The 139,421-nt window shown below is 56.7% G+C and overlaps 5 protein-coding genes across 5 annotated transcripts in view; 3 read left to right on the top strand and 2 right to left on the bottom strand.

Annotated features, from left to right (window-relative positions):
- The window catches only part of CHRNA5 (cholinergic receptor nicotinic alpha 5 subunit), an 18,547-nt gene extending 13,319 nt beyond the window's left edge, over positions 1 to 5,228 (top strand). The window contains exons 4-6 of the mRNA XM_054713313.1: positions 669 to 778; positions 2,555 to 3,386; positions 5,048 to 5,228. Coding sequence (XP_054569288.1) covers positions 669 to 778; positions 2,555 to 3,386; positions 5,048 to 5,209 — 1,104 coding nt within the window. The 3' untranslated portion in view covers positions 5,210 to 5,228. The remainder of the gene's footprint in view (positions 1 to 668; positions 779 to 2,554; positions 3,387 to 5,047) is intronic.
- A 5,024-nt stretch (positions 5,229 to 10,252) lies between these two features.
- CHRNA3 (cholinergic receptor nicotinic alpha 3 subunit) lies at positions 10,253 to 26,670 on the bottom strand. Its single transcript, XM_054713271.1, has 6 exons — positions 26,464 to 26,670; positions 24,317 to 24,456; positions 24,180 to 24,224; positions 20,306 to 20,415; positions 14,377 to 15,433; positions 10,253 to 10,396 (listed from the first exon to the last, which is right to left on the bottom strand). Exons 1-6 carry the CDS (start codon positions 26,522 to 26,524, stop codon positions 10,268 to 10,270), a joined length of 1,542 nt encoding a protein of 513 aa, XP_054569246.1. The 5' UTR covers positions 26,525 to 26,670; the 3' UTR covers positions 10,253 to 10,267.
- A 3,976-nt stretch (positions 26,671 to 30,646) lies between these two features.
- Positions 30,647 to 44,737, bottom strand: CHRNB4 (cholinergic receptor nicotinic beta 4 subunit). The gene is made up of 6 exons (XM_054713341.1): positions 44,683 to 44,737; positions 40,325 to 40,473; positions 38,425 to 38,469; positions 38,222 to 38,331; positions 35,322 to 36,261; positions 30,647 to 30,787 (listed from the first exon to the last, which is right to left on the bottom strand). The coding sequence occupies exons 1-6, from the start codon at positions 44,735 to 44,737 to the stop codon at positions 30,647 to 30,649; spliced, it is 1,440 nt and encodes a 479-aa protein (XP_054569316.1).
- A 23,788-nt stretch (positions 44,738 to 68,525) lies between these two features.
- Positions 68,526 to 102,119, top strand: UBE2Q2 (ubiquitin conjugating enzyme E2 Q2). Its single transcript, XM_054713304.1, has 13 exons — positions 68,526 to 68,859; positions 77,829 to 77,930; positions 81,114 to 81,218; positions 85,154 to 85,210; positions 86,393 to 86,533; positions 87,915 to 87,999; positions 89,276 to 89,336; positions 90,911 to 91,001; positions 94,063 to 94,121; positions 96,337 to 96,385; positions 96,924 to 97,019; positions 98,737 to 98,803; positions 100,606 to 102,119. The coding sequence occupies exons 1-13, from the start codon at positions 68,689 to 68,691 to the stop codon at positions 100,635 to 100,637; spliced, it is 1,116 nt and encodes a 371-aa protein (XP_054569279.1). The 5' UTR covers positions 68,526 to 68,688; the 3' UTR covers positions 100,638 to 102,119.
- A 2,537-nt stretch (positions 102,120 to 104,656) lies between these two features.
- FBXO22 (F-box protein 22) lies at positions 104,657 to 115,776 on the top strand. The gene is made up of 7 exons (XM_054713272.1): positions 104,657 to 104,878; positions 104,975 to 105,113; positions 107,384 to 107,471; positions 109,234 to 109,329; positions 111,021 to 111,185; positions 113,138 to 113,303; positions 115,344 to 115,776. The coding sequence occupies exons 1-7, from the start codon at positions 104,736 to 104,738 to the stop codon at positions 115,774 to 115,776; spliced, it is 1,230 nt and encodes a 409-aa protein (XP_054569247.1). The 5' UTR covers positions 104,657 to 104,735.
- The last annotated feature ends 23,645 nt before the right edge of the window (positions 115,777 to 139,421 follow it).

Here is a 139,421-nt window from a genome sequence, read left to right as displayed (position 1 = left end):
TCATAGCTTGACGCTCACTGAGCCACGCCGGCCGGGCTGTCCCTACTTTTTTTTTTTTTTATTATTGTCTAAAGTTTTCCATATGTCTCCTTTTTCCCCAGTTGATCCCCCCCACAAGCCATTCCCACCCCGGGCAAGCCCCCACCACCCCAGTGTCCCTACTTTTTAATACCGACCACCACTTCCCCAACCCTTAACTCCTAAAAGGCACGGGTGATTTCCTTGGGGTGCGAGTATTAACTTGACATGATCCCAGCATCGTTCCCGCGTGGAGGTTGGGCAAGGTGTTCACGTATGTGGCATGTGGAATACGTCCAGCTGCGCTTTGCGTGGAGCAGTCCGGCCGGTCCGTGTCCACACAGCTGGAAAAGGGATGTTTCCCTCGAACCCGGAGCCTAGAACCCGAGGCTGCACCTCCTGGGCCCGGCTCGTGGTTGGAGAAGGGGCGCCAAGCAGAACCGTGAGCACACACACAGCCTGGCGCTCCCTGTCCCCAAGGACCAAGCTCAGAGCCGCGCCGGCCGCAGGGACCAGGCTGCCCAGCGGCCGCGGGGCAGGCGCGCCCGGCGCTCTCTCTGTCGGGAGTGGACAAGGCTTCCTGATGACCGTGACCAGTCCCTTTGAGGATGAAGTCCATCGAAACCGACGCCGTTTTCTTTGTTTCAAAGGAGTGGAGAGACGTGAAGCTCCAGTGGAACCCCGAGGACTACGGGGGGATCAGAGCGATCCGGGTCCCGTCAGACTCGCTCTGGACCCCAGACATCGTCCTGTTTGATAAGTAAGTCATAGTCCAACTTCCATTGTGTGTTTACAAAGCGAACACTTGCGTTGCGATTGGGCACCTGAGTAACGTAAATCCTTCCTTCCTTTTTTTTTTAAAATATATTTTATTGATTGTTTACAGAGAGGAAGGGAGAGATAGAGAGTTAGAAACATCGATGAGAGAGAAACATCGATCAGCTGACTCCTGCACACCCCCCACTGGGGATGTGCCCGCAACCAAGGTACATGCCCTTGACCGGAATCAAACCTGGGACCCTTGAGTCCACAGGCCGATGCTCTATCCACTGAGCCAAACCGGTTAGGGCAAATCCTTCCTTCTGAGAAGTGTGTGGCTGTCCAGTCGCATGACCCGATTTCACATTCTTTGGTTTCAGATCGGTTCTGTGGGTCCCCTCCTTTTGCGTGTGTGCGTGTTGTTTTCTGATCATACAAGTGTTCTTTGATTTCTGTCATTTGTGACATGCCAGAAGCCAGTTCCAGTATGTCATAATTGCAAGAGTTTCATCAAAAGGTTGATGGAACTGGGGCACTCAACAAGGGCTGAGTCACATATGTAATCACCTGTTGGAATGGCTGAAAGGCACTTCCCCCAAACCTGAATAGGATGACTGTTTGCTGCTAGACAGCTCAGGGCATCTCAATCTGCATGTTAGTGCCTCCTGTTGGCCAAACACCTGAGCAGCCAATCTGACAATGGATTCTGTACGAAACCCTACCCTCTGAAGTGTATTATCGCCACCTTGCCTTAGGACAAATTGTGTTAATAAAAAGCAAGGGTCCTGAGACAAGGAGAACTTAGCTCCTTTAGCTGAAGCTCCTCTGACCCCCAATGCCTTTCAAAATTATCTTTCTTCTCTGGACTCTTAAGTTGCACACAGCCTTTCTCCAGATTGCTGAACCCTTCTTAATGCTGGAACAAGAACCCCGGCAGTGACATATTGGGGAAGCCCAGCAAGGTGTGAGGAAGTAGGGGGGTCACCAGTGGTCAGTCCCACTGTCCAGCACGTGGAGCAGGGGAGGGCGACGGCTGGCCCTGCCAAGGCAGTAGGGTGAGTTAATTAAATGTTCGACCAGCCCTGGCCGGTGTTGCTCAGTGGATGGAGTGTCGGCCTGCGGATGGAAGGGTCCCGGGTTCGATTTCAGTCAAGGGCACATGCCTGGGTTGCAGGCTCGGTCTAACGTGCAGGAGGCAGCCAATCCACGATTCCCTCTCTTCGTTGATGTTTCTGCCTCTCTCTCCCTCCCTCTCTGAAATCAATAAAAATATATATTTTTAAAAAATGTTCGGCCCTAACCAGTTTGGCTCAGTGGATAGAGCGCCGCCCTGCGGTCTGAGGGGGTCGCAGATTCGATTCCGGTCAAGGGCATGTACCTTGGCTGTGGGCACATCCCCAGTAGGGGGTGTGCAGGACGCAGCTGATCGATGTTTCTCTCTCATTGATTTTTCTGGCTCTCTGTCCCTCTTCCTTCCTCTCTGTAAAATATCAATAAAATATATTTTTAAAAAAATGTTCGACCAAATAGAGCAGGCTAATATTTTATATATATATGTCTCAGAGAAGAAGGGGGAGGGAGAGACAGAAACATCCATGATGAGAGAGAATCATGGGTCGGCTGCCTCCTGCACGCCCCCAACTGGGGACCGAGCCCGCAACCCGGGCCTGTGCCCTGACCAGGAATCAAACCTTGACCTCCAGGTTCCTTGGTCGACGCTCAACCACTGAGCCACGCCGGTGACGTTCCTGTGCGTGTGCATGTGTGTGTGTTTCAGTGCCGACGGGCGGTTCGAAGGGGCCCGCACGAAGGCCGTGGTCAGGTTCGACGGCACGGTCGCCTGGACGCCCCCGGCCAACTACAAAAGCTCCTGCACCATCGACGTCACGTTCTTCCCCTTCGACCTCCAGAACTGCTCCATGAAGTTCGGCTCCTGGACGTACGACGGCTCCCAGGTGGACCTCCTGCTGGAGGGCCGGGACGTGGACAGGAGGGACTTCTTCGACAACGGCGAGTGGGAGATCGTGAGCGCGACGGGGAGCCGGGGCAACCGGACGGACGGCCGCCGCTGGTACCCGCACGTCACCTACGCCTTCGTCCTCCGGCGCCTGCCCCTCTTCTACACCCTGTTCCTGATCGTGCCCTGCATCGGGCTCTCGCTCCTCACGGCGCTGGTCTTCTACCTCCCGTCCCACGAGGGCGAGAAGATCTCGCTCTGCACCTCGGTGCTCGTGTCCCTGACCGTGTTCCTGCTGGTCATTGAGGAGATCATCCCCTCGTCCTCCAAGGTCATCCCCCTCATCGGCGAGTACCTGGTGTTCACCATGATCTTCGTGACGCTGTCCATCACCGTCACCGTCTTCGCCATCAACATCCACCACCGCGCGCCCTCCACGCACCACGCCATGGCGCCGTGGGTCCGCCGCGTGTTCCTGCACAGGCTCCCCAGGCTGCTGTGCATGCGGGGCCACGCCGACAGGTACTCCGCCCAGAGGGAGGAGGCCGGGGGCCGCGGGGGACCGAGCCCCCCCCGGGACCCGCTGGGAGCCGCGCTCGACGCCATCCGCTACATCGCGAGGCACACCGTGAAGGAGAACGCCGTCCGAGAGGTCTGTGCCCGGGGGGCGTCCCGCGGGCAGGTCACGGCCCTCCGTAGGCCAAGCGCAGGGCGAGGGCCGGACGTGTGCACGCGCGTCCTCGAAAAGGTCTTTAGGAGATCTGCTCTGGCCCTGGCCCGTGTGGCTCAGTGGATAGAGCGCCGGCCTGCAGACGGAAGGGTCCCGGGTTTGATTCCAATCAGGGCACGTGCCCAGGTTGCAGGCTCGATCCCCAGCGTGGGGCGTGCAGGAGGCAGCCGATCCATGCTTCTCTCTCATCATGGATGCTTCTAGCTCTCTTTCTCTCTCCCTTCCTCTCTGAAATCAATAAAAAATTCTATCTAATAAAAGAGTAATATGCAAATTGACCATCACTCCAACACACAAGTTGGCCGCCCCCATGTGGTCAAAGATGGCCGCCCCCATGTGGACAAAAGATGGCAGCCACAAGATGGCCTGCAGGGGAGAGCAGTTGGAGACGATCAGGCTTGCAGGGGAGGGCAGTTAGGAGTGACCAGTCTGGCAGAGGAGGGCAGTTGTGGGGATCCAGGCCTGCAGGGGAGGGCAGTTGGGGGGGACCAGGCCTGCAGGGAGGTAGTTGGGGGGGGACCAGGCCTGCAGGGGAGGACAATAGGGGGTGACCAGGCCAGCAGGGGAGAGCAGTTAGGGGCGACCAGGCCAGGAGGGGAGGGCAGTTAGGGGTGACCAGGCTGGCAGGGGAGAGCAGTTAGAGGCAACCAGGCTGGCAAGGGAGGGAAGTTAGGGGTGACCGGGCCATCAGGGGAGGGCAGTTAGGGGTGACCAGGCCTGCAGGGGAGGGCAGTTGGGGGTGACTAGGCTGGCAGGGGAGGGCAGTTATGAGGCAAACGGGCCAGCCAGGGAGCAGTTAGGCATCGATCAGGCTGACAGGGGAGTGGTTAAGGGATGATCAGGCTGGCAGGCAGAAGCAGTTAGGGGCAATCAGGCAGGCAGGCAGGCGACCCACTCAGTGTATATATTGACCTGCACATGCCCAGGTCAATTTGCATATTGCCTCTTTATTATATAGGATTGATTTCAGAGAGGAAGGGAGAGGGAGAGAGAGAAACATCCATGATGAGAGAGAATCATGGACCAGCTGCCTCCTGCATGCCCCCTACTGGGGATCGAGCCCACAACCCAGGCACACGCCCTTGACTGGGAATTGAACCCGGGATCCTTCAGTCCGCAGGCCGACGCTCTACCCACTGAGCCACACCGGCCAGGGCAGCAGATTGTATATACATTAATAAAAGAGCAACATGCAAATTGACCATCACTCCACTATGCCCACCAGCCAATCAGGAGGGAATATGCAAATTAGGACAAGGATGGCAGCCGCCCAGCTGTTCCAGGCGCGGAGTGGCCAGGAGGGGCAGGATGCCTGGTATGAGAGGGAGGGTGGGAGGGGGCACGAAGGGATCTACAGGAGCGGCACTCCGGCCACAGGGAAGACAAAGGCGGCAGACTCCGGCTGGAGCAAAGGCCTGGGTCCCGGGTGCTGGAGAAAAACCAGTGCAGGAAGCCAGGGGAAGGAAGGCCTATTTAATGCACGAATCTCTTGGTGCACCGGGCCTCTAGTCTTAAAATAAGTAGACAGTGTTAAATTCTGTATTTAATGTGAGCCTTTTTTTTTTTTTTTTTTTTGGCAACAGGTGGTTGAAGATTGGAAGTTCATAGCCCAGGTCCTCGACCGGCTCTTCCTCTGGACGTTTCTTCTGGTCTCGGTGGTCGGCTCCCTGGGGCTCTTCGCTCCTGTTATTTATAAATGGGCAACTGTGCTCGCGCCAGTTCACATCGGAACGGCAGACACGTGACGCGTCCCTAGGGCGGTAGCGGGAGGTTCAGGCATGTACAGTGAGTGGAACCTCGTTTCTCGAACTTAATGCCTTCTAAAAGGCTGTCTGAACACCGAATCACCCCCCCCCCCAATTAGAAATCATGTAAGTTGAGCCCTAACCGGTGTGGCTCAGTGGATAGAGCGTCGGCCTGCGGACTGAAAGGTCCCAGGTTCGATTCCGGTCAAGGGCATGTACCTTGGTTGTGGGCACATCCCCAGTGGGGGGTGTGCAGGAGGCAGCTGATCGATGTTTCTCTCTCATCGATGTTTCTAACTCTCTCTCCCTCTCCCTTCCTCTCTGTAAAAAGTCAATAAAATCTATTTAAAAAAAAGAAGTCATGTAAGTTGAATTAATCCGTTCCAGACTCCCAAATGATTCCCTGTTTTAAATTTTTTAAAAGATACTTGTATTGATTTCAGAGAGGAAGGGAGAGGGAGAGAGAGATAGAGACATCCAAGATGAGAGAGAATCATCGATCGGCTGACTCCTGCACACACACACCCCCAGCCACTGGGAATCGAGCCCGCCACCCGGGCATGTGCCCTTGACCAGGAATCGAACCCGGGACCCTTCAGTCCACAGGCCCACGCCCTATCCACTGAGCCAAACCGGCCAGGGTTTAACCTTTCTTATGGACAGTACATGTCTCTTGTACTGTTTCATCTAGAAATAAAGATTTTAACAACAAAAAGGGCATGAAAGGTAAATGGAAGCTTAACGAAAAGGAAAGGAAACGTACAGTAAAAAATGAAAATGTATGCCCTGACCAGTTAGGCTCAGTGGACAGAGCGTCAGCCTGCGGACTGAAGGGTCCCGGGTTCGATTCCAGTCAAGGGCATATACCTTGGTTGCGGGCACGTCCCCAGTGGGGGGTGTGCAGGAGGCAGCTGATCGATGTTTCTCTCCCATCGATGTTTCTAACTCTCTACCCTCTCCCTTCCTCTCTGTAAAATATCAATAAAATATATTTTTTAAAAGAAAATATATAAGAAATGAAATAAGTATAAGCAGCCACAAAAGCAAAAAAACAAACAAAATAACCCCATGAAATATACACAGCACAGTATCTTGAGCTTGTAACAGTGGGAAACGGACTCATATTCGTACAGTCTCGCCTTTGTCACCTGAGAGATTGTGACTGATCCTACAGGTATCGGCCTGAAAGGGTGGTCAGGGTGAGAAGCGAATTGTCGAGAAACGAGGTTCCGCTGTGTATGCCTGATGGCACCCGTATAATGGTGAAAATGCCCGCTGTGTTTCAAATGTCCCGCAAACTCGAACAGACGAACAGTTGCTAGCGTCCGCTTAGCGTAATAGACCTGCCCTTCAGAACAATATATCTGCATGACTAACGCGGTAACGGACTAACTCTTCATCTCCTCAAAACAGCAGCACAATGTTTTCTGGCCCGTCCTAGCAAAAATGTGATGTTTGGCCCTAGCTGGTGTGGCTCAGTGGATAGAGCATCGGCCTGTGGACTCTAGGGCCCCGGGTTCGATTTTGGTCAAAGGCACATGCCTGGGTTGTGGGTTTGATCCCCAGTAGGGGGCGTGCAGGAGGCAACCAATCAATGATTCTCTCTCATTATGGATGTTTCTCTCTCTCTCTCCCTCTCCCTACCTCTCTGAAATCAACAAAAATATATTTTTTTAAAAATGTGACGTTTGTATCCTGGCTGATAACAGTTTGTAACTCGTAACAGTCTGTAATCAACAGGGACGTCCCTATTGTGATGCGCTGGGAAGTTCCCATGGTATTCGAAGACGGACTTCAGGACTGGTTCTGCGTTTGGTAAAGGTCCACGTCTTTGATTCTTTCCGTCCCGGGTCTCCTGCGCCAGCAGCTAGTCGTCAGCGCGGCATCACACGACTATCTACACTAATAAAAGAGTAACATGCTAACTGGTCGTACCTTCGCAACACCCACCAGCCAATCAGGAGTGAGTATGCAAATCAACCCAACAAAGATGGCGGGTTAATTTGCATACACAGGCATTGAGCAGCAGGGGGCGGGGCGGGATGCTTGTGTTGTCGCCATGGTGACGACGCAGGCATTCCATACCACCCCGGCCACTCCAGGCCTCTGGGCAGCGTGGGAAGGCGGAAAGGCGGCTCCGGCCCGGAGCAAAGGCAGTGCCAGCTGGTAAGGGAAGGAAGGCCCATTCTTGCATGAATTTTCGTGCATCAGGCCTCTAGTCCTACGTAATAAAAGCCTAATACGCAAATGGACCGACCGGTGGGACGACCAGTTGCTATGATGCCCACTGACCACAGGGGGCAGACGCTCAATGCGGGAGCTGCTCCCAGCCCGCAGGCGCAAGGCCAGTCAAGGCGGGCGCCAGTGGGGGCCCCTGATCGCCCGCCAGACCTAGGGACCGTACCCGTGCATGAATTTCGTGCACCGGGCCTCTAGTACTTAATAAGCTGGCTACTCAGTATGATGATGATGGAGTACGACGCAGAGTTTCTATAACCAAGATTTAAAAAAAAATAAAAAATGGGAGTTGGGACCTCCCTGAAGGCTTACGTTATTCTTTAGATGCTTAAACTGAACAATTGTTATGTTCCTAGAGGCCCGGTGCATGAAATTCATGCACTCGTGGAGGGGGGGTTGCCTCAAGCCTGGATTACGAGAGGGTGCAGGCCAGGCCGAGGGACCCCACTGGTGCACGATCAGGGGCCAGGGAGAGACGCGGGAGGTTGGCCAGCCAGGGAGGGTCCGCGGGAGGGCTCCAGGGCATGTCCGGCCCATCTTGCTCAGTCCCGATCGGCCAGACCCCAGCAGCAAGCTAACCTACCAGTTGGAGCATCTGCCCCCTGGTGGTCAGTGCACGTCATAGCGACTGGTCAGCCAGTTGACTGTCTGCCCCCTGGTGGTCAATGCACATCATAGCGAGCGATTGAGTGGCCTTAGCATCTCATTAGCATATTACGCTTTGATTGAACAGACGACCGGACACTTAGCATATTAGGCTTTTATTGTATAGGATTTTTATAGCTTACCTTCGATTGTGAAATCATACAAGACAACTATTCATTTCAGTCCCCTTGGCCACGTGTTCTACCACCAGTGGAACCATCTTCTATATAAATTGTAGTAGCATCTCTATCTTTTTTTTTTTTTTTTAATATATTTTATTGATTTTTTACAGAGAGGAAGGAAGAGGGATAGAGAGCTAGAAACATCGATGAGAGAGAAACATCGACCAGCTGCCTCCTGCACACCCCCTACTGGGGATGTGCCCGCAACCAATGTACATGCCCTTGACCGGAATTGAACCTGGGACCCTTCAGTCCGCAGGCCAATGCTCTATCCACTGAGCCACACCGGTCTTGGCAGCATCTCTATCTTTTTTAAAAAATATGTTTTTATTGATTTCAGTGAGGAAGGGAGAGGGAAAGAGACATAGAAACATCCATGAAGAGCCGAAACCGGTTTAGCTCAGTGGATAGAGCGTCGGCCTGCGGACTCAGGGGTCCCAGGTCCAATTCTGGTCAAGGGCATGTACCTTGGTTTCGGGCACATCCCCAGTAGGGGGTGTGCAAGAGGCTGCTGATCGATGTTTCTCTCTCATCGATGTTTCTAGCTCTCTATCCCTCTCCCTTCCTCTCTGTAAAAAATCAATAAAATATATTTAAAAAAAAAAAGAAACATCCATGATGAGAGAGACTCATGGATCGGCTGCCTCCTGCACGCCCCCTACTGGGGATCGAGCCTGCAACCCAGGCATGTGCCCTGACCAGGAATCGAACCGTAACCTCCTGGTTCACAGGTCAACGCTCAACCCCTGGGCTTCATCTCTTTATCCTTGACCTTAGATGCATCCGTGGCAATGAAGTGAATCCCATTAAAAAAAAACACCAAAAAACACATGTCGGTGGGTACTCCTGAGTTGTTCTGTGAGAAAACCATCTTCTGAAATGAAAGGCGGCAGTCTGATTCGGTCTGAGCACATCGTACATTTTACACCCACGTGCTGTTTCAGTTTTCTCTCTCTCATTCCAATTAGAATCTGAGAGTTGCAAGGACCCTGGGATTAGCCTAGTCTTAGCCGATGACTACTTCGTACAGCCGAGCAGGATGTATCACAGGTCAGCAAGTTGGAGTTCACCTCTGAAGGTCCCTGAGTCAGCCGTGCCCAGGAAGAAAACCCCGATAGAACTCTCGTCCTCGATCAAGCGCGCTTAGCTCCCGAAAGAACCAACGCCTTATTTGTTCACAGTACGTAACCCACCTGGGTTCAAGTCCATGCGCCTTGGGAGGCAGTGGGGACCTGTCTGATTTTTTGTGTTTTATCGCCGGCTGCAGTCTCGTGGCATTTAGCGAGGGGCAGTCTGGTTCGGCTCATTTGAACACCCTGCTGCCTATCTTAGCGTGTACAAGTCCCCGATCCCTCTTCTGTTACTAATTTTTAAAAATAAATATATTTTATTGATTTTTTTACAGATAGAGGAAGGGAGAGGGATAGAGAGTTAGAACCAAACCGGTTAGGGCCGATACTCTCTTCTTATGAAAACTGCTCTCACCCTAGCTGGTGTGGCTCAGTGGATAGAGCGTCGGTCTCGGGTTCAATTCCGGTCAAGGGCATGTACCTTGGTTGCGGGCACACCCCCAGTAGGGGGTGTGCAGGAGGCAGCTGATCGATGTTTCTCTCTCATCGATGTTTCTAACTCTCTCCCTCTCCCTTCCTCTCTGTAAAAAAATCAATAAAATATATTTAAAAAAAAGAAAGAAAGAAAGCAGAATGGTGGTTGGCAGGGGCCGGGGGAGGGGGAACAGGGAGCCGCTGGGTAATGGGTATGTGGTTCCAGTCTCACAGGATGGAAAATGTCATGGGGATCGAGAGTGATGGCGATTGCACAGTCATGTGACTCTCGGATGCCACTGAGCTGTGCACGTAAAAAGGTTACGACGGTAAATTGTACGTTCAGTGTATTTTATCACAATAAAAAAAAAAAAAGCTTCTCCCCCAACTCCCGTCCCCCCCCCACCCCCCCCACCCAGTACACCTCAGGCAGGTGCACAGGGCGGCGCTCAGGGGTCGTCCCGGGCCATCAAGGGCTGCAGGAACAGCCCGGCTGTCCCCAGGATGCACACCAGGATGAAAACCCACAGGAAAATGCGGTCGATCACCATGGCCACGTACTTCCAGTCGTCTTGAATCTGAAAAAAAAAAGAACCATAATCATCGAAAGAGGCAAAAAAGCCCTCTGGAGAAGACAGCGTGAATACATTTTCAGTCCTGAGCACATGATAGATTCACCGAGTGGCCCGATGAGGATGATCTCTGAACGCTTAATAATCTGGCCACTCAGTGTATATCCTATAGAATAAAAGGCTAATATGCAAATTGTCCCCTCGACCAGGAGTTCGACCAGCAGGCAGGCCGGCCAACCGCCCACGTCCCCTCCCCCTGGCCAGGCTGGCCGGACCCCACCCATGCATGAATTCACGCACCGGGCCTCTAATATATATATAGATAGATAGATAGATAGATAGATAGATAGATAGATATATACACACACACTGAGTGGCCACATTATGATGATTTCTGAACACATAATAATCTGGCCACTCCGTGTATATCCTATAGAATAAAAGGCTAATATGCAAAATGTCCACTAGACCAGGAGTTCGACCAGCAGGCAGGCCGGCCAACCGCCCATGTCCTCTCCCCCTGGCCAGGCTGGCCGGACCCCACCCATGCACCAATTCATGCACCGGGCCTCTAATATATATATATACTGAGTGACCAGATTATTATGCATTCAGAGATCATCATAATCTGGCCATTCAGTGTACATTGCAGCAGCGGAAGCCGCTGTTCCGACCGAAATGCAGGAACCTTTCCCCCCAGAGCAAGGGAGAGCGGGAGAGAGAGAGAAACATCAATGACAAGAGAGAATCACTGATCGGCAGTCTGAGGAAGTATACCATTCTCACATGTCTCTTTAGGCCCCAGAAAAGTCATTCAAAACATTTTTCATGTTAAATCTTCTTTAAATGAGAAGTTTCTCAATGTGTACATAACCTATTTTTTCTTCCTTTTTTTTAAAAAAAAAACACTCATTTTTTTATTGATTTCAGAGAGAAAGGAAGACGGAGAGAGAGAAACATCCATGATGAGAGAGAATCATGGATCGGCTGCCTCCTGCATGCCCCCTACCAGGGCGTCGAGCCCGCAACCCGGGCATGTGCCCTTGACTGGAATCGAACCGTGACCTCCTGGTTCATTGGTGGATGCTCAACCACTGAGCCACACCGGCCGGGCCGTAACCTATTTCTTCTAAGTTGAATTCCAGTTTATAGTTTGTAAAGCCAGTTAATCGACTTCAGCCTCCGTGGAAGATTCCGGGCCTCGGTTAGAATAGCAAATACAATCCAACATCATCTCCCTTTTCTCTCAGCACTAGTTCTTGCCCAGCTTTAGATGTAATTTCCTTTTAACATCCAAAAGTGAGATCAGCCTATCAGGGCAAGTCCCTCATCCCTCTTCCTCTCCCTCGCCCGCCACCCCCCAGCAATACCCGAATAACCAAATACCATCTTCTTCAGTCCTAAGTCCCACGTATCATGGCATTCTGTCTGTACGGTCACAGGACAGGCTGGCAATCCAAAATAACCGCCTGAGAATCAAGTAAAAAGATGGAAGACGGCCCTGGCCGGTGTGGCTCAGTGGATAGAGCGTCGGCCTGCGGACTGAAGGGTCCCAGGTTCGATTCCGGTCAAGGGCATGGACCTTGGTTGCGGGCACATCCCCAGTGGGGGGCGTGCAGGAGGCAGCTGATCAATGTTTCTCTCTCATGGGGGCGTGCAGGAGGCAGCTGATCAATGTTTCTCTCTCATTGATGTTTCTAACTCTATCCCTCTCCCTTCCTCTCTGTAAAATATCAATAAAATACATTAAAAAAAAAAAAGATGGAAGACAGAGCAAGGCTCCTTGTGTACGAGGAGGCTGGAACGAGGAAGGGGGGGTCTGTACGTCCGTTAAGCACCCAGACGACTCTGAATACAAAGAAACCATAATCGAATTGGAAGAACAGAGTCCATGAATCAACTAATTTGGAAGAAATAATCACATAACGAGGAGGCCGCCTGGAGGCGGTAATCTCATTACGGGGCCGCAATGGGGCTGGGAGACGGGATTTATTTCACCGCGGCGAGCTGCAAGGAACGGTGTCCTGCTGGTGACACCGAGGAGTCCTGGGTAAGGCCGGAATGGCGCCGCATTCACCACCAGGGGCTTTGTTTGAGGGCCGAAGCGTTGGGTGGGTATGTGCTGCCAGGACCAAACAGACCCAGGGACTCCCTCCGCTCTGCTGGCTGAGCCCCTCAGGCCGGGAGGACGGGGATGGGAGGCAGGGGCGTGGAGGCAGCCTTCGGTTACGATCCCAGCTCTGTTCCTTCCCGGTCCTGAGAGTCTGAGTGAGATATGTGACCTTTCTTTCTTTTATTGTTATATATTTTTTAATGTATTTTTACTAACCCTGACCAGTGTGGCTCAGTGGATAGAGCGTCGGCCTGCGGACTGAAGGGACCCTGGTTCGACTCCGGTCAAGGGCATGTACCTTGATTGCGGGCACATCCCCAGTGGGGGGCATGCAGGAGACAGCTGATCGATGTTTCTCTCTCATCGATGTTTCTAACTTTCTATCCCTCTCCCTTCCTCTCTGTAAAAGATCAATAAAATGTATTTAAAAATATATAAACATATATATTTTTACTAGAGGCCCGGTGCATGAAGACTCCTGCCAGAATGGGCCTTCCTTCCCCTGGCTGCTGGCACCGCCTTCGCTCTGGCCCGGAGCCACCTTCCCACGCTGCCCAGAGGCCCCGAGTGGCTTGGGTGTTGTGGAACGCCCCCGGCTGCTCAGTGCCTGAGTATGCAAATTAACCTGGCATCGTTGTTGGGTTAATTTGCATACTCACTCCTGATTGGCTGGTGGGCGTCACAAATGTACGGTCAATTAGCATGTTACTCTTTTATTAGATTGATCTCAGAGAGGAAGGGAGAGGGGAGAGAGAGATAGAAACATCAATGATGAGAGAGAATCATTGATTGGCTACCCCCTGCATGCCCCCTACTGGGGATCAAGCTCACAACCCCGGGCATGTGCCCTCAACCAGAATCGAACCTGGGACCCTTTGGTCCACAGGCCGACGCTCTATCCACTGATCCAAATCAGCTAGGCCTCTTTTATTATTTTTAAAAATATGTTTTCATTGATTTTTAGAGAGAGGGGAAGGCAGAGGGCTAGAGATAGAACTATCGATGAGAGAGGAACATCATCGATCGGCTGCCTCCTGCATGACCCCTACTGGGAATAGGGCCTGAAACCCAGGCATGTGCCCTAACCAGGAATTGAACCATGACCTCCTGGTTTAGAGGTTGATGCTCAACCACTGAGCCACACCAGCCAGGCCAAAACCTAATTTCTTTTCTTTTTTTCTTTTTTTTTTTTTTAGTATATATTTTTATTGATTTTGGAGAAGGGAGAGGGAGTGAGAGAAACATCCATAATGAGAGAGAATCCTGGATCGGCTGCCTCCTGCACGCCCCACACTGGGGATGGAGCCTGCAACCCGGGCCTGTGCCCTGACCGGGAATCGAACCTCGACTTCCTGGTTCATAGGTCGATGCTCAACCACTGAACCATGCCAGCTGGGCCAGAGTCTAATTTCTTAACCCAGCCCTACGCCTTGCCCCACAGGAACCAATATACACTGAGTGGCCAGATGATGATGATCTCTGAATGCATAATAATCTGGCCACTCAGTGTGTGTGTGTGTGTGTGTGTGTGTGTGTGTGTATGCACGAATTCATGCACCATGCCTCTAATACACACACACACACACACACACACACACACACACATATACTAGAGGCCCGGTGCATGAATTCGTGCATGGGTGGGGTCCGGCCAGCCTGGCCAGGGGGAGGGGACATGGGTGGTTGGCCGGCCTGCCTGCTGGTCGAACTCCTGGTCGAGGGGACAATGTGCATATTAGCCTTTTATTATAAAGGACTTACACTGAGTGGCCAGAGTATTGTGCGTTCAGAGATCGCCATCACCCGGCCACTCAGGGTGTGTCTGTTGAGCGAATGACCGTCCGCCGTCGTACGATCCCGAACAGGCCCTTACCTCTTTGGCTTCATTCTGCGCCTTCATGTTTTCCGCGATGTACTTGACGCTCCGGATGGCCTCCTTGATTTCCGGCGACAGCGCCGACAGCGAGAGGACGGCGTCGACGGAATCGGTGCTGGAGCTCCGCGTGAGGTTGGCGGTGAAGTTGGAGACCTTCACCGAGCGGTGGCGGTGGTGGTGGTGGTGGCGGCCGGCGCCGCACAGCCCCTCCTGGCAGGGGCCGCCTTCCTTGCCGTCCTTGGACCCCACGCGGCGGAAGCAGTTCAGGTTGGCTCGCTCGGCAACGTTGTCGGCAGGCCTCGGCCCCGGGCCGCCGCCGCCCTCGCCGCCCTCGCCGCCCTCGCCGCCCGCCGCCGGCCTGGCCATGAACATGACCCGGGGCAGCACGTGCAGGAACACGGTCTTCACCCAGGCGGGCATGGTGTGCGTGGTGGGCGTCCGGTAGTGCACGTTGAGCACGAAGACCGTGATGACGATGGACAGCGTGACGAAGATCATGGTGAAGAGCAGGTACTCGCCGATGAGCGGGATGACGAGCGAGGTGGACGGGATGGTCTCGGTGATCACCAGCAGGAAGACGGTGAGCGACAGCAGCACGGAGATGCAGAGCGTGACCTTCTCGCCGCAGTCGGACGGCAGGTAGAACACCAGCACGGTGAGGAAGGAGATGAGCAGGCAGGGGATGATGAGGTTGATGGTGTAGAAGAGGGGCAGGCGCCGGATGTACAGCGAGTAGGTGATGTCGGGGTAGATCTCGTCGCAGCAGTTGTACTTGATGTCGTGCTTGTAGCCCGGGGCGCGGACGATGGCCCACTCGCCGCTCTCCCAGTAGTCCTTGAGGTTCATGGCGGAGCCCACGAGGACCAGGTCGATCTTGGCCTTGTCGTAGGACCAGGAGCCGAACTTCATGGTGCAGTTCTGGTAGTCGAAGGGGAAGTAGGTGACGTCGATCTTGCAGGAGCTCTTGAAGATGGCGGGCGGGATCCAGGTCACCTCGCCCGTGTACCTGAGCAGCGCCTTGGTCTTGTCGTCCACCTGGAAGTCGCCCACGGCGCTGCGGAGACAGGGGCGGGGCCGGTCACGGCACGCGCGGCCGTGGAGCGTGAGCGCCGAGTGCCGGGGTGTCCGCCCTCTTCCCCCCGACCACCCCCGCCACACACACACACCATCGGACACCCCCGTCACTCCTCGAGGAGGTCGCTGCTCATGCCCCTGCACACAACACCTGTTGCATTGAGACGCCCCAAGTGCCCCTTTCCCTTGAAGGGGAGAAACGGGGTGAAAGTTGTCGGCCCAGAGGCAGGTTCGCAAGTGCACGCTCAACCCCTGAGCCGCACCAGCCGGGTCTGTAAATTCTTACACAGCCATCCCCCCTCGTCTATGGTCTGCGGCTACTTGTTTGTTAATCCTCATCCGAGGATATTTTTCCGTTGATTTTCAGAGAGAGAGGAAGGGAGGGGGAGAGACACAGGGAGAGACACATCGATGGGTTGCCTCCCCCACACGCCCCCGACCGTGGCCGGGGATGGAGCCTGGCACCGAGGTACGTGCCCTGGACAGGAATCGAACCCGGGACCCTTCAGTCCGTGGGCCGACGCTCTGTCTACTGAGCCATGCTGGCTAGGGCTGTCTATGGCTACTTTTAAAAATATACACTGAGTGGCCAGATGATGATGATCTCTGAACACATAATAATCTGGCCACTCAGTGTGTATCTATCTATATATATATATATTAGAGGCCCAGTGCATGAATTCGTGCATGGGTGGGGTCCGGCCAGCCTGGCCAGGGGGAGGGGACATGGGCGGTTGGCTGGCCTGCCTGCTGGTCGAACTCCTGGTCGAGGGGACAATTTGCATATTAGCCTTTTATTCTATAGGATATACACTGAGTGGCCAGATTATTATATGTTCAGAGATCATCATCATCTGGCCACTCGGTGTATATATTTTTATTGGTTTCAGAGAGGAAGGGAGAGGGGGAGAGAGAGAAACATCCATGATGAGAGAGAATCACGGATCAGCTACCTCCTGCAAGCCCCCTACTGGGGATGAAGCCCACCACCCGGGCATGTGCCCTTGACCGGGAATTGAACCCTGACCTCCTGGTTCCTAGGTCGACACTCAACCACTGAGCCACGTGGGCCGGGCTCCATTGATTTCTTAGACAGAGTGGAAGGGAGGGAGGAGAGAGAGAGAGAGAGACATGGACATGAAAGAAATACATTGATTGTTGCCTCCTGTTGGAGCCCCAGCTGGGGCCAGGGTTCGAACCTGCAACCAACGTACGCCCCCTTGACCAGAAATCGAACCCGGGACCCTCTGGTCCGAGGTCCGGCGCTCTAACCACTGAGCCACACCAGCCACGGCAGCATCCGTGTTTCAATTCCTCCAGATTCCCTCAGAAACGCAGGGCAACTGGGCCCGCAAAAGGCCACACCTCCTGGCCACGTGGTCCACGAAGGTGACACGGAACCCCGTGAACCTCAGCACAGGATGAGCGCGTGGGGTCGAACCCCCACCGCCATCAGGAGCTGCGGGTGGAGGTCGCAGAGGGCAGAGAAAGGGGGGTTCTCCTGTCCTGGGAGCCCCAGGTGGAAATCACCAAGAAGTATCTACCCCTCAAAAAAGTAGACCCTACTCTGCAATGAATCCGCAGCCGGGAGGCAGAGAGGGCAGGCTGTGGGAGGGGACAGAGACGGCGGGGCCCGGCGGGGTGTGGCTCCGTGGTCAAGCATCAACCTATGAACCAGGAGGTCAGGGTTCGATTCCCGGTCAGGGCACATGCCTGTAGTTGTGGGCTCCATCCCCAGGAGGGGGCGTGCAGGAGGCAGCCGATCCATGATTCTCTCTCCCATGGATGTTTCTCGCTCTCTCCCTGTTCCTTCCTTTTGAAATCAATAGAAATATATTAAAAACAAATGAACAAAGAACGGCAGAGGAGGAGCCTCAGAGGCTCCTGACGCGGGTGGGGAGGTCCTGGGGAGAGGGTCAGGCAGCAGGGCTGGCTCATCAGGAGAGCGGGCACCTCCTCCTGAGGTCCAACCTCACGGCCACGGGGACCTGCCCTGCAGGAACAGTCCGTCCCAGGAGGGGCGGTGGTGGCAGGTGCCCCCCATGCAGTTCCCTCCCTGCCCTTGCTCTAATCCGAAGTCCTCTCCATGCCCTCGCTCTAATCTGCAGTTCCCTCCCTGCCCTCGCTCTAATCCGAAGTCCCCTCCCTGCCCTCGCTCTAATCCGCAGTTCCCTCCCTGCCCTCTCTCTAATCTGCAGTTCCCTGCCCTCGCTCTAATCCGCAGTCCCCTCTCTGCCCTCGCTCTAATCCGCAGTTCCCTCCCTGCCCTCGCTCTAATCCGCAGTTCCCTGCCCTCGCTCTAATCCGCAGTCCCCTCTCTGCCCTCGCTCTAATCCGCAGTTCCCTCCCTGCCCTCGCTCTAATCCGCAGTTCCCTGCCCTCGCTCTAATCCGCAGTTCCCTCCCTGCCCTCGCTCTAATCCGCAGTCCCCTCCCTGCCCTCGCTCTCATCAGCAGTCCCCTCCCTGCCCTCGCTCTAATCCGCAGTTCCCTGCCCTCGCTCTAATCCGCAGTCCCCTCCCTGCCCTCGCTCTAATCCGCAGTTCCCTCCCTGCCCTCGCTCTAATCTGCAGTCCCCTCCCTGCCCTCGCTCTAATCCGCAGTTCCCTCCCTGCCCTCTCTCTAATCTGCAGTTCCCTGCCCTCGCTCTAATCCGCAGTCCCCTCTCTGCCCTCGCTCTAATCCGCAGTCCCCTCCCTGCCCTCGCTCTAATCCGCAGTTCCCTGCCCTCGCTCTAATCCGCAGTCCCCTCCCTGCCCTCGCTCTAATCCGCAGTTCCCTCCCTGCCCTCGCTCTAATCCGCAGTCCCCTCCCTGCCCTCGCTCTAATCCGCAGTCCCCTCCCTGCCCTCGCTCTCATCTGCAGTCCCCTCCCTGCCCTCGCTCTAATCCGCAGTTCCCTGCCCTCGCTCTAATCCGCAGTCCCCTCCCTGCCCTCGCTCTCATCTGCAGTCCCCTCCCTGCCCTCGCTCTAATCCGCAGTTCCCTGCCCTCGCTCTAATCCGCAGTCCCCTCCCTGCCCTCGCTCTAATCCGCAGTTCCCTCCCTGCCCTCGCTCTAATCCGCAGTCCCCTCCCTGCCCTCGCTCTCATCTGCAGTCCCCTCCCTGCCCTCGCTCTAATCCGCAGTTCCCTGCCCTCGCTCTAATCCGCAGTCCCCTCCCTGCCCTCGCTCTAATCCGCAGTTCCCTCCCTGCCCTCGCTCTAATCCGCAGTCCCCTCCCTGCCCTCGCTCTAATCTGCAGTTCCCTCCCTGCCCTCGCTCTAATCCGCAGTTCCCTCCCTGCCCTCGCTCTAATCCGCAGTCCCCTCCCTGCCCTCGCTCTCATCTGCAGTCCCCTCCCTGCCCTCGCTCTAATCCGCAGTTCCCTGCCCTCGCTCTAATCCGCAGTTCCCTCCCTGCCCTCGCTCTAATCCGCAGTTCCCTCCCTGCCCTCGCTCTAATCCGCAGTCCCCTCCCTGCCCTCGCTCTAATCCGCAGTTCCCTCCCTGCCCTCGCTCTAATCTGCAGTCCCCTCCCTGCCCTCGCTCTAATCCGCAGTTCCCTCCCTGCCCTCGCTCTAATCCGCAGTCCCCTCCCTGCCCTCGCTCTAATCTGCAGTTCCCTGCCCTCGCTCTAATCCGCAGTCCCCTCCCTGCCCTCGCTCTAATCCGCAGTTCCCTCCCTGCCCTCGCTCTAATCTGCAGTCCCCTCCCTGCCCTCGCTCTAATCCACAGTTCCCTCCCTGCCCTCGCTCTAATCCGCAGTCCCCTCCCTGCCCTCGCTCTAATCTGCAGTTCCCTGCCCTCGCTCTAATCCGCAGTTCCCTCCCTGCCCTCGCTCTAATCCGCAGTTCCCTCCCTGCCCTCGCTCTAATCCGCAGTTCCCTCCCTGCCCTCGCTCTAATCTGCAGTCCCCTCCCTGCCCTCGCTCTAATCCACAGTTCCCTCCCGGCCCTCGCTCTAATCCGCAGTCCCCTCCCTGCCCTCGCTCTAATCCGTAGTTCCCTCCCTGCCCTCGCTCTCATCAGCAGTACCCTCCCTGCCCTCGCTCTAATCCACAGTTCCCTCCCTGCCCTCGCTCTAATCCGCAGTTCCCTCCCTGCCCTCGCTCTAATCCACAGTTCCCTCCCTGCCCTCGCTCTAATCCGCAGTCCCCTCCCTGCCCTCGCTCTAATCCGCAGTTCCCTCCCTGCCCTCGCTCTAATCCACAGTTCCCTCCCTGCCCTCGCTCTAATCCGCAGTCCCCTCCCTGCCCTCGCTCTAATCCACAGTTCCCTCCCTGCCCTCGCTCTAATCCGCAGTCCCCTCCCTGCCCTCGCTCTAATCCGTAGTTCCCTCCCTGCCCTCGCTCTCATCTGCAGTCCCCTCCCTGCCCTCGCTCTAATCCGCAGTTCCCTCCCTGCCCTCGCTCTAATCCACAGTTCCCTCCCTGCCCTCGCTCTAATCCGCAGTCCCCTCCCTGCCCTCGCTCTAATCCGCAGTTCCCTCCCTGCCCTCGCTCTAATCCACAGTTCCCTCCCTGCCCTCGCTCTAATCCGCAGTCCCCTCCCTGCCCTCGCTCTAATCCGCAGTCCCCTCCCTGCCCTCGCTCTAATCCGCAGTTCCCTCCCTGCCCTCGCTCTAATCCACAGTTCCCTCCCTGCCCTCGCTCTAATCCGCAGTCCCCTCCCTGCCCTCGCTCTCATCTGCAGTTGCACATTTGGCTATTACAGCCCCGCCTGTCTGCCCTGATGCACAGCGCCTCCTGGAGGCGGGGCATTCTGCTCTGGGCACGCTGTCCCAGCAGCTGGTATGCAGCAGGTGCTCAGTAACCGCCTGTGGGGGGAGCCGGTGGGCGGAGCCCCGGGGGAAAGGGGAAGGCCCGGAACCTTACTTGTTGTAGAGCACGATGTCGGGCTTCCAGATCTTCTGGGCCGGGACGCGCAGGAACTCCGCCCCGTCGTAGTCCGAGGGGTCCCACTTCAGCTTGTAGTCGTTCCAGATCTGGGGGGGGGGGGGGGTTTGGGGGAGGCAGCAAGGAGACCGCGTGGCTTACTTCTCTCGCACTCCCCGCCCTGGCGACTCCCCACCCCTGCCCCGGGGCACAGAGCCGCCTCCACGCCGCAGTCCACACGGGCCCAATGCTGCGTGTGGGTGACAGTGGGGAGAGCACTGGGCTGTGGGCGTGGGCCACCCCCTTGTCAATCATGTAAGGGCCTCCAGTGTTTACTCGGACAGGTCTGGTCCGTGTGTGCTGTTTGTTTTTTTTTAAATATACTAGAGGCCCGGTGCATGAAATTCGTGCATGTGGGGGAGATCCCCTCTGCCCAGCCTGGACCCTCTCCAATCTGGGACCCCTGGCTCCTAACTGCTCACCTGCCTGCCTGCCTGATCGCCCCTAACTGCCCTCCCGCTGCCAGCCTGGTCACCCCCAACTACCCCCCTGCTGCCAGCCTGGTTTCCCCCAACTGCCCCCCTCCCCGCTGGCCTGGTCACCCCCAACTACCCCCCTGCTGCCAGCCTGGTTTCCCCCAACTGCCCCCCTCCCCGCTGGCCTGGTTGCCCCTCACTGCCCCCCTGCTGCCAGCCTGGTCGGTTATTACTATGAGGGCATCATGATCAATTTGCATATTACCCTTTTATTAGTATAGATTTTTATTTATTTCAGAGAGGAAGGGAGAGGGAGAGAGACAGACACATCCATGATGAGAGAGGATCATGGATCAGCTGCCTCCTGCACGCCCCACATTGAGGACCGAGCCCGCAACCCGGGCCTGTGCCCTGACCGGGAATCGAACCGTGACCTCCTGGTTCCTAGGTCGACGCTCAGCCACGGAGCCACGCCGGCCGGGCTGAGCTCGTGCTGTTGACGTCCTTCCCCACCAGGTCCCCCAAACAGGGTGCCCATCACACACAGCACCCCCGGTGAGCGGGGCTGGTCTCTGCAGGGTTTGGGGAGAGGACCCACGCCCCCCTCGGGGCCCAAGAAGCGCTGGGTGCAGAGGCTGGGAGCCCTGGTCCTGAGCCCCTGAGGGGAGAGGGGCGTGTGGCCTGAGGGAGCGTGTGCCAGGGGACCGCGTGGGCACTGGGCCCTCCCGGCTTTCCAGGCTCCTGGAGGCGGCTCGCGACCCGGGCGGGTGGCAGGTCACGGTCAGGCCAGAGAGTTATCTGTCCCCAGGTCTCGGCCGGGCCTCCCTGGGGAGGCCACGCAGGAGACGAGGTCTTTGGCCTCCATCTGAACAGGGGGCCCCCACCCTGCCAACAGCGACCGCAGCATCTGACTCTGACGTCAGGAGGAGTTTTCGGCAAGAGGAAGGGAAGCGGTGGTCCCACAGCCCACCCTAGAGGTGGGGGCCAGGCCTCCAGGCCCGGATCTGTCCCATCTGGGCTTGCGGGACCAGGCCCTGCAGTCCTTGGGGGGAACCTTGGGCCCCAGGACCCCCACTCAATGGGCCCAGGCCCCCCACTCAATGGGCCCAGGCCCCCCACTCAATGGGCTCCAGGATCCCCACTCAATGGACCCCAGGACCCCCCACTCAATGGCCCCAGGCCCCCCCACTCAATGGACCCCAGGACCCCCCACTCAATGGGCCCCAGGCCCCCACTCAATGGGCCCCAGGCCCCCCACTCAATGGGCCCCAGGCCCCCCCACTCAATGGGCCCAGGCCCCCCAGGACCCCCACTCAATGGGCCCAGGCCCCCCACTCAATGGGCCCCAGGACCCCCCACTCAATGGGCCCCAGGCCCCCCACTCAATGGGCCCCAGGCCCCCCCACTCAATGGCCCCAGGCCCCCACTCAATGGCCCCAGGCCCCGCCACTCAATGGGCCCCAGGCCCCCACTCAATGGGCCACAGGACCCCCCACTCAATGGCTCCAGGCCCCCCACTCAATGGGCCCCAGGCCCCCCCACGCAATGGGCCCCAGGCCCCCACTCAGTGGACCCCAGGCCCCCACTCAATGGGCCCCAGGCCCCCACTCAATGGGCCACAGGACCCCCCACTCAATGGCCCCAGGCCCCCACTCAATGGGCCCCAGGCCCCCCACTCAATGGGCCCCAGGCCCCCCCACTCAATGGCCCCAGGCCCCCACTCAATGGCCCCAGGCCCCGCCACTCAATGGGCCCCAGGCCCCGCCACTCAATGGGCCCCAGGCCCCGCCACTCAATGGGCCCCAGGCCCCCACTCAATGGCCCCAGGCCCCGCCACTCAATGGGCCCCAGGCCCCCCACTCAATGGGCCCCAGGCCCCCACTCAATGGGCCCCAGGCCCCCACTCAATGGGCCCCAGGATCCCCCACTCAATGGGCCCCAGGCCCCCACTCAATGGGCCCCAGGCCCCCACTCAATGGGCCCCAGGCCCCCACTCAATGGGCCCCAGGCCCCCACTCAATGGGCCCCAGGATCCCCCACTCAATGGGCCACAGGACCCCCCACTCAATGGCCCCAGGCCCCCCCACTCAATGGGCCCCAGGCCCCCCACTCAATGTCCCCAGGTCCCCCCACTCAATGGGCCCCAGGCTCCCCACTCAATGGGCCCAGGCCCCCCACTCAATGGGCCCCAGGCCCCCCACTCAATGGGCCCCAGGCCCCCCAGTCCCCCCACTCAATGGGCCCCAGGCCCCCCAGGTCCCCCACTCAATGGGCTCCAGGCCCCCCCACTCATTGGACCCCAGGCCCCCCCCACTCAATGGACCCCAGGCCCCCCCACTCAATGGGCCCCAGGCCCCCCCACTCAATGGGCCCCAGGCCCCCACTCAATGGCCCCAGGCCCCCCCACTCAATGGGCCCCAGGCCCCCACTCAATGGGCCCCAGGCCCCCCACTCAATGGGCCCCAGGCCCCCCACTCAATGGGCCCCAGGCCCCCCCCACTCAATGGACCCCAGGCCCCCCCACTCAATGGCCCCAGGCCCCCCCACTCAATGGGCCCCAGGCCCCCCACTCAATGGGCCCAGGCCCCCCCACTCAATGGGCCCCAGGCCCCCCACTCAATGGGCCCCAGGCCCCCCCCACTCAATGGGCCCCAGGCCCCCCCCACTCATTGGACCCCAGGCCCCCCCCACTCAATGGACCCCAGGCCCCCCCACTCAATGGGCCCCAGGCCCCCCACTCAATGGGCCCCAGGCCCCCACTCAATGGGCCCCAGGACCCCCCACTCAATGGACCCCAGGACCCCCCACTCAATGGACCCCAGGCCCCCACTCAATGGGCCCCAGGCCCCCCACTCAATGGGCCCCAGGCCCCCACTCAATGGACCCCAGGCCCCCCACTCAATGGGCCCCAGGCCCCCCACTCAATGGGCCCCAGGCCCCCACTCAATGGACCCCAGGCCCCCCACTCAATGGGCCCAGGCCCCCCACTCAATGGGCCCCAGGCCCCCACTCAATGGACCCCAGGCCCCCCACTCAATGGGCCCCAGGCCCCCCACTCAATGGGCCCCAGGCCCCCCACTCAATGGGCCCAGGCCCCGCCACTCAATGGGCCCCAGGCCCCCCCACGCAATGGGCCCAGGCCCCGCCACTCAATGGGCCCAGGGCCCCACTCAATGGCCCCGGCCCCCCCACTCAATGGGCCCCAGGCCCCCCACTCAATGGGCCCCAGGCCCCCCCACTCAATGGGCCCCAGGCCCCGCCACTCAATGGGCCCCAGGCCCCCCCACGCAATGGGCCCCAGGCCCCCACTCAGTGGACCCCAGGCTGGGTCTACAGAAAGGAAGCCAGCAGAGCAGTCACCACCAGGGGGCAGCAGTGTGCAGGGTCTGGCCACTTACTTGCTTGAGCCACAGGTTGGTCTCCATGATCTGGTTGACCTCGTCCTGGAAAGGGAGAATTAGGGGGGATGCGTGAAGGACCACAGCCAGGCCCCGCACCCCACGGCCACGGCCTGGCCCCCTTGCCCGGCACTCACCACCTTCACCAGCTGGGACATGGACACCTCGAACTGGACGATGACGGCATCCGACACGTTGGCCACGGGCCGGATGATCTCGTTGTAGTCCTCGAACAGCCGCTCGAACAGGCGGTGCTCGGCCTCAGAGCCGTGGGCCCCTGAGGGAAGGAGCCCCATTAGGCCCATGTCCCATCACCAGGGACCCCGCCCGGGACAGCCTCCTCTGCACCCCCAGGGCGGGGGGGTGGGCGGGGACGGACTCTGGAGCTTTCGGGAAAGCCTGGGTTGTGGGTGTGGATACTCCCTGGGAGCTGTGTGACCTTAGGCAAGTGGCTTCACCTCTCTGAACCTCAGCTTCTTTATCCATGAAAACAAAGACTGTACACGTGTCCCCGTCGTAGGGTTGTTACAAGGGAGGGGCTTGCCGGGGTTCTTGTCCCAGCGTTAAGGAGGGTTCAGCAATCTGGAGAAAGGCTGTGCGTAGATTAAATAAGAGTCCGGAGACGAAAGATAATTTTGAAAGGCACTGGGGGTCAGAGGAGCTTCAGCTAAAGGAGCTAAAGACTCTCTCCTTGTCTCAGGACCCTTGCTTTTTATTAACACAATTTGTCCTAAGGTCACTTCAGAGGGTAGGGTTTACAGAAGCATTGTCAGATTGGGGAATAGCCTACAGCTGTTCAGGTGTTTGGCCAACAGGAGACACTAACATGCAGATTACGATGCCCTGAGCTGTCTGGCAGCAGACAATCAGGTTTGGGGGGAGTGGCCTTTAGCCGTTCCAACAGGTGACTACATATGTGACTCAGCCCTTGTTGAGCCCCCAAGTTCCATCAACCTTTTGATGAAACTCTTGTAACGATGACATGCTGGACCTGGCTCCCGGCAGGGGCTCAGCTCGGTGCCGGCATATGGTCAGAGCCCAGGTGTACCCCTTCTCCTCGCTGTTGCGATGGGGCAGGTGCGCGGTCCACAGGGGTACAGCCCCTGGCGGCTTCCGGGATGGAGGTGACCCAGGGCCACCCAGGGCCAGGTGTGCCGCCTCCCAGCCTCCGGGCGGGGGGGAGGCTGCAGCCCAGGCCTGGGGCTCCCCTCCATCCCACGCGGGACCCTGTCAGGGTCTGGCTGCCAACCCTCTTACGGGAGAAGTTGGGCGCCTACATGGCTCCGTGGGTCTTAGAGGGTGAGCCAGGGCTCCTGCGGAGGCCCCCTTCACATCCTGATGGGAGACCCTAAACTCTCTGAAACCTTTGAGGACCCCTTTACATCCCAGGATATTTCCCCATTGCTTTTTAGAGAGAGAGGAAGGGAGAGGGGGAGAGGAGAGAGAGAGAGAGAGAAACATCACATCGATGTGAGAGTGATTGGTTGCCTCTGACATGCATCCAGAGTGCCGGTGACCGGAATTGAACCAGGACCCTTTGGTCCACGGCCTGATGCTCTGTCCACTGGGCCACACCGGCCAGGGCCACCCCAGGCATTAGAATTTGGGGTGGGGGGGGGGGAATGAGGGGAAGTTTCTCCAGGTCTAGAAATGCGATCGTGCCTGCTCCCTTCCCGTCCCTCCCCCCAATGAAGGAGGGGCTACAGGAGCGGGCAAGGGGGACGGGGGTGTGCAAGGCGCTCTGAGCTGAGGGGGCCTCAGCATGGAGGCGGCTCTGAGCGCACGGCCACACCGTGTGTCCCCCCCGCCCCCCCAAACCCTCGCCCCTTTCCACAACCGGCCTTCCCAGGCCAGAGACCTCTGGCGAGGGGTCGGGGCCGTTCCTCCGTGACCGGGCAGAGGCGGGGCGCGCGCTCCTGGCGGAGCGGAGAGAAGGCAGGAGGGGGGGCTGGTGCGCAAGCTTCCCCCCCATCGCCCCCCACACCCGGCCCGGACCGACTGCCCCCTCCCCGAGGGAGCCGTCCAGTCTTTGCCTCTCTGGCCTCAGTCTCTCCCGTCTACGTGCAACGATGCACACAGTGGGGCCGACGCCACTCCCGGGCCAGCGCTCGGGGCAGAGGCCGAGGAGGCAGCGCCCACGGGAAGGGCGCGGCCCCACCCCGCGCGCCGCCGGCCGCGGGAGTGCGCGCGGGGCCGACCCCCTCCTCGCCCCGCTCCCCCGCTCGGACTCCGCGTCGCCTCTCGGGGCGCCCGTCCCGCGCCCCCCCCCCCTCCCCGCGCTTACCGGGGAGCAGCAGCAGCAGCAGCAGCAGCAGTGGGTGCGCCCCGCGCGAGGGTGCGCCCATGGCCGTTCGTCTGGCTGCCCGGAGGCCCCGAGCGACCCGGAGCGGACTCAGGGGGGGACGAGGCAGCCTCGGCCCGTGGGGCTCCCCGCGCGCGGCCGCTCGGAGACAAAGCGGGCGGGGAACGCGGGGCTCGGGTCTCTCCCAGCCTCCCGCCCGCCCCGCCCGCCGCGCGCCGGGGAGTCGGGTCGGGCGCTCGCTCCGGGGATGCGCGGGGTCTGGCGCGGGGTGCGGCCGCGCCGGCCAATCCGAGCGGGGACCCGCCGGCCCCGCCCCGCCCGCCCCGCCCGCCCGTCGGGAGCTGGGCCGCGGGTCTGCGAGGCGCACCACGTGGGAGCCCGTGCCCTGGCGCGCCCCGCGCGTCCCCGCATCTGGGGGCTGGCCCACCCAGGGCCTCGCACGCACCTCAGGAGGAGGCCGCAGGATGTGGACGCGATGAAGTAAGTGTGAGATATCCGAGGTGAGATCCTGCTACTTGTTTTTTTTTGTTTATTTTTAAATATATTTTGATTTTTTTATGGAGAGGAAGGGATAGAGTTAGAAACATCGATCAGCTGCCTCCTGCACACCTCCTACTGGGGATGTGCCCACAGCCAAGGTGCATGCCCTTGACCGGAATCGAACCCGGGACCCTTCAGTCCGCAGGCCTACGCTCTATCCACTGAGCCACACCGGCCAGGGCTCGCTACTTGGTTTGTGAGATCCATGTGCATGGGGGAGGAGGGGGGTCGGAGGCAGCTGGGGTCGGGTTGGTCAGGAGCCGAATTGTTGCAGGTCCGTGAGGGGTGGCCGGAGGGTTACTGTGCTGTTTAGAGCGTTTGAAATGCCTGCTAATAGAGAGTGAATGGAAAGAAAGAAAAAGTACGCCCAGCCTGCGTTGCTCATTGGTTGAGCTTGGACGGATGAACAAGGTTGGATTCCTGGTGGGGGCACAGGCCCGGGTTGCGGGCTGGATCCCCAGTAGGGGGCGTGCAGGAGGCAACTGATCAATGCTTCACTCTCTCTGTCTCTCTCTCTCCTTCTCCCTTCCTCTCTGAAATCAACAAAAGTGTATTTAAAAAATAATAATTAAATGACCAAAGCAGTCAAACAGATACTCCACCCAAGAGGATATTCAGAAGGCAAAAAATAATAATAATAATAATCGCCCTAAGCTGTGTGGCTCAGTGGTTAGAGCGTCGGCCTGCAGACTGAAAGGTCCCAGGTTCGGTTCCGGTCAAGGGCATGTACCTTGGGTTGCAGGCACATCCCCAGTGGGGGGTGTGCAGGAGGCAGCTGATCGATGTTTCTCTCTCATCGATGTTTCTAACTCTCTATCCCTCTCCCTTTCCCTCTGTAAAAAATCAATAAAAATATATATTTTTAGAAAAGTCACAGCTCTGTGCATAATTGCCCCAAACTGGTCACAACCTCAACGTGTTGGACATTCACATGGCCAAGGAACAAAATGGTGGTGGCCTCAGCGACTTGGACGAGTCTCAAAGGCATGGCGTGAGCGAGCGGAGGTCTCGTACCGTGCGATGCGTGTAAATAGCATTGCTGACTAGACTAGACCAAGTGATGGAGAGGGATGGGTGGCTGCCGGGGCTGGGGGTGGAGGGGGGCCGGACCACAGGGTTCACACAAAGGAGTGATCCTATAGAATAAAAGCCTCGTATGCTAAGTGTCCAGGCGTCTGGTTGTCTGTTCAACCAATCAAAGCGTAATCCTACCTAATAAAGAGGGAATATGCTAATTGACCCTCATGCAGTTGCAAAGATGGTGGCGCCCTCAGCCAATAAGGAGGGAATATGCTAATTGACTGCCCCGCCCTCAAAGATGGCAGCACCCACAGCCAATAAGGAGGGAATATGCTAATTGACTGCCATGCCCTCAAAGATGGTGGCGCCCAGTCCCCTCAGCCCTGTGGGGTGGCAGGCGTGCAGCAAGGCCAGGCCTGCCTGCCTCCAGAGTCCCCCAGTCCCCTCAGCCCCCCCAGCCACCCAGGGCCTCCCGAGGCTCAGGTAACCAGGGCCGGCTGAGGCTCAGATAACCACAGCTGGCCAAGGCTTGCACTGTAGGCCGTGGCAGCAGCAGAGGTGTGATGGGGCGTCGCCTTCACCTGATCGCTGGGTCACCTCCCGCCCCTGAGGGCTCCCGGACTGTGAGAGGGGGCAGGCCGGGCTGAGGGACCCCCCTCCAGTGAGTGAATTTTCATGCACCGGGCCTCTAGTCCTATATAATAAAAGTCTAATATGCTAATGATATGCTAAGGCTGCTCAACTGCTTGCTATGACGTGCACTGACCACCAGGAGGCAGATGCTCCAACCGGTAGGTTAGCTTGCTGCTGGGGTCTGGCTGATTGGGACTGAGCGAGATGGACCAGACACACCCTGGAGCCCTCCCGCGGTCCCTCCCCGGCTGGCCAACCTCCCGCGTCCCTCCCCAGCCCCGATCATGCACCAGTGGGGTCCCTCGGCCTGGCCCGCACCCTCTTGCAATCCGGGACCCTTTGGGGGATGTCAGAGAGCCGGTTTTGGCCCAATCCCGCAGGTCAGGCCAAGGGACCCCACTGGTGCACGAATTTGTGCACCAGGCCTCTAGTTTTTTATAATGAGTTTCATATATTCTGATTACATGAACCTAGACATGTGTCAAAAATGTACTTAACTGGCCAAGAGGAGATTTTTGTGTGTGTGTGTGTGTCTAAAACTGTGTCATTTTTATTTTTTGATTCAGAGAGGAAGGGAGAGGGAGAGAGAGATAGAAACATCAATGATGAGAATCATGGATCGGCTGCCTCCTGCACGCCCCATACTGGGGATGGAGCCTGTAACCCAGGCATGTGCCCTGACTGGGAATCGAACCAGTGACCTCCTGGTTCAGAGGTCGACCACTGATCCACATTGACTGGGCTAGAACTGTATCATTTAAAAAAAAAAAAGAATTTAGCCCTGGCCAGTGTGGCTCAGTGGATAGAGCGCCGGCCTGCGGACTCAAGGGTCCCAGGTTCGATTCCGGTCAAGCGCATGTACCTGGGTTGCCGGCACATCCCCAGTGGGAGGTGTGCAGGAGGCAGCTGATCGATGTTTCTCTCTCATCGATGTTTCTAGCTCTCTATCCTTCTCCCTTCCTCTCTGCAAAAAAATCAATAAAATATATATTTTTTAAAAATAGAATTTTAAAAAAGTTATCCTTCCTTCTACAAATATTTTGAGCTCCTACTGTGTGCATCAGGTACTGGGAAAAAGATAGCATGTGGCGGGCGACAGAGCGTCCGTGAGGGAGACGGCCGAACCCGGCGACGATAAAACGCGGAGGGACCTGGGCTGTGGAGGGCGAGGGAGGAGGGGTGGCCTGAAGGAGGAACAGGAGCCTTTCATTCATTCATTCATTCATTCAACACGCGTTTATTGTGCCGAGCTCTGTCCGGGGCCCGGGGGTACCGCCGGGAACACCAAGGGCCAGGTCTCTGCTCTCATGGAGCTGCCCCTCTAGCGGGTGGTCGTGGGCCATACACACGCCCGCAAATAAGACCCTCAGGAGCTGAGGGGCACTCGAGGCAGGTGGCGGGTACCGTGGCCCCCGGGGGGAGAAGGCTCCGGAGTGGGGGACCAGGCAAGGCCTCTCAGGGAGGGGACAGTGAAACACGGGGTGGATTGGAGTCCTGGATACAGCCGGGGAAGAGCCTGCGGGCGCCCTGGGGCGGGAGGGTTGGGTCGAAGGTCCTGTAAATGCACAGGCTCGGAGCTGGGAAGGACCCCGAAGTGTGTGAGGGACAGAGAGGGCCAGTGGGCCTCGGGGACCGGGGGGCGTGGAGGGAGCCCGGGGCAGGGAGGTAAGGTGACCGGCACATAGTAGGTGTTAGGCGACCGGCACATAGTAGGTGCTGCTATGGTGCCCGTCCTTGTCCTGATGCAGGGAAGACTGGCCAGAACGTAACATCGCAAAGCGCCCCCAGCTGGGCTTTCCTGGGTCCCAGCTCGGCCTTCGGAGAGGCCAGCACAGGCCTCAGTCCCGGTCCCTCCCACGCCAGGTGATGGTGTCATATTCCTTTCGGGCCTCGATCACTGGGCCGCTCCCATCATCTCCCCCAACAAACCGGGGGACGGGGGTGGGGGAGGCCCCGGGACACGCAGGGCAGCCTAGGGCCCCCCCGGGGGCGTGTGGTTCTGGAAGAGGGGGGGCAGGAAGAGGCCCACCGTGCCCAGCACGCACACGACCACAAACACCCACAGGAACAGCCGGTCGACCACCATGGCCACGTACTTCCAGTCCTCCACCACCTGCGGGCAGACAGAGGCAGGTCACGCGGGCGGGCGGGCGCTGGCGTCCTCCCCGCCCTCCCCTGCTCCCCAGGCTGGGCCCTCACTATCCCGTCGGGACCCCACAGACCCCTTGGGACCCGGGGTGGCACCTTCTGAGCAGGAGGCTGGGCCCCCAGCTGGTCTGCCCACCCTGCCTGCCCCCGTGGCATGGCAGTCACCGGGCCCTCGGAAAACCAGACCTGAGTGTACATGAGGGGACAAGGCCTTTCTCTTATCGTCACCCCAAGCCTCGCGAGCTGGCGCCACCCACAGCTGGCTTTGGGGGCCCCCTTGTGGAGTGGGGTGCGCACGGGGGACTGCGGGACACTTGGAAATGCTGGCGTTGAATTTGCTCGGTTCTGGTAACAGCAGCGTCAGTGCGTTCTTGTAACGGAGACCCAGCCTCCTCTATTGCATCATCTGGGCCTCTCTCTCTCTCTCTCTCTCTCTCTCTCTCTCTCTCTCTCTGAGCCAGGTGTGGAGTCAGCAGGCACCTGGCTGGCCCCCATAAATGTGCCTGCCTCCTTTGCCGGGGGTGGGGGGTGGGGTGGGATGCCCCAGAGAGCCCCCGCCTCCCGGCCTCCCTCCTGCACGCCCCGGCCCCTCTGAGTCCCTCTGCAACCTTTCCCCGGGGGAGGTGGAGCGAGGCTGAACCGAGCTGGAGGTTCGGGCAGCGGTGGGCCAGCTGGCGTCAGTGACCCAGTTTGTCAGGCCCCCCCATCCACGGCGTGTGTCCACCCTGGATGATCCCATGGCAGCCAGCCCTTCAGCCCAGCCCCCGGGACCAGGAGGCACCCCGCGGCTCTCCACGCGCACCCTCCTCGGCTTTCTGGGGTGGCTTTTGGGCAGCTCTAATTTCAGACGGCTTTTTCGTGGTGCGTGCACGCCTTTCCCTCTTTAAAAGATAAAAAGCGTTGCACTGTTATAGCGGCCAGTTAACCACAAGGAGGGTGAGAGCTGAGGACTGGAAACAGCCCGGCTGCTTAGGGGCCGGCAGGTGCCGAAGGGAAGACAGCCGGACGCGGGAACGCGGACCAACCAAACCTATCAGCGCCGGGCAAGCAAGGTGAGGGACATCCTGCCGGGAACCGATTCCAGCATGTCATCATTACAAGATTTCATCAAAAGGTTGGTGAGGCTTGGGGGGCTCAACAAGGGCTGAGCCACATGTGTAATCACCTGTTGGAACGGCTACGGCACTTCCCCCAAACCTGATTGTCTGCTGCCAGACAGCTCAGGGCATCTCAATCTACATATTACTGCCTCCTGTTGGCCAAACACCTGAACAGCTGTAGGCTATTCCCCAATCTGACAATGCTTCTGTGTACCCTACCCTCTGAAGTGTATTATCGCCACCTTGCCTTAGGACAAATTGTGTTAATAAAAAGCAAGGGTCCTGAGACAAGGAGAGAGTCTTTAGCTCCTTTAGCGGAAGCTCCTCTGACCCCCAGTGCCTTTCAAAACTATCTTTCCTGCCGAAACCGGTTTGGCTCAGTGGATAGAGCGTCGGCCTGCGGACTCGAGGGTCCCAGGTTCGATTCCGGTCAAGGGCATGTACCTTGGTTGCGGGCACATCCCCGGTGGGGGGTGTGCGGGAGGCAGCTGGTCGATGTTTCTGTCTCATCGATGTTTCTAACTCTCTATCCCTCTCTCTTCCTCTGTGTAAAAAATCAATAAAATATATATTTTTTAAAAATATATATATATATATGTTTTAAAAACACCTATCTTTCCTCTTTGGACTCCTTCTTGAATCTACGCACAGCCCCTTTCTCCAGATTGCTGAACCCTTTGTAAAGCTGGGACAAGAACCCTGGCATTAATGGCCGCCCACGCAGGGGCACCAATAACGTCCGGAAGCCCTGGGGATGGAGCTTGCTCTGCTCTGGGCCGGCTGTGTGACCCTGAGCCAGTCGCCGACCCTCTCTGGGCCTTAGCCTTCCCATTGGAAAAGGAGGCTTTGAGGAAACGCCACGTCACAGGCTCCTGGGAGGGTCAGTGGTGATGCCCGCCAGGCCCGGCAGAGACCCCACGCGTGTGGCTGGAGCCCGGTGAGCACGGGTGGGCGTAACAGCCGGGGGTCCGCCTGCGTTCTTGCCTAAAGAGACTCTCGACGAATGGGCTTAGAACAGCAGGAGGCCTGGGCGTGCCACGCGGGCGGGGAGCCCGTTAGCAGAGTGCTCAGGATGGGTGCCAGCTCGGGCAGGGCAATGGGAGACGGAGCTGCTCAGCCTGCACGGGCCCAGGGACCACCAAGATCCCAAACGTGGCTCCCTGCCCGGCCGGCGTGGCTCAGTGGTTGAGCATCGACTCATGAACCCAGGGGTCACCGTGTTCGATTCACGGTCAGGGCACATGCCCGGGTTGCGGGCCGGATCTCCAGTGCAGGAGGCAGCCTGCCGGTGTTCTCACTCATTGATGTTTCTATCGCTCCCTCCCACTCTCTTTAAAACGAATAAAAACATATTTTGTAAAAAAAAAAAAAGGAGCCTCGGCAGCTTTGCTCAGTGGTTAGAGCGTCGGCCCGTAGACCAAAGGCTGGCGGGTTTCATTCCTGGTCATGGGGGCACGTACCTCGGTGGCAGGTTCCCCAGCTCCGGTGGGGGCATGTGCCGGAGGAAACCCAGCAATGTGTTGTCTCTCCCATCTCTCTCTCTCTCTCTCCCCGCCTCCCTTCCACTACCTCTAAAAAAATAATCAATGGGAAAATGTCCTCAGTTGAGGATTAAAAAAGAAGAAAAAAAAGAAAGCACGAAGTATAAAAAGCGAGGCCTAGACCTAGCTGGTTGGCTCAGTGGATAGAGCGTCGGCCTGCGGACTGAAGGGCCCCAGGTTCGATTCCGGTCAAGGGCACAGGCCCGGGATGCAGGCTCAGTCCCCAGTGGGGGGTGTGCAGGAGGCAGCTGATCCATGATTCTCTCCCATCATGGATGTTTCTAACTCTCTCTCCTTTCCCTTCAATCTTAATATATAAAAATCCAGAGGCTGTCATGGCTGAAACAACCAGAGGGAAGACCAAATGACTGAACAGCAGGCTGCGTGGGGCGACCAGGCCGGCAGGGGGGGCAGTTAGAGGTGACCAGGCTGGGGGGGGTGGGGAGGTAGTGAGGGGCGACCAGGCCAGCAGGGTGGAGCAGTTAGGGGCAACCAGGCCAGTGGAGGGAGCAGTTGGGGGCGACCAGGCTGGCAGGGGGGGCAGTTGGAGGCAACCAGGCTGGTAGGGGAGCAGTTGGGGGCGACCAGGCCGGCAGAGGGGGTCAGTAAGGGGTGACCAGGCAGGCGGGGATCCATTAGGGGCAACCAGGCCGGCTGGGGTGCGGGGGGGCAGTTTGGGGTGACCAGTCTGGCAGGCAGAGGCAGTTAGGGGTGATCAGGCTGGCAGGGGGGGGCACTTAGGGGTGATCAGGCAGGCAGGCAGGTGAGCAGTTAGGAGCCAGTGGTCCTGGATTGTGAGAGGGATGTCCCGGGCCTAAACCAGCAGTCCGACATCCCCCGAGGGGTCCCAGAGCTCTGGGTGTGTTTTTTTCCACGTGTAAAAAGAGAGTAGCCCTGACCGGTGTGGCTCAGTGGATAGAGCGTCAGCCTGCAGCCTGAAGGGTCCCAGGTTCGATTCCGGTCAAGGGCATGTACCTTGGTTGCGGGCACATCCCCAGGAGGAGGTGTGCAGGAGGCAGCTGATCGATGTTTCTCTCTCATCGATGTTTCTACTCTCTCTCCCTCTCCCTTCCTCTCTGTAAAAAATCAGTAAAAATATATATTAAGCCCTAGCTGGTTTGGCTCAGTGGATAGAGCATCGGCCTGCGGACTGAAAGGTCCCAGGTTTGATTCCGGTCAAGGGCACATGCCCGGGTTGTGGGCTCAATCTCCAGTAGGGGGCATGCAAGAGGCAGCCGATCAATGATTCCCTCTCATCATTGATGTTTCTATCTCTCTCTCCCTCTCCCTTCCTCTCTGAAATCAATAAAAATATATTAAAATATCTATATATCTATATATATCTATCTACCTATCTATCTATCTATATATATATATATATATATATATATATATATATAAAAAGACACAAAACACTAAAAAATCCTGTAACTGGAGCCCTCGCCAGTTTGCTCAGTGGTTAGCGTGTCGGCGCCTCAAATTGAAAGACAGAGAGAGAGAGAGAGAGAAACATTGATGGGAGCGAGACACATCGATGGGTTGCCTGACCAGGGCCAGGGATCGAGCCTGCCACCGAGGTCCATGCCCTTGACCAGAATTGAACCCGGGACCCTTCCGTCCACGGGCCGACACTCCATCCACTGAGCCACCCTGGCCAGGGCTGCCCAGAGCACACAAAAGGGACCGCGGGCCGCCCCCCCTCTCTCCCCAGGTGCGTGAAGCTGTCATAGAACTCATCCTCCCTTTGGGTTCCTCATTCCAGCCAAGGGTTTGGGGGCCCGTGGGGACCGGGGACCGGGCAGCGTCGTCCGCGCTCCGCCCACCGGGCAGACGGCAGGGCCCCGGGCCAGCCACTTACGCTCTGGTCCCGGTCGTCGCTCCTCATGTGCCGGGCGATGAAGCCGACGCCCTCCAGCGCCTCCTGCACGTCCCGCCGGAACCTGCCCGAGGCCGGCAGCCGGGAGTCCCCCAGGTCCGCGGGGGCCTTGTGGGCCTCGGCTTCAGGATTCACGAAGTACGCGGAGCTCCCGTACACGGCGGCGGGAGAGCCGGCGGGACCCTCCGGGCGGGGCCCGCTGGGCCGGGAGGCGCTCGCGGGGCCGCCGTCCGGGCGCTGCATGAAGAGGAAGGCGGGCAGCTGGTGCAGGAAGCAGCGCTGCACCCAGGGCGCCATGGTGTGGGTGCTGGGCGAGCGGTGGTGCACGTTCAGCACGCACACGCTGGTGACGATGGAGAAGGTGACCAGCACCATGGTGAACATGAGGTACTTGCCGATGAGCGGCACGTCCAGCGAGGTGGGCGGCACGATCTTGGAGATGAGCAGCAGGAAGACGGTGAGCGCCAGCAGCACGGAGATGCACAGCGTCATCTTCTCGCCGCAGTCGGACGGCAGGTAGAAGACCAGGATGGCCAGCGAGGTGATGAGCACGCAGGGGACGATGATGTTGATGGTGTAGAAGAGCGGCTTGCGGCGGATGACGAAGTCGTAGGTCACGTCCACGTAGCGGGGGTCCCGCGGGTTCACCGTCCGGCGCCCCGGCAGGGCCAGGATGTCCCACTCGCCGCTGGGGGTGAAGTCGTCCATGTTGGCCGACGGCGTCTTGAGCACCATGTCGATCTCCGTGTGGTCGTAGGTCCAGGAGCGGAACTTGAGGCTGCAGTTCTGCTGGTCGAAGGGGAAGTGCTTCACCTCGATCTTGCAGGCGCTCTTGCAGATGGCGGGCGGCACCCACATGATGCTGCCGTTGGCCCACACCACCGCGTTGGTGTAGAGGGACACCTCGTAGGTCCCGTCGGCGCTGCGGGCGGGCGAGGAGCGAGGCCGGGCCTGCCGTGAGGACTCACCCAGAGCCCTGCGGGATGACTCTCACGGGGCACCCCCCTCCCCGCCCACCCCCAGGCCCTCCCTGGGAAGACTTGTTGTTAGACCCATTGCACAGATGGGAAAACCGAGGCCCCGGGGGAAATGAAGGGGCTGCCTCAAGGTCAAGAACCTGGTATGCGGAACCAGTGAGATCTGCCCTGCAGGATGATTCTCACGGGGTACCCCCCACCACCCCCCTCACCACCCCTCCCAGGCCCTCCCTGGGAAGCCTGCTTCACTTGGAACGGCAGGAAGACTTGTTGTTAGGACCCATTGCACAGATGGGAAAACCGAGGCCCCGGGGGAAATGAAGGGGCTGCCTCAAGGTCAAGAACCTGGTATGCGGAACCAGTGAGATCTGCCCTGCAGGATGATTCTCACGGGGCACCCCCCACCACCCCCCTCACCACCCCTCCCAGGCCCTCCCTGGGAAGCCTGCTTCACTTGGAACGGCAGGAAGACTTGTTGTTAGGACCCATTGCACAGATGGGAAAACCGAGGCCCTGGGGAAGTGAAGGGGCTGCCTCAAGGTCAGGAACCTGGTATGCGGAACCACTGAGGTCTGCCGTCCCTCGACCACGCCCTCCTAACCGTTTCACGCTTCTACGGAGTCCCTACCACCCCTCCGCCTGCCGGAGACATTGACACTCGGGACGTCAGCGCTACCTCCAACACCCAACACCGGCCAAGCAGCGGAGGGTCAGAAAGAGCCGTGGCCCCAGCCAGTGTGGCTCAGTGGATAGAGCGTCCGCCTGCGGACGGAAGGGTCCCATGTTCGATTCCGGTCAAGGGCACATACCTCGGTTTTACAGGCTCCTCCCCGGCCTGGGCCCTGGTCGGGGCGCGTGCAGGAGGCAGCCCATCGATGTGTCTCTCTCTCACATCGATGTTTCTCTCTGTTTCTCCCTCTCTCTCTAAAATCAGTGGAAACATGTCCTCGGGTGAAGATCAAAAAAAGGAAAAAAGAAAGAGCCCTGGCCTGGCGGTCACAGGGCTAGGCCTGGGCACAGCTGGGCCTCCAGATCCCCGTCTGTAGCTGAGGGCACTGGCTCGGCTCATCTCTAATTCCTCCTCCAGCCCAGCCTGCTTAGCCCGGGAGTTCAGGGTTCGATTCCCGGTCAGGGCACATGTGGGCTTGATCCCCAGTAGGGGGCATGCAGGAGGCAGCTGATCCATGATCCTCTCTCACCATGGATCTCTCTCTCTCTCTCTCTCTCTCTTTCTTCCTCTCTGAAATGATTAAAAATATATTTTTTAAAAAGTAACCCTATCTAATAGAAGAGTGCTATGCAAATGGACCGTCACTCCAACACACAAGATGGCTGCCCCCATGTGGACACACGATGGCCACCACAAGATGGCTGGCAGGGGAGGGCAGTTAGGGGCAATCGGGCCAGCAGGGGAGCAGTTAGGCATTGATCAGGCTGGCAGGGGAGTGGTTAGGGGGTGATCAGGCTGGCAGGGGAGTGGTTAGGGGGTGATCAGGCTGGCAGGGGAGCGGTTAGGGGGTGATCAGGCTGGCAGGGGAGTGGTTAGGGGCAATCAGGCAGGCAGGCAGGTGAGCAGTTGGGAGCCAGCAGTCCCGGATTGCGAGAGGGATGTTCGACTGCCAGTTTAGGCCCAATCCCTGTAAACCGGCAGTCGGACATCCTTCGAGGGGTCCCAGATTGAAGAGGGTGCAGGCTGGGCTGAGGGACACCCCCCCCACGCACGAATTTCGTGCACCGGGCCTCTCGTATGTGTATATTTTAAAAAATAAAAATAAAATAAAAAATAATTCCTCCACTAGCGTGACAGAGAGGAAGTTGGGGTGGAGCACAGACGGGGTTCGGGCTGGACTCGGGGGCCCGGAGGACCCGGCGTCCTGGCCGCCCGCCCCTCCCCCCGCCACTCACTTGTTGTAGAGCACAATGTCGGGCAGCCAGAGGCGCTTGGCGGGGATCCGCAGGATGTTCACGCCCTCGTAGCGGGAGCTGTTCCAGGCCAGGCGGTAGTCGGTCCACTCCTGGGCGGGCGGCGGGGCCCGGTCACCACAGGCCCCCCGCCGCCCACGGCGGCCCTGGAGCGAGGCCTCCCGGCGGCACCCTCGGGCTCTTACCTGTTTCAGCCAGACGTTGGTGGTCATGATCTGCTCCCGCTCGTTCTGGGGAGAGACGGGGGCCTGTCAGTCCAGGGGTGGGAGGAGCCCTCACGCGGAGGCTCTGAGCTCCGGGCCAGGGGGCCACCCACCCACCCAGCAGCCCTCGGATGCCTCCGAGGCCTTCCAGACCCCGGGAGTCAGCGACGGAGCTCCTGCTCGCACCCCGGGGTGCCCCGGTCCTCCATGGCAGTGCCTGCTCAGGGACTCACACCCCGGACAGGCACCCTACTATCTTCTTCTCTACTTTCCATCCTCTTCTACTAGAGGCCCAGTGCACGAATTCGTGCACCAGTGGGGTCCCTTGGCCTGGCCTGTGGGATCAGGCTGAAACCCGCTCTCCGACATCCCCTGAGGGGTCCCGGATTGCGAGAGGGTGCAGGCCAGGCTGAGGGACCCCACTGCTGCACAATCGGGGCCGGGGAGGGACACAGGAGGCTGGCCAGCTGGGGGGAGGGACCGAGGGAGGGCTCCAGGGCATGTCTAGCCCATCTTGCTCAGTCCTGATTAGCCGGACCCCAGCAGCAAGCTAACCTACCGGTTGGAGCATCTGCCCCCTGGTGGTCAGTGCACGTCATAGTGACTGGTCGACTGGTTGACTGTCTGCCCCCTGGTGGTCAGTGCACGTCATAGCAAGCGGTTGAGCGGCCTTAGCAAATCATTAGCATATTACGCTTTGATTGGTTGAATGGCCGACCGGTCGACTGGACACTTAGCATGTTAGGCTTTTATTCTATAGGAAGGTTTCTACTGAACTCTCTTCCAGTCCCTTAACCTTCCCTTCCGCTATGACCCGTCTGCCGTTAAGTCCATCCCGTGGCGGCTTTGCTTTCTCCATCACTATCATTTTCTTGAATGTATTAGTGTCTACTTTCTTTCTCTTTAAAAATATAATGTTTTTATTGATCTTATTGATTTCAAGGCAGAGGAAGAGAGAGATGGAAACATCACTGATGAGAGAGAATCATGGATCGGCTGCCTCCTGCACGCCCCCCGCTGGGGATGGAGCCCACAACCTGGGCATGTGCCCTGGCCGGGAATCAAACCGTGACCTCCTGGGGAGCGTGCCGGAGGCAGCCGATCCATGATTCTCTCTCATCATGGATGTTTCTCTCTCTCTCTCTCTCTCTCTCTCTGACATCAATAAAAGTATATTTTAAAAACCATCTTTTAAAGTTGAGGTGTAACTTCTACACAGTGGGACGCACAGGTCTCCTGGGTACCGTTCGACCCGTTTTCACAAAGGTGTGACCCACGGAACCCATCTCCCTTCGAGAGGTAGAACGACACCCCATGAGAAAGGTGTCCCCGTGCCTTTGTCCTGTCCCTCACGCCCCTTCACCCTTCATTGATGCACAAGGGAATATCCGATGAAGAGGCCAGGACCTCGTCTCCAAGTCCCGTCCGTGCCTCAGGGAGAGCCGGGTCACCCGCTCCCACCCTGCACCCCGGCCCTGCCCTGCACCCCAGCCCCTGCCCTGCACCCTGGCCCTGCACCCCAGCCCTGCCCTGCCCCCTGGCCCCTGCCCTACCCCCCAGCCCTGGCCCTGCGCCCGGCCCCTACCCTGCACCCCTGCTCTGCCCCCCGCCCCGGCCCTGCCCCCGGGCCCTGCGCCCCTGCCCTGCACCCCGGCCCTGCCCTGCCCCCTGGCCCCTGCCCTACCCCCCAGCCCCGGCCCTGCCCCCTGCCCTGTGCCCCTGCCCCTACCCTGCACCCTGGCCCTGCACCCCAGCCCTGCCCTGCCCCCCTGGCCCCTGCCCTGCGTCCCGGCCCTGCGCCCCTTCCCTGCACCCCAGCCCCTGCCCTGCGCCCCTGCCCTGCCCCCCCGGCCCCTGCCCTGCACCCGGCTCCGGCACCCACCACGCTGATGAGCTGGGCCAGCGAGAGCTGCAGCCGGATGGAGATGAGCTGGGAGGAGCTGGTGGCCGGGCGGATCAGGTTGTTGTAGTGGGTCCTGTTCAGGAGGTCGTCCATGAGCCGCTCCTCGGCATTGGCCATGCGGCAGTCCCCTGCGAAGACACGAGGTCGGACCGCTGGCCGCCCCCAGCGACGCCTGCGGTGACCGAGGGGGCGCGAAGGGGATGCCTCATGGGCCAGGGAGCCCGCTGCCAAGCTAAGAAAAAAGCCACTAATATGTTCAACTAGAGGCCCGGTGCATGAAATCTGTGCACGGGGAGCGGTGGGGGGGGTGGTCCCTCAGCCCAGCCTGCACCCTCTCCAATCCGGGACCCCTCGGGGGATGTCCGACTGCCGGGTTCAGCCTGATCGGACATCCCTCTCATAATCCAGGACCTCTGGCTCCTAACTGCTCACCTGCCTGCCTGCCTGATCACCCCTCACTGCCCCCCATGCCGGCCTTGTCACCCCACACAGCCTGCTGTTCGGTTGTTACTGTGAGGGAGTTGTGACCAATTTGCATATTACCCTGTTATTAGTATAGATCAGTGGTCAGCAAACTGCGGCTCGTGAGCCGTGGTTTGCCGCTCTGTTCACTAATGAGTTTGCCGACCACTGACCTAGGCTCTCGATTCCAATAATTACAAGCTGTTGTTGTTCCTTATGATTAAGCCCCTATCCCAGTGGTCGGCAAACTCATTAGTCAACAGAGCCGCAGTTTGCCGACCACTGGGATGGATTATGGCCCGGCCAGCGCGTGGCTCAATGGTTGGGCATCGACCTATGAACCAGGAGGTCACGGGGGTCAGGGCACATGCCCGGGTTGCAGGCTCCATCCCCAGTGTGGGGCGTGCAGGAGGCGGCCGATCCATGATTCTCTCTCATCATGGATGTTCCTCTCTCTCCCTCTCCCTTCCTCTCTGAAATGAATAAAAATATTTTTAAAAATCCGGGTCACAGCTCAGCTGGGCTCCCCCGTCCCAGCTCCCCCTCCTCCGTTCCTCCCGAGGGAGTGGCCCCCACACTCTGGACTTCCAGTCCGGAACCCGTGCGTCTTCGAGCAGCCGGCCGCCCAGTTCCGTCTGTCCTGCCCCCCCAGCCCCTCCGTCTGTCCTCCAGCCCCGTCCTCCCTCACGGCCCTGCCCGGGCTCTTGGGGGGGAGAACGCGTTGGGGGTGGAGGGGCGCCTTGGAGAGAGGGACACTGGGAGGGAGGCCACGGACAGCTGAGCAGGCAGCCCAGGAGAAGCAGGGAGAGAGGTGAGAGTGTGCAGCAGGGGTGGGGGGAGGGGGAGGGGGGCAGGGGGGTAGCATGGGCGTCGGAGAGCAGGTGGGAGAGGATGGGGAGTAAGCCGGGCTGAGGAGGTGGGGGTGCCTGAGGGGCCACCAGCTCAGCGGTCTTACCAGACTCTCCCTCTGGGTGGGGCCGGGGGGCGGGGGGGGGAGGGTGTGCATTGCTCCAACGGAGCGAGTGTGAGGCCGACTCCCCAGAGGGTGTGGGGGTGAACTCCCGGCCACAGGAGCTGCTGGCACCCGGCCTGCACTTTCCAGCTTACCGCCCATCTGGAGCAGACGCCACGTTTAGGGCCCCGTGAGAGAGGCTCCGGGCACCTTCCCTCCCGGCCCCCCCCACCCCGCCTGGGGCTGTCCAGGCGGCCTAGATCCTGAGTCCGCCTCTCCCGCCGGAACCCCTCCCAGAGGCCAGCTGCTGGGATGTCTGGGAGCCCCGGTCATTTTATCTTGTTTTTTTAATCCTCACCCGAGGATATTTTTCCCCTTGATTTTTAGAGAGAGAGGAAGAGGGAAGGAGAGACAGAGGAAAATATTGACGTGAGAGAAACACATCGGTTTGGCTGCCTCCTGCACGTGCGGGCATGGGCCGGGAGGAACCTGCGACCAAGGTACGAGCCCTTGACCGGAATCGAACCCGGGACCCTTCCGTCTGCAGGCCGACGCTCTATCCACTGAGCCACGCCGGCCGGGGCTGACCGGTCATTTTATAAAGAGGGGTATGACTTGCCCACACCCGTCTGCCATGTCTGGGGCAGCTCTGGGTCTGAACCTGCATCTCCTGCCCCCCCCCCCAGTCCCGGGGTCCCAGAAAAGGTGGGTCCCCCATCTCCGCAGCCCCAGGGGACTCCCGCCCAGCCCACTGGGAAGCTCAGCGGGTGCGCCTTCGGGCCCGTCCTGCCTCAGGCCCCCGGCCGGCCCCCTGGGACCCGCCCCATCTGGAGGACCAGCCGTGGGCTCCGGGGTCAGAGGCTCCAAACCCCTTAGATCCTTCAGCCCCTCTCTGCTTCTCAGCTGGGGAAACTGAGTCTAAAGAGGGGAGGCACTTCCTCCGGGCCCCCAGCGAGCAGGGCCCGAACCTCTCTCAGACCCAGCTGCCCCCCCTGACCCCCCATAGCCCCAGGGCCTTCTTCCCTGCGTTACTGATTCCCTGAGGCTGTATGGGGTCCCCCCGCCTGGTGTGTGTTCAGCATCTGGGTCCGGACTTGCGTGTGAGCGTGGGGGCTGGGTGGGGTGACCACAGGGCTGCTGTGGGCTGGAACGCACACCGGCGCCCCAGAAAGGAGCCCCCCCACAAACAACACGCACATAGGCTGGGTCCCAAAGAGAGGGGATGGGCCCCTCATCCCAGATGCCATGAGGGGGGAGTCCCAGAACGGGGCGAGGTCTCACACCCCGGCCCCGGGGCTGACACTGAGTCAGAGAGCCCACCACCGGGGGGCCCATCAGGAGGCAGGGGTGCTGGGGGCGCCTGCCTCTCGGTCCAGGAAACAGGGCCCCCCCAACAGAACCAGAACCAGGGTTCACCATCCCAGAACTCTAACCCGGGTGAGCGTGTCCGCGGTTCGGAAAAGCAGGGCCGTGGGGAAACCTGTGTGGGGAACACGGGAAGATAATCCCTGTTTGGCCACGAAACCGCAGAAGGGAGAGGTCACGCGTGCATTCTCCGCACGTGGGCACCCGGGAGGCGGCGATTCTGGGCTGTCCTCCGAGGCCCATCATGGGGCGCCTGTATCTGTGAAACGGCAGCGATGGGGTTTTTTTAAAGGTCGAGGGTGGCCCTGGCCAGTGTGGCTCAGTGGATAGAGCGCCGGCCTGCAGACTCAAGGGTCCTGGGTTCGATTCCGGCCAAGGGCACATGCCCCGGGGTTGAGGGCTCGATTCCCCCCGCGCCCCCGCCTCCTCAGTGGGGGGCGTGCAGGAGGCAGCCAATCCATGATTCTCTTTCATCATGGATGTTTCTATGTCTCTCCCTTCCTCTCTGAAATAAATAATAATAATTTTAAAAATCCAAAAAATAGTAATACATAAATAATAAAAGGTCGAGGGGTTTTACCTGTTCCAAAAAGCTCACCTTTATGACCAGCCATCGCTTCTCCAGCCATGGGTGGACAGCGGACAGCGCCTGCGCCCACTGTACAGATGGGGAGACTGAGGCGGGAGCCTGCGCAGAGCCCTCTATTCACGGGGGGAAGCTATCTAACCGCAGATCCGGGGCGGGGATCTGCTGGGTGAGCCCCACCGGGGACCTCCCCGAGGAACGCAGGGGGAAACTGAGGCCCGGAGAGAAGGGAATGGCACGGGCGGGGCAGGGGGGTCGCCAGCAGGTGGCGGTGCAGCCACGGTCCCTGGCGAGAGCCCCACCCTCTCCTGCCTCCAGCACCCTGCGGGGTGTCCTCGCCCCAGGAGATAAAACCCCGGTTCTCTTTGGGCCCGAGTGGGAGAGCCCACGGGGTTCTTTGCGCTCCAGTGGGGAAACTGAGGCCGGGGAGGCGGCCCTCACCACATCCGGACTCTGCCCTGCAAGGGTGACGGGAGGGGGGGGGTCCCCTCCTGGGTGGCCTTCAGCCCCTCCGCTGCCCAGGCCCGCCCCAGGCGGGGGCGGGGGGTCCCCAGAGGAGGGGATGTTTCTAGGAGATTCACCCCAAACTGCCCCCGTCCCAGGTCCGGGACTGGCGGGCTGGGCTGAGCGGCGGGGCTCGCTCCCGGGATCCGGGGTTCCGGTGAGGCACCCGTGGGAGCCGGAGCCGGAGCCGCTGTCCGGCGCCCGCAGCCTCCCCCTCGCGCGGGGCTGAGGGACCCGCCCGCGGACGGACGGACGGACGCGGAGCGCGCGCGCCCCGACCTGCCTCCCCAAGGGCATCCCCAGGGCCCTGGCCCCGCGGAGAGGCTCGGTCCGCACCCCAACCTCGCAGACCCGCCCCGCCTGCCCGACCAGGACCTCCTCGGCCACACTCCCCCGCCGGCGGCCGGTCCTGCCGGCCCGGGACCCCGCGCGCCCCCCGCCCCCTCCACCGTCCCCGGGGGAACTCACCGCGCGCGCAAAGGGCCGCCAGCGACAGGAGGACCAGGGGGTGCGCGCTCCTCATGGCGGGCGGGGCCGGGGAGGCGGCACCGCGGGCTCCTGTCGGACCACGGGCGGGACCGCTGGCCACCGGTGGCCGCGAGTGGGGGAGAGGGCAGGTGTGGCCTCGGAGAGGGACCGCGCGTGGGCGCTGGGGCCCCGCCAGGGCCCCGCCCAGCCGCCCAGGTCCGGGGGCGGGGCCAACTCGCTCGGGGCGGGGCCCGCGCGGGGGCGGGGGCGGGGCCGGGGCAGGCTCCGGGGGTCCTAGCCCAGGACACAGCGCCTGCGCCCACTGTACAGATGGGGAGACTGAGGCAGGTGCCTGCGCAGAACCGTCTGTTGTCGGGGAGGTGGCTGTATTCCAGCCCGGAGGTCCTCGGCTTGGCCTGCTGTCGGAAGTCAGGACCGGAGAGTAAAAAAAGATCTGAAGTCGGGGTCCCTGGGGTTTGCTGGGAGGCAGGAGCAGGGCAGGGATCGGGGGAGTGGGGCAGGCGGACTGCGCGCAGCCGTCTGCGGACGCCAGGGGCGGGGGGCGCTTAAGGAAGGTGTGGCCTCTGGGGGGCGGGCGCGCCTTTCAAGGGGGAAAGACCTCAGGCCGACCTTCAGCTTGTCAATCAGCTTTTTTTCTTTTTAAAATCAATCCTTTTAAGAAGGCGGTGTGGCTCAGTGGATAGAGCGTCGGCCTGCAGACTGAAGGGTCCCAGGTTCAATTCCGGTCAAGGGCATGTACCGTGGTTGCGGGCACATCCCCAGTAGGAGGCGTGCAGGAGGCAGCCGATGGATGTTTCTCTCTCATCGATGTTTCTAGCTCTCTATCCCTCTCTCTCCCTTCCTCTCTGTAAAAAGTCAATAAAATATATTAGAAAGAAATAAAGATATAAACACACTAGACGCCCACGGCATCGCATCTCTTCTCTAAGATGCTTTATGACGGGGCGTGGTGCTTAATGGGCCCGCGGCTCCTCCTGGAGGGGGGGGAGCGTTTGCAGCCGGAGGGGGTGGCCACGCAGCTCCGCGGTCCATCCCGCTGACCACGGCCCAAGTGGGCGCTTCAACACGGTTCATTGAATGTCACCTCCAGAAAAACAACAACAACAAATCTATTATCATTTTTTAAAAATATGGATTTTTTACAGAGGAAGGGAGAGGGATAGAGAGGTAGAAACATCCATCAGCTGCCTCCTGCACAATCCCCTACTACTGGGGATGTGCCCGCAACCAAGGTACATGCCCTTGACCGGAATGGAACCCGGGACCCTTGAGTCTGCAGGCCGACGCTCTATCCACTGAGCCACACCGGTTTGGGCCAAATCTGTTACCTTAAAACAAGTGGCTCCTGGCTCGGAGGCCCTCCTGATCCGGTTGAGAGAGATAGGTGAATAAATAATAACTAACTAGATAAAATGAATCAAACGAAAGGGCCAGGTCTGCCCCCGTACCAGCACGAAGGGCTCTAGGACACGTCGGGCAGGGCCTGGATGCCCCTTTCTCAAGGCAGGGGATCCGTGCCAGCTGCTTCACAGTTAACTCTCCATTTGTCCTCACAAGAATTGACTGCCCCCATTTTTTAAAAAATACACTGAGTGGCCAGATGATGATGATCTCTGAACGCATCATAACCTGGCCACTCAGTGTGTGTGTGTGTGTGTGTGTGTGTGTGTGTGTGTGTGTGTATGAGAGGCCCGGTGCATGAATTCGTGCATGGGTGGGGTCCAGCCAGCCTGGCCAGGGGGTGGGGACATGGGCAGTTGGCCGGCCTGCCTGCTGGTCGAACTCCAGGTTGAGGGGACCATTTGCATATTAGCCTTTTATTCTATAGGATACACACGGAGTGGCCAGATGATTATGCGTTCAGAGATCATCATCATCTGGCCCCTCAGTGTGTATTTTTATTGATTTCAGGGAGGAAGGGAGAGGGAGAGAGAGAGAAACATCCATGATGAGAGAGGATCTCGGATCAGCTGCCTCCTGCACGCCCCCTACTGGGGATGGAGCCCCCGACCTGGGCATGTGCCCTGACCGGGAATCGAACCCTGACCTCCTGGTTCCTAGGTCGACACTCAACCACTGAGTCATGCCAGCCGGACGCCCCACTTTTTAGTACAGAAAACTGATGGGGAGGGAGGGAGGGAGGTGGAGCTGGGGTGTGAACCCTGGACCCCCAGGCAGCAGCGCATGCAGCTGGGGCAGGAGGTGGAGCTGCGATTCCTTCCCTGTCTGGGTCTGGCCTCTGGTGGGTCCCAGTGGGTCCTTGCTCCCTGACCCCCCACTCCCTGCTCCTTCTTCCCCACCTGCTCCCTCCGCTGCGGGCACAGCTCGCTCGCTCGCTCGCCAAGTGCTCATCGGAGTGTGGGCGGCAGCAGCTGAGGCCTCAGAGCCGGCAGGCAGCGATGGTGGCCCCGCAGCTGGGGCTGGGGGACCTGGGTCAGGGCTGGCTTGGACCAGAGACCCTGTGAGTGCAGACCCGAGGGGTTTGAGACCAAGAGCAGCCGGGCCCCTCCGCTCCGGTCGGCCCCAGCCCAGGCACTGTCCAGGCCTCCCCTGGTGCTGGCTGGTACCTGGCTGGGTCTCCCACCTGCTGCCTGCCAGCCTGATCACCCCCTAACCACTCCCTTGCCAACCTGATCGATGCCTAACTGCTCCCCTGTCAGCCTGCGGACTGAAGGGTCCCGGGTTCGATTCCCGGTCAGGGCACATGCCTGGGTTGTGGGCTCAATCCCTAGTAGGGGGCGTGCAGGAGGCAGCTGATCCATGCTTCTCTCTCATCGTTGGTGTTTCTCTCTCTCTCCCTCTCCCTTCTGCCACACAGCAGGTGGGAGGAATGTTCTCCCTGGTCCTACTATCCGTGGGTTCAAATCCACCTTGGTATTTAGTGTCTGTGGTGGGTAAGGTACCTGCCTTCCTGAGCTCTGGGTGTGTTTTTCTCCACGTGTAAAAGAGAGTAGCCCTGGCCGGTGTGGCTCAGTGGATAGAGCGTCAGCCTGCAGAGTGAAGGGTCCCAGGTTTGATTCCGGTGGGGGGCATGTGCCTGGGTTGCAGGCTCGATCCCCAGTGGGGGTCATACAGGAGGCAGCCAATCAGTGATTCTCTCTCATCATTGATGTTTCTCTCTCTCTCTCCCTCTCCCTTCCTCTCTGAAATCAATAAAAATGTTTAAAAAGAGAGAGAGAGAGAGTAGATAGCACATTGCCCTTCCCTCTTCCTTTTTTTCAAAAATTATTTTTAAAAAAACGTGTTTTTTTATTGATGTCAGAGAGGAAGGGAGAGGAGAGAGAGAGAGAAACATCAACGATGAGAGAGAAGCATGGATCAGCTGCCTCCTGCACGCCCCATACTGGGGATTGAGCCCACAACCCAGGCATGTGCCCTGACCAGGAATCGAACCCGGGACCCTTCAGTCCGCAGGCTGACAGGGGAGCAGTTAGGCATCGATCAGGTTGGCAGGGGAGTGGTTAGGGGGTGATCAGGCTGGCAGGCAGAAGCGGTTATGGGCAATCAGGCAGGCAGGCAGGCAAGCGGTTGGGAGCCAGCAGTCCTGGATTGTGAGAGGGATGTTCGACCGCCCATTTAGGCCCATTCCCACTAGGATCGGGCCTAAATGGGCAGTTGGACATCCCTCGAGGAGGTCCCAGATTGGAGAGGGTGAAGGCTGGGCTGAGGATCACCACCCCCGTGCACGAATTTCATGCACCGGGACACTAGTATGCTAATGATATGCTAAGGCTGCTCAGCCACTTGCTATGATGTGCACTGACCACCAGGGGGCAGACGCTCCGACCCATAGGTTAGTTTGCTGCTGGGGTCTGGCTGATTGGAACTGAGCAAAATGGGCCGGACATGCCCTGGAGCCCCCCTGTGGTCCCGCCCCGGCTGGCCAACCTCCTCCATCCCTCCCCGGTTCCGATCGTGCACCGGTGGGGTCCCTCCGCCTGACCTGCACCCTCTCTCAATCTGGGACCCCTCGGGGAATGTCGGAGAGCCGGTTTCAGCCCGATCCCACAGGCCAGGCCCAGGGACCCCCTGGTGAATGAATTCGTGCACCGGGCCTCTAGTATTGGAAAATAAAACACTCGTGTCAAAAAAAAAGAATCATGACTAACGAGGTGGGGTCGTGCCTTGGGTTCTGGGGAGGCAGCGCAGGAAGCTCTCCCACCCCCTGGTTTGATTCCAAAGGGTCTGCCCTGTGCTGTCCTGTGTGACCCTCCCCCACCCTTCCTGCCTGGCATTCAGGGCTCCACTCCAGTGCCGCCTCCAGGAAGCCCACCTGGACTTCTCCCAGGCTTTATGCTCTCAGCTCTTGAAGGACTTCCTTAGTACAGTATTTTATTTGTGTGCTTTCTTAAAAAATATATATATTTTTTATCCCCACCCGAGGATATTTTTCCATTGCTTTTTAGAGAGAGAGAGAGGGAAAGACAGAGAGAAACATGGAAGTGAGAGAAACACATCGATGGGCTGCCTCCTGCACATGCCCTGACCAGGGCCCAGGCCAGGGAGGAGCCTGCAACCCAGGCACATGCCCCTGACCGGAATCGAACCCGGGACCCCTCGGTCCGCAGGCCGACGCTCTGTCCACTGAGCCCAACAGGCCAGGGCTTAAAAATCTTTTTATCGATCTCAAAGAGGAAGGGAGAGGGAGAGAGAGATAGGAACATCCATGATGAGAGAGAATCACGGATCAGCTGCCTCCTGCACGCCCCCCACTAGGGATGGAGCCCACAACCCAGGCATGCGCCCTGACCGGGAATCGAACCCTGACCTCCTGGTTCCTAGGTCGACGCTCAACCACCGAGCCACGCCGGCCGGCCCCGGTTCGGCTTCTTTAGGTCCCACATATCAGCCATCTCCTCCCGCACCTGTCTCTGTCTGACTTATCTCTCTGAGCACATTATAACCAACTCCTGGTCCCTGAGTGCTCCCTGCGTCCCGGGCCTGGACAACCGGATGCATCAAGATCGGATCAAGCTATTAAAATGCTCTCTTGAGAACACACGCCATCAGCCACAAGATTTTGAAAAAAAATAAACAAAAAAAAAGTCCTTTTTCCTGCAGTCCTGACCTGAGCCCATGCTTGGCCCCCACAGGAAGATTCCAGGGTCCCCTGGCCATTCACTCCGTGCGTCTGGAGGCGATGCCCGGGGTCTGTCCGCTAACACAGATGTGGGCGGGGCCGATGCTGGGCTCGGGGAGGAGGCCTGGTGAGGGGGGAGCGCCAGCCGGTCTGTGTTCTTTTGTTTAAACGTTGGCTGAGCGATGACTTCCCGGGGCCAGGGTCCTGAGCCCTGGGGACACAGGAGCGAACAAATCAGAGCCCAGCCCTGGGCAGGGTGGTTCAGGGGTTAGCGCCCTGGCCCAAGGACTGGAGAGGGTTCCGGGCTTGATCCCCCGTCAAGGGCACACACCTGGGTCGCAGGGTTGATTCCCCAGCCCCGGTCAGGGTGGGTGTGGGAGGCAACCACTCGATCTGTGTGTTCCTTTCACATCCACGTTTCTCTCTATCTCCCTCTTCCTTCCTCTCTTTGAAAACAATAAGAACATTTTAAAAATCTATACTAATAAAAGGGTTATATGGTAATTAGACCGGACTTCTTCCGAGCATCCTTCCGAACAAAAGCTACAGTGGCGGGGGCTAAGGCAGAGGCCGTTAGGGGCGATCAGGCCGGCAGGGGAGGGCAGTTAGGGGCGATCAGGCCGGCAGGGGAGGGCAGTTAGGGGCGATCAGGCCGGCAGGGGAGGGCAGTTCGGGGTGATCAGGCTGGCAGGGGAGGGCAGTTAGGGGCGATCAGGCTGGCAGGGGAGGGCAGTTAGGGGCAATCAGGCCGGCAGGGGAGGGCAGTTAAGGGTGATCAGGCCGGCAGGGGAGGGCAGTTAGGGGCGATCAGGCCGGCAGGGGAGGGCAGTTAGGGGCGATCAGGCCGGCAGGGGAGGGCAGTTAGGGGCGACCAGGCCGGCAGGGGAGGGCAGTTAGGGCCATCAGGCCGGCAGGCACAGATGGTTAGGGGCCAGCGTCCCAAATTGCAAGAGGGATGTCTGACTGCCAGGTTAGGCCCAATCCCTGTGGGGGTCCCAGATTGGAGAGGGTGCAGGCTGGACTGCGGGACACCCCCACCCCACCCGTGCACAAATTTCATGCACCGGGCCTCTAGTAAATAAATACAAATAAAAAATAAAAGGACAAACGAGCAGGAACCATTTGAAACCACTTAACAATCACGGCGGTGAAAGAAATGAAACCGAAGCCAGGGGTACCCCGTTTTTGCCGAACCGGCACAGATCATCAGAAAGATATTTTTGAGACAACGGGATAGGCTGCTGCCGGGGTGGTGAGCTGGTACCACTGCTCCGTAGGGCGAGGCCCTAAAAACTCGCCATGCGTTTGCACCAGAAAATCCATTTCTAGAAATGGGCCCTAAAGAAGGTGTGGCTCAGTGGATAGAGCGTCAGCCTGCGGACTGAAGGGTCCTGGGTTTCGATTCCGGTCAAGGGCACATGCCCTGGGTTGCGGGCTCGATCCCCAGTGGGGGGTGTGCAGGAGGCAGCCGATCCATGATTCTCTCTCATCATGGATGTTTCTATCTCTCTCCCTCTCCCTTCCTCTTTGAAATCAATAAAAATAGATTTTAAAAAGTTATCTATATAATAGAGGAATATGCAAATTAGCCGGGACACCGTAATGTCACGACCGAACAGCAGGGGCCGGAGGCTGCATGGAGCCTGGCTGGGGAGAGGGACCTCAGGCCGCGCCCCCCACCCAGCGGGGCTTGCCCAGGGTGGGGCCGGCCGGGTCTAGGTCTCACCCAATGGGGGTGGGGCCGGCCAGGTCTGGGTCTCCCGCGATTTCAAGGCATGTGTGAGTGGGCGGGGACTTGATTCTGGGTCCCGCCACGTGCCCCAGACTCTGACAGGAGGGAGATTTTCATATACATTTTACGAATTTTCTTTCATCTCTAACACTTCTATCATAGAGAAAGGGCAAATAGCAATATTAAAGTATTTCCTCTGCCCTAACCAGTGTGGCTCAGTGGATAGAGCATCAGCCTGCGGACTGAAGGTTCCCGGGTTCGATTCCGGTCAAGGGCATGGACCTTGGTTGTGGGCACATCCCCAGTAGGAGGTGTGCAGGGGGCAGCTGATCGATGTTTCTCTCTCATCGATGTTTCTAGCTCTCTCTCCCTCTCCCTTCCTCTCTGTAAAAAATCAATTAAATATATTTAAAAATAGAATAAAATAAAATGAAAAACTGTGGTCCATCTACACAATGGACTACTACGCTGCGGTAAAAAAGAAGGAACTCTTACCATTTGCAACAGCATGGATGGACCTGGAGAGCATTATGCTGAGCGAAATAAGCCAGTCGGAGAAAGATAAATATCACATGATCTCACTCATTTGTGGGATATAATGATCAACATAATCTGATGAACAAGAATAGATCCAGAGACAAATGGCAGGGGAGAAGTTGGGGGGTTAGAGAGCAACCACAGGACTTGTATGCATGCGTATGAGCATGGCCAATGGGCACAGACACTGGGGCGGTGGGGGCTTGCCTGGGGTGGGAATGGCTGGGGAGGGGGAGCGTCAATTGGGGAAAAAAGTGGCATATGTAAAACTTTAGACAATAAAAAAAAAAAGGAAGGAAGGAAGCGTGTCCTGAAGCCCTGGCCGGCTCGCTCCGTCGGTTAGAGCGTCGTCCCCATACGCCAGGGTTGCGGGTTCGATCTCCCGTCAGCAGGACACAGACAAGAAGCCAATGGCTCCAGCTGGTGTGGCTCAGTGGATAGAGCGTCGGCCCTCGGACTGTAGGGTCTCGGGTTCGATTCCGGTCAAGGGCATGTACCTTGGTTGCGGGCACATCCCCAGTAGGAGGTGTGCAGGAGGCAGCTGATCGATGTTTCTCTCATCAATGTTTCTAACTCTCTATCCCTCTCCCTTCCTCTCTGTAAAAAAAATCAATTAAAAATATATATTTAAAAAAAAAAGAAGAAACAACCAATGAATGCATGAATGAGTGGAACAACACATCGATGCTTCTCTCTCTCTTCCTCTCTCTCTCTCTCTCTTCCTCCCTCCCTTCCTTTCTTTAAAAATCAATAACTAATAAGGTTTTTTGAAAAACAAAGCATTTCCTGTCTCTCTAGGGACCCCCTCTCATTTCTCAGACCAGCTTCTTTTTTTTTCCTTTTTTTAAAAAAATATATCTTTATTGATTTCAGAGAGGAAGGGAGAGGGAGAGAGAGTCAGAAACATCGAAGAGAGAGAAACATCGATCAGCTGCCTCCTGCACAGCTCTTACTGGGATGTGCCCGCAACCAAGGTACATGACCTTGACCGGAATCGAACCCGGGACCCTTCAGCCCGCAGGCCGACGCTCTATCCACTGAGCCACACCGGTCAGGGCTCAGACCAGCTTCTTATTGCTGTTGGGCCCTCCAAGCCCTGTGGACACACACACCCGTGCACACACACACACACACATGCCACACACACACACCCACAGGCATCCACACGCACCTCACACACATCCACATGCACCCAACACACACCCCACACACACCCACACACATCCACATGCACCCCACACACACCCCACACGCACCCCACACATACCCACACACACCCCACACGCACCCCACATGCACCCACACACACCCCACACGCACCCCACACGCACCCCACATGCACCCCACACGCACCCACACACATCCACACACACCCCACACGCACCCACACACATGCCCCAGCTGGCTGGCTGGCAGCTGGTCCAGGTTCTTTACACCCTGCCCATGTCTCTTGCTCCTCTACCTGCACCCCTTTCTCACGGCCCCCCCACCCCCATCTCCCGGCCACAGCCGGTGACCTTCAGCGCTCAGACGCGCAGGGCGCTCCCCTGCGTGAGCCCCTCCAGGCCTCTGGAGCCAGCGGGATCGGATCTGCCGCCCTCGCTGGCTCGGCAGGACTTCGATGTGACAGAGAAACATCCGTCGGCTGCCTCCCACACACGCCTCACCCGGGGGTCGAACCCGAAACCTTTTGGTGTACGGGATAACGCCCCAACAACTGAGCTACCCCGCCACGGGCACATTCCTGATTTATGACAGTTTATTGTCCTAATTTTTCTATTGTATTAGCATCCTTAACCTCCTACTGTGCCTAACTTACAAACTAACCGTCATCGTAGGTATGTACACAGAGCAAACTACAGCCCGGCCGGCGTGGCTCCGTGGCTGAGCGTGGACCTAGGAACCAGGAGGTCACGGGTTTGATTCCCGGTCAAGGGCACGTGCCCGGGTTGCGGGCTCCATCCCCAGTGGGGGGCATGCAGGAGGCAGCCGATCCATGATTCTCTCTCATCATGGATGTTTCTCTCTCCCTCTCCTTCCTCTCTGAAATTAATAAAAAATATATTTTTAAAAAAATTTAAAACAGCCCTAGCTGGTTTGGCTCAGTGGATAGAGCGTCAGCCTGCAGACTGAAGGGTCCCTGGTTCGATTCCGGTCAGGGGCATGTACCTTAGTTGCGGGCACATCCACAGTAGGGGGCGTGCAGGAGGCAGCTGATCCATGATTCTCTCTCATCATGGATGTTTCTCTCTCCCTCTCCCTTCCTCCCTGAAATCAATAAAAATATATATTTTTAAACATTTGAAACAAAGACCTTCCTGCATCCCTGGCTGTGAGTCCCGGGGGCAGACACGGGTCTGAGCGGCGTGGGCACGGCCGGCCTCCCTGGCATCTCTCTGAATCAGGACGAGACGCTGAGGCCCAACAGGTGGGAGGCCCCATGGTCATGGTCGGCGCTGGGCAGAGTCAGCAGATAAACGTGAGGTGTCGGGGGCACCCCAAGCGTTCAGAGCGCTTCTTACCGCTCCGTTCCCCTGCCGCGGACGCCCGGGGAGAGAAGGAGGGTAATTGACATTAACTCGGCTCCTGTCATTCCTGCCTCCTCCTCTAATCACCGGAACACGGGCTGCCGGCCGGGCGGGAGGGCCCCGGGCCAACGCCCCCCGGGGAGCCCGGGCCTCCATTACGCCGCGGCAAATTGGATTTCGGGCCACGAGGCCCAGAGCTGCCAGATGGTATTAGGCTGAGGCCTGGCCAGATGGGCCCAGCAGCTAATTCAATCCGGCTGCCCAGGAACAAGGTGCGTGTGTGTGTGTGTGTGTGTGTGTGTGTGTGTGCGGGGGGCGGGGGGGGGGGGGGGGGGGAAGGAGGGGAGGCTGGGCCCTCCATCCGCACCTCCCCCCTCCCCCCCGAATCCTGGGCCTGGCCCCTGGCTCTGTGGTGGGTGGTGGTTTGGTGCCAGGGAAAAACACAGCCGGGCACCCCTAGCCTGTGTGGCTCAGTGGATAGCGCGTCGGCCTGTGGACTGAAGGGTCCCGGGTTCGATTCCCGGTCAGGGCACATGCCCGGGTTGCAGGCTCGATGCCCAGTGTAGGGCGTGCAGGAGGCAGCCGATCCATGATCCTCTCTCATCATGGATGTTTCTGTCTCTCCCTTTCCCTCTCCCTTCCTCTCTGAAATCAATAAAAATATATACACTGAGTGGCCAGATGATGATGATCCCTGAACGCATAATGATCTGGCCACTCAGTGTGTATCCTAGCTCAGTGGTCGGCAAACTCATTCGTCCACAGAGCCAAATATCAACAGTACAACGACTGAAATTTCTTTTGAGAGCCAATTTTTTTTAACTTAAACTCCTTCTAACGCCACTTCTTCACAATAGACTCGCCCAGGCCGTGGTATTTTGTGGAAGAGCCACACTCAAGGGGCCAAAGAGCCGCATGTGGCTCGCGAGCCGCAGTTTGCCGACCATGGCCCTAACCGGTGTGGCAAAGTGGATAGAGCGTCGGCCTGCGGACTCAAGGGTCCCAGGTTCGATTCCAGTCAAGGGCATGTACCTTGGTTTCGGGCACATCCCCAGTAGGGGGGTGTGCAAGAGGCAGCTGATCAGATGTTTCTCTCTCATCGATGTTTCTAACTCTCTCTCCCTCTCCCTTCCTCTCTGTAAAAAATCAATAAAATATATTTTTAAAAGTAATAATAATAAAAAGCTAATATGCAAATGGTCCCCTCGACCAGGAGTTCGACCAGCAGGCAAGCCGGCCAACCGCCCATGTCCCCTCCCCCTGGCCAGGCTGGCCGGACCCCACCCGTGCACGAATTCATGCACTGGGCCTCTAACACACACACACACACACACACACACACACACACACACACATACACACACACTGAGTGGCCAGATTATTATGCGTTCAGAGATCATAATAATCTGGCCACTCGGTGTATATATATATATTTTTTTTAAAAGGGGAGGGGCCGTCACCCATGGGCTCCCAGCTCCGGGAAATCATGGCGTCCTGAAGGGAGAGGGGTTGAGACGCAGAGTTGAGAAGCCGAGGCCCCACCTTGGTCCATTGGAGGGAAGAGGGTGGTGGTAGCAGGCAATGGTGTATCCGAGGGGATGTGGGAGTCGGGTCTCCCTCCATCGCGCCCTCCCCCAGGGCAGTGAGGCCAGAGCTGGCCACCAGCTGGGCGGAGGGGAAGGGCAGGGAGGAGAGGAAATTAGGAACTTCTGACCCAGAGCTCCTCCCGTCCCCATGACCTGTGTCTGCAGGTAACCCGTCCCTGAGCTGAGCTGTCCCTCCTGCCCCAGGGGCGGCCGGGCCTGGAGGGAGGAGATTAGGAGGAGATGCATCAGGCCAGGCGGGAGACCGGGAGACCAGGAAGGCTCAGAGGCAGTCCGGAGAGCCTGCTTCCCGCCCCCGTGGGGACAGGCCTGGGGCCCCTCCCCCATGACCTTTCATCTCCGCAGCCAGTTAGCTGGGAGCCCTGAGGGGTGTCGCCGCAGGGGGTCCCCAGCCATCTGGCTCAGGCCTCGGGGTGCAGCCTGGAAGGGGTGTGGGGAGCTGGGAAGGACAGATGTGTCTGTTGACATTCAGGAAATGAACGCTGGCTCTTGCTGGCTCGCTGGATGCTGGGCCTGGGGGTCCTGATTCCAGGGCGTGGGGAGGGGGGCGAGGGTGGCCGGGAGGGCAGGCACGAATGAGCCCTCACCTGGGAGTGTCCCGTCGGCTGGCCCCTGACGCCATGGGCCCTACCGGGGAGCAGAAATATGTTCCTGGGGGGGGGGGGGTCCCCGTGGAGCTGGGGAGGGGGGCTCCTTATGGAGAGGGGCCCTGGGCTTGGAGCTGGGAGACGCAGAACGGAACCTGCCACTCCCTTCTCCTGGCTGTGAAATGGGGGTAAAACCCTTTCTCTCAGTCTCTGGTTCAAACAAGCAAACCTAAAACTAAACAGCCAGAGAAACAGCCCCGGTGATTCCCAAAGAGAGACCGGGACACGGTGGAGCCCCAGCTGGTGTGGCTCAGTGGATAGAGCGTCGGCCTGCGGACTGAAGGGTCCCGGGTTCAATTCCGGTCAAGGGCATGGACCTTGGTTGCGGGCACATCCCCAGTAGGGGGCGTGCAGGAGGCAGATGATTGATGTTTCTCTCGCATGGATGTTTCTGACTCTCCCTCTCCCTCCCTCTCTGTAAAATATATATTTTTTAAAAAATAGAGAGATGGTCACATTTCTTCCCGGGTGGCAGGCTCGATCCCCAATGTGGGGCGTGCAGGAGGCAGCCGATCTGATATGTGATTCTCGCTCATCATGGATGTTTCTCTCTCTCTCTTCTTCTCCCTCTAAAAATGAATTTATAAAAACCTTAAGAAGATTGTTTTGAAGAAATAAAAATAAAAAAGGAGGCCAGGCGGTGAGCTGCCGCGGGGCGCCGGCGGGCAGCCGGGGAAGGCCCCATGGGCAGAGGCAGGCCCGGGGCTCCGGCTGGCGGTACATCAGAGCTTGGCAGCTGGACCGCCCGCCCCCTGCAGACAGCCTTTCCGCGGGGACCGCCCCCCCCCCCCCCCCCGCCCCACCTGGGCTGGCAGCGCAGATCCCATTTATACAGATTAAGTCGGACCTGACATTCTGACCCAAGGAGCGATGCACGCCCCCCCTTCCCCCCACTTCTCCTCCCACAGGAGGATGAGCGCAGGGGCCTGACCTGCCGGCGACCCCAGGAGGCTGCCCGCCCCGGCTCGGCCCCCACATCTGGCTCCACATCTGGCTGGCGGGGGGCGTGGACCCCGCCCTGACCCCGGGAGCGACGGCCCGGGAGGCCAGGCCCCTCTCTCCTCAGCTCATGTGTCTTTTTTCCTTTTCCTTTTCTATTTGTGAATCCTCCCCGAGGATATTTTTCCATTGATTTTTATTTTTTATTTATTTATTTATTTATTTATTTATTTATTTTAAAGATACAGACTATAGCCCTGGCCGGTGTGGCTCAGTGGACAGAGCGTTGGCCTGCGGACTTTCTTCTCAGTCTCAACAGTCTTGACTCACAGAGGAGGTTCACAGCTTACATGGAAGACTTGCTTTTCTTTTTTTAAAATATATTTTATTGATTTTTTTACAGAGAGGAAGGGAGAGGGATGGAGAGTTAGAAACATTGATGAGAGAGAAACATCCATCAGCTGCTTCCTGCACGCCCCCTACTGGGGATGTGCCCGCAACCAAGGTACATGCCCTTGACCGGAATCCAACCTGGGACCCTTCAGTCCGCAGGCTGATGCTCTATCCACTGAGCCACACCAGTTAAGGCTCTCTCTCTCTCTCTCTCTCTCTCTCTCTCTCTTTCTACATACATATATATTTAATTGATCCAGAGAGGAAGGGAGAGAGAGAAACATCCATGATGAAAGAAACATCCATCAGCTGCCTCCTGCACACCCCCCACTGGGGATGTGCCCGCAACCAAGGTATATGCCCCTGACAGGAATCGAACCCGGGACCCTTCAGTCTGCCAGCCAACGCTCTATCCACTGAGCCACACCGGTTAGGGCTTTCCATTGATTTTTAGATAGAGTGGGAGAGAGAGGGAGAGAGCGAGAGAAGCATCAGTGATGAGAGAGAATCATCGATTGGCTGCCTCCTGCACGTCCCCACACTGGGGATCAGGCATGTGCCCTTGACCGGGAATCGAACCCAGGACCCTTCAGTCTGCCGGCCGACGCTCTATCCACTGAGCCACACCGGGCGGGACGTCCTCGGCTCATTTCTCGCCGCGGAGGACGGGTGGAGGACTCGGGTTTTGGATACGATGGCCAAGGGTTCCTTGGTGTTACCCGACGGCCCCTTTGAAAGAGATGCGGGTACCCAGCCGGCGTGGCTCCGTGGCTGAGCGTCGACCTAGGAACCAGGAGGTCAGGGTTCGATTCCCGGTCAGGGCACAGGCCCGGGTGGTGGGCTCGATCCCCCATGTGGGGTGTGCAGGAGGCAGCCGATCCACGATTCTATCTCATCATGGATGTTTCTCTCTCTCTCTCTCTCCTTCTCCCTTCCTCTCTGAAATCAATAAAGAAATTAAAAAATAGACAACCCAGCATCGTACTCTCTCTTTCCAATGCACCTTGTCAACTGGGCGCCTGCAATTCAATCTGGTGGTGACTCATTCGGCTCAGGGACCGGCTCCTCCCGCCCTTCACCCTCTCCTCCCTCCCGCTGGTGCCAGGAAGGGCCCCGGCCCCCTCCCTCGCCCGCCGGGAGGGGTTCCCCCCACGTGTCTGTCTCCTGCACCCTCACCCGCGGGCCCAGCCCCGGGCCTTCTGAGCGACGGGGAGGGTTTGCCCCCACCCTTCTGGTCCTCACCAGGCAGGAGACGCTCCCCTGCACCACACCCTATCAAGGCCCTGCTTCATCTGCCCGTCCGTCCGTCCGTCCGTCCATCCATTAAAGCATTCAGGGCGTGTCTACTGCCTCTCCTAGGCCAGCCCCCCCACTTCTCACTGAAACCTCAGCACCGTTTTCGGGGCTCCAACCGCAGGTACTGGAGTCGGAGACATTTCCTAAATCAATCAATCCTATATAATAAAGAGGTAATATGCAGATTAACCCTCACGCCCTCACAAGATGGCTGCCTACAACCAGGCCAGCAGGAGGGTTAGTGAGGGACGACCAAACGACTGAACAGCAGGCTGCGTGGGGTGATCAGGCTGGTGGGGGGCCGTGAGAGGCAACCGGGCCAGCACGGGGGACAGTTGGGGGCAACTAGGCTGGTGGGTGGGGGCAGTTGGGGGTGACCTGGCTGGCAGTGGGGGCCAGTGAGGGGCGATCAGGCCGGCAGGGGGGGGGCAGTTAGGAGCGACCAGGCAGGCAGGCAGGTGAGCGATTAGGAGCCAGCAGTCCAGGATTGTGAGAGGGATGTCTGACTGCCGGTTTAGTCCCGATCCCCCAAGGGGTCCCAGATTGGAGAGGGTGCAGGCTGGGCTGAGGCCCACCGCCCCCATGCACAAATTTTGTGCACCGGGCCTCTAGTAAAAATATATTTTAAAAAATACATATCCTTCACTCGTATAGAAAAAATAACCAACAGACAATCTCGTCTCTGAAAATGATAGTTTAAGGTTTTATCTACTTGGAGCCGCATTTTTCTCTTCGCTTACACACAATATTTCTGAGAAAATCTTCCGTCCAAAAGAAATGTTTTTCTTTGTCACCTTATCTACTTTATTCAGAGAAAGCCAGATTTCCAGCTTGGGTTTTCGGAGAAGACCGGGCTCCGTAGCCGGGGTAAGACAGAGAGACGCGTGAATGGCTGTGAAACGCCCTTAGAGCCCGGCTCTCTAGCAGCGACTCCCCGGACACAGTGGCTCCTGGGGATCCATGAAGCAGCAACACAAGAGCAAGGAGAGTGTGAGGCCTTCTCGCGATGGATGCATGGACGTTTATGCGGTGATTCGGTGAAGAGGGTTTAGAAGCAAGGGACCAGGGTCATGCTGTTTTGGGGGGATGAACGGGGTAATGGGGTGTTTTTGGAAAAAAGGAGAATCCTGCTTCATGGAACTCCTCTGTTTGCAGTTCAATAAACCAGTATATTTATTAATTATTATTATTTTTAATAGAATTGAAATATTTCTTTTTTAAAATATATTTTATTGTATTTATTATTATTATTGTTATTTTTAAATATATTGTATTGATTTTAGAGAGGAAGGGAGAGGGAGAGAGATAGAAACATCCATGATGAGAGAGAATCATGGATTGGCTGCCCCCGCACGCCCCCTACAGGGGATCAAGCCCGAAACCCAGCCATGTGCCCTTGGCCGGAATCGAACCCGGGACCCTTCACTCCGCAGGCCGACGCTCTATCCATTGAGCCAAAACAGCTAGGGCTATTATTATTATTTTTAAATATATTTTATTGATTTTTTTACAGAGAAGAAGAGAGGGATAGAGAGCCAGAAACATAGATCAGCTGCCTCCTGCACACCCTCTACCAGGTATGTGCCCGCAACCAAGGTACATGCCCTTGACCAGAATCGAACCTGGGACCCTTCAGTCCGCAGCTGACGCTCTATCCACTGAGCCACACCGGTTAGGGCTAAACCAGTATATTTAAATTCAAAGAGATGCAGGGCAGCCCTGGCCGGCGTGGCTCCGTGGTTGAGCGTCAACCTAGGAACCAGGAGGTCAGGGTTCAATTCCCGGTCAGGGCACAGGCCCGGGTTGCGGGCTCCATCCCTAGTGTGGGGCGTGCAAGAGGCAGCCGATCCATGATTCTCTCTCATTGTTGATGTTTCTATCTCTCTCTCCCTCTCCCTCACCCTTCCTCTCTGAACTCAATAAAAATATATTTTAAAAAAGATAAAAAGGAAGAGTGGAAAGAAGGAAGAAAAAGTGACCTGAGGGTAAGGTGACAGCGGGTTTTGGTGTGGCAGGGACACACCCAAGTATTAAAAAAATTATATATATATATGTGTGTATATATATATATATATATATATATATATATATATATATATCTCCACGGCCTCCTCTAGGAACTTTTTTTTTTTCAGATCAGGAAGCTGAGGCTCAACACGGTTAATTATTTCACAGGCAGCAACGTGGCCCACGTCAGAACTCGAATGAGTCCAAGCCGTCTCGCTGCAGGGTCCTGGCCCCCAGCCACCGCCATACCCCGTGTCAGCAGCACAGAATTCACGCGCACAGACATGCAATTGCATTTTAAGAGGGTGCCTTTGTGTGTGTTGGGGGGAGATGGGAGGGGGGGCATTCCACGCACAAAAGCCAATATATATGTTGATTTCAGAGAGGAAGGGGAAAGAGAGAGAGAAACATCCACGATGAGAGAGAATCATGGATCGGCTGCCTCCTGCAGGCCCCACACTGGGGATGGAGCCCTGACCGGGAATCGAACCCTGACCTCCTGGCTCATAGGTTGATGCTCAAGCACGGAGCCAGGCCAGTCAGGCCCTGCAGGAGTATTCCCAGTGCCCCTTCAAGCTCTGGAAAGTGTCTGGCAGGCTCTGGATGTGAGCGGTAAATCCCATGACCATCCTACCAAGGAGGAAATTATCCAGGGGCAACCCCCGCCTCCCCCCATAGGTGTGGACGGGCCCCCTGCCCTGGCCTGGGACCGGGGAACCCGCAGGCCAACTCGACGGGTCTCTGGTGCCACCTACAGGCCGTCTGGGGAAATGCATCTCCCTTCTGCTCCCTCCACCCTTCTCCCCACCCACCGCCTTGAACTTGGCGTCCAGAGCCCTATATTTGCCAAGAGTCAAATACAAAACCAAGCTCTTTGGGGAACCACAAGAAACTGATATAGCTTTATTTGGGTGCCCTCTTTTGGTAAAGCTGTTTGGCACAAATCCAATATTAAATGCCTTTTAGATCTTCAAATGCATGATGCTTAACACATTTTTCTTATTGATTATGTTGAAAAAGGAAGGGAGATCATATGCCCTGAAGCTGGACGTCCTGGGTTGGGGGTGGGGAGGATGGTGCAGACTGGAACCGATAGTGAAGCCAGGGTTGCGGTTATGAAACCACATGGGCCCAGCTGGTTCCGACAAAGCCAAGCTCCTCCCCTTTCCCCCACCCCGTCCTGCTGAGGCCCCATTCGGACCTGAACGGGTAGGATTGGGAAGCACAGGGGCTGGAACCTTCCTGGGACCCTCACCCCCACGCCCGTCTTCCCCCATCTGGAACAAAGGCATTTAGATCGTGGGGAAGGCAGGGAAAGTCAAGTGACTAAGCTCCTACTATGCGTAGGGGCGCACAGTAGGCACTTCCCAGACCTTATCTCCAGCCTCATGAATAGGGTGAGAGGTAGGGGTGTAGGAGCAGAGTGGGCTAGTCTTGCTGGAGCTCGAACCCAAGGGTCTTTGATGGCAAATGTGGCGCTGCTTCGGGGTCTCTGACTTGAGCAATGTTGGCAAAATGCAAAGCACCCCATTGAAATCTAATTATATATATATTTTTAAAAATACATTTTATTGATTTTTTACAGAGAGGAAGGGAGAGGGATAGAGTTAGAAACATCGATGAGAGAGAAACATCCATCAGCTGCCTCCTGCACGCCCCCTACTGGGGATGTGCCCACAACCCAGGTGCATGCCCTTGACCGGAATCGAACCCAGGACCCTTCAGTCCGCAGGCCGACGCTCTATCCACTGAGCCACACCGGTCAGGGTTATATATATATACTTTATTGATTTCAGAGAGGAAGGAAGAGGGAGAGAGAGAGAAACATCCATGATGAGAGAGAATCATGGATCGGCTGCCTCCTGCATGCCCCACACTGGGGATCGAGCCCACCACCCCGGGCATGTGCCCTGACCGGGAATCAAACCGTGACTTCCTGGTTCATAGGTCAAAAGCTCAACTACTGAGCCACGCCGTCCCGGGCTCTCCAGCCTTCTTCATTGTGGCTGAGGATATACGTACCCTGAGCCGGTAAAGGTTTCTCACCCACGGCCTCCTCTAGGAACTTTTTTTTTTTCAGATCAGGAAGCTGAGGCTCAACACGGTTAATTATTTCACAGGCAGCAACGTGGCCCACGTCAGAACTCGAATGAGTCCAAGCCGTCTCGCTGCAGGGTCCTGGCCCCCAGCCACCGCCATACCCCGTGTCAGCAGCACAGAATTCACGCGCACACACATGCAATTGCATTTTAAGAGGGTGCCTTTGTGTGTGTTGGGGGGAGATGGGAGGGGGGGGCATTCCACGTACAAAAGCCATTGAGCTAGATATTAACTGAGAACACAGAAAAGCTAATGAACTTTGGAAAACAGCAAACATAAGAGCGTGTTGCTATGTGTGTGTCTGTGGTGTGTGTGTGTGTGTGTGTGTTAACCTATTTTGTTGACAGGCCATCAGCTAATCATCAGCTTGAACTCAGCAGCGCCCTGTTCCCTAGGGAGACACACACACACACACACACACACACACACACACACCCCGAGGTGCTGGCCCGTGCCACCCCCCAGGAACCCAGAAACCACCCTGGATCCGTAGGTGAGGAAGCACCTCATTAGCAACACAGATCAACCGAGAAAGCAAATGGCCTCAGAGACCAGCAGCATCACAACCCAGATGCCACCCGTCATCGCCATGCCCACACAGAGCGGGGGATGCGGCAGAGACAGCACAACCGCGGGTCGTATCCGGGCCACGGGATCACAGCTGCATATATATATTTTAGAGTCCTGGTGCACGAAATTCGTGCATGGGGGTGTGTGTCCCTCAGCCCAGCCTGCACCCTCTGCAATCTGGGACCCCTCGAGGGATGTCCAACTGCCCGTTTAGGCGGGATCGGGCCTAAACGGGCAGTCGGACATCCCTCTCACAATCCAGGACTGCTGGCTCCCAAACACTCGCCTGCCTGCCTAACTGAATGCCCCTAACTGCCCCCCCCCATGCCAGCCTGATCACCCCCTAACCACTCCCCTGCCAACCTGATCAACGCCTAACTGCTCCCCAGCCAACCCGATTGCCCCCAACTGCTCTCCCCTGCAGGCCTGGGTCCCCCCCCCCAAGTGCCCTCCCCTGCAGGCCTGGTCACCCACAACTGCCCTCCCCTTCAGGCCATCTTGTGGCGGCCATCTTTAATCACATGGGGACAGCCATCTTGTGTGTTGGAGTGATGGTCAATTTGCATATTACTCTTTCATTAGATAGGATATATATTTTATTGATATTTTTACAGAGAGGAAGGGAGAGGGACAGTGAGTTAGAAACATCAATGAGAGGGAAACATCGATCAGCTGCCTCCTGCACACCCCCCTACTGGGGATGTGCCCGCAACCAAGGTACATGCCCTTGACTGGAACCGAACCTGGGGCCCTTCAGTCTGCAGGCCGACGCTCCATCCACTGAGCCAAACCGGTCAGGGTTCGCAGATGCTTCTTGCAGTTCTTCTCCAGACAAGCCCGTCAGACCCCAAGCTGCGGGGCCCGTAACCCAGGGCGCCAGTGGGCAGCTGGGCGCCCCTCACACAGAGGTCCCTGGGCTGCGTTGGGGAGCAGGGGAGGCATCGTGCGAGGAAACCAGGTGGCTTGTCCGTGTGTGCGTGATTCAGACCTTCCTGTTGTAGGGAAAGAATTTTGTTTGACAGGAATTCCCAGAATGCCCGACATGCCCGTGTTCGGGGGGACCCAGCCCTTCCCGCCGCCTGCGGTGAAGGAACCCGGGAACTCTGCCCACGTGCAAGACCCGCGCCACTCGGAGGTGCCAAGGGCTTCAGGGACGGGAAGGGGTCAGGGTCTTGCACTGAATGGACTCCATGTTCTCCCGCCCTGGGAGGGAGGTAGTTTGGGGAGGACCCGTTTCCCGTCTTTGCTAGACACTCAACCTATCTTGACCTCTCTTACTATTTTTTAAAAAATATTTTTATTGCCCTGGCTGGCTTGGCTCAGTGGATAGAGTGTCGGCCTGTGGACAGAAAGGTCCCAGGTTCAATTCCCAGTCAGGGCACATGCCTGGGTTGTGGGCTAGATACCCAGTGGGGGGCGTGCAGGAGGCAGCCAGTCAATGATCCTCTCTCATCATTGATGTTTCTATCTCTCTCTCTCCCTCTCCCTTCTTCTTTGAAATCAATAAAAATATTTTTAAAATATATACATATATACCAGAGGCCCGGTGCATGAAGATTTGTGCAGAATGGGCCTTCCTTACCCTGGCTGCTGGCACAGTCTTTGCTCTGGCACGAAGCCGCCTTTCCGCCTTCCCACGCTGCCCAGAGGCCCTGAGTGGCTGGGCACCTGTGTATGCAAATTAGACAGCCATCTTTGTTGGGTTAATTTGCATAGACACTTCTGATTGGCTGGTGGGCGTCGCAAAGGTACAATCTATTTGCATCTTTCTCTTTTATTAGTGTAGATTTTTTTATTGATTTCAGAGAGGAAGGGAGAGGGAGAGGGAGAGGGAGAGAGAGAGAAACATCCATGATGAGAGGGAACCATGGATTGGCCACCTCCCGCATTCCCTACACTGGGGATCGAGCCCATAACTCAGGCATGTGCCCTGATCGGGAATCAAACCGTGACCTCCTGGTTCATGGGTCAACGTTCACACCAGCTGGGCCGGGACTCTTATTCCTTAATCTCCCAAGCAGATCTGTCCATGGCTGGTTTGGAGGCAATGACAGGGTGTTAGAAGGTGATGACCGGGTGTTGACTCGGTGGCGAGGTTGGGAGGCCCCGGGAAAGGCATTGCTCTTGTATCTGGTCGTGCAGTCGGCACAGACCGCGGTCCCCCTGCACCGCAGAGCCCAGGGAATCTGAGAGCCTGGTCTCGAAGGCACCGAAGCACCAGGGCCGTGTGATTGCTGAGGTTGACCCGGGAAGTGGGTCTGAGAGTGTCTGTACTTGCAAACGGAATTGCCCTGCCCGGACCAGCGATCGCCGCCAGGCTGGCCACAGGAGGAGGGAGCAAGAGCCAGAAGGAGACAAATCGCCCTCTCCAGGCCGGCGTGGCTCAGGGGTGGAGTGTCGACCTGTGAACCAGGAGGTCATGGGGATCAGGGCACATGTCCAGGTTGTGGGCTCGATCCCCAGTAGGGGGCATGCAGGAGGCAGCCGATCCATGACTCTCTCTCATCATGGATATTTCTCTCTCTCTCCCTCTCCCTTCCTCTCTGAAATCAATAAAATATATATTTTTTAAAAATTTCAGCTTAGGGTACAGGGAAGGCTGATGACAGAAATGGCCTTTGAGCCGCTGGAACAGAATAGCATGGAGTGTGTTATCCCTGGGAATTATTCCACAATCAAGTTCCTGGAACCCCCTCCCTTCCCACTCCCAGTTCGTAGTGGTTTCTCTAGTGCCAGGGCCATGACCCCCCACAAATACAACGTTATGTGCAGAAGTATTTTCCTGGGAAGAAAGATCATAGCTTTTGTTAGATTCTCAAAGAGCAGGGTATCTCAGAAGTAAATACAAATAAAAGCTTTAAAAAAAAACATTTTAAAAATGATCTGATGTTTTTTTTAAATATATTTTTATTGATGTCAGAGAGGAAGGAAGAGGGGAGAGAGAGAGAGAAAAATCCATGAGGAGAGAGAATCATGGATTGGCTGCCTCCTGCACGCCCCCACACTGGGGATCGAGTCTGCAACCCTGGCATGTGCTCTTGACCTGAATCGAACCCGGGACCCTTCAGTCTGCAGGCTGACGCTCTATCCACTGAGCCAAACCAGCCAGGGCTAAAAACATTTCTTTAATTGATTTTTTTAAAAGGGAGAGGAAGAGAGATAGAAACATTTGTCTGCTGCCTCCTGCATGCCCCCCCCCCCCCCCACTGGGGATAGAGCCCCAAACCTCGTCATGTGCCCTGTCAGGGGTAATCGAAACAGCAACCTCTTGGTGCACGGGACAATGTGCAATCCACTGAGCCACACTGTCCAGGCCAAACGAGAGCTTTTAAAATGTCCCTCACTCCGTGGATTAATTACTATCTCCTGTGCTGTTGTGTATTTTTTAAAAATATATTTTAATTGATTTCAGAGAGGAAGGAGAGGGAGAGAGAGAGAAACATCAAAGATCAGAGAGAATCATTGATCAGCTGGCTCCTGCACCCCCCCACGGTTCGATAGCCCCGGAATCGAACCGTGACCTCCTGGTTCATAGGTCGGAATCGAACCGTGACCTCCTGGTTCATAGGTCGTTGCTCAATCACCGAGCCACGCCGCCGGGCCATTTGTGGGGTCCCCAGACTGTGCCGGGGGCTGTGTCCGAGCTGCGGATGCCAGCTGCAGGAGCATCCACTGAGTCACACTGGGCGTCAACATGGCCAAGGCCTCGTTCTGGGTCCTGGGGATGCGGTTCCGAAGGAGACCTTGGCGTTGGGCGGAGACAATGCACAAAGGAACGGGGGACAGGTCGCGCGGTGGCAGGTGCGCGGGTGGGATGCAGGGCGGCTGGGCGGTGGTGGCACTTTGACCCGGGATGACCTCGGAGCCGGCCCCACGGGGGTGATTGCGCCACGGCCAGCGTGGGAACCCGGGAAAAGGCTGCACCGGACGGAGGGGATGGACGCGGAGCGAGCCGGGCAGCAGATGCGGGGAGCCTGACCCGACCGCACCAAGCGGTCACCGTCAGTAGAGGGCGCGACAGAACCCGGCGGAGAGGGGGCGGGGCGCGAGGGCCGCGTGCACGCGTGGGGGCGGGGCTTGGGGCGGGGGCGGAGCCAGGCTTGCGTCGGGAGCGGGGCCTTGCGTCCGGGGGCGGGGCGAGGGTGGGCCTCTGCTGGTGGCGTGGGCGGGGCTCGAGACGGAGGCGGAGCCAGACTTGCGGCGGGGGCGGGGCGCGCGATGAGCGGCCTCTGCCGGTGGCGTGGGCGGGGCTTGAGACGTGGGCGGGGCCGGGCTTGCGGCGGGGGCGGGGCGCGCGACGAGCGGCCTCTGCTAGTGGCGTGGGCGGGGCTTGAGACGTGGGCGGGGCCGGGCTAGCGGCGGGGGCGGGGCGAGGGCGGGGCGGGCGGCCTCTGCCGGCGGCGGGGCGGTGTCGCGTTGCCCTCCTCAGCCGCGGGCTGCCGCCTCCTGCCGGCCGCGTCGGTTACAAAGGCCGCTGCCGGGCCGGCCGCCCTCACCCTCTTCCGGCCGTGACGGCGGCGCGGGCCGGGCTCCCCGCCGGAGATGAGGGAGGATGTCGGTGTCGGGGCTGAAGGCTGAGCTGAAGTTCCTGGCGTCCATCTTCGACAAGAACCACGAGCGGTTCCGCATCGTCAGCTGGAAGCTGGACGAGCTGCACTGCCAGTTCCTGGTGCGGCCGCCGGGCAGCGCGGCCTCGGCGCTCACGCTGCACTGCAACATCACGGTGCGGGCCGGGCGGGCCGGGCCGGGGGGGCGGGGGCCAGGCCAGGCCGGGGCGGACGGGGGGGCGGCCGGACAAAGACGCCCGCCCGGGGGCCCGGCCACCGCCGCCCCGCGAGGCTGGGGGTGAAGGCGGGGTCGGGCGCTGAGGGGCCGCCGCGGCGCTGAGGGGTCGGGCGCTGAGGGGCCGCCGCGGCGCTGAGGGGCCGGGCGCTGAGGGGCTGCGCGGGCGGCGGGCGGCCGGTGGCCCCTCAGGGCGTCAGGCCACGCATCCCGCCGCCTCGGCACGTCCGCGTTTCGGGAGGAGCCGGCCCGGGAGCCCGCGGCCGGGGGAGGGAGGGAGGGAGGGAGGGAGGGCGGGCGGTGCGGGCGCCGCGCAGGTGCCCGAGTGAGGCCGGTCCACTTCCGGCCACAGGCCGGGCGGGGGGGCCCTCACGCGCACTTGCGGGGACGCGGGAGCCCCGGAGGCACCGGCGCTGGGGGAACCGGCCGGGGGCGACCTTCTCCGCCTCCTCCTCCGAGCCCCCCGCCCAGCTCGGGGTCCCTCCCTCGCTCCCTTCCCTGGAGCCCGGGGCCGCCCGGGAGCGGAGACCCCGGTTCACCTTAAAATGGGTTCCCGGGGCGGGGGGGGGGGGGTCCGGGGGGGCAGGTGTGCATTTCCGGAAAAACCAGTTCGGGGAGCGCCGTGCCGGGGAGAGGGGTGCTTTATTGAGCACCTAGCGTGTGGGCCCCGGCCTTGCAGCGTGGGGCCGAGCTGCCCCCCTGCTTTCCGAGCCCCGTGTTGTTATATTTTTTTGGGGGGGGCGGGGGGGGGGTTGGCGGGGAGAGAAGAGGCTTCCACAGCAAAAGGTGTGACTCAGTGCCGTGATAGCATCGTGAAAGCCCAAGGCAGCACTCACTCTGGCTTTGGGGGGGCGGGGGGTTAGGGGCGCCCCGAGGGGAACCTGGCGGTGGTGGTTGGGCTTTCACACAGATGAGCCCGATTCCCGCCCCCGCCGCAGAGAAAAATCTATAAAAAATATAAACACCCCCCCCCCAAAAAAAAAAAAAACCCAAACCCCCAGCCCGGCCGGTGTGGCTCAGTGCTTGGCTCCCAGTCAGCACACGTGCCCGGGTTGTGGGCTGCATCCCCAGGAGGGGGCATGCAGGAGGCAGCCCATCTGTGATTCTCATCATTTTAAAAAATATTTATTGTTGAAAGTATTACATGTCCGTCCCCCCCCTCCTTTTTAAAAAGAATTATTTTATTGATTTATTTTTATTTTTATTTATTTGCTTATTTTTAAATATATATATATTTATGTCAGAGAGGAAGGGAGATGGGAGAGAGAGAGAGAGAGAGAGAGAGAGAGAGAGAGAGAGAGAAACATCCATGATGAGAGAGAATCATGGATCGGCTGCCTCCTGCACGTCCCCCTACTGCCTACTGGGGATCGAGGCCCCAACCCAGGCATGTGCCCTTGACCAGAATCGAACCCGGGACCCTTCATTCTGCAGGTTGACGCTCTGCCCACTGAGCCAAACCAGGTAGGGCTTGATTGGTTTTTAGAGAGAGAGAGAGAGACATTGATTTGTTGTTCCACTTGTTTATTCATTCATTGGTTGATTTTTTAAAAAATATACATTTTTATTGATTTCAGAGAGGAAGAGAGAGAAACATCAATGATGAGAGAGAACCATGGATCAGCTGCCTCCTGCATGCCCCCTACTGGGGATTAAGCCCGAAACCCAGGCATGTGCCCTGACCCGAATTGAACCCGGGACCCTTCAGTCATTGGCCTCCTGGTTCATAGGTTGACGCTCAACCTCTGAGCCACTGCGGCTGGGCCGTTGGTTGGTTCTTGTGTGTGCCCTGACTAGGGGTCGAACCCACAACCTTAATATATGGGGAGGACACTCTAACCCAGTGGTCGGCAAACTCATTAGTCAACAGAGCCAAATATCAACAGCACAACGATTGAAATTTCTTTGGAGAGCCACATTTTTTAAACTTAAACTTCTTCTAATGCCACTTCTTCCAAATAGACTCGCCCAGGCCGTGGTATTTTGTGGAAGAGCCACACTCAAGGGGCCAAAGAGCTGCATGTGGCTCGCGAGCCGCGGTTTGCCGACCATGGCTCTAACCAACTGAGCTACCTGGTCAGGGCCTACGTGCCCCCTTTTATCCCCCATCCACCCCCTCCAGCCCGCCCCCGGCCCTCACCACCCCGCTGTGTGTCCATGGCTGTACATATATACATGCATACAAGGCCTTTGGTTGGTCACCTCCCCGCCTGCCCTCCGAGACCCTGGACTCTGTTCCCCGCTTCCATGTCTCTGGATCCACTCCATCCGTTTATTTTGTTACTTAGATTCCACATATGAAGGCATGCTTCTCATCATTGATGTTTCTCTCTCCCTCTCCCCTCTCCCTTCCTCTCTGAAATCGATAGAAACATATTGATTAAAAAAAACAAAAACAAAAACACCCCACCAAAGCTTGAGGAAAGTGTGGTTGAGAAGCCCAGCAAGGAGAACAGTGTCCGACAGCGGGAAACAGGAAGTAGTGGTGAGCGGGAGGTGGGATGTGCAGGAGGCTGGCCTCGGTGACCAGGGACGGTAGGGCTGGTTAGGACAGGAGACGGACGGACGTGCAGGCCGTGGGAGCCACTGAGTTGCCCAGGGAACTTGGGAAAAGGCGTTGGCCATCCAGGAGTAGGAGTGGGTCTCCACAGGGGGTGCCTTATTTATTTATTTGTTTATTGTTAAATATATTTTTATTGATTTCAGAGAGAGAGGGAGAGATAGGAACATCAGTGTTGCGAGAGAATCGTGGATCGGCTGCCTCCTGCACGCCCCACACTGGGGATCCAGCCCGCAACCCCGGCAGGTGCCCCAAACTGTGACCTCCTGGTTCCTAGGCCGACGCTCAACCACTGAGCCACGCCGGCCGGGGGACAGCGGGTGCTTCAGGAGAGGAGTGTGTGGGGCTGGCTGGGCTGGCATTTAGTGCCAGGGGCACAGGGATTCCAAATGACTTGTAATTGTCAGGCAAGCTGCCACCACGAGGCATTATGTCACCTCCAACGCCAGCAGTGCCCCACGGAGGCTGCTGGGGGCCTGCTATGCACAAAGATGTGGACTGATGACCGGGTTAGGAAATGAAGCAAGAAGTGAATGAGAGCCCGGCCCGCGTGGTTCCGTGGCTGAGCATCGACCTAGGAACCAGGAGGTCAGGGTTCGATTCCCGCTCAGGGCACATGCCCAGGTTGCGGCCCGATCCCCAGTGTGGGGCGTGCAGGAGGCAGCCGATCCATGATTCCCTCTCATCATGGGTGTTTCTCTCTCTCCTCTTCCTCTCTGAAATCAACAAAAATCTATTTTAAAAAAAGAAGTGAAGGGAGGAGGGTTTGGTGGGGACTAGGGTAACGTCACCACTAGGAGACGCCATTCAGGTCGCGATGCGGGGCCCTGTTTTCACGTTGACCAAGAAGCACCCGTGCGGTTCCTGTGACGTGTGCGTGAATGGCACCTCACGAGTTGCTTCTTACACACACACACACACACACACACACACACGTGCCAGTTTCTGAAAAATCCTCCAAAGATCTGCACCCCTCTTTCTTTGAGGCTTCTGCACGGCAGTTTGTCCCGTGTGGCGTGTGCTCCATTCACACACACACACCCCCCTCCCCCCATCTGTCTTTCCATGTCTGACCATCCGTCCAGGGTCTCCTGGTCAGATTCAGTTCATGCTGATTTATTACAGTCCTGGCTGCCGACCGCTTTGGGTATGTTTTCTCGTGTTCTGTTGTAATGTTTTGGACGTTGGCCTTTTTTTATTTTTAAGTTACTGTTGTCTTTGTTATCTGTTCTTACTTGGATTTTGAACAAAAGTGATGGAGTAGGAGCCCCTATAGGAATCCTGTTTGACGTGGAGATTTTCTGGGGAAGAGTCCGAAAAGGTCGGAGAGCCACGTTCCCAAGGTCTTTTCGTGGACCCGGCATCTCTCCCTTCATTCTTTCCTCTCGTTTCTCCGTTTGCTCGGGTGGCGTCACACCAGCGTCCCTGGCTGGGTGCACCGGTGGGTCTCGTTCTAGAATGGATTGGAGTCTCCCCGGTTTCCTGGAGCTCATACAGCCCCGCTCTCCTCAGCAGGGCCCCGCGTGGCTGGGGTAGCTGCATGGCTCTGCTGCCGTCACGGGGGGGGGGGGGGGGGGGGCACCTCTCTCGCGTCCTTGTGGGAGCAGGATGGGACCCCTGAGGGCTCTGCTGTGAGGGGGTAACCTGGGTTAGTACATTTTAAAAAATTATGTTTTTATTGATTTTTTTTTCATCCTCACCCAAGGATACTTGATTTTTAGAGAGAGTGGAAGGGAGGAGGAGAGACAGAGAGACCCACGTGAGAGAGACACATCGATGGGTTGCCTCCTGGACACACCCCGACCAAGGCCGGGGGTTAAGGCTGCAACCGAGGTACATGCCCCAGACCGGAATCGAACCCCGGACCTGTAGTCCGAGGGCCAGCCTTCCATCCACTGAGGCAGACGTGCTCGGGCTGTCCTCTCCTCCAGCTGCTCATTCCTCCTCCTCCAGCCTAGGGCTCTCTCCTCTCTTATCTGTTTCTCTTCATCGGGCACGTTCCCCAGTCCTGTTAGGTATGCAGAGCCTTCACGTCCTCAGGATTCTTCTCGCCCGTCCACCCCTGCTTCCTCCTCCTCAGAGCAGGCAGCGCCTCCCGTCCTGGGGCTGGGCCTCAGCAGGCAGTGCCTCCCCGTCCTGGGGCTGGGCCTCAGCAGGCAGCGCCTCCCTGTCCTGGGGCTGGGCCTCAGGCAGCGCCTCCCAGACCTGGGGCTGGGCCTCAGGCAGCGCCTCCCGTCCTGGGGCTGGGCCTCAGCAGGCAGCGCCTCCCATCCTGGGGCTGGGCCTCAGGCAGCGCCTCCCGACCTGGGGCTGGGCCTCAGGCAGCGCCTCCCGACCTGGGGCTGGGCCTCAGGCAGCGCCTCCCATCCTGGGGCTGGGCCTCAGCAGGCAGCGCCTCCCGTCCTGGGGCTGGGCCTCAGCAGGCAGCGCCTCCCGTCCTGGGGCTGGGCCTCAGGCAGCGCCTCCCGTCCTGGGGCTGGGCCTCAGCAGGCAGCGCCTCCCATCCTGGGGCTGGGCTCAGCAGGCAGCGCCTCCTGTCCTGGGGCTGGCCTCAGGTAGTGCCTCCTGTCCTGGGGCTGGGCCTCAGGCAGTGCCTCCCGTCCTGGGGCTGGGCCTCAGGCAGCGCCTTCCATCCTGGGGCAGCCTCAGCTCCTGGGGCGCATGTTCTGGGGCCGTGGTCTCTGGGATCCGACGCTGAAGGACTCACACGTCTGCTTCCTGGGGATGTGCAACGTGGAGGCCGTCGGAAGGTCCCCTGGCGCCTACATCATACAGTTTCTCACTTCCCTCCGACTTCTCCGCTGAATCCCTGAATGGGGGGGGGGGGGGGGCTCTGGAAAGAGAACAGTGTTAGGCAATGGTGCTACCCTTTGCCTTTTTAAAATTTTTTATTTTATTTTTTCTTTTCCCTGCCCCGCTCCCCACCCCCTGCCTTTTTTTTTTTTTTTTTAATGGCAAGGGAGAATATTCTATAATTATGTTTTTCATCTTCCACTCTGCACACGTTGTAAAGACAGGGTTTCCCCAAAAATGCATGCCCGCTCTGAATGATTGTAAAGTCAGTGTTCATTAACATGCCGGTCATTCTCAAAGCTTAAAAGAATCTACAGAAAGGAGGGATTTGTCTGTCAGTGCCTGATGACCGTTCTGGCCCCGGCACGGCTGATACCACGAAGCAGGGGGATCACCGACATCAACAATCATTGCGTGCGGCATAAGTGTGCCCTCGGTGTGTGACTGGCTGGCTTTGTGCCGTATCCCCATCTTTTATGTAGCCCCATAGAAAACAGTCTAGTGCACTTGAGGATAAATCTTCTTTCTTCAAAGCTTAGCCTGGCTTCACCCATTATTTCAAATCAGTTAAACGAGAACAAGGAGTGAAAATTAAGTGAGTTCTCAGCTGTCCGAGTGTGTACACATTTTTTTCGGGGACACCCTCTATTCTGTTGACTACATGGTCATGTTCTAGGTATGTTCAGTTGGAAGAAAAAACTTACCTGTCATGTGTGTGTCACGGATAGTGCATACATATTTAAAGGGTCACCTAGGGCTTGATAGGAAATCTGTAATTTGACTTCAAGTTCATATGAAAGATACTTTTTAAAAATATGTATCTTATTGATTTGTTACAGAGAGGAAGGGAGAGGGATAGAGAGTTAGAACATCGATGAGAGAGAAACGTCGATCAGCTGCCTCCTGCACACCCCCCACTGGGGATGTGCCCGCAACCAAGGTACATGCTCTTTACCGGAATCGAACCTGGGACCCTTGAGTCCTCAGGCTGATGCTCTATCCACTGAGCCACACCGGTCAGGGCTGAAAGATACTTTTATGAAGTGAAAAAAAAGCATAGGTGTGTTATTCTGTAGGGAAAGGGAATTGAGCTAAAACATTTTTCTGTTTTATAAACGGGCCCTAATCTTAAATGTGAAGGGCGAAGAGTGCTGTCTTCAACCTCAGGGAGTCTTTTTCCTAATAGAAAAGGAAGTCGAGATATGAAAGATTGTCGTGCAGACCTAAGCGCTGATTCCCGTTCTCAGTAACATCAGAGAAACATCCGATTTCCAGGCAGTGCTGACGTCCAGCTGTTACGCTCACACCCAGAGGCCCAGCAGGTGTTGACTGACCTGGGCAGCCTGTTGGAGCTGGTGTAGGGCTTTCCGTTACTCCTTTACGGATTCTCGCGTCTGGGAACTGTGGGCAGGGAATTGTTTAGAGACCCTCCTTCCCTGGGACGTGAGCTAGCTAGTAAACAAACAAACCCTCGCGCTTATCGTGTAGCGTAAGTCATCGCTTTTCTGCACGAGTGGCTGTTCACCAGGCCGCTTGTCGTGGAACTTTTTCTCCTTAATTAAATTTCTGTTCATCGTCGCCAAAAGCCTCCCTTCCCCCAGGAGCGAGATACTAAACTTTATACCAGGGGTCCTCAAACTTTTTATACAGGGGGCCAGTTCACTGTCCCTCAGACCGTTGGAGGGCCGGACTATAGTTTAAAAAAAAAAACTATGAACAAATTCCTGTGCACACTGCACATATCTTATTTTGAAGTAAAAAAACAAAATGGCAAAAACACCCGGCGGGCTGGATAAATGTCCTCGGCGGGCCGTAGTTTGAGGACGCCTGCTTTAAACGGTTAGAGCCTCGTAGCTGGGACCTGAAGCAAATCACTTCTGTTTCTCGATGAAATAGATCATTTTTCTTGCCCCACACGAGAGCGAATATAGGGAAGCTCTGTGGCGATGACAGTGTTCTCTACAAATACAAAAGTGATGGTGTCCTTTGTGGCTGAAGAGCACTGTATTTTGAAAACTAGAGGCCCGAGGCACGAAGATTCGTGCAAGAATAGGCCTTCCTTCCCCTGGCTGCCGGCACCACCTTCGCTCCAACCTGAGCCGCCTTCCGCATCTTGCCTTGCTGCGTCAATTTGCATATTCTCTCCTTATTGGCTGTGGGCGCTGCCACCTTTGTCACAGAGTTACGGTCAATTTGCATATTCTGTCTTTAGTAGATAGGCTGCTTTACAATGGTTTCTCATGGGCACTAAGTCAGGGCTGTCAGTTTTACGTGTTCCTAGTCTTGACACGGATAAGAAGTAGCCGGGTGGGTTATACAAAGGACATAATGAACGAAACCTGACCCAAGAGCCCAGGACCTTCTCTCTGGCCTGTCCTCCTGGGCGGGCGCCTTTCTAAAGCAGCTTCCGGGAACTGTTGGGAATGACAGCACCTCAGTGCACTTCAGGCCGAGGAGTCCTGTGTTCATTCATCCGACCAGTTGGTGATACGGAGTCGGATCCGAGTTCTCTCCTCCCTCACCCCCATGCCCTCCTTGGAAGGAACAGGTCGTGAAGAGGAGACGCAGGTGTCCATGTTATGAATGGCGTGTCCCTTAGCGACGTGACTTTCTTGTTGAACGTCTTAGACCTGGGGACGGATGGTGTGAGATAAGGGTCAGCTGGTCGAGGGGTGGGAGGCGAGTGGGAACGCCACCACTGGAGGTAAAGCGTCTCCCGAGAGCCAGGGTGGTGAGCAGGCCCCTCCTAAGGCTGTGGCGCGTGGTCTGTGCTGTCTCCTCCGAGTCCTGGGGGATGGAAGATTGAGAGCGGGGAGCCGCCTGGGTCCTGAGCATCCGGGGGCCTCCCAGCCTTCCTCTGTGCCCGTGTGGAATGCTCCGATGGGACATCACGTGCTGCGCGGAGCACGTGAGCATCCCCCACCGCAGGTGTTTTCACGTTCGTTAGTGTCGTCACTGCTCTGTGGGCTCCGCCACTTAGACACTTAGACACTCACCTGCCAGACGGAGAGCAGGGAGAGTTTCTTCCTGTCTTTCTGTGACTTCCTTTCTTATGTTGTCGGAGCCTTTGGAATTTTATTAAGGTTCTGTGCGTTCACGTCATTCTCCACTCCACATTTAGGGAGCAGCAAAGTGCGACAGTAATGGTCCCATAACTGGTCTCCAGAAGAATTAAAAAAAAAAATTAACTTAAAAATCCATTAAGAGAAATTTGTTTTTCCACACATGGATTTTAATATATTGCTTTTCTTCCCCATATATATATATATTTTTTTTTATTTTATTTTTTATATTTTTTTATTGATTTCAGAGAGGAAGGAAAAGGGAGAGTTAAAAACAATGATGAGAGAATCATTGATTGGCTGCCTCCTGCCCCCCCCCCCCCCCCCCCGCCCCGGGGGACTGAGCCCGAAACCCTGGGTTGTGCCCTGAGCCCTGACCGGGCTTCCCCAGCTGTATTTCGCTGAAGTCTGTGTTACCTGACCATCGAGCGGCCTGTTTAATTGCAGGTCCAGGTTAGTCTGTGACAAGAGTTTAACCCGGCGTCTCTCTAACAGGAATCGTACCCAGCTTCCTCACCAATATGGTTCGTGGACTCTGATGACCCAAACCTGACATCAGTTCTGGAACGTCTAGAAGATTCTAAGAGCAACAGTTCGGTAAGAAAATACGTCCTGCTCCTTTCTCGTTTTCTTCGTGAACGTTAAGGAACTGCTTTTTCTGTCAAGAGTCTGTAACTGCAGTACAAACCAGAGGGACATAAATGAAAAGTTTTTGTATAGAGAGAAACGCAACTTTCCATTTCACACAAAAATTAAAAACCCATCGTCCTTTTTTATAAAACTGATGAGTAACATTTGTGAGAGAATAGTAAAATTTAAAGGGAACATAAAAGTCTTCCGTAATTTCTCTGCCTGCTATAACCATTGTTGACATGATGTGTTATTTTTCCTTTCAATTTTCCTCCCTTGTAGTAAAATACATATACTCATATATGTTTAAATAGTTGAGATCATATTCTACATAGTTTTATACCATTTTTTAAAGTTAATATTATTATTGTATTTTTCCACGATGTCATAAAGTCCTTATAGGAAATATCAGTCATTATTTACTGGTGACATGATTATTTACCTAAAAAAAATCCAAAGGAATCAACTGAGAAAACAGTTTTAAGATTACTGGTTAAAGTGCTGTTATGTAAAAGTCAGTGGTTCCCCCAAATATCAGCTATAATCAGATAGAAAATACAGGAGAAAAGTATTTTGTTGGCGATTACAATTAAATTAAAAAAAAAAAAATGAACTACCTAGGAATAAACTTATAGTATCAAGAAAACTATAATAATTTGCTGAGTGGAATGAAAGACAGTGTGTTCCCAGATAATTAAACATGTTAATTATCTTCATAGCTTCATGTTAATTTATAAATTGAATACAATTCAGTAAAAAAAAGAAAAATTAAACAGACTTCTTTTTGGAACTTGACAAAATGAATCTAAAGTCTGTTTTGAAGAGTAAAAATAATAATGAAGTTGAAGAAAAAGTAATGAAATGAGACTTGTTCAACTAGGTTTTACATGAAATACTGTGTACTGACACTGGCCTGGGTGGATGAAGGCTGGGAATTTAGAGTCATTTAATTGAGGATTTAGAATAAGTGGAATTGAGTTAAAGCACTCAAAAAGGAAAGGATCGATTACTCTATTAATAGTATTGGGAGAAATGACCATTTTGGGGAAATTAGAGTCTTACCTCAGGTTATTGTCAAAATAAGTTACTTTTGCTTTAAACACGCTTATTCCTAAAATTAAGAACATACGAATGTCAGTGTAAAGAGGATTTGGGAGGTGAAGGCTGGTCTGCAGAGCCCTGAGGGTGGAGGTAAAAGGCTAACGAAGGGGGCCGCGTCACAGGGGCCGCAGGACGGGGCAGGAGGACGGGCAGGGGCCGCAGGACGGGGCAGGAGGACGGGCAGGGGCCGCAGGACGGGGCAGGAGGACGGGGCAGGAGGACGGGGCAGGAGGACGGGGCAGGAGGACGGGCAGGGGCTGGAGGACGGGGCAGGAGGACAGGCAGGGGCCGCAGGACGGGGCGGGGGCCGCAGGACGGGGCAGAAGGACGGGCAGGGGCCGCAGGACGGGGCAGGAGGACAGGCAGGGGCCGCAGGACGGGCAGGAGGACGGGCAGGGGCCGCAGGACGGGCAGGAGGACGGGCAGGGGCCGCAGAACGGGCAGGGGCCGCAGGACGGGGCAGGAGGACGGGCGGGGGCCGCAGGACGGGGCAGGGGCCGCAGGACAGGGCAGGAGGACGGGGCAGGAGGACGGGCAGGGGCCGCAGGACGGGCAGGGGCCGCAGGACGGGGCAGGAGGACGGGCAGGGGCCGCAGGACGGGGCAGGAGGACGGGGCAGGGGCCGCAGGACGGGGCGGGGGCCGCAGGACGGGGCGGGGGCCGCAGGACGGGGCGGGGGCCGCAGGACGGGGCAGGAGGACGGGGCAGGAGGACGGGCAGGGGCCGCAGGACGGGCAGGGGCCGCAGGACGGGGCAGGAGGACGGGCAGGGGCCGCAGGACGGGCAGGAGGACAGGCAGGGGCCGCAGGACGGGGCAGAAGGACGGGCAGGGGCCGCAGGACGGGGCAGGAGGACAGGCAGGGGCCGCAGGACGGGGCGGGGGCCGCAGGACGGGCGGGGGCAGCTCCCAGCGGCCGCCTTTCCTAGACCTGAGGGTGTGCGTGTTGTGGCAGAGAAGTGACGGGGCCATGTTTCCGTGTCTAAGATATCCCATCAAAAATGCTCACACAGTGACATGGCACAGGGCATACCCTTGGGTCTGCTGTTATAAAAAGTAAGAGTATTTCTGTGAAAGAAAAAAAATACCCAAACTCACCCTCCACTCTTTCTCGCAGTCTCTGCGTCACCTCAGAACCCAGGCTAGGGACAGAGCAAGCGGTCTTTCCTGACCTTCCATCACCTCCTTCATCACAGCCGGGCCTGCCTTCTCGTTGCGTTAACGCTCTTACCTTTAGTTGCCGAATCAGGGACTCCCTTTCCGATTCTAAAACTGACCCGACTGCAGCGGGAGCCGTGTCGGTGTTCCCTGCTGAAACACGCCTCCACTCCGCACTAGTGACGGAGCGACCACGGAGGGCCTGGTTAGAGGAACACGGCTGACTGTGGTTTCAGGCTGGACGTCGTGTTGTGGTTACAGAGCCGCCAGTCTCCTCGCAGGAGCCCAGCAGCTCTCCGAGGCGTTCTGTGTGAGGAAGCAAGGCATGTGGTCTCATCTAGCCGGCCGCTGTTGATGCAGCGCTGTGAGAAGTCTGTCTGCTGGTTTACACGCTTTCCCCTGGGTGGACACGGGAAACAGTCGCAGAACGCAGAAAAGCATGTGCTTTTTTTAAAAAATATATATTTTATTGATGGTTTACAGAGAGGAAGGGAGAGGGATAGAGGTAGAAACATTGATGAGAGAGAAACATCGATCAGCTGCCTCCTGCACACCCCCCACTGGGGATGTGCCCGCAACCAAGGTACATGCCCTTGACGGGAATCGAACCCGGGACCCTTCAGTCCGCAGGCCGGCGCTCTATCCACTGAGCCATACCGGTCAGGGCTCTTCCTCCCCTCTTGTTGCCGGCGTGCTGCTGGGCCCTCTGTAGGGCTGCACGCGGCCCTCGGGACTCGCACGCTGGCCCAGCAGGACCCTCACCACGTCATTCCATCCGGGGCTGCACGGCAGCAGCTAACTTCTTTCCCTTCCTGCTGGGCTGTTACAGTTGCAGCGTTCCTGTGTCTGCCCAGGGCCCTCGAACGCCTGCTTCTTTGTGAACTGTTTTGCAGCTTCGCCAGCAGCTGAAGTGGTTGATATGTGAGCTCTGCAGACTGCACGACCTTCCCAAGCACCTGGATGTGGAGCTGCTCGACCAGCCGCTGCCCACGGGCCAGGTACGTAGCCTTCCCTTGGACCCGCGCCGGAGGAATGGTCTCCGGCCAAGCGAAACTAGGGTGCTTTCCTTCGCTTAGCGTACAGCGCATTGGGGTTAGTTCTGCTGTTGAATGCTTTGTTTGCTTTGCTGTAGGCACCACACTTTTCACTTTTTAAAAAAATATATATTTTATTGATTTTTTTACAGAGAGGAAGGGAGAGGGATAGAGAGCTAGAAACATCGATGAGAGAGAAACATCCATCAGCTGCCTCCTGCACACCTCCTACTGGGGATGTGCCCGCAACCAAGGTCCATGCCCTTGACCGGAATCGAACCCGGGACCCTTCAGTCCGCAGGCCGATGCTCTATGCACTGAGCCACACCGGTCAGGGCTTTGTTTGCTTTGCTGTAGGCTCCACACTTTCCACTTTTTGGAGTGAATTCGCTGTGACAGACAGAGAACCGGCCCCTCCCACGCTCACCCTCGTTGCTAATGTTCCGGTTTCCATACCTGCTCTCGCTTCCTCGGTTGTGGCTTGTGCTGAGTCACTTCCTCGCCTGCAAGGCCGGCTCCGTCGGGCATCCCCAGCCGGTGTCTCTTCCGCGCCGTGCCTAAGGAGTCTAGGATTGTAGGAATGTCTCCCCGATGATGATAATTCTCCGTGTTCTCTCCACTTCTGTGAGCGCGCCCTCGCTTCGGAGCCTTTGGTCCTGCCTGTCCTGGCGGTGGCTCTCTGAGCTGGCGGGACAGCCGCCGTCTGGGACTGCTCTTGTCTCCTCTGCTCACGTGGGTCTGTCCCCTGACCTGGGGCCACCTTGCTGGGCTGACTGTCCACCGTTTGCTTGCGTGCACCTCAGGGCAAACCCGGGAAGGGCGGAAGGCACGCTCTCGAGCTGCACGTCGGCTTCGCGCTCGGTTCTGCTGCTCGGTTCTGCATTTCTTCCCCGGGCCCTGTGTGCAGCACTTCCCTTCCTACAGGGCGGTGGGAGTGGGGCCTGCGTGTGGGGGGCTCTGAAGGCTACACGGTTAGTGCTGTGGGGCAGCGCGGGGGGCGTGCAGTAAGTGCCCGTCAGTGTGAACGGCTGAGTCGGCCTCACACGGGGCTGGTGGTTGGGCTGGAGGTGGGGTTCTGGGCGGGAAATGCTGTCCTTCGGTGTTACCGCAGCCAGCGGTGCGGGCGAGCCTGGTGCCCTCTGAACCTTCCCATCTCCATGGGAGCTCCAGGGCCTCTCCTCCTTGGCGTCAGCCATGGGCTTAGATCTTCCTCCCCGCTCCTGCTCAGCACGGAGGGGCCTTTTCCGATCGGACTCTCGCGTCCTCTCCGTGGTGTGTGTGCACGCTCCCTCTGGTTCCTCTCTCCTTCCCGTTTTCTCTGTTCATGTGGAAACGCCTGCTCATGGGATCGTAGACTCTTTGCTTGAGTCTGTATCTCAGACACTATGTCTCTATTCTCTCGTCTTAATTTCAAATTCTAGGAAATGTTCTTATCCTCCAGCTTTTAGAACTTTATTAGGACAGCCATAATTTTAAGTTTTGTTTTGGTATTGACTGCTGCTGATCCAGTTGCCCCAGGACTTGATGGCTTAAAACAATTTACTCTGTGCCTCTCGATGGGCTGGGTTGGCCTGCTTAGCTGACAGGCTGCTGCTGCCGCACGTACAGTCAGACCCGGGCTGGGGCTGGGGCTGGGGCTATGGCCCTCTGGACGCACTGCCCTGGGGTGCCCAGCAGGGCTTCTCCCTACGCCTGCTGCCTCGCTGTTTCTCCCCGGGGCCCTGCCCTCCATGGGGCCCTGCCCTCCCCGGGGCCCTGCCCTCCCCGTCGCCCTGCCCTCTCCGTCGCCCTGTCCTCCCCGTCGCCCTGTCCTCCACGGGGCCCTGCCCTCCCCGTCGCCCTGCCCTCCCCGGGGCCCTGCCCTCCCCGTCGCCCTGCCCTCCACGGGGCCCTGCCCTCCACGGGGCCCATCCTCCGGGGCCGCTTCTCGGGGCTCCTCTTTCTCAGGAGGGGACCAGGATTCTTAGTTTTGTCTCCGAGAGCACAGATGTGGAAGCTCCCGGGCCCTTTGAGGATAAATTGGGAGCTGGCCCAGCGTCACTTCCACCACGTCAGTGGTTCCCGTCACAGCCCCGTGGATGGTGGAAGGGCCGAGGAAGGGGTGAGGGCTGGGACTTGGGGTTCACGGGGTCCTCTCCACAGCGGACCCACACATTCTGAGATGCTGTTCCTACCCCAGCACTCATTCTGCTTCCGGGTTTTACCCGTGGTTTACGTGCAAGTGTCTTGTCCTCCCTCTCTGGCACCTCAGTTGTCCCTTTAACACTTACGTTTAAAAAACAGTTTATTTTGGTCTTGTTCTTTTTGAAGACTTTTCTCAAGTATCTATCCAGTCTATGTTGCTCGTTCATGTATAGCTTTGTCCTTCCTCTCTCTTCATTCATATTTTGGAGAGATACTGAGGGTCGATTGGGAGTTCTTGCTGTTGACAGCTTGTAGGAGGGGTTTAAGCTAATTCATGGTTTAGGATAGTTATTTAAGTGAAGGAAACCATTTATTGAAGTGTAAAATGTTTTTTTAATTTTAAATGAGAATGTCTTGAACTTTTTTATTTTTTATTTTTTTAATTTCTTTATTGATTAAGGTGTCACATATTTGTCCTCATCCCCCCATTCCCATCCCACACCCCTCCCCACGGATGCCCCAACCCCCTGTTGAACTTAACCGTTGGATAGGCTCATATGCATGCACACAAGTCCTTTGGTTGATCTCTCCCCCCTCCCCCCAACCTCCCCTATCCTCCCTCCGAGGCCCGCTAGTCCGATCGATGCCTCCTTGTTTCTGTTTCTGTTCTTGTTCCTCAGTCTATGTTGTTCATCATTTCCCCTAGATGAGCGAGATCATATGTCACTAGATATACACTTATAAGAACTGAATGTGAGACGAGCAATAATAGTTATGCTGACAGGCAAATGAATCAGTCTGTAGTGAGTTTCTTTCTGGACCAACAGTTCTTTAGAGACCCAATTTCAATGTCCACCAGTTCCTTATGTGTACATGTCAGCACTGACCCCTCAGCTCTGGATGGTGGACAAATGGTGGTAACGTAGGTCCGACTCCCGCTGGTTTGGTCTCGGCCGGACACAGGGGCACGGCTTCACCCGGACTCAGGGGCACGTGCCCTCACCCAGACCCAGGGGCGCGTGGCCTCACCCGGACCTAGGTGTGCGAGGCCTCACCCGGATCCAGGGACACATGGCCTCACCTGGACCCAGGGGTGCGTGGCCTCTCCCAGACCTAGGTGCATGAGGCCTCACCCAGATCCAGGGACACATGGCCTCACCCGGACCCAGGGGCGCGTGGCCTCACCCGGACCTAGGTGCGCGAGGCCTCACCCGGATCCAGGGACACATGGCCTCACCCGGACCCAGGGGCGCGTGGCCTCTCACAGACCCAGGGGCGCTTGGCCTCACCCGGGCCTAGGTGCGTGAGGCCTCACCCGGATCCGGGGACACATGGCCTCACCCGGACCGAGGGGCGCGTGGTCTCTCCCAGACCCAGGGGCGCGTGGCCTCTCCCAGACCCAGGGACGCGTGGCCTCACCCGGACCTAGGTGTGCGAGGCCTCACCCGGACCTAGGTGTGCGAGGCCTCACCCGGATCCAGGGACACATGGCCTCACCCGGACCCGGGGGCGTGTCTTGAACTTTTTTAGAGTGGCTTTATATGTGATTAATTGCCTTTGTTATTCTTAATGCACCTGTTAACTTGAATTGTTCAAAAATGTTTCTTTTAAAAAGCTGATAGGTGTTTGTCCGATCAGAGCTGGAGTGAGGTAGCTGTTTCTCTGTCACCGGTTCTCTGTGCAGTCAGGGCCGGAGAGGGACAGTCGGGCCCCTAGCGTCTCCCAGTGCCCGGGGGTGCTGCCCGCTGGCCTGGCACCTTCTCCTTCCTTTGCAGAATGGAACCACAGAGGAAGTGACGTCGGAAGAGGAAGACGAGGAGGAGATGGCGGAGGTGGGTGTCTTACGGGAGAACCTTGTGTGAATGTCTTCATTACGGAAAATCTTAGTAATCTCTCTAATGTCTTTACACTCCAGCGTTAGTGTGGAATAATGAAAAGCACACTGTTCCTGGAATTGAATATAATGGATGGCTTTACTTGAATATAAAGTCTGGCTTTACCTCTAATGTATGCTTTTGAATAAATTGCTTCTCTGATGTCGCAGATTTGATTTTCTGGGAAATGAGAGCTCTTAACATTTAGCACTAAAATTATATTTACACTGAATAGTAATCACTACTTAACCTGTAATTGTTTTTGTTTTTTTAATGCTTTTATTGATTTTTTTAGAGAGAGAGGAAGGGAGAGGAATAGAGAGAGAGAAACATAGATGAGAGAGAGACATTGATCAACTGCCTCCTGCATGGAGATCGAGCCCGTAACCCGGGCATGTGCCCTGACAGGTAATCGAACCCTGACCTCCTGGTTCCAAGGTCGACACTCAACCGCTGAGCCACACTGGCGGGCTGTGACTGGTTGTTTCTGAGAACTAAGTTTCAAAAGGCCTGTGTTTGAATAGAGTTAGAGGACATTTCGGGGGCGACTCATAGAAATAAGGGAGCTCCCTCGTGTTGAACACCTGGGAGTGTCGTAGAGCGGATTCCAGGGGCAGTGAGCTGAGGCTGGTGGGGGCCCGTCCCCTAGGCGATCTGAGACGTGTTCAGGCTCCGAAGATGGACACGTGTTCACACTCCAGGGTGACGCTCGCCTTTCTTCTACATTGATAGGATAAAAAGGTCTTTGGTTTTATTTATTTTATTTTTATACATATTTTTAATATATTTTATTGACTTTTTACAGAGAGGAAGGGAGAGGGATAGAGAGTTAGAAACATCGATGAGAGAGAAACATCGATCAGCTGCCTCTTGCACACCCCCCACCAGGGATGTGCCTGCAACCAATGTACATGCCCTTGACCAGAATCGATCCTGGGACCCTTCAGTCCGCAGGCCGACGCTCTATCCACTGAGCCACACCGGTTAGGGCTGAACAGGGAGCCTTTAAATGGGTGTGAATGAAGGCTTTTGACCCCTTCCCATAGGATACATGGATGCTCTCTCTTCTGCTCCCTCTCGAGTCAGGAATAGTTGGCCTTTGGCATGAGCGAGAGCACTCACATGTGTCTGATGTTTTAGGACATCGAAGACCTGGATCACTACGAGATGAAGGAGGAGGAGCCTGTCAGCGGAAAGAAGTCGGAAGATGAAGGAATCGAAAAGGAAAACTTGGCAATACTAGAGAAAATTAGGAAGACTCAAAGGCAAGACCATCTAAATGTATGTGGAACATTCTAGAACCTGGACTTACTGGCTAAGTAGCGTCGTTGTAGGTGATAACGTGAACACAGGGACCTTCATCCAGGCGCCAGCCTCCGCGGCCCCTCCAGCCTGCCGTGTGGCTCAGGCACGCACAGGCCTGTTGCCATATGTTATTATTGGCGGATTTACGTTTCTCCTCTGCCTTTTCCCTCCTGGGATCCCCCCGTCCGCCTCTGCCCTCTTCTCGCGGTCTGTGTTTTAACCCGTCTCCCAACCGTGCAGCTCAGTCCTCCAGGAAGCGCTGCCCCGGCGGGACCAAACGTGGTTTCAGCTTTGCTGTCACGCCTTTGGGTGAAGCAGCGGGTGGTGTGAAAGGAACGCTCTGGTGACAGGCACGCCTCATGGCTTCAGTTCCCTCAGCTCTACATGCATGTGGGCCCCGGGGAGCCTCTGAAGAAGGAGAGTCCTGTCCACAAATGCCAGACGGAGTAGGAAAACATCACGTGAGAGGCAGGGTTTCTGTTTGAACACCACCTACCGCCTTAATTAGAGCTACTCCTTAGCCCCATGAAACCTGAGGGCCGTTGTGCTGTCGGGCTGTGTCTCGGACATGATGCATTACCGTGCATGGAGACACAGCTGTGGTAAACGGGCGGCCCACTCTCCCTCCTGCAGCCCTACCTACGGTGTCCGTTCAATCGGCAAATCTTTTTTAGAGCAATGAGAGGCAGCATTCTGTGCCCTAACGAGGGATGCGTGTCCTCATACACGTGTAAAGCATAGATGAGCCTGGGGGTCGCGTGGGCCGTGGGAGGTCGCGTGGGCCGTGGGAGGTCGCGTGGGCCGTGGGAGGTCGCGTGGGTCGTGGGAGGTCGCGTGGGCCGTGGGAGGTCGCGTGGGCCGTGGGAGGTCGCGTGGGCCGTGGGAGGTCGCGTGGGCCGTGGGAAATCCCTTGCTGCAGGCTCACCAGTCGTAGGACACGTGCCCTCGGTGAGGGAGACGGCTTGTGGGACATCCTGGGGGAAAGCTGTGTCTTCCTCTGGTTTTGCTGCGAATGTAAAGCTGCTTTCCAAATAAACCCTTAACCATCCGGGGGAAATGGCGGGATCTGGAAGCGACACCACTGAGTCCCCGGTGTGGCAGGGCCCTGGCGACCAGACACGCTGGCTGGACGTGTTTGCAGACGGGAAGAAGCAGTACATGCGCCAGGCTTGTCCCCAGTTTATGGTCCTGTTGAAACTTCATAAGCTTTGACTTCACTTAGTAACGTTTTTGGCTTCTTAACATGCCCGGTGGTGATCCATGTCTGAAATGTCATGGGACACGTGTGTTTCGGCTCAGACACTGGGTCTCAGCTGTCTGACCGGTCAGTCCCGGTCAGCGTCACCTTGTGTTTCAGGGCGCAGTGTCCGGGTCGGTGCAGGCTTCAGACCGGCTGATGAAGGAGCTCAGGGACATCTACCGCTCGCAGAGCTACAAGGCAGGTGAGCACGCGTCCCGCAGTCGGTTGTCTGCGCCTTTTCAGTGTCAGAGAGTCCAGTTTGCTTCTCGTAGTTGGACAGAACCAGAACTATTTACTGACTTCATGTGAGGGATGGGAAACATAAATGTGACCGAGTTATCCAAAGATGTGGGTGAGCCCTGACCGGTGTGGCTCAGTGGATAGAGCGTCGGCCTGCAGACTGAAGGGTCCCAGGTTCTATTCCGGTCAAGGGCCTGTACCTTGGTTGCGGGCACATCCCCAGTGGGGGGTGTGCAGGAGGCAGCTGATTGATGTCTCTCTCTCATCGATGTTTCTAACTCTCTATCCCTCTCCCTTCCTCTCTGTAAAAAAAATTAATAAAATATATTTTAAAAAAAAGATGTGGGTGAAATAGGGTGAGTGTACAGTACCCCCACCCTTATCCATGGTTTCAGTTACCCATGGTCAATGGGGGTCCGAAAATATTAAATGGAAAATTCCAGAAGCAAACAATTCATTAGTTTTATTTATGGAGAGGGAGAAACAAACATCAGTTTGTTGTGACACTTACTGATGCATTCATTGGTTGATTCTTGTATGTGCCCTGACGGGCTCGAACCCGCAACCTTAGCTTATCGGGTTACCCTAACCAACTGAGCTACCCGGCCAGGGCCGGTCCATAAGTTTTAAACTGCACACTGTTCTGTTCTGAGCTGCGTGTCTAAAAGTTTATCTGTAGAAAACTATTAGGATGCAGGTAAATGTTTGAATAACGGCTTATCTTTAAATGTTAAGTAACTTGTTTCTACAGCACTATTTGGAGTAGCAAAAAATAAAAACTAATCAGATGTGGAATTGGGTAAATTATACTGTGTCCATAAGATGTTACTGCAGAAATAGTAAGGAAATTGACAATAGGTTTCTATATACCAAGTGGGAAAGATGCTCCAGGAAGTGGACGAAAGGAGATGAAACTATATGTAGGGGACGCCCATTTTTATAGAAATGTTTGCGTGTGTGTGTGAAGAAAGGTGCGTAGGATTTCACGTGATTTCTTTCTCCCACTCACAGTTAATGGGACATAGTTTCTCACCTCGTTACAGAAGCTTCTTGGTTAATGGCTCTAAGGATCTGGGAAGGGCATGAGGTACTCAGCTCTGTGGCAAAAGCGTTACCATGTAGCTCTGTCCCACTTTCAGTGGCAACATTTCAGCTTTGGGGGCTGTTTAGTGTCTATACTTCACTAGAGTAATAGCTACAATCAAATGAAGAGTCACTAACACATTGTATCTTCGCAGGGTTTTACTCAGTGGAGCTCATAAATGACAGCTTATACGACTGGCATGTGAAGCTTCAGAAGTAAGTGGCTTTTCCTGCTCGCCCTCTCGCGGTAATGGCTGACGGCAGACTCGCATGGAGAGCCCCCCGCATTTGATACCGTTAGGACAGAGCTCTCCGTGGCACTTTAGCTCCTGCAGTCGCTCTGGGTGTTAGGATGAGCTGCTTCTTGGGCTTAGTAACAGTGAAGTGAGGAAGCGGGAGGGGGGGGGAGAAGGGGCGGCTGTGGGGTAGTGTCTCCTGGAGGAGGTGAGACGGGGACTATGGACACAAGTGGATTGAATAACCAGGCGAGGGTGACTGTGGTGGCAGCTTGTCTGGAGGGAAGGGATTTGGTAAGACCTGAACATGTAGACCGTTACCACACAGGTTAGATTTGGTCAGTGCTTCGTTTTCTCTGGTCTCATCCGTGGTAAATGTATCTCCATGAACCCTTGTCTGATAATGCAGCTTTAGGAAAGGAGATTACATTTTTTTTGAGTCCTTGAGAAAATTATGTACATACTAGAGGCCTGATGCACGAAGATTCGTGCAAGAATGGACCTTCCTTCCCCTGGCTGCCAGCAGCGCTTTGGCTCCGGCTGGAGCCGCCTTTCCGCCTTCCCATGCTGCCCAGAGGCCCAGAGCGGCTGGGGTGGTGCAGAATGCCTGCGACGATGCAAGCGTCCCGCCCCGTCCCATCCCACCCCCAGCTGCTCAACACCTGTGTGTGCAAATGAACCCGCCATCTTTGTTGAGTTAATTTGCATACTCACGCCTGATTGGCTGGTGGGCGTCATAAAGGTATGGTCAATTAGCATGTTACTCTTGTAGATGGCATGACCATCTTCTCTAGAATGACTGCTGACTTTGAATCGCCAGAGGAGAATAGATTGAGAATATTGTGATATGTTTTTTGTTGTTTTTAATCCTCACCTGAGGATATTGTTGCCACTAATTTTTAGAGAGAGTGGAAGGGAGGGAGGAGAGGGGAGAGAGAGAGAGAGAGAGAGAGAGAGAGAGAGAGAGAGAGAGAGACATTCACATGAGAGAAACACACGGATTAGTTGCCTCCCCTACGAGCTTCAACTGGGGATCAGACCTGCAACCAGCTACGTGCCTTTGACTGGGAAGGAACCAGGACCCTTCAATGCTCGGCCGACGCTCTGACACGGAGCAACACCACCCAGGGCTGGAATACCGGGGTCTCTCTCTCTCTGTCTCTTTTTTTAAAAAATATATCTTCATTGATCTCAGAGAGGAAGGGAGAGGGAGAGAGAGATAGAAACATCGATGAGAGAGAATCATTGATTGGCTGCCTCCTGCACGCCCCCCAGCGGGGATGGAGCCCACAACCCAGGGCATGTGCCCTGACCCGGATTGCAACCGTGACCTCCTGGTTCATAGGTCGATGCTCCACCCCTGAGCACACGGCCGGGTCGTGATCTCTTTTTGAACATTCATCCCACGAGTTGGGGTTCTAGGATTTGCTTTCCCACAGAACAGCTGTAGAGCTTGTCTGCTCAGAACTCACCCTGGGGCTCTGTGTCAGCGCTGGGCCGGGTCCTTTGTGAGGTCGGTGAGAAAAGAATCTGACTTCCTTTTGTAATTCTCAGGGTTGATCCTGACAGTCCTTTGCACAGTGACCTTCAGATCTTAAAGGAAAAAGAAGGCATAGAGTATATTTTGCTTAACTTCTCTTTTAAGGTAAGAAAACTGTGACCGAATTCCATGTGTGCCTTGTGGGAAGGCATGTTTGTACGATTGCTTGGGAAAACAGGTGGGGGTTTCTTGTGCCCTGCGTTCAGGGATCCCCTGGGAGTGTGCCCTGCCCAGACGCGTGCTCGCTGCACGGGGGCCTGTTCAGGGCAGCCCTGGGCACGTGGCCCCCATAGGAAGGCTCCCGTGAACGAGCAGAGCGACGTGGCCACAGGATCGGCGGCTCTTAAACAGAATGTGGAGAAGAAGCACACTCTGTACCGTTCACATCCGTAAAGCTCACGCACAGGTGAAACCAATTATGTTGTCTAGGCCCGTGGTCGGCAAACCGCGGCTCGCGAGCCACATGTGGCTCTTTGGCCCCTCGAGTGTGGCTCTTCCACAAAATACCACGTGCTGGCGCGCACGTACAGTGCGATTGAAACTTCGTGGCCCATGCGCAGAAGTCGGTTTTCGGCTCTCCAAAGAAATTTCAGTCGTTGTCCTGTTGAGGTTTGGCTCTGCTGACTAATGAGTTTGCCGACCACGGGCCTAGGCCATGCGTTCTCACCCCCAGGGGGTGGACACTGTCCTCGGAGTAAAGATCTCAGAGATCACTGTGGTGGTTTGCAGTCTTGAGTTTCTCAGGAGGAACGTGTGACCTGCTTTCTGCACCGGGAGGAAAGGCTTATGCAGCCGTTGTCTCCCGGGGGTGTTTCCACAGAAACCTCAGACGCTCTGCTCTGGGCGTGAGGTGGTGCTTCTGTCTTCCCCCCACGAGGGCTGAGTGTTCCCAGTTCAGGGATTCTCCCGAATCTTCCTTAGGGACGGGAGGTGGGGGAGAGTGAGAGACTGGGCTTACGCTGTGTCTTCTCTCGGGTAAGCTGACCGCACAGCCTGCAGGTATTGCTTTGGCCTCCCTGACGGTGTTCTTGGAGGTGAAGGCTGTTTCCCGGGCCTCCGGCTCGGCCGCCTCCGCTGCCACCTTCGCTGCAGCCCCTGGGAGAGCGTGTGTGTCGCTGTGCGTGTCGCTGTCCCGGGCTCGGCGCTGTGCTGGCCACCCGGGCGTCAGCTGGGCGTCCCTGCGCCGTCTGAGCTCTGCAGGCTGGGCCTGGCTGTTGACCTGGAGCGCTGTCAGCTGTCATGTTGGGTCTCCGGGCTCAAACCCCCGTCTCGCAGGGGCTTTCTGTTTGTCCTCCTCGCTCCGGCTGCTCTTACTCTTCGGGATTTTTTATTTCCTTCCTCCGTGTCCCACCACCTGTCCGCTTGGTGCGCACACGGCCTCGTGCGCTTCTCCGCCGCCTGGCAGTCACCTTGATGTCCTTAACGTGTCGGAGCCGAGCAGGCGGTTGTCAGTTTGTGTTTTCCGTGTCCGTGTCCGTGCAAAGACCTGAGGGCGCGGGCTCCGGCCACGGGAGCGTGGCTGGTCTGCGTTGGGGCTCTGACCGGGAGGCGGATGCTCACGGGGGTCTGCGTGCACAGCGGCGCTCTTCGTGGTCTCGGGCTCCGGGTTCCCGGCTCCGCCCTGAGGAGCAGCCTTGGCGCCTCCTCCTGCGGGTCGTGGGGGGAAGTGTGGCCACGGGGTGGGTGTCCGGGCCGGAAACGCCTTCCTTCCCGCTCCTCGTAGCGTCTCCGCGTGTGGCCCCGTTGTTGCTCCTGAAGGACTGAGAGCTCACGTCTGTGAAGTCCCTTCTCAGTTTTGTGACGTGTCAGACGTTGTCTCTTCAGCTCCTGCCCTGTCCCTCTCCTCTCCTCTGGGACTCTGCACACGACAGCCGTTGGTCCGTTGCCCTGTGTCTTGTTTTCCGCCTTCTTATCTCTCTTGGCTTCATTGTGGATATTTTTATTTTTTAAAATACATTTTATTGATTTTTTTACAGAGAGGAAGGGAGAGGGATAGAGAGTTAGAAACATCCATCAGCTGCCTCCTGCACACTCCCCACTGGGGATGTGCCCGCAACCAAGGTACATGCCCTTGACCGAAATCGAACCCGGGACCCTTCAGTCCGCAGGCCAACTTTCTATCCACTGAGCCACACCGGTCAGGGCTATACTTCATTTTTCTATTATAGTTCTCTGCCAGGGTTTTCCATCTTTGCTTTGCTTGCATGTGTGCAGCATAGTTATTTTAAAATCTGTGTCTGATAAAGACTGATTCCTTGTGTCTGTCGTTTGCGTCTTGCTCTCTATGTCATCTTGGGCCTCACGTAACTTACCTGTAGTGATAAGCTACGTTCGACAGGCTAGGGAGCTGATCGGAGCCTCGGCGCTGCTCTTGTCCAGTGAAGGCTCCTGTCTGTCCACCGGGGGCTGGGGCTCCCGCCGCCCAGGGTGCCTGGAGGCGTTTCGGGTCGAGATGACTCAGCGGAGGCGCCCTCCTCTCAGCAGAGAGCTCGGCAGTTTGTCCTCAGGGTCCCAGCTCCGTGAGAAGTGGGAACACTGAGCGCCGGCTTCACCTCCCTCCTAGGGCATTAGGGGCCTGCAGCTCCTCCCCTCTTACCTCCCTCTTTGGAGAGAAACCCTGCTCTCGGGGTCCTGTGTCTTCTTGGTCTGAGCTCTGGAATGGATTACATTTTGTCCACCTTTTCTAGTTCCCAGTCGAAGGATTGATCATCGTGTTGGACTGTTCCTTTGCACAGTTCTGCTGGGAGGGGACAGCCCTGTCTCTCATACATTTACCAATACGCTGCTCTGCTTGGGAGTGATCGCAGCTTCATTGATCTCAGAGAGGAAGGGAGAGGGAGAGAGAGAAACACCAATGATGAGAGAGAATCATGGATGATCGGCTGCCCCTGGCACACCCCCTTCTGGGGATTGAGCCTGCAACCCGGGCATGTGCCCCCGACCGGAATCGAACCCGGGACCCTTCAGTCCGCAGACTGATGCTCTATCCACTGAGCCACACCGTCTAGAGCTCTTTGGCTTTTATTCCATTTTCTTTTTGTACTGTTTTAATTTTGTGACCCTCACTCAGCCTCAGCTAGCAAACGTCTTTATGGACTAAAACCTCCTACGTGATGTGGTATTGAGGGTGTTCTAAATCGACCTAACTTGCTGACTTGCCCTTTAGGATAACTTCCCGTTTGATCCTCCATTCGTCCGCGTGGTGTTGCCGGTTCTCTCCGGAGGGTAAGTGTAAGTGACCTTTTCTGTGATCGTGTGCACCGGGAGCTTTCGGGGCTGGTTGGGGGCCGAGGCCCGGACGCCAGCCCAAGGCATGCTCATGAGTGCCTTCTAGGAAGTGGGGTCTCCCCGGGCTTCTGATGGCGTGGGGCCAGGGGGCCTGGCAGGGGGCGTTTCTCAGCCGGCCTCAGGCGCAGCTCGTCTGGGGACCATAGTTTGGGAACCACTGGTACCAGCAACCCCTGTGGTGCACAGGTGGAGCTTTCAATGGCCCCTATTTGTACACATTTCACCATTAAAAACCCATGTTTTAAAAATATGAATTGTGATTGAGTATCTAGAGAAAGTAAGATTAGAGAGTGAGTCCCACCTGCCTGTGGTCACAGGCCTCTCCCGGGCCCGTGGGGCTGGCCGTCGGTGTCTTCTGGGGGTGGTTACGGCCGGGAGGGGGTCCGAGTGTGTGCTGGGTTAGGTGTGAGGTGTCCTGTAGACCCTCCGAGTAGGAGCGGCTGAACTTGGAGAATTCTGAGATGCCCGGCTGACGAGTCCACCGTGAGAGATCCGTGATGATTCAAGTCTAAACATACTCACTTCGATCACCTCTGTGGTCAGTCTCGTTTCATCGAGATTAAAAATAAGGGCAGCTATAAACGATGAGGAAAAAGTTTGGAAAACTTCTGTAAGTTGAGGATAAATGTATGAAACTATTTTATCAGATCGTTTAGAAATTTGATATGAACTTGACCCGCATAGATTTTTCACATTTTTGTCGTGAGAAATGCCAAGAACGTTAGGAATTTATGGCCTTACCCAGTTCACCACCTGGTTGTGGAGACAGACACACAGTTAGGGACTCCGCTGTCCCTCAGGTCTCGGCAGACACCACCTCCTCCATGGGCCTGACCGCACATCAGCAATAATGTAGCTTCTTAAACACACTTCCCGCCAGCGGCTGACTGATGCCGTTTTCAGTTTAAAATCTTTCCCGTAGTTTCTCTACGGATTCTTCTGCCCACAGTGGGGTTATTCCCCCGCTCTGCAAATGAGTAATTGTCAGGTTTCTTACTTGGTAAAGTGATTTGGTTTATGCAACATGGGATGCCTTTGGCTAGCTGGAATCACAGTCCCAGGCGGAGGGTCTCGGCCGTTTGTTGGGGAGGACGGCCTGGCGGTGGGCAGAGGAGCAGGGGGAGGAGCCACGGGGACGGAAAGGCCAGGCCCGAGGACGAGGCCGTCGTGCGGACTCGGCCCTCACAGACCTGCTCAGGGTCTGACTGGTTTTCAAGACTCCTGTGGTTTTTCTTGTCTTATATCATCCCTTGATTTTATTTGTAGGCATGATAGTTCACGTATTTCTTTTTTTTTTTTTTTTTAATTTTTAAAAAATATATTTTATTGATTTTTTTACAGAGAGGAAGGGAGAGAGAGAGAGAGAGTTAGAAACATCAATCAGCTACCTCTTGCACACCCCCTACTGGGGATGTGCCCGCAACCAAGGTACATGCCCTTGACCGGAATCGAACCTGGGACCTTTCAGTCCGCAGGCTGACGCTCTATCCACTGAGCCAAACCGGTTTCGGCATAGTTCACGTATTTCTGAGTTTAAAATAGCATTAAAGGAGGAACGACATTATTTTGCTTGAAAAAGTGTCAAAAGGCAGAAGGATCTTGATCGATCTGCACTTGATCTTGGCCGAAAGGCGAGACTCGGTGACGGGTCTCGATCTAAAGGTCATTTCTGAGGGGCCTGGGCGGCCCCCGGGGTCATCTGCTCAGAGAGCAGCTCCGACCAGGAGGGGAGCAGGAGGCAGAGCAGGCACCACTCGGCCTCAGCACCAGGGGGGAGACGTTAGACGGGAACGGCAGCTGCTCAGTCACAGATAGAGCAGCGCATGTTGGAGGGAAAGCCTCGCTGTCTGGCATGGCGGCAGGGAAATTGCTCATCATGCCTTCTGGGAAGTGGGGTCTCTGTCCCCTCCCGTCCCCTCCCCTGGGTTCTTGCTCCCTGAGAGCTGAGGCATCTGTAAGTATCCTGTCCCCAAGGCTGCGGGCGCTGGCGTTAGTTCTGAAGTACCCTGAGCCCCGTGACCCTGACAGCTGCGTGTGTTCCCGCTTACCGTCTAGTCTGCCCACGTGTGCGTGTCTTCTTAGCAATGTTCGTCCAAACTAGGGAGGAATGTGGAACCTAGAGAACTCTGTGTGATTCCTGTTTTCTTTTAAGGTACGTGTTGGGTGGTGGCGCGTTATGTATGGAACTTCTCACAAAACAGGTGACTTTTTTTCCTTTTCTTTTCTTTTAATGTTAAGCAGCCACTTTTAATGGTGAAAAAGCTATGCAACGTAAGTCATAACATGACATTGTACTTGGCTGTCTTATCTCTGCTAAGACAGGAAGTGAGTTACATTTAAGGTTATCATTTGCTCATGTTGGGCATTTAAAATGGTTTTTTTCTCAAATGTGTGTGAGATTTAAAAAAAAAGATATATTTTATTGATTTTTTACAGAGAGGAAGGGAGAGGGATAGAGAGCTAGAAACATCGATGAGAGAGAAACATCCATCAGCTGCCTCCTGCACACCCCCCACTGGGGATGTGCCCGTAACCAAGGTACATGCCCTTGACCGGAATCGAACCCTGGACCCTTGAGTCCACAGGCCGACGCTCTATCCACTGAGCCACACCGGCCAGGGCAGAGATTTTCGAAGAGGCTCAGCTTTGCTTTCACTCACTAAGCACAGCCGTCTGCTGTTGCTGTGTTGCCTGCGTGCGGCCGGCTTTCCCGCCTTTAGCGACGCTTTCCTCCCGCAGGGCTGGAGCAGCGCCTACTCCATCGAGTCCGTCATCATGCAGATCAACGCCACCCTCGTCAAAGGCAAAGCCAGGGTGCAGTTTGGAGCCAATAAGGTACTTTCTCTGACGTCACAGAACTGTCCCCCGCTCTCCCGGCCTCCGAGGCGTCCCTGTTCCTTTCGTCTTTGTCCTTTTTACTGTAGGTAAACATGCATGGCTTTAATTTGTTATTGGAATGTATACACTAGTAAGTAAAAGATTATATGTTCTTTGAAGTTTATAATTGTTAATTCCCAGGGAGCCTTTCCGTGCTAAGCTCTGATCTAGACCTTTTTTTTTAATTTATTTTTTTTTTATTGATTTCAGAGAGGAAGGTAGAAGGAGAGAGAGAGATAGAAACATCAGTGATGAGAGAGAATCATTGATCTGACTGCCTCCTGCACGTCCCCCACCTGCAACCTGGGCATGTGCCCTTGACCAGAATCGAACCTGGGACCCTTCAGTCCGTAGTCCGATGCTCTATCCACTGAGCCAAACCGGCCAGGGCATGCTTTATAGTTTTGTTAGCAAATAAATAAAACCATTTGCATAGAATGCCATCAGGCCGCTAAGAAATGTTTGCCTGTTAAAGTCTGTCTTGGCAGGTAAATTTTTTAAATGAATTGTTATGATGAGACCTTAAGCTTTCATTTTTTTCCCTGAGAAATGCTTGTCAGCTAAGAATATGGAAACTTTTCGTGATACCAGTTTTACCTTCCAGGGTTCTAAGTCAGCAGGGGACAGTCTGTTAGCTTTAAAAAGGCTGCTATCCAAGGAGTAAGGTGCTGAGTGGTATTTAAAGATATGCTGCCGTGTGTGTGTGTGTGTGTGTGTGTGTGTGTGTGTGTGTGTGAGAGAGAGAGGGGGGGGGGGGGCTATAGAGAGAATATATAGAGTGTTCAAGGAAGAGCTGACAGCTGCTGTTTCTGATAAGGAGGTATTGAAATATCGGAGTGGGTGGGCTAGAGATGGGAGGGAGACTATATTTACTATAAATTAATTCATAACCAAGTAAGAGTATTTTTAAAAATAACTGGTACCATACAGATCATACATGTTAAATATGCTCCAACTAAGGTTAGAAGACAATAATGAAAAGACAAATCCCAATCTACATAAATCTGGAAATTAAACACACTTCTAAGTCATGGTTTGTAAAAAGTCATATGAAAACTTAAAAATACTTGGAACTGAACTCTCCCCTACCCCCGCCTTCCTCCCCACAACCCCACCCCCCACCCCCCGAATGGTTGGAGGATCGGTAGGAAGGAGAGTTTTTATACATTATTTTTTTCAGTGTTGCTTATGGGCATTCTTTAGATTTTAAACTCCAAATGTCACTTGTATGTATAGTCCTTAAAGCTCTGTGTTTGTTTTCCTTTTTTTAATTATATTTTATTGATTTTTTTTTTTACAGAGAGGAAGGGAGAGGGTTAGAGAGCTAGAAACATTGATGAGAGAGAAACATCGATCAGCTGCCTCCTGCACACCCCCCACTGGGGATGTGCCCGCAACCAAGGTACATGCCCTTGACCGGAATTGAACCCGGGACCCTTCAGTCCGCAGGCCGACGCTCTGTCCACTGAGCCAAACCGGTTTCGGCTGTTATTCTTCTAAAATGATAAGGAATAATGAACTTCAGCCTGGAGGGCATTCAGTTAAAAATTGTTTTTAAATGGAAATATAATTGGTTCCTGTGTTCTTTTAAGCACAGTGTGACACATCCATAAATTATTTGCCATGATTTTCATCTGCTTACAGTTTTGATTGAAAATGTATAATTCTCTTTCAGAATCAGTATAATCTAGCAAGAGCCCAGCAGTCTTATAATTCCATTGTACAGATACACGAGAAAAACGGTACGTTTCATGCCCGGCACATTCACTGCCATTGTGTTCCATCATGTGCTGTTGATGTGTTCCATCATGTGTTCCATCATGTGCTGTTGGTGTGTGTCCTGTTCATTGTTGGTTTTGCTTTAGTATCTTGTAAAGTTGTAAAGTACAGTCCCCCCCGAGAACATTTCACCTGGGGACCCACCCCCTGTGCTCCCTTCCACGTCCTGGGTCCTGGATACGTGGCCCGAGAGCCGAGTCAGAGTCCCGCTTCCTGAGTGGGTCAGTGAGGGATGGGCTCTGACTCCTCGGCGGTGTGTGGTGTCGGGACAGGAGCTGAGCGTTCACCGGGGCGGTGCCTGTGCAAGCGCAGGTCCTGCTAACGGCGACAAGCCACCAGGCCGGGCCGCCTCTCCGATGGCGGTGCCCCTCGCCGATCCCGCACGCTTACCATCCACGCTAATCCCAACACCAGATCTGCTTCATAACCTTGGTGGCCTCGCCTCACTTCGCCGCATTCTCCGTGCGGTTGAGTCTTGTCTCTGACGGAGGCAACGAGGTGACGGGATCAGACCTGTGTCCCTGCCGTTTGTGGCCGCTGCCGCCGTCCCCTCGTCCCGCCAAGCTGGGGAGGAAAGAGCAGTGCGCGCAGCTTCGTAGCTCCGGGTGTGGGACAGGTGGTTCTGTGTGCGGGGAAGCAGCTGAGGGAAACCAAGGCCTCTTCTCTGAGGGGAGTGACAGTGCATCTGCCCTGCTGGGCCTGTGCCAGCCCGTGGCCGGAGCGCCGTGTTTTGTGCTGTCACTTTAATGCCAGCGGGCACTTGTCACTCCCCAAGGGCTTTCTTCCGGGATCCTGGGTCTGGCGCAGACCACGCCGAGGCGAGCCCCCCAGGGTGGGGCGTGGTGCTCCTGCTGGCGGGGGTCGGCCTCGGTGTGTGGAAGAAGCAACCCTGGGAGGCAGTGAAGCGAGGTTTGATTGTATCCAACCGTCTTCAGGTTCAGAAGCGGGACAGGCTCAGACTGGGGCAGGTCTGGGTTTCCGGGCCGACCTCGCAGCCCGGGGAGGGTCTGCGGGGGGCGTGGGGTCAGAACCAGGCGGCGCCTCCGTTTGGCTTCTGCTCAGGGGTCCCTGCCGCCGGCTTCCTCGCTGCTGGTTGCAGCGTCTCCTCCCCCGGCCCGGCCCGGCCCGTGCCTCTGGTTCTGACGCCAGGACTTTGTTGGGGTGAGTTGTTCTCAGGGGGGTTCCTTTTCAACACGGAATCTAAGAGGATTATGAACCGAGCTAGCAGTCCAGTGTCCCACACTCACCTTCAGCAGAAAAGCCAGTGTAGCATGGAGCTCGTATGTTGACACTCGTGTCCAGTTTGCTCATAGAAATGACTGTGCGGACAGACAGTCCCCGCTCACACGGTCGGACAGGCGCTTTGACTTCACGGTGGTGTGAAGTGACGCGACTCAGAGGAACCACATTGTGGGTTTGCATCCGGATCTTTCCGGGCAGCGCTGCACGTGCGTGATGCTCTCGGGCTGCTGGGCAGCGGCTCCGATGGCAGCTCCCGTCGGGCAGGGACCGCGAGGTCACCCGCTGCTCGCGTGCTCCCGGGAGAGCCGGCTCTGCCCACGGTGGGCTCGGGCTGGGCTCGGGCGCGTCGGGCGCAGTGACCCTCTGGCCACCAGGAGCGTCTGTTGTAAACCTGGGAGATGCCGGGACCAGCCCCAGTGTGAGCTCAATTTTCGCAGTAGGTTTAAACGTGAAAATCACCATCGAGAAAGGGCTAACTGAGTAACACGGCAGTTTAAGAGTTAAAGTGCCCCGTCTGTTTCAGGCTGGTACACCCCTCCGAAGGAAGACGGCTAAGCGGACGGACTGTCCCCGGCTCGGACCAACGTTGCTTTAAAGAACCTTCCCACGTGCAGACCAGCTTCGAGTGCCCATAACAGCAGCCCGACGACGTTAGCTGATAGACACTTAGTGGATAACTCGCCACCTGGCATCCCGCATAAGTCACAGCTCCTCATCCGCTCATTAGGAATCTCGGACTCGGCAGCGGGGCCCTGACTGTGTTTTTCCTGATAAATACACACACTGGCCACTCCTTTTCATCTCTTTTTCTTGGAAAACGGAATCTGTTAAGCAGGCAAGTCAGCACCAGGTTCTGGAGGTGCAGCTTTAGGGCGACTCCACGTGAGCGCGTGCGCCGTGAGGACGAGTGTGTCGTTCCCTCCGAGCCAATACAGGTCATTTGGCGTTCCTATTGGTTTAGAAACGTAAGGTCTACTGAATCACAGCAGCCTTTCCCGGTTATTGCCAAAAGGACGACAACACCCGCTCCGGGAACGCGACACTTTACGGCCGCGTGACGATAGGGGCCACTTCCCACGGGCGTGCTCGTAACCGACTGCCCGGCGGCCCCGGCAGCGCGTCCGCTGTCGTCCCGTCCTAATTCCCTGGGCATCAGTCTTGCTGGCCGAACCTGCTGTCGGTTCAGTATGTCTGAGGGAGATCTGCCGCAGAGATCTTGAAGTTATTTAAAATACTAAGTCATTTTACATTTCCATTTTATTAACGGGATGTTGCAATCGTTTGTAAACTAATAAACTTATAAAGTGATTGGCACACAGACAGACTCCTTGAGCAAAAGCTGCACAGCTAAGGACAAAAATATCCCCAATTTGGAGACCTAAAAATTTTTGCTACAGTCATAACAATGGCTTTTACTTAAAGACTAATAGGAACTCCACACATATTAATTCTTTTATAAAACCTGACTCGAATCAGTATATACACTCTCCATTCTCTTTGCCTTACCTGAATCAGTCCTGTTAGATCGGAAATAGGTTTTTTATATACCCATGTTTGGTTTAAAAGTAAGGTCTAGCTATTAAGCACTTTCAAAAAGAAATCCAGAAGCACATTTTCTGCACAAATCCCTTACAAAGTTCAGAAGTGGCTCTTCGGCGCTTGCTCCGAGAGTCAGTTTTTAACTTTGTAAGCCGCCTGGGAGAGGCCCGCTCGGCTGCATCGCGTGGGGGGCCGGGGGGAGGGGATCCTGGGTGCCTGCTCACGCGGTTACATCTGTGCTCCGTTCTGATACAGTGGCTCAGACACGCGACAAGGCAGAATTCTTTAAAGCATTACAGTTCCTTAAACCTAAGGCTGACTCTTGAATACATTATTGAATTCTTGACTATCCTGACGGCTAGCAGGTGGACAGCTGCACCTTTGGCATGCTTTGTTTTTATTTGGAGTTTATTTTTCATTGCAGATTTATTTGGCAATGTACAGTAAATTTTGTAAACTTGCATCAAGTTTATGAATAAAGAATCATTTAAAAAATAACTCTGTCCTCTCCCCTCATTAGAGGTGCCCTCTGCTCAGGTGACCGTAGCTCTGTGGAGGCTGGAGTAGGATCTGTGGGGCGATGGGTGAGGAGAGACTCGCGTGGGAGAGCAGGTTGGTTTGACGAGAGAGCGACAGACCAGGAACGGCGTGTGCCGATGGGGTGCGCCCGGGTCTCCCTCCGTCTCTTCGCTCTCCCACACTCGTTCTTCAATAGAAACGTCTCATGGCCGCCCGTAGCTCCCCGTGTCAGTCACCTGCTCCCCCTCTGGGGTCCCCGTGTCCTCCTCACACGGAGGTTTCCTCTGTGTTGATGTCACCTGTGGGTTGAAAGTTATGGGTGGACGAGCCGTCATGCTCCTGCGGCCGGAGGCAGAGTCCCGTCTCCAGTGTCTCCTGGGGCATCTTCCGGCGACCCCTCCCCCTCCCCCTGCCCCTGCCCCCACTTAGGGCCCTCCCCTTCCTGGCCGAAAGGAATGTCTGGTGGGAAGGATAAAGCCATCATCTCCTTGGACCCATGGTTCTCAGCATGTCATTTGGGGAACCCTGCGAGGCCCTTTTAGGAGGTTTTGAAGGTCAAAAGTCATCCTCTATCATAAAAGCCTAATAACAACTGGTCGCTATGATGCACACTGACCACCAGGGAGCAGATGCTCAATGCAGGAGCTGCCCCCAGCCCGCAGGCCCCAGGACAGCCAAGGTGGGTGCCAGTAGGGGCCCCCCAATCGCCCGGCAGAGGCAGGTGACTGGCAGCAGCGGGGGGGGGGGGGCGGGACGGGGCTAGCGAGTGGTTGGTGCTAGGCTGGCCAAGGCGGGTGCCAGTGGGGGCACCCCAATTACCCTGCGGGTTGCCCCACAGATAGGCCCTGATCACTGGCCAGGCCTAGGGACCCTACCCGTGCACGAATTTCGTGCCTCGGCCTCTACTTTTCCGAATAAAACACCATTGGCCCTTTTCAGTCTCGCTCTCTCAAGCGTGCAAGCCTGCATTCCGAGGCCAATCCAGCTGCCTCCTCTAAAGCCAGGCAGTTAGAGGGTTGTGACATGTTGAGATGTCACTCGTCACTATTGGGGAAGGGAGGGCGTGTCATTTTTTTTTCCATAAAAATTTTTTTTGTTACCGTGTGATGGATTTGTTACCTTAACGTTACAGTGTTTTAATATGGCCAATATCAACAGACATAACCCACAGGAACAGGGTCAAAGGAGCCCTGCCCTGGCCGGTGTGGCTCAGTGGGTAGAGCGTGGGCCCAGGCACTGAAGGGTCCCGGGTTGGATTCCGGGTCAAGGGCACGACCCCGGTTGTGTGGGTGGCCTGCGGGAGGCCGCCAATCCGTGCATCTCTCTCCCATGGATATTTCCCTCCTGTCCCCTCCCCGCCCTTCCACTCTAAAGTCAATGGGAACGCCCTGCGTGTGGGGAGGATTAACAGAAAGCGCGCGCGGGAGTCCCCAGGCCAGGAAGTTTGAAACCCACTGGTGAGACCAGTGACTGGGGAGGAGCCAGGGCTGGGCCAGCGGGGCAGCGGCGGGAGTGGAGGTCGGGGCACAGGTGCACCAGGCGGGGGGACCGCGGTGCAGGCGGGGGGGACCGCGGTGCAGGCGGGGGGACCGAGGTGCAGGTGCGGGGACCGCGGTGCAGGCGGGGGGACCGCGGTGCAGGCGGGGGGACCGAGGTGCAGGCGTGGGGACCGAGGTGCAGGCAGGGGACCGAGGTGCAGGTGCAAGTGAGGGGACCGAGGTGCAGGCGGGGGGACCGCGGTGCAGGCGGGGACCGCTGTGTTAGTGGGGACCGCGGTGCTGGCGGGGGGACCGAGGTGCAGGTGTGGGGACTGCGGTGCAGGCGTGGGGACCGCGGTGCAGGCGGGGGGACCGAGGTGCAGGGGTGGGGACCGCGGTGCAGGCGGGGGACCGAGGTGCAGGCGGGGGACCGCGGTGCAGGCGGGGGGGAGGACCGCGGTGCTGGCGGGGGGACCGCGGTGCTGGCGAGGGAGACCGCGGTGCAGGCGGGGGATGAGGTGCAGGCGGGGGGACCGCGGTGCAGGCGGGGGGACCGAGGTGCAGGCGGGGGACCGAGGTGCAGGTGCAGGTGAGGGGACCGAGGTGCAGGCGGGGAACCGAGGTGCAGGCGGGGGACCGCGGTGCAGGCGGGGGGGAGGACCGCGGTGCTGGCGGGGGGACCGCGGTGCAGGCGGGGGAGACCGCGGTGCTGGCGGGGGATGAGGTGCAGGCGGGGGGACCGCGGTGCTGGCGGGGGGACCGCGGTGCAGGCGGCGGTCCAGCCGGGCCACGCGCGGACCGGAGCAGCGCCCGTCCCCACACACGAGGGCGGCTTCTAAAGCAGACACCGCCCGTGGGAAGCTGGGCTCGTGGTGCCAACAGCCTTTGGGGGGTTCGGGGGGGTGCGGCGGAGGCTTTGCTGTGCCTGCGGGACTGACAGCTGGAGGACCAGTCCCCCCGGATCCAGCGGAAGCCCGCTGCCGGAAGTCCCGCCCCATCCGGAAGTGGCGCGCGCCTGCGCAGTGTGCACCGGCCGGAGCCGGAGCCGGAGCTGGAGCTGGTGCAGCTTCCTGACCCCTCGGCGCAGCGGTCCCGCCGCGGGAGCCTGCGGGGCGGGATGGAGCCGGCGGGCGGCGGCGGCGGCGGCGGCGGCGGTCTCCCCGCGGACCCACCGGGCGCCTTCGTGCTGAGCAACCTGGCGGAGGTGGTGGAGCGGGTGCTCTCCTTCCTGCCCGCCCGGGCGCTGCTGCGGGTGGCCAGGTGAGCGGCGGGCCGGCGGGGCTGCGGGCGGGTCCGGGCGGGGCGGGGCGGGAAGGACGCCCGCTCCGCTCACCGCCTTTGTGGTCGCGCCCGCAGCGTCAGCCGCCTGTGGAGGGAGAGCGTGCGCCGGGTGCTGCGAGCCCAGCGCGGGGTGGCCTGGATCTCGGCGGGCCCGGCGGACGCCGGCCCCCCGCAGGAGCACTGCCTGGTCCGCGCGGCGGCCGCGGAGCTGCAGGCAAGTGGGGGACGCGGGGGGCGGGGGGTGCACGGGCCGGTGCAGTGAGGGGGGGGCGGGGGTTGCACGCCCGGTGCAGTGGGGGGTCGGGGGGTTGCACTGGCGGTGCGGGTGCTGGGCCGGACTGTGAGCGCGAACTCTGGCTGCACCCCAGTTTCTCTCCCGGGGTTGTTTTTTAGAGTTTGGGGACCATTTGCTCGTGACTCGGGAACATTTTGAAGCCTCGGGTTTAATGACCGCATCTCACAGCTCGGACACGTGTGTACATGGCAGGCTTTCACAGCTCGGACACGTGTACATGGCAGGCTTTCACAGCTCGGACACGTGTGTACATGGCAGGCTTTCACAGCTCGGACACATGTGTACATGGCAGGCCGGTCATGTTCTAAAGCTTCCGATGTTGGTTAGGTTGACATTATGTATCGTTGGCTGATGCTGGCCTGTCATCATTGCTGATATTATCTTTGATTTTTTTTTTTTTTTTTTTAGAAACATGGTGTCAGCCAGATATTGCTACTGTAAACTTAACTCTTCCACATAAGTGTTTGGTGGGGAGATACTTTGAACCTATATGTTTATATCTTGTTTCAAAGTGTTCATTTATTTATGTCTATATAGACTCTTAGTCCCTTTTATTCAGTGGCACTTGGGGGAGCCCTAGCCGGTTTGGCTCAGTGGATAGAGCGTCGGCCTGCAGACTGAAGGGTCCCGGGTTCAATTCCGGTCAAGGGCACACACCTGGGTTGCAGGCTTGATCCCCAGTGGGGGGCGTGCAGGAGGCAGCCAATCAATGATTCTCTCTCCTCATTGATGTTTCTTTTTTTAAAATATATTTTATTGATTTTTTTACAGAGAGGAAGGGAGAGGGAGAGAGAGTCAGAAACATCGATGAGAGAGAAACATCCATCAGCTGCCTCCTGCACACCCCCTACTGGGGATGTGCCCGTAACCAAGGTCCATGCCCTTGACCGGAATCGAACCCGGGACCCTTCAGTCTGGTGCTCTATTCACAGCCAAACCGGTTAGGGCTCATTGATGTTTCTATCTCTCCCTTCCTCTCTGAAATCAATAAAAATGTATTTTCCATTAACAATAAACTATCTCTTGGGGGAAACCATCTTAAACCAAGCGGGAAAGGAACCAGCTGCAGGGAACATACAAGGAGGTGGTGTGTCTGGGTGATGGGTCGGAAGCACACTGGGGCTGCTCTGGCGGAAGTGAGGGCCTGGGATGTGTAATGAAATACCCAGCGTGCTACTTGCTGAGCAGCTTCTGTTCCTGCAGTGCCTGTTCCGATAGAGCAAGTGGCCTTTGGCTTCTTTCTCTGTTTTTTTGTTGGTACTTCATGTTTTTTGTTTTTTTTATTATTGAGGTATTATATGTGTACATATCTTACCATTGCCCCCCCCCACTCCCATATATGCCCTCACCCCCCAGAGTTTTGCGTCCATTGGTTATGCTTATATGCATGCATACAAGTCCTTTGATTGATCTTTTATCTCCCCCACCTCTCCCTAACCTTCCCGCTGTAATTTGACAGTCTGTTTGATGCTTTACTGTCTCTGTATCTATCTTTTTGTTCAAGTTTATAATGTTCTTTATTATCCATAAATGAGTGAGATCATGTGGTATTTTTCTTTCATGGACTGGCTTATTTCACTCAGCATAATGTTCTCCAATTCCATCCAGGTTGCTGCAAATGATGAGAATTCCTTCTTTTTTATGGCAGCATAGTATTCCATTGTGTAGATGTACCACAGTTTTCCGATCCAGTCATCTGCTAACGGGCACCTAGGCTGTTTCCAGATCTTAGCTATGGTGAACGTTGCTGCTAAGAACATAGGGGTGCATATATCCTTTCTGATTGGTGTTCCCAGTTTCTTAGGATATATTCCCAGGAGTGGGATCACTGGGTCCAATGGGAGTTCCATTTTCAGTTCTTTGAGGAAACGCCATACTGTTCTCCAACTTCATGTTTTTGTTTCCATCACCATGAGAATGAGCTTCTTGAGTGAGTCGGGGATGAGCTTGCCTGGAAGAAATGATTGATGTTTCACAAATGACTGAGCTGAAAATGCAAGAGCATGAGTGAAGAATGAATGAGAAGTGGAGGGACCCAGAATGCCAGCATTGACCGACCGGAGTTGGGGGGCGGGGCGGGGGAAGCGGGGGCAGCCGCTGCTGGGACGGGGGTGAAACTTGAACCATTTTAACCACAGAAGCACGCGTTGCTTCCCGCGCTCTAATTCCGGTCCATTTTCTCCTCGCAGAACGTGCACATCTTACCGCAGACAGTCCTCTACATGGCCGATTCCGACACCTTCCTCAGCCTGGAAGAGTGTCGGGGTCACAAGCGAGGTGGGTGTTCGTCTCCTTATGTGTGTGCTTCCTTTTTTGTGTTCTTTTTTTAAAAAATATATTTTATTGATTTTGTTTTACAGAGAGGAAGGGAGAGGGACAGAGAGTTAGAAACACCGATGAGAGAGAAACATCGATCCGCTGCCTCCTGCACACCCCCCTCCGGGGATGTGCCCGCAACCAAGGTACATGCCCTTGACCGGAATCGAACCCGGGACCCTTCAGTCCGCAGGCCGAGGCTCTATCCACTGAGCCACACCGGTCTTGGCGGGAGTTCCATTTTTAACCTTTTGAGGAAACTCCACACTGCTCTCCGCAGCGGCCGCACCCGTCTGCACTCCCACCCGCAGGGCACGAGGGTTCCTTTCTCTCGGCCTCCGCGCCAGCTCCTTGTTTGTTGATTTTATTCAAGCCTTTTATGGTGTTAGATGATGGGGCCCCGTTCACCTTGGCTCCCCGTGACCTTGGCTCGCAGCGAGAAGCAGTAGCCTGTGTCCCAGGAGTGGGGGGGGGGGCGCCCTGAGACCCGAGTTCGCCTGCGGCTGTGGGTCACCTTCCCTTCGAATGCTGGGGCCTGTGTCTGCAGCACCTCTGTGCCGAGCAGAAGGTACAGTAGCCCGTCCACAGTCCAGCTGCTGCTGCTGCCAAGTGTAACGTCCTTGGAGCAAAAGCTGTCCGTGGGCAAACTGGTGATGCTAAAGGTCACGTTTGGCATCGATAATAATAAAAGAGTAATATGCTAATTAGACCGGGCATCCTTCCTGACAAAGCCGGGGCGGAGGGAAGCTAGCCCGGGTCCCGGAGGGAAGCCGGTGCCTCAGCCGGGGGGAGGAAGGCCTACTCTTGCATGAATTTTCATGCATCGGGCCTCTAGTTAAAACAGGCGTCCTCGCCGAAACCGGTGTGGCTCAATGGATAGAGCGTCGGTCTGCGGACTGAAAGGTCCCAGGTTCGATTCCGGTCAAGGGCATGTACCTTGGTTGCGGGCACATCCCCAGTGGGGGGTGTGCAGGAGGCAGCTGGTCGATGTTTCTCTCTCATCGATGTTTCTAGCTCTCTATCCCTCTCCCTTCCTCTCTGTAAAAAATCAATAAAATAATTAAAAAACACACACACACACACACACACACACACAAAAAACAGGCGTCCTCAAACTACGGCCCGCGGGCCACATGTGGGTGTTTTTGCCGTTTTGTTTTTTTACTTCAAAATAAGGTATATGCAGTGTGCATAGGAATTGGTTCACAATTTTTTTTTAAACTATAGTCCGGCCCTCCAACGGTCTGAGGGACAGGGAACTGGCCCCCTGTTTAAAAAGTCTGCGGACCCCTGAGTTAAAATATAAAACAGGCCCCACCCAGGATCACATTTGTTTTCATCAGCATTTTAGTGGTTTTATTTTTTAAATAATATACATATATATATTTTATTTCAGAGAAGAAGGGAGAGGGAGAGAGAGAAACATCCATGATGAGAGAGAATCATGGATCGGCTGCCTCCTGCACACCCCTCACTGGGGATGGAGCCCGCAACCCAGCCTGTGCCCTGACCGGGAATCGAACCCTGACCTCCTGGTTCCTAGGTCGACGCTCAGTCACGGAGCCGCGCGGCCGGGCTCTGTCAGCGTTCGGAGACTTCCGTGCACAGCTTTCTGGCTTCAGCTTTGTTCGGCATTTGCCATTCTTTCCCTCCGTGCCGTCGGACGCGACCTTGCGCGACCTTGGGTGGGTGACCTTGACTCCTGTGCCCTGTGTTCCTGCAGCCAGGAAGAGAGCGACGATGGAGACGGCCATCGCCCTGGAGAAGCTGTTCCCGAGACAGTGCCAGGTCCTGGGGGTCGTGGCCCCCGGGATTGTCGGTGAGAGCAGTGCCACCGGGCGGCCTCCCACCCCGTATCCCTGCGGGTCCTGTCCTGGGAGCGGTGGGGGGCTCCAAAGCACATGGGAGGTGGTCCTACGTACCAGGGTGTTAACTCCACTTCTGTGACTGTGGTTCCTGTGGCCCATCGCAGGGCTGTCTGTCTGAACCAGCTGTACTGCACGTCTGTCTTCTTCCTCTTTTTTTAAATGTATTTTTATTGATTTCAGAGAGGAAGGGAGAGAGAGAGAAACATCAGTGACGAGAGGGAATCATGGATCGGCTGCCTCCTGCACGCCCCACACTGGGGATCGAGCCTGCAATCCGGGCATGTGCCTTAGTTTTTTTGTTTTTGTTTTAATATATTTTATTGATTTTTTACAGAGAGGAAGGGAGAGGGACAGAGAGCCAGAAACATCGATGAGAGAGAAACACCGACCAGCCGCCTCCTGCACACCCCCCACCGGGGATGTGCCCGCAACCAATGTACATCTTGACCAGAATCGAACCCGGGACCTTTCAGTCCGCAGGTCGACCCTCTATCCACTGAGCCAAACCGGTTTCGGCGGCATGTGCCTTTGACCAGAATCGAACCTGGGACCCTTCATTCCTCAGGCCGATGCTCTATCCACTGAGCCAAACCGGACAGGGCTCTTTCTTCTTCTTTTAAAAAAACATATTATTTTATTGATTTTTTACAGAGAGGAAGGGAGAGAGAGAGTTAGAAACATCGATGAGAGAGAAACATCCATCAGCTGCCTCCTGCACACCCCCACCTGGGGATGTGCCCGCAACCAAGGTATATGCCCTTGACCAGAATTGAACCTGGGGCCCTTCAGTCTGCAGGCTGACGCTCTATCCACTGAGCCAAACTGGCCAGGGCGATGTCTGTCATTCTTAATGACTAGATTTCATTGTATAATGTAACTTTAAAAAAAAATATTTCAAGAAAATTGATCTTTGATATATAATGTAACTTTTAATCTTAATGCCAGTTTTTCTTTTTTGTTATGAAAACTTCTCTGATAAAAGTATTTCTGTGTGTGTGTGTATGTACTTTATATAAGGGTCAAATATTTTAGCTCAGGGTACATTTTTTTAAAGCGGAATTGCTGTGAAGGAGTATTTACTCCCCCACCCGCCCACACACACACACACACACAACTTTTTATTTAGAAAAACTTCAGACCTATAGAAAAGTTGAGCCCTAGCTGGTTTGGCTCAGTGGATAGAGCGTCAGCCTGCAGACAGAAAGGTCCCGGGTTCGATTCCGGTCAAGGGCATGTTACCTTGGTTGCAGGCACATCCCCAGGAGGGGACATGCAGGAGGCAGCCGATCTGTGATTCTCTCTCATCATGGATGTTTCTCTCTCTCTCCCTTCTTCTCTGAAATCAATAAAAATATATTTAAAAAAATAGAGAAGTTGGAAGAATAATAGTACGATACACACCCCCACGCTCTCCATCTAGATCCACCATTTAAAGAAATGTGGCAACACTAGCTTGTTTCTTCGAGGGAATCGCAGACCTCAGGCCTCTGCACCCTCAGACGTCGGGGCTGAACGCGTTCTCGGGTAGTGGCCTGAGCCTGTTGGCTGGTGACGCAGGCGCGGCTGGTCACGCGGGCTGTTACGAAAGGAATCCTCCGTTTTGATCGACTCCGTGGACAAAACTGCTCCCCTTTCCTCCTAGTGACTCCCATGGGCTCGGGGAGCCATCGGCCTCAGGAGATAGAAATCGGGGAGTCTGGATTTGCCCTGCTGTTCCCCCAGGTGGATGGAATAAAAATACAACCCTTTCGTTTTACGAAGAATCCAAAGAACTTAACGCTCGAAAGACGTCGCTTCACCGAAGTAGGTAAGTCGCGGTAATGGCCCGGCCCCAGTCTCGGTGGTGGTTCCGTTAGACAGTCCGAATGAAGCGCACGACCCCGGAGAGAGGTGGGCGAGTCGGACTCGCGGTGAACGAGGCTGGTGCGGTGCATTCTGAGCTTTATTTATTTATTTTTAAATGGATGTTTAACTTTTTAAAAAAATATATTTTATTGATTTTTTTTTTTATGGAGAGGAAAGGAGAGGGATAGAGTTAGAAACATCGATGAGAGAAACATCGACCAGCTGTCTCCTGCACACCTCCTACTGGGGATGTGCCTGCAACCAAGGTACATGCCCTTGACCGGAATCGAACCTGGGACCCTTGAGTCCGCAGGCCGACGCTCTATCCACTGAGCCACACCGGTCAGGGTGGAGCGAGGCCTTTTATGTACATCTGCAAATGAATCGATCGGCACTTGCTGTTTAAAAAAAAAAAGTCACTGTTGCCATAGAAACTTCCGTGGTGGCCCCTGGCGTGTGCGTGCCAGCCGCCCCTGGAGATAAGCCTCCGTTATTGGAACCAGCTCTGAACCCCGTGGGGGTAAAAGATTGTGCAGCCGCCAAGGGGAGAAATCTGTGAATGGTTTGCTAATCACAAAAGGAAAGGAGTCCTGGCCGGTGTGGCTCAATGGACAGAGCCCTCGGCCTGAGGACGAAAGGGTCTCGGGTTCGATTCCGGCTAAGGGCACACACCTCGGTTGCAGACTCGATCACTAGCCCCGGTTGGAACGATGCGTTTGGGAGGCAACCAGTCGATGCATCTCTCTCAATGTCGATGTTTCTCTCTCTGTCTCTCCCCCTTCTCTTCTGCCACGTAGTTTTTTTATTTTTTAACTAGAGGCCCGGTGCACGAAATTCATGCACTGGGGGCTTGCGGGGGGCGGGGGGATGTCCCTCACCTGGCCTGTGCCCTCTCGCAGTCCAGGACCCCTCAGGGGATGTCTGCCTGCCAGCTTAGGCCCACTCCCCACAAGCAGGCGGGCATCCCTCTCGCAGTCCAGGACCCCTCTCTCCTTACCACCCGCCTGTTCGCTGCTCCCTACCGCTCGGCTCGCTGCTCCTTGGTGCTGCCACAGAGGCTCCCGCCACTGCTGCTGCACTCCACAGTCATGAGCCCAGCTTCTGGCTGAGCGGCGCTCCCCCCGTGGGAGCGCACTGACCACCAGCGGGCAGCTCCTGCATTGAGCCTCTGCCCCCTGGTGGTCAGTTCATAGCGACCGGTCATTCCACCGTTGGGTCGATTTGCATATTATTGTTTTATTATCTAGTGTTTATTTATTTATTTTTATTTCATTTCATTTTTTCTTAAAATATACCTTTATTGATTTCAGAAAGGAAGGGAGAAGGGAGAGAGAGATAGAAACATCAATGATGAGAGAGAATCACTGATTGGCTGCCTCCTGCATGTCCCCCTCTGGGGACCAAGCCCGCAACCCGGGCACGTGCCCCCGACCAGAATCGAACCTGGGACCCTTCGGTCCACAGGCCGATGCTCTATCCACTGAGCCAAACCGGCCAGGTAGGATTTATTTTTATTGGTTTCAGAGAAGAAGGGAGAGAGAGAAGCATCCATGATGAGAGAGAATCATGGATCGGCTTCCTCCTGCACGCCCCTTATTGGGGCTCGAGCCTGCAACCCAGGCCTGTGCCCTGACCTGGAATCGAACCCGGGACCCTTCATTCCGCAGGCCGGCGCTCTGTCCCTTGAGCCACACCGGCCGGGGCCTTAGTTTTTTATTAATAGGGGGGGAAATGGTTGCCCCGACGTTGAGTCGTGTTGCAGTTTGCAGCCGTCGGGACCCGTGGCGGCGTCCCCAGCTGCACCCACGTGGCCGTGGCCGTGGCCGTCACGGGGAGAGCACGTGGCTCAGAGCGGGGACAGCGGAGCTTCCGCCCTGTCCGCAGCGTCCCTCACGGCCGCCCCCCTCCCCGCAGGCCTCCTGGACAACCCCGAGCTCCGCGTGGTCCTGGTGTTCGGCTACAACTGCTGCCGCGTGGGGGCCAGCAGCTACCTGCAGCGGGTGGTCCGCACCTTCAGCGACAGGAACGTCGTGGTGGCCGGGGGCCAGGTGGACAGCCTGGTGTCGCTGACCTCTGACACGTACGTCCGCGCGTCCGACCCGCCGCCCGGCGCCCCGCGGGAAGGGGCGCGCTCCCGGGGTTTTGGGACCGCGGGTGTTCTTTGTCTGTTTTTTATTTTGTTTTTTTCCCCCGGCTTGATCGTTAGACACGCTGTACGGACACAAAACAGCAGGCAGCAGGGGTCCGCTTGGGAATGGAAAAAACAACACAAAACCAAACAGCCCTGGCGGATGTGGGTCAGTGGGTAGAGCGTCGGCCTGCAGACTGACGGGGCACCTGCCCGGGTTGCGGGCTCGATCCCCAGTGGGGGGCGTGCAGGAGGCAGCCGATCAGTGATTCTCTCTCATCATGGATGTTTCTCTCTCTCTCTCCTTCTCCCTTCCTCTCTGACATCAATAAAAAAAAATATATAAAAAAACCAACAAAAAAAAAAACAACAAACAAAACAGCAAGGAAGGGAGAGGTTCCAGAAACTTGATGGAACGAGCCACATAAAGCTAAAAATGGCCCTAGCTGGTGTGGCTCAGTGGATAGAGCATCGATCGGCCTGCAGTCCAAAGAGTCCCAGGTTTGATTCCCGGTCAAGGGCACGTGCCTGGTTGTGGGCTCGATCCCCAGTGTGGGGCTTGCAGGAGGCAGCCGATCCGTGATTCTCTCTCATCATGGATGTTTTTCTCTCTCTCCCCCTCTCCCTTCCTTCTCTGAGATCAATAAAATATATATATATATTAAAAAAATAAATAAATAGAGCTAAAAATACCCTCCATGATTGAATATCTGTAGCTGAATATTCGGGGGGAAAAGACACCAGAGAGGTAAATAATACCGAAAAGCTGCATTTCCGAGACCTCACTGTGTGCAGGCGTAGAAGGGCCAGGTGACCGTTAAGGCAGCGAGGAAGGTCAGGGACCCTCCTCAACACGCAGGAGTCTCGGTGCAGGTACATTTGCCCTTCTGTGTTTGTTTAAAAAATAAAAATAAAAAAAAATATGTATACTAGAGGCCCGGTGCACGAATTCATGCACGGGTGGGGTCCCTCTGAGTGGCCTGTAGGGATTGGCCGAAACCCGCCGTTCAGTGCGGCCTGCAGCTCCTACCTGCTGCTCCCGCCGCGTGCTCGCAACCAATCAGTCCCCATCAGGAGAAGCTCGCGCTGCCACACCCGCACTCACCAGCCATGAGCCCTGCGTGTGGCGCCCTCCCAATGGGAGTGGCCTGTGGGATCGGGCTGAAACTGGCTCTCCAACATCCCCTGAGGGGTCCCAGATTGAGAGAGGACGCAGGCCAGGCTGAGGGACCCCACTGGGACCCCACGAGTGCATGATCAGGCCGGGGAGGGCCTGCCAGAGGGCTCCAGGGCGTGTCTGGCCCGTCTCCCTCAATCCCGATCAGCCGGACCCCAGCAGCAAGCTAACCTACCGGTTGGAGCATCTGCCCCCTGGTGGTCAGTGCAGGTCATAGCGAGCTGTTGAGCGGCCTTAGCATATCATTAGCATATTATGCTTTGGTGTTTCTGCCATTCGGTCTATTTGCATATTACCCTTTTATTATATAGGATATACATGTGTGTATATTTTATTGATTTCAGAAAGAAAGAGATAGAAACATCCATGATGAGAAAGAATCACTGACCGGCTGCCTACTGCACGCTCCCCACTGGGGATTGAGCTCACAACCCGGGCATGTGCCCTTGACTGGGAACCGAACCCGGGACCTTTCAGTCCGCAGGCCGATGCTCTATCCACTGAGCCACCCCAGCTAGGGCTAGAGATACTATTATACATGTGTATATTTTGTTGATTTCAGAGAGAAAGTGAGATAGAAATTCAATGAGGAGAGAGAATCACTGACTGGCTGCCTCCTGCACGCCTCCCACTGGGGATCGAGCCCGCAACCCGGGCATGTGCCCTGACCTGGAATCGAACTCTGACCTCCTGGTTCCTAGGTCGGCGCTCGACCACGGAGCCACGCGGGCCGGGCTGATCTTGCCTGTTGACACGTGCACGTTCCGTGTGTGTTGTCTCGTGGTGAACGGCCCCGTTTGGTTGCGTTTCCCCAGGAGCCCCGTGGATGTGGACGGCACAGGCGTGGTCGGGCTGTCGGTGAGCGGCCAGCGCGTGCAGAGCGCCACGGTGCTGCTGAGCGAGGACGTGAGCGACGAGAAGGCGGTGGAGGCCGCCGTGCAGCGCCTCAAGGCCGCCGGCATCCCCGAGCAGGACACCGTGGGCTTCATGTTCGCCTGCGTGGGCCGGGGCGCCCAGTTCTACCGGGCCCGGGGCAACGTGGAGGCCGACGCGTTCCGGAAGGCGTTCCCCGGCGTGCCCCTGTTCGGCTTCTTCGGCAACGGGGAGATCGGGTGCGACCGCATCGTCACGGGGCACTTCGCGCTGCGGCGGTGCAGCGAGGCGCCGGACAGCGCGGTGCGGGACGAGGACCTGTTCCACAGCTACACCACCGTCCTGGCGCTGGTGCACCTGGGCGCCTCCAAGTGAGGCTGGGAGGGGGCACCCCGCTCACCTGCCGGGCCCGCCTGCCCACACCTGCCGGCCCGCAGCGCTCACACCTGCCGGGCCCGCCCCGCCCACACCTGCCGGGCCCGCCTGCCCACACCTGCCGGCCCGCAGCACTCACACCTGCCGGGCCCGCCTGCCCACACCTGCCGGCCTGCCCTGCTCACACCTGCCGGGCCCGCCCCGCCCACACCTGCCGGCCTGCCCTGCTCACACCTGCCTGCTGGCCCGCAGCACTCACACCTGCTGGGCCTGCCCCGCCCACACCTGCTGGGCCTGCCCCGCTCACACCTGCCTGCGGCCCACAGCGCCCACACCTGCCGGCCTGCCCCGCCCACACCTGCCGGGTCCACAGCACCCACACCTGCCGGGTCCACAGCTCCCACACCTGCCGGCCTGCCCCGCCCACACCTGCCGGGTCCACAGCTCCCACACCTGCCGGCCTGCCCTGCCCACACCTGTTGGGTCTGCAGCGCCCACACCTGCCGGCCTGCCCTGCCCACACCTGCCGGGCCCGCAGCGCCCACACCTGCCGGGCCCACAGCGCCCACACCTGCCGGGCCCGCAGCGCCCACACCTGTCGGGCCCGCAGCGCCCACACCTGTTGGGTCCGCAGCGCCCACACCTGCCGGGTCCGCAGCGCCCACACCTGTTGGGTCCGCAGCGCCCACACCTGTCGGGCCCGCAGCGCCCACACCTGTCGGGTCCGCAGCGCCCACACCTGCCGGGCCCGCAGCGCCCACACCTGCCGGGCCCGCAGCGCCCACACCTGCTGGCCTACCCCGCCCACACCTGTCGGGCCCGCAGCGCCCACACCTGCCGGGTCCGCAGCGCCCACACCTGCCGGGCCCGCAGCGCCCACACCTGCCGGGCCCGCAGCGCCCACACCTGCCGGGCCCGCAGCGCCCACACCTGCCGGGCCCGCAGCGCCCACACCTGCCGGGCCCGCAGCGCCCACACCTGCCGGGCCCGCAGCGCCCACACCTGTTGGGTCCGCAGCGCCCACACCTGCCGGGCCCGCAGCGCCCACACCTGTCGGGCCCGCAGCGCCCACACCTGTTGGGTCCGCAGCGCCCACACCTGCCGGGCCCACAGCGCCCACACCTGCCGGGCCCACAGCGCCCACACCTGCCGGCCTGCCCCGCCCACACCTGTCGGGTCCGCAGCGCCCACACCTGTTGGGTCCGCAGCGCCCACACCTGTCGGGTCCGCAGCGCCCACACCTGCCGGGTCCGCAGCGCCCACACCTGTCGGGTCCGCAGCGCCCACACCTGTCGGGTCCGCAGCGCTCACACCTGCTGGCCTGCCCCGCCCACACCTGCCAGGCCCGCAGCACCCACACCTGTCGGGTCCACAGCGCTCACACCTGTCGGGTCCGCAGCGCCCACACCTGCCGGGCCCGCAGCGCCCACACCTGCCGGGCCCGCAGCGCCCACACCTGCCGGGCCCGCAGCGCCCACACCTGCCGGGCCCGCAGCGCCCACACCTGTCGGGCCCGCAGCGCCCACACCTGCCGGGCCCGCAGCGCCCACACCTGTTGGGTCCGCAGTGCTCACACCTGCCGGGCCCCACCTTTCCGGGAACTGGGGAATACATGTCTTTGAAATGAAAATAACTCGACATGTGTCTGTTCTGTCGCCTGGATGCTCTAAAAGGTTTCTCGGGGTATTTTCTAACCCAGTGGTCGGCAAACCCATTAGTTAGCAGAGCCAAATATCAGCAGCACAACGATTGAAGTTTCTTTGGAGAGCCAAATGTTTTAAACTTAAACTTCTTCTAACGCCACTTCTTCAACATAGACTCGCCCAGGCCGTGGTATTTTGTGGAAGAGCCACACTCAAAGGGCCAGAGAGCCGCCTGTGGGTCGCGGGCCGCGGTTTGCCGACCACTGTTCTAACCTGTCAGAGGAAGGAGGGCTCCTGAGTCGGGCGCAAACCCACTGATCGATCCATCGATTGATCCATCGATCGTGGTGCTGGCCCAGGTCCCGTGGCTGCCGTGCGTGTCGTTGCACCAGACGCCTAGGCGCCCGGACTCGGGGAAGGGCCGGGACAAGATGGAGGGGCGTCCGTGGCTCCCCATGCAGGGCCAGCCGGGCTGTGGAGCAGAATCGCGAAGACACTTTTCTCCCCGGGTGAAGGAGGAAGCCGTTCGGGCGGCCTGAGAAATCTCTCCGCTTTCCCGTCTGACCACATCGTTCAGAAGCAGGACTGACTGTCGACGCCTCCGATGATCCATACGAAGGAGTTATTTTGTCTTCCTACTCTCCGGTTGCTCGGCGAGATGAACGGCCCCGGGGAATCGGCAGTGTTTTATTCTCCGATGAGGAAAAGGTCCCCACCTGCCCCCCAAACCACCTCCAACCCCTCCCCCCCCAGGTGTTCATTTCAGGATGACTGACATTTGCAGAGCATCCCCCCTAATTAATGTAACTAAGGATGCAAGGCTCAGTGGTCCTGATAGGACGGCAGGAAGCGTGTCGGGTAAATGAAATCGAGTGTGTTGCCTTTCCCGCTTGTCTGGTTTGTGTGTGTGTGTGTGTGTGTGTGTGTGTGTGTGTGTGTGTTTAATATATTGACTTTTTTACAGAGAGGAAGGGAGAGGGAGAGAGAGAGAAGCATCGATCAGCTGCCTCCTGCATACCTCCTACTGGGGATGTGCCCGCAACCAAGGTACATGCCCTTGACCGGAATCGAACCCGGGACCCTTCAGTCCGCAGGCCGACGCACTATCCACTGAGCCACACCGGCCAGGTCCCGCTTGTCTGTTTTCAATCACTCTTCCCCCCGTTTTTACCTCGAAAGGTTTTCCTCTTCCCGCTTACGTTTGCGATAAAAAGACTGAGTTTCCTTTGCTTGGTGGTTAGCTCACCTCGGCTCCTGAAGTACAAAGAAAAGTTGGTCAGAATATGAATAGTGGTTAACTTTTATAGTTCTTCAACCTCGGTGCCTGTTACCAAGGAGACAGGGCCTCGGAGTCTGAGCCCTTGGATGCGATTACATAGCACATACGGAAAATACCGTGTGAATCTGTGTTCCGGGATAAACAGTACAGTAAAAGGAAATTGAAAACTGGGAAAAAATTTTAAATATGAGCCAGGAGCTGGGGGAGGGCGGAGGGAGTGAATGAATGACGTTATTTTTTTCAGATAATCTATAAAGTGTTTTGTTACTCCTCAAAGGGGAGCCCGGTGCAGGGCCCTTTCCTATACTATCGGGTTCACGCAGGTTCCTTTTCATAGCCGAGCCTTGGGGGCTGGTTTCGAGTGGGAGATTCCTGTGGCCACGAGCCGATGGTCCCCTTGGTGGGGAACGGAACGAAAAGCGGAGCCCGCAGGAGCCGCAGACGTACAGCAAGTCCTCGCCGAACGGGGTCTGTCGATAGGGTGCTCGGACTGCGGTGACGTGACATCTAATGAAAGCAGTGTTGCCATAGGCTGCTTGTTCCCATGGCAACTCATCACCGTGGCAACGAAATGACACAGAGTGCTACAGTGCTGCTCTAAATGCTACAACGTTACTCCAAGGTCTGAGAACAACGAAAGGCATCACCTGAGGCCGCGTGGAGAGGGCGGGGAGTCCCTCTAACCAACGTTAGAATGGAAGAACGAGCTGCCGTTGTGAAAGGCCGGTCTTAAGTGAAAGCAGTCAAAACAGGAATAGTTACCGTCCCGGCTAAAGACGTGAGCGTCCCGAGACGCGGCCACTGGTGTTGCCCCTGGTGAAACCGGAGAAGGGTCACGCGGAAACACGGACGCGGGCGGGAGAGGAGAAGCGAAGGGGCCGGCCGATCTTCCCGCACCCCCGGGCGGCCTCGTGAGCGAGGGGCAGACCGATCCGGGGGTTTGTTTGACCGGGACATTGAAACACATTCACTTCCGCGATGTGCTTTCCGAGCAAGATCTTCCCGCAGCTGCAGGAGGCGGCAAAGGGAATACACACCGAGCGGCCAGATGACGATGATCCCTGAACGCATAATAACCTGGCCACTCACAGTGTGTGTGTGTGTATATATATATATATATATAAGAGGCCCGGTGCATGAATTCGTGCATGGTTGGGGTCCGGCCAGCCTGGCCAGGGGGAGGGGACATGGGCGGTTGGCCGGCCTGCCTGCTGGTCGAACTCCTGGTTGAGGGGACAATTTGCATATCAGCCTTTTATTCTATAGGATCTACACTGAGAGGCCAGATTTTTATGTGACCAGAGATCATCATCATCTGGCCACTCGGTGTATTCCCAGCCCCTTCCCAAGTGGAAGTGGACTCCTCCTGGGCCCGTAACAACCCTGGGAAGTAAAGGGAAGGCAGGCCTTGCGACTCCGACCAGGAAACGGACACCTGTTTGTCGATGTGGGGGATCATCCGGGACTTCTTCCCAGGAGGAGGGGCCGGTCGGCCAGCTCACCACACAGGTCCCCCCTCTAGCATGCCTGAGCCCGGATGCCTGGCAGACACCCCGCCTTCTCAGCAAGTCAGAGGCCGGAGCGCAAAAGCTCCGCCATCTACACTAATAAAAGAGCAACATGCTAATTGACCATACGTTTGCAATGCCCACCAGCCAATCCGGAACGAGTATGCAAATGAACCCAACAAAGATGGTGGGTTCGTTTGCATACACAGGCACGGAGCCGCCGGGGGCAGGGCAGGATGCTTGTGTTGTCGCCACGGTGACAACGCAGGCGTTCCGCACCACCCCAGCCGCTCCGGGCCTCTGGGCAGCGTGGGAAGGCGGAAAGGCCGCTCTGGCCAGAGCGAAGGCGGTGCCGGTAGCCAGGGGAAGGCAGGCCCATTCCTGCACGAATCTCCGTGCACCGGGCCTCTAGTGTATTAATTTTGTGCACGTTCAGCACAGTGACCATGCAGAGAATGTAAATGAACTACAAATCCACGTACAAATTGTTGAGGAAAAATAAATCTACCTTTGTCACCTGACGCCCGCCCCGTACGACAGGTGAGCCTCACCGTACGTCACGTGTTCGTGGGATCAGACAAGCTCCTGTTGGTTGGAAACGGTGAGGTTTTCGGACGACTGGCTAGATTTTCCTTCGTGGAGACCGGGCATGGGTCTGCTACATAAAGGTCCTAAAACAGCCCCGGCCGGTGTGGCTCAGTGGATAGAGCGTCGGCCTGCGGACTGAAGGGTCCCGGGTTCGATTCCGGTCAAGGGCATGGACCTTGGTTGCGGGCACATCCCCAGTGGGGGGCGTGCAGGAGGCGGCTGATCGATGTTTCTCTCTCATCGATGTTTCTAAACTCTCTAGCCTTCTCCCTTCCTCTCTGTAAAACATCAATAAAATATATTTAAAAAATAAAATAAAATGTAAAAAATCAATAAAATATATTTTTAAAAAAACACAATTCCTAAAATAACAAAGCTGAGCATCGGTGATAACGTCCTTGTGAAATGAACAAAAATAATTCCCGTTTCACATGAAGAGTGTGTCCCCCGAGTTGATTTGTAGTATTTTTGTCTCCTGAAGGCACCGTTCTTGCCCTCCAGCACAACCGAGACAGCCGACAAGAATATACGCGACCGGAACGTGGAAAACCGCCAAAGCCGATGAACATGGCGGGCTTTGTTACAAAGTGTGTAGGAGCATTTTCATTTATCAACAGTTTGTCTAAAAGTTGTTCTTGGGAGTGAGTCCATCGGGGGGAAATGAGATATTGTAATACTTTAAACAGTTAACAAAAAAAGCCATGTCAAAAAAGTTGTTCTCTCGTGACTCATCACAGCCTGAAAAAAAAGGCGAGATTCATAATTCCAAGAAATTGGAAGAAAACCTCAAAGTGGATGTTTAAACACAGATGGTCAGATGAAGAATTCTGAGGCAACTTTCTTTTTTAATCCTCACGCATGGATATTTTTCCCATTGCTTTTTTTTCTATATTGATCTTTTACAGAGAGGAAGGGAGAGGAATAGAGAGTTAGAAACATCGATGAGAGAGAAACATCCATCAGCTGCCTCCTGCACACCTCCCACTGGGGATGTGCCCGCAACCGAGGTACATGCCCTTGACCGGAATCGAACCTGGGACCCTTGAGTCCGCAGGCCGACGCTCTATCCACTGAGCCACACTGGCCAGGGCCACGCTGCTTTCCTGAAAGTCACTGTTGCTTCTTTTTATTTTTTAATTGATTTTTTACAAAGAGGAAGGGAGAAGGATAGCGAGTTAGAAACATCGATGAGAGAGAAACATCCATCAGCTGCCTCCTGCACGCCCCCTACTGGGGATGTGCCCGCAACCAAGGTACATGCCCTTGACCGGAATCGAACCCCGGACCCTTCAGTCCGCAGGCCGATGCTCTATTCCCTGAGCCACACCGGTCAGGGCAGTCACTGTTGCTTCTTGCTTTCTATTAAGTTTCAGGGTATCGTCATAGTTGGAGAAAACCAGACATTGTTCCGGCCTAATGAATCCTTCATATGCCACCTACTACGATGAAAATCCTTGATTCTGCATAATCGTGCCCTAACATTTAAAAGCCTCCTGGGTCCTGACCGGTGTGGCTCAGTGGATAGAGCGTCGGCCTGCGGACTGAAGGGTTCCGGGTTCGATTCCGGTCAAGGGCAGGTACCTTGGTTGCAGGCACATCCCCAGTGGGGGGTGTGCAGGAGGCAGCTGGTGGATGTTTCTCTCTCATCGATGTTTCTAACTCTCTATCCCTCTCCCTTCCTCTCTGTAAAAAGGCAATAAAATGTATTTTAAAAATGAAAATATAAAAAACAAAGGAATTTGCACCTTTTCTCTTTAATTGTGAGAACGTCTGCCTCCCTCCGGCAGCCTCACCCCGTTAGCTCAGCGGGAGAAACCGCGTCTGGCCCACGGGGCTTCCCCACGCGGACTGGCATCACCTCCTGTTCGCCACCCACACGGGCAGGAGCCCACACACCTTGCACAGGACAGCCCGTCCCTTGGTGTAGCAACTTCCGTCTTATTCAGGGAGAAGAATTAAGTCGTTGTTTCTTTTAACTTTAGGGTCACAGAGCAGCAATGATGAGCTTCACTTTGAGATTTCTTCAGTGAAATCATATCCTCCATGACCTGCGGAGAACAAGAAGGTTCTCTCATATTTTCTTGCTTTTTAAAAAAATATATATTTCATTTTTTAAAAATTATTATTATTTTTTTTACAGAGGAAGGGAGAGAGTTAGAAACATCGATGAGAGAGAAACATCTGTCAGTTGCCTACTGCACACCCCCTACTGGGGATGTGCCCGCAACCAAGGTACCTGCCCTTGACCGGAATCGAACCCGGGACCCTTCAGTCCGCAGGCCGACGCTCTATCCACTGAGCCACACCAGTTAGGGCTCTTTTTTTAAAAAATATATTTTTTTATTGATCTCAGAGAGGAAGGGAGAAGTAGAGAGAGAGAAAGAAACATCAATGAGGAGAGAGAATCATGGATCGGCTGCCTCGTGCACACCCCCTGCTGGGGATTGAGCCCATAACCCGTGCATGTGCCCTTGACTGGAATCAACCAGGGACTCTTCAGTCCGAAGCCTGAGGCTCTGTCCACTGAGCCAAACCAGCCAGTGAGGGCTGGTGAGGGCTGAGTGCAGGGCAAGTGCCTCCCAGCCAGGGGCCCCGCCCCGCACCCCCTCCCGTCTGCAGAGTGGAAGTGCAGACAGGAAACCTGGGTCTGGGAGCTGGACTCACCTGGGTTTAAATCCGAGACCCAGATGTGTGATTTTTATTTGTCATCTTTTTTTTTTTAATTTATTGATTTTTTACAAAGAGAAAGGGAGAGGGATAGAGAGTTAGACACATCCATGAGAGAGAAACATCGATCAGCTGCCTCCTGCACACCCCCTACTGGGGATCGAGCCTGCAACCAAGGTACATGCCCTTGACTGGAATTGAACCCGGGACTATAGATTGATATCAGAGAGAAAGAGAGTTAGAAACATCAATGATGAGAGAGATGAGCTGCCTCCTGCACGCCCCACCCTGGGGATTGAACCCACAACCCAGGCATGTGCCCTTGACCGGAATCAAACCCGGGACCCTTCAGTCTGCAGGCCACTGCGCTATCCACTGAGCCACACCGGCCAGGGCCAGGATGAGATTTTAAACAAGTGTCCCCAGGTAATTCTTACAAGACACGTTTAAGAACAAGCAGAAGAGGCCTGCCATAGACCTTCACGGCTTCTCTACCATGGGTGGGGAATGTGGGGAATGTTGGGCCCAAGAAATCATTCGGTCTGGCCCTGCCAAGGCATTAGGGTGAGTTAATTAAATGTTTGACCAAACAGAGCAGGCTAATTTTCAAGCTGATGATTTTGCATGGCCCTCAAATCCTACCTAATAATAGACAAATATGCAAATTGACCGTACCTTCGCTATGCCCACGATTGGCCAGGAGGCGCGGGGGGGCGGGACTTGGGGTGGCCCGGGTGGCTGATTGGGCCGGCGGGACGCTGAGCTCACGTTGCCAGCGGCGACTGGAGCTCAGCGTCTGCGCCATGACTGTGCTGCGGCACAGAAGGGGCCTCTGGGGCAGCGAGCTCACGTCCCACCGCGGACCATCAAAAGCGGGGGAGCTGGGTGCCTGTCCGCTCAGGCACCAGGCCTTTCAGAAGCTTTCGCTGCGCCGGAGGCTTCTGAAAGGCCTGGTGCACCAGCGGACAGGCACCCAGCTCCCCCGTGATCGAAAGCGAAAGCGTGTAGGGGACCCTACACGTGCATGATTCAATCATGCACTGGGCCTCTAGTCTATATATATATAAAAGCCCAGCGACCAAATGGCGGAACAACCAGAAGGACCAGTTGACCAGTCGCTATGACACGCACTGACCACCAGTCAATGCAGGAGCCGCCCCCTCGTGATCCGTGCGCTCCCACAGCGGGAGCAGCCGCTCCGAGGGCGGGCCCACAGCTGCTCAGCTGACCGAGATGAGTGGCATTCCCACAGTGGGTCGGTCCCTACAGGCCACGCCCCCACCAGTGCACGAATCCGTGCACTGGGCCTCTAGTAATGTTATAAATACCCAAATGGCCCTGGGCAGAAAAGAGATTCCCACCCCTGCAACTGATCGGCCTTGAGGGCTAATCCTCCCCCCGGGGGTTAGGGTTCAGGGTGTTTGAAAAGAAGAGCAGGACAAGTTTGGGGAAAGCAGAATGGCATCTTGTGTGATTTAGGTTTTCCACCCAAGAGAGGGGAAGATTTTAGTGTGGATACGTGCTGCGAAGAGGGACGCCACCAGGGGGCAGCACAGAGCTGACAAATTATACGTGTTTGGGGATATTTTTGATTTCTCATGACCACATAAAATGGTTGCACTTACATTTTTTTTTTATAAACTCAGATTACAAAAAAAAAAAAAAAAGCACTTGAAAGGCACATGTTAGCATCTACTTTCCAGTCTTAGGGTTCTTATAGACAGCGATCATAGAAAAAAGTTCCCTGATGAACAGAAACAGATCCAGAGACAGAGAAGCATCGATCAGACCATCAAACCTCAGAGGGCAGGCAGGGGAGGGTGGGGGTCAGGGGGAGAGATCAACCAAAGGACTTGTATGCATGCATATGAGCCTAACCAATGGACACAGACACTGGGGGGGGGGGTGAGGGCATGAGTGGGGGGAATGGAGGGTCAATTTGGGGGATAAGAACACATATGTAATACCTTAATCAATAAAGAAAAAAAAGTTCCCTTAAAATAGGTAGCATTGCACCTGAATCAAAAAAATTGATTCCAGGGAAACAGAAGTGGCGTTCCAAATTCTCTGTCCGCAACTTTTGAAATACGTGTCCCACTCTTTTTTTTAAAAAAATATTTTTGTTATTGATTTCTTAGAGGAAGGGAGAGGAAGAGAGAGGCAGAAGCATCAACGACGAGAGGAAATCATGGATTGGCTGCCTCCTGCACGTTGGACTGAGCCCGCAACCCAGGCCTGTGCCCTTGACCGGAATCGAACCTGGGACCCTTCCGTCCGCAGGCCGACGCTCTATCCACTGAGCCACACCGGCCAGGGCTTGTCCCACTCTTTTAACCAGCATTGTAGCTGGCGCTTGTCCATGGTTTTGATCAAATCCTCAGTGTTCTACGAGGTGGACAATTTGGGCAAGCGATGCCCAAGCTATTTTTTTTTTTAAACAATTTTTCGAGTGTGGTTGAAATGTTGCCACCACCTGTCAGAAACCTGTACCTCCTTCCCCGGCACCATCTGTCCTCCCCAGTTGTCCTGGCCCACCGCCACTTTTTCCAGTCCACATTTCTTTCTTTCTTTTTTTAAATATATATTTTTACTGATTTCAGAGAGGGAGAGGGAGAGAGAGAGTTAGAAACCGCAATGATGAGAGAGAACCGTAGATCGGCTGCCTCCTGCACGCCCCTCACTGGGGATCGAGCCTCCAACCCGGGCATGTGCCCTGACGGGGACTCGAACCCTGACCTCCTGGTTCATAGGTCAACGCTCAACCACGGAGCCACGCCCGCGGGGCCGGTACACGTTTCTTGCAGAAATCTAGAAGAAAATCCCTCTGGCAACCCAGGTAGCTTCTACAAATATCACCACCAAGGGGTTTTTATCCCCCTTTGAAATGCCACCATTGGATTTGGGTGTGAAACATTGACATGTGGGGAGGAGGGGGGCTTATTTCTCAGCTCCGCACAGTTAGATGCCCCACAATGAGAGGTGCAGACAGGTATTCCTGTGTCTAAGGAAGGTGTGACCCAAGCCTCAGTTTTGAAAGCGTCCTACTCCACAGTTTGTTTTTTAAAAAATATATTTTATTGATTTTTTACAGAGGAAGGGAGAGGGATAGTTAGAAGCATCGATGAGAGAGAAACATCCATCAGCTGCCTCCTGCACGCCCCCTACTGGGGATGTGCCTGCAACCAAGGTACATGCCCCTGACGGGAATCGAACCCGGGACCCTTCAGTCCGCAGGCCCACGCTCTTTCCACTGAGCCAAACCGGTCAGGGCCTCCACAGTTTCTTTTACCTGGAAAAGCTGAAGGAGGCCAGGAAGGCAGATATTCCTGGGAGGCCAAATGGACCGACCAAACAAACAAACAAACAGACCCCCGAATAAAACAACAGCCCCCCAACAATCCAAACGCTGCTTTAGAGGAGGCGGGAGAACGCGACAGGGTTCCACTCTTTTCAACGAAAAAACGCCAGGAGCCCAGGGGACAGTGGCCATGATTTTAGGGTGACTTAACGGAGACTGCGCATCACCAAAAGCTGCCCCGAGCCCTGGCCGGTGTGGCTCAGTGGGTAGAGCGCCGGCCTGCGGACTGAAGGGTCCCGGGTTCGATTCCGGTCAAGGGCATGTACCTTGGTTGCGGGCACATCCCCAGTGGGGGGCGTGCAGGAGGCAGCTGATGGATGTTTCTCTCTCATCATGGATGTCTCCCTCTCCCTTCCTCTCTGAAATCAATAAAAGGAAAAAAAAGCTGCCATGAATCCGAGGCTGCCCCCGCGGCACCTGCCACCTGCGGACACGGGGAATCTGTGCACAGATGCGCGGGGGTCCCCGCCCCGCGCCGCCGGGACCCCCTCCTGCGCATCACGCAGCGGCACCCACGCTGCATGGAGGTCTGGGGCGGGGCGGGGGTGGGGGCCCTCAGTGGACACAATGTCTCCACCGGCTCCTGGCGGGTGGGCGGCCCGGAGAGGAAGCGCGGAGACAGTGTCCCCCGCCCCCCAGGGACTGACAGGTACCCGCACCCGGGCCACGGGGGGCGCGTGCGCCTCGGGACGCACCTGTGGCCGCCCGGCCCTCCTGCCCCTCGGACTGCGGCTCCCGACCCTCCGGCGCCCGCACGCGGCCCCGCCCCGCGCCCCCTCACCCGCGCCCGCAGCCGGCGCTCCGGGAGTCCGCGCGAGGCTCTGGACTGGAGGGGGGCGTGCGCGTGCGCGGGGGCGGCGGCGGGGGGCGTGCGCGTGCGCGTGCGCGGGGGGCGCCGAGGCCGGGGGTGGGGTGGGCGCTGCGTGCGCGCGGGGGGCGGCACACGGGGGGAGTGCGGAGGCCGCGCGGCCAGCGCGCAGGCGCCACGGCGCAGGCGCGGGCCCCGGAGAGCGGGCGGGCGGCGCGAGGCGTGAGGAGAGCCCGGCGCGCGAGCGGTGGCGGCCGCCGCTGCAGAGGCGCGCGACGCGGAGCCCGCAGGTACGTGTCCCCGCAGCTGGCGGGTCGGCAGCCTCCTCACGCGGGGCCGGGGGGCCGGGCCGCCTCCTCACGCGGGGCCGGGGGGCCGGGCCGCCTCCTCACGCGGGACCGGGGGGCCAGGCCGCCTCTTCACGCGGGGCCGGGGGGCCGGGCCGCCTCCTCACGCGGGACCAGGGGGCCGGGCCGCCTCCTCACGCGGGGCTGGGAGTTGGGGACCGGGGGGCCGGGCCGCCTCCTCACGCGGGGCCGGGGGTTGGGGACCGGGGGGCCGGGGAACCGGGGGCCGGGCTGGCCGCTGACCTTCACCCCGGGGCCGGTGCGTGTGCCTGGAGGCAGCGGGGACCCGCCGGTCGCCCCGCGTCCCCGTCCGTGTCTGCAGCCGCCGGGTCGGTCCGGCCGCGGTGCCTGGCGCGTCCCCGCCTCCCGGGCACCTCGCGTGTCGCCGCAGCCCGAGGCCGGGGGACCGGCTGCGGGGCCGGAGCTCCGCTCGTTGCGGTGTCGCCACCTGTTGGCAGCCGGACCCCGGGAGCCCGGGAGCCCGGGAGCCCGGGGGCCGCCCCCGTCCGCTCGGCTGTGCTTTGGTCTCCCCGGAGCCCGTGGGTTCCGTGGCGGGCGCACGGGTTTGCCCTCGGGTGGAGGTGCCGTGCCCCCCGCTCCTCCTCCCTCCGCGCCGCGGGGTTTGTCACTGTTTCCCCCCAAACACTCTGGCGGCGGCGAAGTGGGGCGCAGCTGGGACGCGGCCACCCGGGTGCAGGCTGCGGCCCCGGGACCCCCCCCCCCCCCCAAACAGTCCCGGCGCCGCGGCGCATCCAGAGGGGACACCTTTCTATTTTAATTTTTTCCCCAAGGCTACATTTCTTTTTTAAAAATAATTTATTTCAGAGAAGAAGGGAGAGGGAGAGAGAAGCATCCATGGTGAGAGAGGATCATGGACCGGCTGCCTACTGCACGCCCCCTGCTGGGCATCGAGCCCGCAACCCGGGCCTGTGCCCTGACCTCCGGGTCATAGGTCACGCTCAACCACTGGGTCAAGGACACATTTAGTTTTCCCTTTTTTTCTTGTTTCTTTTATAATTCTTTATTGTTGAAATATTACCTAAGTCCCCTTCCTCCTTCCCCATTAATCCCCTGCCCCCCCAGGCAGTCACCCCCTTATGGTCTGTGCCCGTGGGCATGCATATACGCACACAGGGTCTCCCTCCGTCACCCCCTATGGTCTGTGCCCGTGGGCATGCATATATGCACACAGGTCTCCCTCCGTCACCCCCTATGGTCTGTGCCCGTGGGCATGCATATATGCACACAGGTCTCCCTCCGTCACCCCCTATGGTCTGTGCCCGTGGGCATGCATATATGCACACAGGTCTCCCTCCGTCACCCCCTATGGTCTGTGCCCGTGGGTGTGCATATATGCACACAGGTCTCCCTCCGTCACCCCCCCTATGGTCTGTGCCGGTGGGCGTGCATATATGCACACAGGTCTCCCTCCGTCACCCCCTATGGTCTGTGCCCGTGGGCATGCATATATGCACACAGGTCTCCCTCCGTCACCCCCCCTATGGTCTGTGCCCGTGGGCGTGCATATATGCACACAGGTCTCCCTCCGTCACACCCTATGGTCTGTGGTCTGTGCCCGTGGGCGTGCATATATGCACACAGCTCTCTGTCACCCCCTATGGTCTGTGGTCTGTGCCCGTGGGCATGCATATATGCACACAGGTCTCCCTCCGTCACCCCCTATGGTCTGTGCCCGTGGGCGTGCATATATGCACACAGGTCTCCCTCCGTCACCCCTATGGTCTGTGCCCGTGGGCGTGCATATATGCACACAGGTCTCCCTCCGTCACCCCTATGGTCTGTGCCCGTGGGCATGCATATATGCACACAGGTCTCCCTCCGTCACCCCCTATGGTCTGTGCCCGTGGGCGTGCATATATGCACACAGGTCTCCCTCCGTCACCCCTATGGTCTGTGGTCTGTGCCCGTGGGCGTGCATATATGCACACAGGGTCTCCCTCCGTCACCCCCTATGGTCTGTGGTCTGTGCCCGTGGGCATGCATATATGCACACAGGTCTCCCTCCGTCACCCCTATGGTCTGTGGTCTGTGCCCATGGGCATGCATATATGCACACAGGGTCTCCCTCCATCACCCCTATGGTCTGTGGTCTGTGCCCGTGGGCATGCATATATGCACACAGGGTCTCCCTCCATCATGCCCGTGGGCGTGCATATATGCACACAGGTCTCCTTCCATCACCCCCCTATGGTCTGTGCCCGTGGGCATGCATATATGCACACAGGTCTCCCTCCGTCACCCCCTATGGTCTGTCGTCTGTGCCCGTGGGCATGCATATATGCACACAGGTCTCCCTCCGTCACCCCCTATGGTCTGTGCCCGTGGGCGTGCATATATGCACACAGGTCTCCCTCCGTCACCCCCTATGGTCTGTGGTCTGTGCCCGTGGGCGTGCATATATGCACAGAGGTCTCCCTCCGTCACCCCGTATGGTCTGTCGTCTGTGCCCGTGGGCATGCATATATGCACACAGGTCTCCCTCCGTCACCCCCTATGGTCTGTGCCCGTGGGCATGCATATATGCACACAGGTCTCCCTCCGTCACCCCTATGGTCTGTGGTCTGTGCCCGTGGGCATGCATATATGCACACAGGTCTCCCTCCGTCACCCCCTATGGTCTGTGGTCTGTGCCCGTGGGCATGCATATATGCACACAGGTCTCCCTCCGTCACCCCCTATGGTCTGTGCCCGTGGGCATGCATATATGCACACAGGTCTCCCTCCGTCACCCCTATGGTCTGTGGTCTGTGCCCGTGGGCATGCATATATGCACACAGGTCTCCCTCCGTCACCCCTATGGTCTGTGGTCTGTGCCCGTGGGCATGCATATATGCACACAGGTCTCCCTCCGTCACCCCTATGGTCTGTGGTCTGTGCCCGTGGGCATGCATATATGCACACAGGTCTCCCTCCGTCACCCCATATGGTCTGTGGTCTGTGCCCATGGGAGTGCATATATGCACACAGGGTCCCCCGCCTTCCCTCTGAGGTTCCATGTCTCTGGATCCGTTCCGTTCATCCGTCTGTTTTGTTACTTAGACTCCACGTAGGAGTGCGATCATGGGATACGTGTCTTTCTCTGACTGGCTTACGTCAGTCCCTCAGCACGGTGCTCTCAGGTCCCTCCATGCCACGTTTTCTTAGATGCGTGTGCGTGCCGTGCTGCACGCTCTCATGTCATCCCTGCGACCCGCCTGTGATCTCCAGGAGGGAGCTGAGACGTAGAAAGGTTAGGGAACCTGCCCAAGGTCACGGTCAGGGACAGGAGGAGGATGCAGACTCAGTGCATTGGGTGGCTGGGGTGTTGGGGCGGGGGCCTCGGGTGACGCCTTTAACCCCTTCACCCCGGTGCTGCTGTCCATCCACACCCTCATTAAGATCGAGCTTATGCATGAGCACACCGTCTCGGATTTTCCATTTCGTAGATTCCACACCGACCTTTGTGGCTTCCTGCGAAGAAAAACTGTTGTTGTACAGTGGGTCCATGTGGAATTTTTGAGGCGGCACTGAGCCTATAAAAAAAAAAAAATGTGCCCTAGCCAGTTTAGCTCAGTGGATAGAGTGTCGACCTGCGGACTGAAGGATCCCGGGTTCGATTCCGGTCAAGGGCATATGCAATGGTTGCAGGCTCGATCCCCCGTGGGGGGGCGTGCAGGAGGCAGCCGATCAATGATTCTCTCTCATCGTTGATGTTTCCATCTCTCTTCCTCTCCCTTCCTCTCTGACATCAATAAAAAATATATTAGAAAAAAATGGGGTCCAGAATGCTTCCGTTTGACTCTCCCAAACAAGCAGTTTAAGTTGAAAAAGCGGCCTTAGCAGGTTTGGCTCAGCTGATAGAGCGTTGGCCTGCGACAGAAAGGTCCCGGGTGCGATTGGGACATGGACTTCGGTTGCAGGCTCCATCCTGGGTCCTGGTCGGGTGTGTGTGGAAGACAACCAATCCGTGTGTCTCTCCCACATTGATGTTTCTCTCTGAGTCTCTCCCCTTCCCTTCCGCTCTCTACAAATGAATGGAAAGCCCGGCCGGCGTGGCTCAGTGGTTGAGCATTGACCTAGGAACCAGGAAGTCAGGGTTCGATTCCTGGTTAGGGCACATGCCCGGGTTGTGGGCTCGATCCCCAATGTGGGGCGTGCAGGAGGCAGCCGATCCATGATTCTCTCTCACCATTGATGTTTCTCTCTCTCTCTTCCTCTCTGAGATCAATAAAAATATGTTTTTAAGAAAATGAATGGAAACATATCCTTGGGTGAGTATTAAAAACAAAAAGTTCAAAAAGTAGTTCCCCTTCAGGTTTAAATCTGTAAATTGAATACACACCAGGTAGAGCCATTCGCTTGTTTTTCGTTACCAAACCCTCCTCCGGCCTTTGGGTCCCGCCCTGCACGCCGTCTTCTGGTCTCACTGGCCATCCTAGGACCAACGTTGCTATCGTAGGAATTCATGGAATTCCGTGGACCCTCATCTGGCCTCTCCATACTTACAGTGGTTATTCATGAGACAGTCTTGGAATGTCTGCATTCAACTATGGATGTATAGTTCATTTTTTTTTTTTTTACAAATGCATTATTATAATGCAGGTATTGGCTTTTTAAAAATATATTTTTATTGATTTCAGAGGGAAGGGAGAGGGAGACAGACACATCAGTGATGAAAAAAATCATTTATCATCTGCCTCCTGCATGCTGCCCCCCCCCCCCCCGCCCGGGGATTAAGCCACAACTTGGGCATGTGCCCTGACTGGGAATTGAACTGTGACCTCCTGGTTCATAGGTCAACGCTTAACCACTGAGCCACGCCAGCCAAGGCCAGGTGTTGGATTTTGCTACACTTTCCTAGCAGTTCTCATAGACGTAGAGATGGCAATGGCAAATTTAACCAATGGAGCTACATCCTGTCATGCTCAGCTTCCATATTTGAGATGGAGGTGAGAAAGGTGTACGGATCATGTATTTGAAAATTACCTTCCATGGAAGTTACAGCTTTCGGTGATGAACTGGTGAATGCTCTGAGGTAGGGAATATGAGACTCGTAAATCCCGTAAGCTCTGTGTTCTAACGTGGGCGATATGACTGGTTTTAGACCCTCATGACGTTCCTTTTCCTCACGCTGTTCTGTTGACAGGACAGCGATCTGTACGGCTGGCTTAGCCTCCGGGAAAACACGTGGTTTTGGAAGAGCATGGTCCCCAGTGCTTAGGGGAATGCGGGAGTCTTTCTGCCCCAGGGGTTTCCGGTCTGTGATCAGAATAACTCCAGTGGAGTCCTCATGTCTCGGGGAAGAAGCAGACGCCAAGAGGGGTGCTGCTTGATGTGTGGGGAGGAAGTGGGGCTGTCCATGGGGGCATGGCTGTCTTTTCCCGTCAGAATCTCATAATTAGAAAGCACCCACGGCCCCACCTGGTGTGGCTCAGTGGATAGAGTGTCGGCCTGCAGACGGAAGGTTCTGGATTCGATTCATGCTTGGATTGTGGGCTCGATCCCCAGTGTGGGCGTGCAGGAGGCAGCCAATCAACGATTCTCTCTCGTCATTGATGCTTCTTTCTCTCTTCCCTTCCTCTCTGAAATCAATACACACACACACACACACACACGCACGCGCACACACGCACACACACACACACACACACACACACACACACACTGGTGGCCCGGTGCACAAAATTCATGCATGGGTTGGGGAGGGTGTCCCTCAGCCCGGCCTGCGCCCTCTCCAATCTGGGACCCCTAAACCGGCAGTCAGACATCCCTCTGGCAATCCAGGACCGCTGGCTCCTCACCGCTCACCTGCCTGCCTGCCTGATCGCCCCTAACCACTCTGCCTGCCAGCCTGCTCGCCCCCAACTGCCCTCCCCTCCTGGCCTGACCGCCCCTAACCACCTCTGCCTCAGCCCTGCCACCATGGCTGTGTCCAGAAGGACGTCCGGAAGGTCTCCCGGTCTAATTAGCATACTACCCTTTTATTAGTGTGTGTGTGTGTGTGTATGGCACCAGGAAGTAGACTAGCCTACACTCTCCCATTCAAGCAGCGTTTTATTTAATGCAGAGCTGTGCACCCTTTTTGGTGCAGTGGTCAATTCGAGGAACGTAACATGTTTCTGAACTACATTATTCCTCTTTTCTTGAAACATATTTAAACGGGAAAAGCCACAGGGAAACTACAGATGCTTAAGCATTACTTTTTAATTCCCCTCACCAAGTGTTCTTTGTTTTTTGTGGCGGTAGGGGGAGAAACTAAGCGTTTTCCCGGCCATATGCCCACCATACATCGCGCGGGAGCCGCCACCTTGTCTTTCCTCGCCTGACCTTGTCAGCCATTGAGTTGTGACGTTTTCCCTCCTCCTCGATTTAGTATTCTTAAGGTGGGATTTTCTCTTCTTCTCAGTCTCAACAGTCTTGACTCACAGAGGAGGTTCACAGTCAGCTTACATGGAAGACTTGCTTTTCTTTTTTTTAAAATATATTTTATTGATTTTTTTACAGAGAGGAAGGGAGAGGGATGGAGAGTTAGAAACATTGATGAGAGAGAAACATCCATCAGTTGCCTCCTGCACACCCCCCACTGGGGATGTGCCCGCAACCAAGGTACATGCCCTTGACCGGAATCGAACCCGGGACCCTTCAGTCCGCAGGCCGACGCTCTATCCACTGAGCCACACCGGTTTCGGCAAGACTTGCTTTTCATCCGTGTCTTCTTTCCTCCTGGGTGGCAGCCCTAGCAGGGTTTGTGGGGCGATGGCCGTGGTGGAGAGACCTGTGGGTTCCCCGCTCTTGGAGAGCAGAAGGTTTTGAAGACTTCCAAAGATGCCACCCATTTTCCCCGTGGCCCGAGTCACTGGGAAGGAGGAGGAGTGCGTGGACACTCAGCAGGTTAACCGCGGCGTGCTTCAGGGATGGAACCCCGCGGCGGTGTCTTCCCTGTGTGAGCCTGGGAGTGAGATCCGGCGCCCGAGCACCCCAGCCTGAGGCCCTCTGGCCCAGGCCGCCCTGGACCCCGTCCCCGTGCTCTGCTGTCTGCCGTGGTCCCTGAGCTGCGGCACGCGACGGCATCGGTGGGCTCGCGCGGCACGTTCGGACTCATCACCTGGATGCTGGAGGGAGGACCGGTTCTGGGGTGAAGTCTCCCCCACACTGCTGCTCAGTCACGGGGAGGCCTCCTTCTGCCTCTTCTCTCTTCCTGCAGCGTTAACGCTGCTGCAGACGACCCGAATTACCCAGCAGGAGAGACTTCCCTTCAAAAAACACAGCCTCCCTAACACTCTTCTGATTGGTCACAGAAGTCATGAGCGTCCCCAGCTCCTCAGAACAGAGACTGTCCGTCTGCGTGTCGGCCCTCCGCGGCCCGGGTGTCTGGGAGTGCAGGCTGCCACGTGGCAGCTGTTCTCTGCGTGTCAGGCTCCAGTCATAACGCAGGCTCTCGGCTGCTCGGGCTCAAAACACACACCACAAGTCGAAGCAGGTTCTTTCCTCCTCTCCCCCAGCCGCCCACCCTCATTCCAGAATTGCCGTTTCGTCCAGCCAGTGCCCCGCATAAGGTGAGCGACAGCCCTCCCCTCCGTGGCTTCCGTGACATAGCTAGGTCCTGTGTCTCACCGAGTGAGAGGCAGTGCTTCAGCAGAGGAGCTCCACGGCACTTGCTAATTCTCCCTTAAACACGGCTACTGCGGCGTGCTCGTCTGTCCTTCGAAGCAGAACAGAACCGTGTGATCTCTCCATCTCTCCAGTATGACAGTGTTCCATTGCCGCCCCACCGTCTGCTGAAACGGAACTCCTGAAGGTCGCCTGGGGTTGCCTAACCCCGTCCGTCCGTCCGTGGCTGTTTCTCAGATTTCGCTGCTGATAGCTCAGCTAGCCTGACCCTGTCGACTCCTGCTCCTTGAAATGCTCCCTGTGGCCGCTCCTCCCCGAGGTGTCTGTTAGCGTCCTCCCTGAGCTGAGGGGAGGCGTCTGCAGAAGGGGCTGTGTGCGGGCTGTCCCCAGGGTGTTGGTTTAGTGTATGTATAGATACGTATATGTATGTATATATGTATATGTATGTACATTCTTATATTTTACTAGCTTTCCCGTTGCAGGAAAATTCCTGCAATGGGATTTCCTGCTGCACTCTACCCCGCCTCCGTTCCTCCCTTGCTGCCCGCCTAGCCTTCTCCTCCGGCCCGCCCGCGTTTCCCTTCGCCCCCAGCCCCGCCTCCGCCCCACCCTTGTCGCCGGCCCTGCCTTCTCCTCCAACCTGCCCACGTTTCCCTTCGGCCCCGGCCCCGCCTCCGCTCCGCCCTTGCCGCCGGCCCTGCCTTCTCCTCCAGCCCACCTTCATTTCCCTTCACCCCCGGCCCCGCCTCCGCCCCACCCTTGCTGCCGGCCCCGCCTTCTCCTCCAACCTGCCCGCGTTTCCCTTCGGCCCCGGCCCTGCCTCCGCTCCGCCCTTGCCGCCGGCCCTGCCTTCTCCTCCAGCCCGCCTTCGTTTCCCTTCGCCTACGGCCCTGACTTCGCTCCTCCCTTCTCCTCCCCCCCCAGCCCCCCTGGCTTGCTTGCTTCTTCGAAGCTTTACTCCCCTTTGCAGCTCTTGGCTTCTTTCAACACTGTCTTGATATGCAAATTAGCCGCCATCTTTGTTGGGGCAATTTGCATACTCGTCCTGATTGGTTGGTGGGCGTGGCTTGGCTGGTGGGCGTGGCTTAGGTGTAGCGAAGGTGCGGTCAATTTGCATATTTGTCTATTATTAGATTAGATTGATTTCAGAAGAAAGGGAGAGGGAGCCGGGGGGGGGGGAGAGATAGAAACATCCATGATGAGAGAGAATCATGGATCAGCTGCCTCCTGCACCCCCCCGCCCCCCACTGGGGATGGAGTCTCCCATCCGGGCATGTGCCCTGACCAGGAAGGGAATCATACCATAACCTCTTAGTTCATGGGTTGACACTCAGTCCTGAGCCAGCATGGCCGGGCACTCCACAGGGTTTGAATCCTGACGGGAGCACTTGCTAATGGTGTGACTCTGAGTGGCTCACCACTCCCTGTGCCTCAGTTTCCTCCTCCGTGCAGTGGACAGAAGAGGGGCTGTGCCCCAGGGCTGTCAGGAGAGGCCTTCAGGGGCCCCCCCGTCAGGAGTGAGCCCTCGGGAAGTGTCACCTGTTAGCATCCTCCTCAGACCCCGTCCGAGGCTAAACGGCCGCTCTCAGTATCTTACTTCCCTGGCCCTTCCCAGTGTGTGACCTCTTCCGAGCCTTTGTCCATGCAGCCCCCCCTCCCCCCCCCCGTCTCGGACCACCTTCACCCCTTCCTGCCCTGCCCCCCTTCCTGGCTGGGGTGGGCGAGTGCTGAGGCTGCGCCTGCGCCTGCGGGAGACACCCAGGGAGGACGTGGCGTGAGATCCTCGCCCGGCACCCAGCCTGTCTGCGCAGGAAGATTATAAATAACTTATCTCAGGACGCCAGCTGTGACTTACACTTTTAAGAACATCCTCCTCAGCATTTAACACTATGCGTTACACATAGTAGGAATGTAATGCATACCTTTTAGCTGCCAAACGTTGCTTTTCTTGGCCCTTTCAAACCCGATTGCCTCCTAGGTATTGATAAGTCCGAGAGCCCGTGTAAGCTTTATGTGGGAAAATGGAGTCAGCCCCCCAGGGAGAGCTAACCACCTCAGAATAAATTTTGGAACGAGGAGGAATACATAGAAATCATTTTAAAAATAGGAGCGCGGGGAGTAATGTAATGCTTTTAGAAAGGAGTTTGAAAGCCTACCAAGCTAGGAAGCTGTTCGGATTTTATACAGCGTCCGGAGCTTCCCCCCCTGTTCTCACGACGTTTCTCCCAGTGAAACGAGCTCCGAGGATGTCCGTGGGAAATAAATGGTTAAACTCTTCGGACCTCGTCACGGGCTGGTCCTGAGCCGCGAGGTTCTAGGCCTGCCTCCTGTCCGCTTCCCACCTTGCACAGAGGACATGGACGTGGAATGAAGATCGAAGGAGGGACTGCCTGCTTTTTTAAAGCTTGGTGTCCCTCATCAGTTGAAGATGACATCAGAAATCAGGAGATGTGCACAGCTGGGAGAGTTACAGAATCCAGACCATCTTACCCCCAAGTTCTCAAGTCGGAATGCAGCAGCACGAGCGGGGCTGGTACGGGCATCCCCGGTGCTTTTGCTGGAGTTGTGTGTCAGTGCCCACACACCTCCACGGTGGCTTTGACAATACGTGTGTTGCTCCAAAATGACGCTTCTGGAGAAAGCTCCGTTGGTTACCGTTGTGGGGGGGCAGCTGCGCCCCCAGAGGCTGCTCTGCGACAGGACCGGCAGGTGCTCCGCGCTTTGTAAGGGGCCACCGTCGTCAGGGGTGTGTGGCTGTTAGGAAGTTTATCTGTGGGCTTGTGGTTTAAAACCCACCTCCAGCCCCAGCCGGTTTGGCTCAGGGCAGTGGTCGGCAAGCTCATGAGTCCACAGAGCCGAATACCAACAGGACAAAGATTGAGATTTCTTTGGAGAGCCAGATTTTTTAAACTTAAACTTCTAACGCCACTTCTTCAACATAGTCTCGCCCAGGCCGTGGTATTTTGTGGAAGAGCCACACTCAAGGGGCCAGAGAGCCGCATGTGGCCCACGAGCCGCAGTTTGCCGACCACGGGCTCAGTAGATAGAGCATCAGCCTGCGGACTGAAGGGTCGCGGGTTTGATTCTGGTCAAGGGCATGTGCCTTGGTTGCAGGCTCCTCCCCGGCCCACTCCCTGGTCAGTGTGTGTGCAGGAGGCAACCGATCAGTGTGTTTCTCTCACATCGATATTTCTCTCTGTCTTTCCTTCTCTCTTCCACTCTCTCTGAAAATCAGTGGGAAAATATCCTTGGGTGAGGATTAAAACAAACAAACAAAACCCCCACCTCCAACGGACAGTCTTTGTTCTTTCTGAAGGCAGGAGCCTTCCTGTAGACTGCAAGCAACCATGTCATTCACGTCCTGAAAAACATCGAGGCTGTCTCTAGTTGCTCTCCTTTCCCAAAGCTCACACCCCAGCTCTGGAAAGAAGCCTCGCACAAGGCATCAGGACTCCCGGGGGCCGGCCCCAGCTGCGCCGCAGACGGAGCCCTGCCCCGGACGAGGCGCTTCGCTCCCCTGGGCCCGGACGCCCTTTCCCTTTCGTGTTCAGTGGCGGGACTGGCTCTGTGGTGTAGGCGTCTCAGAGTAACTCCTCCACCGCAGACCGTGCCGCGCCCCAAACCAGCAGGGCAGAATAACGCCCCATTGTGCTTGGCGGTGTTTGCTGGAAAAGTCGAGCGTAGATGAATGGCGTTTGGCGGGGGGAAAGCCTGGTGCAGCCGAAACCCTTAATTAGGACGAGAGAGAATCATGGGTCAGCTGGCAGCTCTCGCTGGGTCTGCGTCGGGAGCCGCAGCGTGATCAGGTGTCCCGTCGTGGACATAGGCTCACCTGC

Source organism: Eptesicus fuscus, chromosome 25 (assembly GCF_027574615.1).
Source record: "Eptesicus fuscus isolate TK198812 chromosome 25, DD_ASM_mEF_20220401, whole genome shotgun sequence".
In the NCBI taxonomy this organism is placed as follows: Eukaryota; Metazoa; Chordata; class Mammalia; order Chiroptera; family Vespertilionidae; genus Eptesicus; species Eptesicus fuscus.
This window is presented reverse-complemented; position numbering and strand designations above follow the sequence as displayed.

Bases quoted from the DNA above. Each gene is read 5' to 3' on its own strand.
- CHRNA3 (XM_054713271.1), bottom strand. From the start codon at position 26,524: ATGGGCGCACCCTCGCGCGGGGCGCACCCACTGCTGCTGCTGCTGCTG. The intron at 24,225-24,316 runs GTGAGTGCCGGG...CTCCCTTTCCAG, and splicing joins TGTCCCAGCTGGTGAAGGTG to GACGAGGTCAACCAGATCAT. The intron at 10,397-14,376 runs GTAAGGGCCTGT...TTTTTTTTTCAG, and splicing joins CGCAGAATGAAGCCAAAGAG to ATTCAAGACGACTGGAAGTA.
- FBXO22 (XM_054713272.1), top strand. From the start codon at position 104,736: ATGGAGCCGGCGGGCGGCGGCGGCGGCGGCGGCGGCGGTCTCCCCGCG. The intron at 104,879-104,974 runs GTGAGCGGCGGG...TCGCGCCCGCAG, and splicing joins GCGCTGCTGCGGGTGGCCAG to CGTCAGCCGCCTGTGGAGGG. The intron at 105,114-107,383 runs GCAAGTGGGGGA...TTCTCCTCGCAG, and splicing joins CGGCGGCCGCGGAGCTGCAG to AACGTGCACATCTTACCGCA.
- CHRNB4 (XM_054713341.1), bottom strand. From the start codon at position 44,737: ATGAGGAGCGCGCACCCCCTGGTCCTCCTGTCGCTGGCGGCCCTTTGC. The intron at 38,470-40,324 runs GTGGGTGCCGGA...GTCTCTCCCCAG, and splicing joins TGGCCCAGCTCATCAGCGTG to AACGAGCGGGAGCAGATCAT. The intron at 36,262-38,221 runs GTGAGTGGCGGG...GCCCGCCCGCAG, and splicing joins GACATTGTGCTCTACAACAA to CGCCGACGGGACCTACGAGG.
- UBE2Q2 (XM_054713304.1), top strand. From the start codon at position 68,689: ATGTCGGTGTCGGGGCTGAAGGCTGAGCTGAAGTTCCTGGCGTCCATC. The intron at 91,002-94,062 runs GTAAGAAAACTG...CTTGCCCTTTAG, and splicing joins TGCTTAACTTCTCTTTTAAG to GATAACTTCCCGTTTGATCC. The intron at 97,020-98,736 runs GTACTTTCTCTG...ATTCTCTTTCAG, and splicing joins TGCAGTTTGGAGCCAATAAG to AATCAGTATAATCTAGCAAG.